General features: G+C 39.5%; 1 protein-coding gene across 1 annotated transcript; it reads left to right on the top strand.

Annotated features, from left to right (window-relative positions):
• The first annotated feature begins 39149 nt into the window (after positions 1-39149).
• Positions 39150-138763, top strand: CPO (carboxypeptidase O). Its single transcript, XM_051848249.2, has 9 exons — positions 39150-39274; positions 119678-119777; positions 121232-121333; positions 124206-124310; positions 125509-125619; positions 126663-126753; positions 128361-128563; positions 135548-135632; positions 138368-138763. Exons 1-9 carry the CDS (start codon positions 39258-39260, stop codon positions 138628-138630), a joined length of 1077 nt encoding a protein of 358 aa, XP_051704209.2. The 5' UTR covers positions 39150-39257; the 3' UTR covers positions 138631-138763.
• The last annotated feature ends 5416 nt before the right edge of the window (positions 138764-144179 follow it).

The raw sequence follows: 144179 nt of genomic DNA, 5'->3' as shown, positions 1-144179 counted from the left end.
TCCCCTTTTACTGCCCTGTATTTTTATCTTTCCAAGTGAATTTTGGAATCATTATCAAGGTTAACAAAATTGCTACTGAGACTATGATTAGAATTTTATTAAATTTGTGTGTGAAGTTGGAAAGAAGTGACACCTTCATTATACCAAGTCTTCTATCCAAAAGCATGATAACTCTTGTCTACTTATTAGGTTTAATTTTATTAAAATGCTACTTTTGTAGATAAAAAAGGCATAAAACCTGCCTGAGGTATCATATAGAGACAGAAAATTGTCAAGTTCATGTAACATGAGTTTGAAAAAAAATTAGAGAAAGAACACAAGATTTCTGTTTGCTCTACCAAGTCTAATTTAGTCAATAAACTAATCTCATGAATTTGGCCATGAGCAGTTTTATTATTTCTAAAACAAATTTAAATATGTAATAATTTGCATATAACAACAGGATTTACAAAAGTTATATGTAAAAAGGTGTGGGGAGCAACTGGGAGCAACTCGGACAAGACTAAGTTACTGGAATTAAGACTTATTCTATGCATCTGCTCTCCCACAATATGGCGCTGGGAGAGGAGGAAACAGCTTCTACGCAGCTGCCTCCAGTTCAACCAATAAACAGCAGGACCTGCTCCTGATTGGAAGAGGGCAGCGTACTCGGCGTGTGGGTAGCAGAGTTGGGATTGGCGGAAGAGGCCTATAAAGGAGGAGAGAGACAACATGCACCAGGAACATCTAAGGGGAACATCTATCTGAAGGAACACCTGTGCAGCCCCCGAGAGAGCTGGCCGGCGGTGTGCCGCTCCCCCGCGGAAGTGGGGAATGTGGCAGGGGGAACCGCCCTTCCACGGAGGTGGAAGGGACGGTAGCCAACCCGGGAAGAACCAGCAGCAAACCCGGGGAGGGCCGAGCAGACAAAAGAGCAGCGCAGGGTCCTGTGTCGTTCCTCCACGAAGACGGGGAGCGACATAATGGTGCCGTGACTCGGATATGAAGCCTAGGCAGGGTTCAGTGTCGTTCCTCCATGAAAAGGGGGAGCGACAAAAGGTACCTCAATAAGTTTGTGGAAAGAAAAGGTAAGCTTATTTGATCGCCAAAATTTTAAAAAATGAGCTCAAAGCAGCCACGCTGTATCATACTGGTTAAAGCTGTCCCTACGACACCAGCATCACATGTGGGTCCTGGCTCAAGTCCTGGATGCTCCAGTTTCAATCCAGTTCCCTGCTAATGAGCCTGGGAAAGCAGTGGAATATGGCCCAAAGTCCCAGAAGAAGCTCCTGGCTCCTGGCTTCGGACCAGCCCAGTTCTGGCCATTGCAGCCATTTGGGGTCTCTGCCTTTCAAATAAATAAATAAATCTAAGGAAAAAATTCACGCAAAGTTTTTTTCATAATAAACCTTTTCCATGTACTATTTGAGGTAGGGCAGTAGTCTCAGTAAGGGAGAATAGAGAGAATTTTGGCCCCCAGGGGACACTTGGCAATGCCTGAAGACATTTTCAGTTGTCAAAATTGGGTGAGTGAAGCTCCCATCTGCTCAGGGGTGCCAGGTGTGTACACATTCTGCAGTTACACAAGACAGCTACTGACAACAAAGAATTATGTGAAGTTGAAAAACCTGGATGGAAAGTGATAAAGAATAATAATAAAATAAGTAGTTTGTCTTTAATTGCATATGCATGCAATTAAATCCATATGCATGCACCCCTAAAATATATAAGGTTGACCTCTGCATGTTTTGAACTCTATGGAAGTAGAATCTCAATTTGCTTTTACATATTATATTTATAGGTTCATCCATGTTAGAGTATTTAGCTGTAGTTCACTTGATTAATTCATTTTCACTGTTGAATAGTATTGCATTGGCTGAATAGAACATTATTTATTTGGTGTCATGTACATCATTTTGGTTGTTCCCAGTTTTCTGCTCCAATGAACAACATTGTTATGTACATTATTGTATGTGTCTTTTGATACACATGTGAAAGATTTTCTCTGTAATATATGCTTTGAATTAAAGTACTAGACCATAAGGTATATACATTTTTTACTTTATTGGCAAATGTGGATGAGTCAATATACATTTCCATCAGCGGCATCTCAGCGTTCCTGATTCTCCAGCTTCTTGCCCATGTATGGGACTCCATGACTTTATAAGATTTTTTTTTAATATTTTTTCAATTTGGTGAATACAAATGGTACCTTGTTATTATTTCAATGCGTGTTTCATCGGGGCCAACACTGTGGTGTAGTAGATAAAGCTGCTGTCTGCAGTGCTGGCATTCCATATGGGTGCCGGTTCGAGTCCTAGCAGCTCCACTTCTGATCCAGCTCTCTGCTATGGCCTGGGAAAGCAGTGGAAGATGGCCCAAGTCCTTGGGCACCTGTACCTGCGTGGGAAGACCTGGAGGAAGCTCCTGGCTCCTGGCTTCAGATCAGTGCAGCTCTGGCCATTGAAGCCATCTGTGGAGTGAACCATCAGATGGAAGACCTCTCTCTTTCTGCCTCTCCTTCTCTCTCTGTGTGTAACTCCAACTTTCAAATAAATAAATAAATCTTTTAAAAAATCTGTGCTTCATTAATTTCTAATTAGGGGCTAATATATACTTATATTGTGCATTTTAAATATTTGCACACTAATCCTGTTTAATATATAAATTGAAACTATTATCTAACAATTAGTGCATTATTTTCACTTGTTAAATAATGATCACCGGCCAGTGCCACGGCTCAATAGGCTAATCCTCCGCCTGTGGCGCCGGCACAACAGGTTCTAGTCCCAGTCAGGGCGCCAGATTCTGTCCTGGTTGCGCCTCTTTCAGTCCAGCTCTCTGCTGTGGCCTGGGAAGCAGTGGAGGATGGCCCAAGTGCTTGGGCCCTGCACCTGCATGGGAGACCAGGAGAAGCACCTGGCTCCAGGCTTCAGATCAGCACGGTGCGCTGGCCGCAGCGGCTATTGGAGGGTGAACCAATGGTAAAAGGAAGACCTTTCTCTCTGTCTCTCTCTCACTGTCCACTCTGCCAGTCCAAAAAAAAAAAAAAAAAAAAAAAAGATCACTAATGTCAACAAGTTTTTTTATTTTAAAGTAGTTAATATACAAGTGTTTACTTTTTTTAAAGAATAAAATTCTTTCCTAATAAGTCTATAAATAAAAGCTTTATCTGAAACTTTAACCTAAATGAAATAGATTTTTGGTTGTATTTTAAGGGATCTAATTACAAATTTTCATTACCCTTGCCAATTATTCAAAGATGAGTTATTTCTAATAAACATATTTTTCTCACCAATATGTAAAATCTCCTGTATTATATATTAATTTTCCATTTACTTATGTGTTAGTGTCTAGACTTTAGTTTTTTTGTTTGTTTGTTTTATTACACACCAGCACCATGCTATCACATTTCTTTTCTTTTTGTAACCAGAGTTCATTTTTGTAATTAGAACTTTCTTTTATTTTTCCCCCACAAGCACTGTTTATTACACAGGTGATCCCTGATGCTGGCAATAAGTTTATTGCTAGGATTTCTGGGAGTGAGCACTGGCACGAGGGCCTCTATAGTTTTTGGACTTGGAGCAGCAGGGGTCAGCTACGAGCAAGATGGAGATGTCTTGATCTGCTTCTTGGAAGCCTTATCCACATATTTCTGGTAATGGGCTCCCAGGACTTTGGAGTTGCATTAGCAGACAGCATAAATCTGAGCCACACGACTACCACCCTTCACTCAGACACGGATATCCACGCCAGCAAACCCAGCACAGGCTCCAGAAGCTTGTACTGCAGCACGTGCGGCTCAGTCATGTCCAGGGGCCTCCCATTCAGTGTGCCTGGGCTGTGGCTGTCTTCCTGTGTCCAAAGACCTGAACAGACTGTAGCGGGCCTGGGGACGCATGGCTGGCACATACTGCAGAGATGGTCACCGTGAGGTCCTCCAGTGGAAAAAGCACCAGCGCTATCTTGTAATCCAAAAGTACCTGCTAAGAGGAGGAGGAGGAGGAGGAGGACTAAGAGAACTCACTCAGTGTTTTTCCTCTTTCTACACAGAAATTTTTGTGTTTGTTCTTGGAAAAGCATTGATATGAATTTTAGAATCAGCTTATCAATATGGTTAAGATTTTGATGGAAATTTCGCTGAATCCATTTGTAGATTTAGAGGGAATTGATATCTTTATAATATTTAGTGTTCTTACCCAGGAATGTAGTATATTTCTCTATATATTCAGTTTTTCTTTTTTTAAAATTTATTTTATTTATTTGAAAGACAGAGTTACAGAAAGAGGTAGAGACAGAGAGAGGGACCTTCCATCCGCTGGTTCACTCCCCATATGGCCACAACAGCTGGAGCTGCGCCGATTCAAAGCCAGGAGCCAGGAGCTTCTTCCGGGTCTCCCATGTGGGTTCAGGGGCCCAAGGACTTGGGCCATCTTCTGCTGCTTTCTCAGGCCATAGCAGAGAGCTGGATTGGAAGAGGAGCAGCCAGGACTAGAACCGGTACCCATATGGGATGCCAGCACTTCAGGCCAGGGCTTTAACCCTCTGCGCCACAGAGCTGGCCCCTCAATTTTTCTTATATACAATAATAAAGCATTAAAATTATTTCTATCTACTGATTCTGTGTGATAGAAAGGACTATTTGCTACCACTTCCACTTGTCATGTATGCTGAAATTCGGGTGTACCTTAAATCGGAATAATATTTCAAACAGAGTCATTGAGAAATTTATAATACAGTGATTGAGTTTGGTATTAATTGCTACAAATAGAAAACATTAAATAAAAGACATCTGCAAATAAATTTCAGATTACTTGAATTAAGGTGACTTGTTACAATTTATAATCCTAAATAGAGGTACCCTTATTCTTTAGTAACGTAAGCCTAATCTTATTTCTAGAAAAACCGTAAAACTTCTTTTAGTGCAATTTTCTAATATCAGCTTTTATTTTAGAATATCCATGTAAAACCTACATTTTTTTCTTCAACACCTTAAATACTCAAATAACTGAATGCTTCTATTTTCAAATACTAATTACAAAAAATTCTAAACAGTGAAAACTTGAACATGAGTCTCCTAAAATAAGAACATCCTACTATATAATACAATGCTATTAAATCACATAGGAAAGTAACAATGATGTCATAAGCCACCTAATATCATATCAGTATTAAAACTCTCTCAGTGGAAAATTTTCTACTTCTACCTTTCCATCTACTACTATTAACTGGTATTCTTTTATTTATTTTATTTAAATTTTTAATTTCATTTTTTTCTTAAAGAATTATTTATTTGGAAGGCAGAGTTACAGAGAGGCAGAAGCAGAGAGACAGACAGAGAGAGAGAGAGAGATCTTCCATGCACTGGTTCACTCCTCAAATGTTACAACAGCGCAGCTGAGCTGATCTGAAGCCAAGAGCCCAGAGTTTCTTCCGGTTCTCCCATGAGGGTTCAGGGGCCCAAGGACTTGAGCCGTCTTCTACTGCTTTCCCAGGCCATAGCAGAGAGCTGTATTGGAATTGGAGCAGCCAGGATTTGGCATCCATGTAGAAGGCTGGCACGGCAGGGGGCAGCTTAACCTGCTATACCACAAGGCCAGCCTCAACTAGCATTCTTTTTAAAGGAGGGCTTTTATCAACAACCAGTGATAAACTTTAGTTACTTTTATTTTATTTATTTATTTATTTATTTATTTTGACAGGCAGAGTGGACAGTGAGAGAGAGAGACAGAGAGAAAAGTCTTCCTTTTCCATTGGTTCACCCTCCAATGGCCGCTAGCTTTGGTGCTGATCCGAAGCTAGAAGCCAGGTGCTTCTCCTGGTCTCCCATGTGGGTGCAGGGCCCAAGGACCTGGGCCATCCTCCACTGCTTTCCAGACCACAGCAGAGAGCTGGCCTGGAAGAGGAGCAACCGGGACAGACTCCAGTGCCCTGACCGGGACTAGAACCCGGTGTGCCGGTGCCGGAGGCGGAGGATTAGCCTATTGAGCTGCGGCACCGGCCTACTTTAGTTACTTTTAAATAGTCAAGTGAAATTAAAGCACAGCGTCTTTTTATAAACTTTTATTTAATAAATATAAATTTCTAAAGTACAGCTTTTGGATTACAGTAGCTTTTCCCCCCCAATAACTTCCCTCCCACCCGCAACCCTCCCCTCTCCCGCTCCCTCTCCTATTCCATTCACATCAAGATTCATTTTCAATTATCTTTACATACAGAAGATCAATTTAGTATATATTAAGAAAAGATTTCAACAGTTTGCACTCACACAGAAACACAAAGTGTAAAGTACTGTTGAGTACTAGTTATAGCATTAATTCACATTGGACAACACATTAAGGACAGAGATCCTACATGGGAAGTAAGTGCACAGTGACTCCTGTTGTTGACTTAACAATTGACACTCTTGTTTATGGCATCAGTAATCACCCTAGGGTCTTGTCATGAGTTGCCAAGGCTATGGAAGCCTTTTGAGTTCACCGACTCCAATGTTATTTAGACAAGGTCATAGTCAAAGTGGAAGTTCTCTCCTCCCTTTCCTCCCTTCAGAGAAAGGTACCTTCTTCTTTGATGGCCCGTTCTTTCTGCTGGGATTTCACTCACAGAGATCTCTCATTTAGGTGGTGTTTTGTTTTGTTTTTTTTTTTTTTTTTTTTTTTTTTTTTTTTGCCAGAGTGTCTTGGCTTTCCATGCCTAAAATACTCTCAAGGGCTCTTCAGCCTTATCTGAATGCCTTAAGGGCTGATACTAAGGCCAGAGTGCTGTTTAGGACATCTGCCATTCTATGAGTCTGCTGTGTATCCCGCTTCCCATTGAACATCTTTTTAAATTAATTTTTTGAAGGGAGGGAGATAGAGAGAGAGAGGGAGAGAGAGAGAATATGCTTTCTCATTTACTCATTCAGCCTTCAACCTGGGCTAGGCAGGGCTGAAGCCAGGAGCCAGTTCACTTTAGGTCTCACTTGTGAGTGTCAGGAATCCCTTACTTGAGCCATCACTGCTGCTGCTGAGTATTGGTATGAGCAAAAGCTGGAGTCAGTAGCTGGAGCTGGGTGTTGAACCCCAGTACCCTGATATGGGATGCAGACATCTTAACCAATGTCCCAAGCACAAATCTTAACCTGGGACTACTAGTGGGCAGAGGATATATTTCAGGAGTGTTGCGAATTTCTTCAAAATGTGTGCATTGTACATTTTTCTTGATGGGAGGCTTACAGTATACTTAGACTCTCAGTGGTGTCTGAGACACTCCAAAAGATTAGGAAGCCTCCTTTCTAGGTATTCTTGTTTCTCTAGCATCACACACGGAGTTCTGTGAGTGACTTAGACATAGGAACTATACCACATTAGAAATACCAATAGGTTTCACTTAAGAATGTGTATTTCTGATTAGAGGTCAAATAAGAGTTACAATATTTGAGAAAGTGAAGGGAAATAAATAGAACTATTAATTAGGATGCAGTTTATGGTCCTCTTGCGAAGGATAATAAATTTTAGCTTCAATAATAGTCGATATCTTGAGCACATGTATCATTAAGGGAAAACAGTGATTAAAGTGGGTCCTTTGTTAGTCTATAAAATTAAAACATGCCCTAAAAATTAAAGTTTCATCATTTGCTGACAGCACTAATGACTCTGGGGCTGATGGGTTAGCTTGGTTCAAGCGTTCCATAGATGATGAATGTTAATGAATGAAGTATAAGCAGGACTCTACTTAATGAATATACTAATTGTTTTTCTTGTCACAAATATTAGTGCTGCTTTTAACCACAATATACAGAAGATTAGGAGCCTATTCATTATGCTTTGTTTAATTAGTTATATTTATATAATATAATGGCATTGTTAAATTCTCAGAGTTCCCTTCTTAGTATTCAAAACACTTTACTAGAGCCTACTATTTTCAGTTCAAAGCTGTCTTTTGTCAGTGAGGAAGGCAGGAATAGCATGCTTATTTTAGCATAGTGGTTATGAGGCCTGCCTCTGAGTTCACATTGCCTGGATTTGAATCTTGGCTCTGTCATCCACCATTTATGGGACCTCAGAAAAATTACTGAGCTCCTGTGCCTCAGTTGTTACACTCACAAATGGAAGGGGGAGGTATGTCACATCTCTGCCATGGAGTGTAATAGGATTAGATGAATTCATATTTGTCAGGTGCTCAAGGCATCAGGTACACCCCTACCTTCCTGAATCATTTGCTATACAATGCCCAGAAGGATCTTTTAAAAACACAATCCTTAGAGGTGAGTGTTCGGCCCGGCTGTTAAGATGGCAGTTGAGACACCTGCGTCCCATGTTGGAGTGACTGAGTTTGAGTTCTGGCTCCAGTTCTTGACTCCAGCTTCCTGCTAATGCTCACCTGAGAAGCAAAGGTGATAGCTCAAGCAGTTAAGTCCCTGATGTCAATGTGGGAGACCTGGACTCAGTTTCTCAGTCCTGTAGCTGCAGGCATTTGGGAAGTGGACCATTGGTTTTCAGATCTCTCTTTCTTTCTATCTGTTTCTTTCTGTGTATGCATCTCTCTCTTTCAGCCTCTCAAATCAATAAATCAATCAATTTTTTAAAAAAGTGAGACTCCCTTTATGTCCTCGGACTCCTTAAAATACTCCAGGTACTGCCAACCACGAGGGATGCAATACAGCCATTGGTCAAGGCCGTGTGTCATCTGGCTGTGTCTAACCCTGTACATTCACTATCCGCTCCCTGCCCCTGGCTTTTGTGTTTTAAGCACCCCGATCTCTGTGGTTATCAAACAAACCCAGCATTTCTCTACTCCAAGGTCTTTGCCTGGGCCTGCTTTTGCAGCAACTTGGGCACCTCCGATTCACATGACAGCTCAAGGTGCATCTAGGACACAGGCCACCTACACCGACCACTCTGCCTCCATTAGATTTGGCCATCACCACTACCTCGTTTAATGAATAAAAGAATTTTTGTGAACTTCAGGACTCACAGCACACTCTCATCATTAGCCCTTGGTTTAATCTCTTTTCTATATAGCACTTGTGACATTAACAATGTATAAATACCTACATAGCATCTTTATTTATCCGAATAAATCTGTGGTGTTGCATAAATCCCTTAGCACTCAGACTCTCTGGCTTACACTGTAATTCTTCCCATATGTTTTCTTAATCAGTGGGTTCTCCAAGTTTAGTGTGAGCTGGGCCTGCCCCTGGAATTTCTGATTCACTAGGTCAGGGAAGATGTCTTTGGGGATCTGACATTCAAGCTGAGACCAAAGTGATGAGAAGGAATCTGATTCTGGGGGAGTGGAAGGAACAACATTCCTGGGGCCAACCCTCTGAGCTGAGAAAAGAGCTTCAGTGCTGAGTAACAGAGACAGGAGGCTGGTGCGGCTGAAGCTTCAGGTGCGTGGGTGGGGAAGGATTCTTGTTGACACTGTAGAGGAGGCAAGGATCTGATCAGACAATGCCTGTTGGCTGTTGGGGAGGAGGGTAGATGGAATGCTGAGTACACAGGATCCATTGTAAGGGGTCATTCAGGGTGCTGTGCAGAGAGAGCCTTCTTAGGGAGCAACAATGCAGTAATAAGGTTCAATCTACCCCTTCTTCTGAAGCGATCATTTACTCTACACTGTCTTCCTGATAAGAATTTTGGATTCTATCAGTTGTCATGGCACTACTGTAAAGGGGGTGTCTGTCATTATAGCAAACATTTTCCCATGCAGAGGGAAAGTTCGATACCAAATTTCTTGCTTAGACAGCAGCCCAAGTCATTCTTTGTACAGAGGAATTTTATATTCTGTCTCATCTGTCCTATTGTCCTAGCCCAGCTGGTCAAAGCAAGAGAGATACCAGGTGGCCAGTGTTTTGTGAAGGAGCCAGTATAGGGTTCCTCTGCTCAACAAGGCTAGGGGTGCTGAATAAAATGCTCCAAACAGACGCTGTCTATTGCAGCAGCAGCAGTAGCAGAGGGTAGAGGAGTGGAAGCACAGATAAACGTCATGAGGCTGCAGGAGCCCTGAGAGCAGAATTATGAGTGAGGCGGAAATGAGCAGGGCTGTGGATAAGCATAAGGGGCAGGGGCAAAAGTACCCGGAAAAGAGGGGGCTGCTTGGTTGTGGCACAAAGGCGGAAACCAAGGCACAGAGATGCTGGATCCCCAACCAGGGATCCAGGTTGCTGCTGGAAAGTGGAAAGAAAGAAGCAAAAGAGTCTGACTTCTAGAGGGGCACTGAACCTCAAGCAAGTGCACATGAGGCTCTGGAGCAAGACTGGCCACGGGGCTCTCCCTGCTTCTCTTTCCTGAGGTTTCTCTTCCTCCTGCATTCTGAAAGTACCCGCCCTACCCAGCCACTGCACAAGGCAACCTAAGGGCAGCCTGCGGCCACAGCCCACTAGCAATGTCTTGCTTACTGCAGTAGTTTCCATCCTCATCTTTACAACTCAGCAATAGAACACTGTCCTGTCATAGTATAGGTCAGAAAAAAATAAAGCCTTAATTTTTAGTTGAAACCTCAGTATAGATTTATAGAAAGATGTAAACACCTGCTTGTACTAAAATATGAGATACCAACTATATGACTGAAAATTGCTGTAGAATAACATAATCTTTCCCTCAAATATAATTTTTGATTCACTGAGTGGTATACTTATGGTTTATGTATTTTTATGTATATAAAATTCTAAAAGCTATTCTTAAAATATAATAACATTTTCCATGGATATAAAAATACACATCACTTCTGTGTTTAAAGCCATTTATTAGGGCTAGGATTTTTTTTTTAAGATTTATTTACTGAGACTGGTGCTGTGGTATAGCGGGTAAAGCCGGCACCTGCAGTGCCAGCATCCCATATGGGTTCTGGTTAGAGTCCCATCTGCTCCACTTCCTATCCAGCTCTCTGCTATGGCCTGAGGAAACAGTGGAAGATGGACCAAGTCCTTGGGCCCCTGCACCAATGTGGGAGACCTGGAAGAAGCTCCTGGCTTCTGATCAGCACAGTTCCAGCTGCTGCGGCCATCTGAGGAGTGAACCCGCAGAGGGAAGACCTCTCTCTCTCTGCCTCTCCTTCCCTCTCCTTTATTTGAAAGTCAGAGTTACACACAAAGAGAAGGAGAGGAGAGGAGAGGAGAGAAGAGGAGAGGAGAGGAAAGGAGAGGAGAGGAGAGGAGAGGAGAAGAGATATCTTCCATCTGCTGGTTCACTCCCCAGATGGCCGCAGCAGCTGGAGCTGTGCCGATCAGAAGCCAGGAGCCAGGAGCTTCTTCCAGGTCTCCCATGTGGGTGCAGGGGCCCAAGGACTTGGTCCATCTTCCACTGTTTTCTCAGGCCATAGCAGAGAGCTGGATCAGAAGTGGAGCATCTGGAACTCAAATTGGCGCCCATGTGGGATGCTGGCACTGTAGGCAGTGGCTTTACCCGCTATGCCACAGCGCCGGTCCCAGGGGCGGGATTTGATATAGCAGTTAAGATGCTGCTTGGGATGTCTGCATCCCATATTGCAGTGCCTGGTTTTGGGTCCTGACTCTCCTCTTGATTCCAGCTTCCTACTGATGCACACCCTGGGAGGGAGCAGGTGATGGATCAAGTGCTTGGGTTCCTGCCACCCAAGCATGAGTCCTAAATTGAGTTTTTGGCTACTGGCTTCAGCCCAGCCCCCGGTGTAGGGGGGTGAACCAGCAAATAGGAGAACTGTTTGTGTCTCTTCCTCTCTGTTTTTCAAATAAATTAAATAAATAAACATTTAAAAGCTCACCTACTGGTTATCCATAACCAATTATCCTACCCCAAAAAACCTCCTCCACCAGCCAATTTTTCCTTGCCTTGGTCCCCCAAAATACAAAGATTCTGCTCTGTCGTTATGTAACCATGTACAACATCCTGACTGGGTGTGCTGCCTCATGCCTACTATTATTACATGCCTGCTTTGGGAGCCTCCCTCCAGCTGCCACCCCCTCCAGTTTACTTATTTGTCCTGGACTGGGCTCTGAGGCCCTAGCAACAGGGACTGTGTCTTTATCTTTTCCAGTGCCCGGCCAGACGCATATAGTGTGTAGTCTATAACAAATGTTAATTGGGTGCATGCATGAATGAATATATCTACAAAGTCTCTTGCTACTGTGTCAAAAAGCAGTGTGACATCGGATTACTTAAAAAAAAAAGGTTTAAAGATAGGATCATTTTCTTTTTTTTTAACTTTTATTTAGTAAATATAAACTTCCAAAATACAGTTTATGCATTATAATGGCTCCCCCCAATAACTTCCCTCCCACTCACACCCCTCCCAACTCCCACTCCCTCTCCCTTTCCATTCACATCAAGATTCATTTTCAATTATCTTTATATACAGAAGATCGATTTAGTATATATTAAGTTAAGATTTCAACAGTTTGCACCCACACAGAAACACAAAGGGTAAAATACTGTTTCAGTACTAGTTATAGCATTACTTCACATTGGACAACACATTAAGGACAGATCCCACATGAGGAGTAAGTACACAGTGACTCCTGTTGTTGACTTAACAAGTTGACACTCTTGTTCATGGCATCAGTAATCACCCTAGGCTCTAGTCATGAGTTGCCAAGGCTATGGAAGCCTTTTGAGTTCCCTGATTTCGATCATATTCAGACAGGATCATAGTCAAAGTGGAAGTTCTCTCCTCCCTTCAGAGAAAGGTACCTCCTTCTTTGATGGCCCCATTCTTTCCACTGGGATCTCACTTACAGAGATCTTTCATTTAGGTGGTTTTTTTGTTTGTTTGTTTTTTGTGTGTTTTTTTTTTTTTTTTTTTTTTTTTTTTTTTGCCAGAGTGTCTTGGCTTTCCATGCCTAAAATACTCTCATGGGCTCTTCAGCCAGATCCAAATGCCTTAAGGGCTGATTCAAGGGGCCAGAGTGCTGTTTAGGACATCTGCCATTCTATGCGTTTACTGTGTATCCCGCTTCCCATGATGGATTGTTCTCTCCCTTTTTATTCTATCAGTTAGTATTAGCAGACACTAGTCTTGTTTGTGTGATCCCTTTGACTCTTAGACCTATCAGTGTGATCAGTTGTGAACTGAAATTGATCACTTGGACTAGTGAGATGGCATTGGTACATTCCACCTTGATGGTATTGAATTGGAATCCCCTGGCACGTTTCTAACTCCACCATTTGGGGTAAGTCCGATTGAGCATGTCCCAAATTGTACATCTCCTCCCTCTCTTATTCCCACTCTTATATTTAACAGGGATTACTTTTCAGTTAAATTTAAACACCTAAGAATAATTGTGTGTTAATTATAGAGTTCAACCAATAGTACTAGAACAAAAAAATGCTAAAAGAAATAAAGTATTAAGTTGTTCCTCAACAGTCAGGACAAGGGCTGATCAAGTCATTGTTTCTCATAGTGTCCATTTCACTTCACTTCACAATTAAAACTAGAGGAAGGAAGATTTGAGGACTTTTATCTCCTGCCCCTGGTCACATGTAATTACTTAAACAAACAATGCTGGTTTTATAACCCAAAACTAAAAAAAAAAAAAAAGACAGATTAGGTACTATCAACATTTTTAATACTGAAAATATATAATCTCTTTCTTTACATGATTCTTAAACAGTATTGTACATGGATGATGTACTCCAAGAAATTCCAGAATTTTAAAAAACACTTTCCTTTTTCCCCCAAGTCCCACATGGAGAGGTCAAGTGTATTGTATAAACCCTCCTCCCATATGCAGTGATTGAAGACTTCTCTAGCTCCCCTGAGCTATGTCATTTGGTCACAGACTCTGGCTTTGTTTTTTGTTTTGTTTTGATTGTTTTGATCATTTGCTTGAAGCCTGGCCCCTTTCTGTGACTGACACTGCTTCGCCTCTGGGTGCTACTAACCCTTCTGCATCACCTCCTCTGACATGTCTCCTGTCTCTCAGGACACCGTATTCATTCCATAGTGGCACTCTGCACATTTTACTTACATATGAATTTACTTACATAAGGGCAGGGTTCACACTTCTATTCATTGCTAAGCAATGCAGCATGGGATATTTCTGGTACCTAATGAGCAATTGATGGGATATGTTTGGAAAGAATTCTCATCAAATAAGTTTCATACTACTAAATGACACGTCCAACTATGGAAAAAAATTACATAATTTAATTATCAAATTTTAATTCTCAAAAACACAATCTGGGAAGTACTAATTGGCGTTAGTGGTTTACTGGTCAAAAAATAGTCCAAGGAGAGACTGGCTTGATCAAAATCACTGTCTGTAATAGAAATCAAGGCTTGGACCAATGTTTTCCAAGAATAAGTCAGTTTCCCCTGTTTACAACTATCTTTAGAGGAAATTTCAGGAGTAGTGTATTATGGAATGCTGTTTCAAAATTCATCCAGGTGGAAATTCTGTTGCAACTCTGATCAGTACTCAATAGGAGAATGGAAATCAACAGAGTGACAATGAAATGATGATATAAATGATCCAAGTGGCTGTTAGCTTGCTACTTATATTTTCCATCAAGTTACTATAGTAACCTAATTTATTATAAAACATTATGGCATAAATCTGTAATTCACACTAAAAAATAAACTCTTTGTAGTCACCCTTGTGTGTCAGGACATCTTGAGGAAGCTTTGTAAAATAATTATTTACTTATTTGAAAAGCAGAGTGACAGAAAGGCAAAGGGAGAGACAGAGAAAGAATTTCTGTATGCTGGTTCACTCCCTAGATGGCTGCCACAGCCAGGTCTGGGCCATGCCATAGCCAGGATCCAGGAACTCCATCTAGGTCTCCCAAACAGCTACAAGGGCCCCAGGCAGGTTGGCCATGTTCTGCTCCTTTCCCAGGCACGTTAGTAGGAAGCTGGATTGAAAACAGAGCAGCTGGGACTTGAAATGCTGCTCTGTTGTGGGATACCAGCATAATAAGCAGTAGTTTAGCCTGCTGCGCCACAATGCTGGCCCAAAGGAAGAAGCTTTTCATTGGATGAGTCTGTAAGTGTCGATACTGACATCTTACCAGTCCAGCAAGAGTGAAGGGAATTCCAACGCAGTATTTAGTTTGGTTAAATCTTTATTACTAAGTAGGAGCCAATCAAAATGAAGCTCTGGGTCTCATTATTCTAGTCTTTAGAATGATTACCAGAATAAACACTAGAAAATATTTTATTTTCAAAACATCATGGTTTATGCATGTTAGTATAAAGTACAATGATTCAGAAATTATAGTTACAATATCTAAACATTATGGTAAAAATTGCTATAAGAACACATGGAAGTAGTACAAGTTTCTGTGAATTACGATAAACAAATGGCATTGATTCATGTCTGACTTAAAAGCTTAGAAAATGTTTTTGGACCATCCCTTTTGAAGTTACATTATATGACAACGTCTGTAAATATTTTGTCCATTTTCATGCTAAATTCAGTTGTTTTAATACAGTGTTGCTCAAAAAGATTTTTGATTACAATCTATGGTAAAAATGACATTGGAATCCAACATGTAAGTACAAATGTATATACGTAACTGAAACAGTGTCTTGAAACAGTAATTTTATTTTGTGACATATTGATATTTTAAACTTACTCTTTTATATTTCATTAGTTGAAAGAAATTATAGTCAATACCCACTAGATTGACTTTATGTCCCATTCATAGATTGTGCCCCTAAACTTAAAGACCCACTTTAATTTGGTGTTCTGGATATTCATTGATTCCAACAAAGAACTACAACTTTCTGGATTTAAACACTGGTTTTTAAAACTGTATCTCACAATTCAATGGATCAGGAATTTGGGCAATGTTTGCCTGGATAAGTTCTGTGTTCTACTTCGCATTAATGAGTTTACTTAGTGGTATTTGGCTGGAGTATACCTTGTCTAAAGGGCCCAACATAGCTTTACCCACAGGTGTAGTACTTTGTTGGGGATGGTTCGAAGGCTTGGCTCACATGGTACTGGTGATTGGAAAGCTCACATGTGCCTACTCTGGCTTGGAGACCTTAGGGTAACTGAATTTACAGGGTGACCCAAGGCCCCAGCAAACAAGGTAGAAACTCTATGATCTTTCATAACCTAGTCTTGGAAGCCCCATTGTGGCATTTCTATGGTATTTCATTGGTCAAAGCAATAAAAAAAAATCCACTCACATTTAAGGAAGAGTGACATAGATCTCATCAATCCAGGAAAGCAATGTCAAAGGATCTGTGGCCACATTTAAAGCTATACAAATAGTGTTTACTTATTTTTCTATGAATTAAGTGTTGGGAATTTATCTATATACAATTCCCTTTGATCCAAAATATATAAATAATTTATTCCTAATTTCTTGTAATAAATTCAGATGTTTTAATACAATTTACTCAATAATTTGACTGTAACCCATTGTGAGAAATATACTTTACACTAATCAACTACACACACACAAACACACACACATAACACACACAATACCTCCCATAGTTAACACTGAAAACTCTTATACCTTGCATTCTAATATTTTCTTCCTTGTCCTATCTTGATGCTGGCTAATTTCTACTGTATGGATTTCACATTCATTAATGAACTGTGACCATAAGTTTTAAGAAACATCTTTTTAGGGGGCAATCCACTTTTTGTAGTTTAAGCTTAAATTTGTTTGTCCTACTTACCCCAAATGATAGAGCTAGAAATGTGCCTGGGGATTCCAAATCAGTCCCATTAAGGTAGCATGTATCAATGCCATCTTGCTAGTCAAAATGATCTGTTTAAGTTCATAATTGATCATAATGATAGGATTAAGTGTCAAAGGGATCACATAAACAAGACTAGTGTCTGCTAATAATAACTGATAGAATTAAAAAGGAGAGAAGATCCAACATGAAAGCGGGATACACAGCAGACTCATAGAATCGCAGATGTCCTAAACAACACTCTGGCCTCAGAATCAGCCCTTAAGGCATTTGGATCCGGCTAAAAAGCCCATGAGAGTTTCTCATGCATGGAAAGATAAGACATTGTGGCAAAAAAATGACCTAAATGAAAGATCTCTGTGAGTGAGATCCCACCAGAAAGAATGGGCCATCCAAGAAGGAGGTGCCTTTCTCTGAAGGGAGGAGAGAACTTCCACTTTGACTATGGCCTTGTCTAAATAATATCAGAGTCGGTGAACTTAAAAGGCTCCCATAGCCTTGGCAACTCATGACTAGAGCCTAGGGTGATTACTAATGCCATAAAAAAGAGTGTGAATTTGCTAAGTCAACAATAGTAGTCACTGTGCACTTACTCCTCATGTAGGATCTCTGTCCTTAATGTGTTGTCCAATGTGAATTAATGCTAAAACTACTACTCAAACAGTACTCTATACTTTGTGTGTCTGTGTGGGTGCAAACTGTTGAAATCTTTACTTAACATATACTAAATTGATCTTCTATATATAAAGATAATTGAAAATGAATCTCGATGTGAATGGAATGGGAGAGGGAGCGGGAGATGGGAGGGTGTAGGGAGGGAAGTTATGGGGGGGGGAAGCCACTGTAATCCATAAGCTGTACTTTGGAAATTTATACTTATTAAATAGAAGTTCAAAAAAAAAAGAAATAAAGGGAAAAAGAGGAAAAAAATTTGTTTGTCCTAGACCTGAGCTCCTGGAGATCAAGAAATTGGTTTTCTTATTTTTTGTTGCTGATGCCATTATAGCTATTGAGTAAATGTTTCCTGAGTTGTTGAACTGAATGGAAAAAAATGGATGAAATCGGATCTCTCTCTCTCTGTTCACCATTATGTTTTTATCTTCCATTCCCTTTGACCTCAACATCATGGTTCAATGAACTTGTGCAGAACTAACTGATCATAACACACAATAAGGCTATTTATTTTAATATTAATCAGTTGATTTATTTCTTCCCTTCTATCTTTCATTCTTTCCAAGGTCTGGTAGGGAAGATAGAAACCTAAATAGAAAACACTAATGCAAGGGCATGACTGGGATGACTGACACTTCTGTCACAGTGCACAGAGTGACAAGTTACTAGTTCTGCCTGTAGAAGAAACTGGGGAGCTATGCAAAGAAAGAGGGTTCTGTATGGAATGGATGAAGAGATTGACTATTTTCCTGGTTGAAGGACAGTGTGGACAAACAGTCAGAGGTGGAGAAGTCTACAGGGAGTGCTAACAGTGTGTGGAGTTCCCATGAGAATGGAAGGCAAAGAAGGAAGGGAGGAGGGCAAGGATGGGGAGATAAGACTGGGGGATAAATTAAAGTCAGATCTATAACGGCAGTAAGACATGAAAGTCATGTAAACTTTTATCCTGAATGCAACTGGGAAGTACTTTATCGCATGAGATCATGCTTAACAAATTACAAAAGACTCTCAACAAATCAGGTATAGAAGGAGCATGAATCAAAATTATAAAGGCTATACAAAACAAACCTACAGCCAATATACCAAATGGTGAAAATCTGAAAGTATCTCCCCTCAGACATAGACTAAGACAAGGATGCCCACTTTCACCACCTTATTCAATATAACATTAGAAGTATTAGCAAGAACAATTATGGAGAAGAAAGAAATAAAGAAATGAAGAAAGGAAGGATGAAAGGAGAGATGAAAGGAAGGATGGAAGGAAGAATCAAAATTTGATAGAAGGAAATAAAAATATCCATGCTTGTATATGTGACATGATTTTGTACATGGAAAAAGCTAAACACTCCACCCAAAGCTGTTAAAAACAGTAAATCTATTTTTGTGACGTCATAGAACACAAAATCAATATAGAAAAAAGCAGTAGAGTTTTACTCACCAGTAATGATCTTGCTTAAAGAAGATTCAGGAAAGTAATCTCATTCATCATAACTATTAAAAAAAGTAAGTGTTAAGGATACATCTAATCAAATATATGACAGAGCTGTGCCATGAAAATTATAAAACACTGAAGAAATAATTTATCAAGAACACACAAAAAATGGATGAATTGATATTGTGAAAATGCCCATAGTAACTAAGTCAATCAACAGATTTAATGCAATTCTTACCAAAATACCAATAAAAATCAGGGAAAAAAACCTGCTAAAATTGATATGGATCCACAAAAGACCCCAAATAGCCAAGGCAATCCTGAGGGAAAAAAGTCAAGCTGGAGGCATCACAAAACATGATGTCAAAGAATACTACAAAACTATAGTAATTAAAACAGCATGATGCTGGCACAAAACTGACACACAGATAAATGGAACAGAAAAGAAAGCCCAAAAGCAAATCCTTATACATAAAGTCTAGTGATTTTTGACAAAGGTGCTAAGAATGTACACTGAAGAAAGGATACTCTTTTCAACAAATGGTGCCAGTAAACTATACCAGAATGTAGAAGAATAAAGTTAGATCCCTATCTTTCGCCATATACAAAAATCGACTCAAAATGGATAAAAGACCTACATATAATACTTCAAATTATGAAATTGCTAGAAGAAAACATAGGGGAAATAGGCAATGATTTCTTGGTTAAGATTCCAAAAGCACGGGCAACAAAAACAAAGCTAGACAAATGTGATCATATCAAATTCAGAAGCTTTTGTACAGCCAAGGGAATTATCAATAAAGTGACATCTGACAGAATGGGAGAAAATATTTTCAAGCTACTTATCTGACAAGTGATCAATACCCAGTATACAATGAGGAACTCAAACAACTCAACAACAACAAAAACCCAATATAGCCAAGATGTGGGAAAAGGGCCCTAATAGACAATTCTCAAAAGAAGAAACAAATAGCCACAAACACATGAAAAATGTTCCATATCACTAGCTATCAGGAAACAGCAAATCAAAACCTCAATGAAAAAAAAAAAAACCTCAATGAGATATCCCCTCACTGCTATTAGAATGGCTATTACCAAGGAGACAGAGAGTAACAAATGCTGATTATTGGGCATTGCCTGAAACCTCCATTACAACATGGCGCCTGGCAGATGTTCAAGGGGTGTGTTTGCGGCTGCTGTGGTTAAGCCACGTAAGATTGGACCACCTGCAGTTATAGGTCCGCTTTAGTTCCGGACACGTGGACAGTGCATGATCCCTATACTTTGCTTAAGATGCCCCTGTGTGTGGTCCACCTACACCTTCATGAACTTTTCGCTGATTTGCTCGCCTGCCGTGCAACGTGTCTTGTAAGCCTTATAAGCCTGTGCACTTCCTCAATAAAACAGTTCCTGCTTTGACAGAACTCACGGGTGTTTGCTGTGTTCTTGACCTGTCGACCTTACCTTTCCTGTTCCCCTTGTCGGGGAGTGCTTGTACTGTTCCCTGCTGATCAGGGGCAGCCTCAGGTTTAAGACCCCAACACTGATGAGAATGCAGAGAAAGCAGAACTCTTATATACTATTGGTGGGAATATAAATCAGTATAGCAACTATGGAAGACAGCATGGAGATTTCTTTAAAAGCTAGAAATAGAACTGGCACATGATCCAACAATCTCACTACTGAGTACATATCCAAAAAACATGAAATCACTGTATCAAAGAGATAGCTATACCTCAATGCTTATTGGAGCACTAATAACAATAGCCAAGATATGCAATAAAATAAGGTGTCCAAAATTAGATGATTGGATAAAGAAAATGTAGTGTATATACACAATGGAATACTATTCAGCCATCAAAAAGAATGAACTCTTGTCATTTATGGCAAAGTGAGTGAAAATGGAGAATATGATGTTACGTGAAATAAGTCAGATACAGAAAGACAGTACCCCATGTTCTCTCTTGTTTGTGGGAGCTAAAAAATCCCAGTAAACTAAAAATATCAGTCTGAACAAAGGGATTGGGAGGGGAGGGAGGGATAGAAGGAGTTTGGATTGAAAAAAAAACAGGTGAAGCTGGTGTGGTTCATTAATAATGACACACACACACACACACACACATATATATATAATGAAATGTCAATAATGGGGGAGCTGGGTGTGGCTTATTGATTATGACAAAAATACAATTTAACATGTTACTAATAGGGGAAGGTGTGCATGTGATATATGAGAACTCCTCATACTACCTCACAATTTTTGGTTTGTAAATTAAAAACTATAAAAGCAATCTCAGGCAAAGGTCAATACACAGAGCTAAGAATCAATGTGACCTTCTCAACAATCCCCACAAAGCAAGCGTACATCTCTTTTTTCATAGTATTCAGCAGGGGAAATTCGGAACAGAGTCAGACTTCCTTCTTTCATTATTAACGTGAAGTAATGAAGGCACTGGTCTGTGACTCACATCTACAAGGCAAACCACACTACGTGGTAAACCAAGAACATGCTGGGATGTGTTTAGGCATCAAGGTGGACAGTCAGGACTGCAGGATTGGTGTAGCCTCTCTTAGATTTGTAATCTCTGGTCTGACATGATGCTTTCCTGGGCCTTGGTTTTCCTAACAGTAAACGAGGAAGTGAGAGTAGATCACTGGTTTACAAGTGGTTTGCAAAGATTTTCCTATGAAGAACCAGGTCATACATATTTAGGGTTTGAGGGTCATACGGTCTCTGTCATAAATACTCAGCTCTGCCATTGTAGCTTGAAAACAGCCATAGGTGATATAAAAATGAGAGTGTGTGGCTGTGTCCAATACCACTTCTCTAATGGATGTTGACATTTGAATTGAGTGTACTTTTTATGTATCTTCTTATTTTTTTAAGCATATAAAAAATGTGAAACTTATTCTCAGTTAGCAGACCATACAAAACCAGGTGGTGGGCTGGATGTTGGCCCATGGACCATCATTATTTTAATTATTTTAAACCATCAATTTAATATTGATATAACTACTTCAAGGTATAAGATTTCTAAATGCCTGATTTCCTTATTAGTATAACATAATGCTTTTTGAAAGTTCAACAGTAGTATTTTTTTAACAGTAGTATATGTTTTTGAGTGTTTTTACACTTAACAATTTATTTTTAAACACAGCCAACACATATTAATAAAACTTAAGTTGTAAGGGTGGTAAGGGTACTTGTTTTATGGCTATAGAGATTTATTGAAGGACACTTAATAGAACAAAAATAAATTAACTTACCTGATATTCCTGTCATCCACAGAAAAGCGTAAAGAGGAATTACTTTATCAGTTCTTACATTGTCACTCAAAAGAATAAGAAGCATTTTTTTTGACAGGCAGAGTCAGACAGTGAGAGAGAGAGTCACAGAGAGAAAGGTCTTCCTTTCTGTTGGTTCAGCCCCCAAGTGGCTGCTTTGACCAGTGTGCTGCGCTGATCCGAAGCCAGGAGCCAGGTGTTTCCTCCTGGTCTCCCATGCGGGTGCAGGGCCCAAGCACTTGGGCCATCCTCCACTGCTTCCCGGGCCACAGCAGAGAGCTGGACTGGAAGAGGGGCAACCGGGTCAGGATCTGGCGCCCCATCCGGGACTAGAACCTGGGGTGCCAGTGCCGCAGGCAGAGGATTAGCCAAGTGAGCTGTGGCGCCGGCCAGAAGCAATGTTTAATACACAGTAATAATATATTTAAAATATTGTTTCAAAAAATGAGAAAGGGTCAAACAGGTATTGTACACCCATGTTTACACACCACTATTTACAACAACCCAAAAGATGGAAATAACTCAGTGTTCTTTGAAGGATGAACTGATAAGCAAAATGTGATACATATGTACACACCGTGGAATATTCTTTGGTCTCCAAAATCCATGAAATTCTGATACCACACTACAACATGGGTGAGCTTTGAAGTTACATACAGGTGAAATAAGCCAGGCAAGAAAAGGACAAATGTTGTATCAATGCATTTACATGAGGGACCTAGCATGATCAGATTCCCAGAGACAGAAATTAAAATGGTGGCTGTCAGGGGCTGGGAGAGGGACACATGGGAGATTGTTGACTGGGTAGGGTGTCAGTTGGGGAAGATAAAAATTTTCTAAAAATGAATGGTGGTGATAGCTGCATAGCAATGAACATGCTTAATGACTTCAAACTGTGTACTTAAATTGCTTAAAATTGCACATTTTGTCTTATGTGTATCTTACCGCAACAATAAAAAAGAAGGAAGCAATGAAATGTTAACCCAGCATCACACAAGACTAAAGGAAGAATTAAGACTAAGTTGCAAGACTGGCACCCAGCATAACTACAGATTTCTGAACACAAAATGCACACAACCAATTTTAATGTCTTTTGAACCCTCCTTGCTAGGCATTTTACATTATTTCAGAGAATCCTCTCAACTCACTTTTTAAAGGGGAAGAAAGAGAGAGGTTCAGAGAGGTTCATTTGTCGAGGGACCGAAAGGCAGGACTGAGAAGCAAAGTCCTGCATATGCTTCCATAGCTGTTGCGCTAAACCACTGCTTCTTTTAGAGTGTTGAAATCCTCTGCCATTGAACCTGCAGCAGTGAGTGTAACTCACACAGCCATTGCTACTTCCGAGAGCAGGAGGGCTCAGTAATTGCATTTCCCTGAGTCCGAGTCTGTGGCACAGGAACAGGTGCTGTTGATTTATGGTAAAGTGGGAGAGCTGATGCCTTGTGCTGGCTGAAGATGCTGTGAGCCAGGCTTTTTTGTATCTTTGCTCTTGGTAGTAAGACTAATACAGACTTTTAGGTCAGAGATTCCCACTCCAATGTTTACAGGACGTCACTAAATAATAAATGTGTACCCGTCTAATCGTCCCGACTTGCCTGTAAGGTGAGAGTAGGGGCAGAGCCTCTTTAATATTGATCCCCTCCATAAGATTACCCTGGGCTGGGCTTTACAAGACAGCACTCGGCAAATATTTGTTGAATGAATGCATAAATGAATGCTAAATCATGTGCCTGCAGATTTTCCTTTTGTTTCCCATTTTCCCCTCCATCTGACACATGCAAGTGCCTTCCGCGTCCCTCGCACAGATATTACAGATGCCCTCTACGATGTCTTGTGTTCTTCTGGCCTTCTTTTTCTCATTGCTGCCGAAACAGACTGGAGGCCAAAAATAGAAACCTCCTTGACAACTTTGCAGAGGACACCCGTTCCCGATTCCTAAGGTGACAACACTGGCTCTGTTAGAGCAGAATGGTGTTTTCATGACCTGCCACGCACTCCATTGTGCCTGCTTTTGAAAAGGCATTAACGTGTTCCCCACATGGTGGTTGACACAACTTGCAATCACCCTCAGAAGTCAGGGATTGGGACAAATAGAGAAATGGCATCAAACAGAACAGTGCTACAGCTTGTTTTAGGGACGCTTAAAGATGTCTGAAAAGGAGACAGAATTTCTGCCCCTCCCTTTCTTTCTCCCTTGCTCCCTCCATCTCCCTTTTCTTTCTTTTTGTCCTTTGTCTTGATAACTCTGGTTAATGACAGGGTCAATGACTCAAATGCATTTCAGGCCAGCACATATTATGAAGACAGAAGACAAGAAGGTGTATAAACACATGCTTGCCATAATGCTGATTGTTTTGGATTATACTAGGGAAAAACATGGCAATAGAAACTGACTCAGTCTAGAATTATATATAACCCATAGACATTGGTACAAGGTTTTTCTGTATGTGCTATGGGAAATCAGATAGTTGACAAGGCCTCTTTCAAGGACACTGTGAGATGGTTAGAAGATAGGACAGATTTAGAATTAATACAAGCGAACATCTAATGGTAAGTAGGTAATAATAAAATCTACGTGGACACTCTTATCAATAATACTTTTCATTTGTGTAGTGCAGGTACCATGTAAGTACTATATGTATATATTATCACTTATGCATTTTTAACTATAATCTACAACTCTAGCACACAGGGATGGGGGAGGCAGCGAGTTCAGGGGTTAATGCCAGGCTCTCGAATCAGACTGCAAAGTTCTAGTCCCAGATGTGGCCTGGCCTTTTCCCATCAGAGAGAGAAGACTCCTCCCCAGATATTTCTTCAGTGCATTCAGTCTCCACTACCAGACATGTGATCCCTTGAGCATGGGCACATTGCTCTTTCCTCCCATTTTCTCTCTATAAAATAAGGGTAATCATGGACTCTCACAGAGTTGATTTTAAATGAGATCTTGGAAGTTTAGTGCTTAAGACAAGGTCCGTCATAGAGTCAATGATCTATAAATATTAGGTTTCTTGACCATCAGGCTAAGGGAGGTTAATAACTTGCCAGAATTCACTCAATAAATACATATCAGAATCAGAGTTCAAACTCAAACAGGACTGATCCCAAGGTACTCAGATCTTAACCACTTCACCATAATGGTAGTTCAGAGAGCAGTAAATCATTAAGGATTAGTGTAAAAAGGTGAAGATTTACAGAGACTTTGAGAGAGTTTGAAAGATGGAGTGGAATTTATTGAAGAAAAAATGGAGACCAGAGGCTTCAGTGTAGAAAGAGCTCCCAGCAGCTGGCCCTGTGGCGCAGCTGGTTAAAGCCCTGGCCTATAGCACAGGCATCCCATATGGGCACTGGTTCTAGTCCTGACTGCTCTTCTTCCTATCCAGATGGCATGGGAAAGCAGTAGAAGATGGCCCAAGTCCTTGGGCCCCTGCACTCACGTGGGAGACCCGGAGGAACCTCCCAGCTCCTGGCTCCTGGCTCCTGGCTTTGGTTCAGCGCAGCTCCGGCCATTGCGGCCATCTGGGGAGTGAACTAGCAGATGGAAGGTCTCTCTCTCTGCCCTCTACCTCTCTCTGTAACTGTACCTTCCAAATAAATAAAATAAATTAAAAAAAGAAAGAGCTCCCAGAGTTAACAAAATATACCCTTTTACCCACTGCTACCTCTGATTCCTCCCCCACCCCCCCACCACTGTTCAGACTCATCCTCCCCACCAGCGAAGAAGAGACAGCTGCTAACATGACCGTCACCAAGCATGCTCTGAAAGTGCACCGAGAGTCTCCTCTAGTGGTTCTCTGGGACTTGGTTTTTTTTTGTTCTATTTTATACTGTACTTGCTACTGTGCCTGTGACCCTAAGAGAGAAAGTATAATGTTTTGGTGTCTAAAAATGTAAATACTTCATTTAAGTCAGAAACAATATTTGTAAGTGTATCAGAAAAGGTATATCAGCCCTGCTGTTTTTGAGAGAACCAGGATTCGCTCAAAGATGAAATAGTGGAACTATATAAATATATGTATAGAGGCCAGTGCCACGGCTCACTAGGCTAATCCTCCGCCTTGCGGCGCCAGCACACCGGGTTCTAGTCCCAGTCGGGGTGCCGGATTCTGTCCCGGTTGCCCCTCTTCCAGGCCAGCCCTCTGCTGTGGCCAGGGAGTGCAGTGGAGGATGGCCCAAGTGCTTGGGCCCTGCACCCGCATGGAAGACCAGGAGAAGCACCTGGCTCCTGGCTTCAGATCAGCGCAGTGTGCCAGCCACAGTGCGCAGGCTGCAGCGGCCATTGGAGGGTGAACCAATGGCAAAAGGAAGACCTTTCTCTCGGTCTCTCTCTCTCACTGTCCACTCTGCCTGTCAAAAATAAATAAATAAATATATGTATAGATATGGGTATATGGATTTCTCCATATACTTCTTTACAATCTATTTCTTCAATAGATTATGGAGGCCATGGATACTCTCTTGTCTGCATGAAGAACCTTGCTTGTGGCCGGTGCCACAGCTCAATAGGCTAATCCTCCGCCTGCAGCGCCGGCACACCGGGTTCTAGTCCCAGTCAGGGCACCGGATTCTGTCCCGGTTGCCCCTCTTCCAGGCCAGCTCTCTGCTGTGGCCTGGGAGTACAGTGGAGGATGGCCCAAGTGCTTGGGCCCTGCACCCACATGGGAGACCAGGAGAGGCACCTGGCTCCTGGCTTCGGGTCAGCGCGGTGTGCTGCCATTGGAGGGTGAACCAACGGCAAAGGAAGACCTTTCTCTCTGTCTCTCTCTCTCACTGTCCACTCTGCCTGTCAAGAAAAGAAAGAAAAAGAAAAGAACCTTGCTTGCTCCTGGGACAGAGCATTGGCCAGACACTTTCTGGATTCCAAGTCTTTGCTTGACATTTTTGCTGTCCCCTACCCCTGCCTCCCATCATTACCAGCTGTCAGCTGGATTCCACCAACAAAGAACGCAGGGACATGACAAGAGTCCTAAATGGACCATTGAACCAGCTGACAGTAAGGCCATTTGTGCTAATACCCATACGCCCCTCCTGCTGTGGTAAGAAGCACAGGGTCTATGCAAAAGGAATGAATGTTTTTATGTACTATTCACTTCTCCCCTGCCATCCAACATAATTGTAGATCTCTGGAACATACTCCTGTCTTACAAAATGCCCTGAAGTATATTAGAGAGCCTGGTAAGGGCTTTATTTAGTTTCTAATCTGTATTATGACTTTGTTCAATTTATCATCATTGCTGACCTGAACCATTATAATAAATACTGAATTGGTCTGTGTGCCCTACAATCTATTTTCTGATAACGCTGGAGTTGTCTTTTGAAATAACAAATCTGCAGTGTCATTTCTTGCTTTTCATTATCACTGGCTTTTTTTTAAGGTTCAGTTTCCTTGTTTTCTCAGATGAGATGCAACCTGGAATCCCGTAATGCAAGGCATCTCCCTGTGCATTTCTGTTATACCAATTGCTTCATGGTTTGTGATTTTTCTTCTGTACTGTGTGATCCCTCACTTGGCTATCAAGAGAGGAGAGGCCACATCTTAGTGTGTTGGTCCCCTCACATCTGTCCCTGTCTCCCAGCACGGTACTTGTCATCAGTGGATTTTAAACAACCATCATCTGTGAGATGGGAAGACTACTACACTAGGTCTAAGTAAGACTAAAGGAGTACCTTGAGGGGCTGCTGCTGTGGCACAGGTTAATTCTCCGCCTGCGGCGCTGACATCCCATATGGGCGCGGATTCTAATCCCAGCTGCTCTTCTTCTGAGCCAGCTCTCTGCTGTGGCCTGGGAAAGCAGTAGAAGATGGCCTAAGTCCTTGGGCCCCTGCACCCACATTGGAGACCGGGAAGAAGCACCTGGCTCCTGGCTTCGGATGGGTGCTGCTCTGGCTGTTGCGGCTATCTGGGGAGTGAACCAAAGAAAGGAAGACCTTTCTCTCTGTCTCTCCCTCTCACTGTCTGTGACTCTACCTCTCAAATAAATAAATAAAATCTTTGAAGAAAAAAAAAAGAGTACCTTGAGCCCATTTATAGCTTGGTAAGTTTGTAAAAATAATTGAATATTTTCATCATTAATTGTGGTCTAGACCATCATTGGGGGTTTTGTCTTTCAAATCACATCACTAAGACAAAATGAACCTTTTGACCGCATTTTCAGTCAATTGAAATCAAAAGAAAAATATCAAAGAAAATGCCCCCTCACATTCCTAGGAGATGATCCTCTGTTTCCTGCAGGGCCTGGAGCAGATGTGCCCTTTCCCTGGGGGCCTTTGTTGACTTCTCAGTGCCACGTTTGTCTCTTCTAATTCTACTGTTCTGATAGTGATTGTATCTATAGCACACCCCATGCCTTATCGTTGCTCAGTCAGAATTTTGGTTGAAATAAAGTAATCTGTGGAAGCAAAAGCTTTGTTTCTTCCATCATGGAGTAAGGACTTGAATCTCCAAGAAGTATTTTTCAAAGACTTAGCAAAACAATAAAGAAAAATAAGAAGAGGAAAATTACACAAGGGAAAGAAGTCCACTGAAACCTATGCCACTTGTTTTTTTTTTTTTCCCAGAAACCTTTTTTTAAGGGATACAAGCTTCACGCATTTCATAAATATAAATTTAAGAACATAGTGATTCTCCCCATGCTACCCACCCTTCCACCTGCACTCCCACCATTCTTCCTCCTCCCTCTACTTTTCTCATCCTTATTTTTTACTAAGATCTATTTTCAATTAACTTTATGCACATAGAATTAACTCTATACTAAGTAAAGAGTTCAACAAATAGTATACGTAAAAAAACTTTTCCTCAACAGTCTAGACAAGGGCTGTTCAAAGTCATTGTATCCATATGTTGGATCATTTGATAGTATCTGTCGCTCCCCCTCTTCATGGAAGAACGACACTAAACCCTGCCTAGGCTTCATATCCGAGTCACGGCACCAGTATGTCGCTCCCCCTCTTCGTGGAGGAACGACACAGGACCCTGCGCTGCTCTTTTGTCTGCTCGGCCCTCCCCGGGTTTGCTGCTGGTTCTTCCCGGGTTTGCTACTATCCCTTCCACCTCCGTGGAAGGGCGGTTCCCCCTGCCACTTTCCCCACTTCCGCGGGGGAGCGGCACACCGCCAGCCGGCTCTCTCGGGGGCTGCACAGGTGTTCCTTCAGATAGATGTTCCCCTTAGATGTTCCTGGTGCATGTTGTCTCTCTCCTCCTTTATAGTCCTCCTCCACCAATCCCAACTCGGCTGCCCACATGCCAAGTACGCTGCTCTCCTCCAATCAGGAGCAGGATCAGCTCCTGGAGGTCATCACTCAAGTTGGCAAGAGGCAGCTGCGTAGAAGCTGTTTTCTCCTCTCCCAGCGCCATATTGTGGGAGAGCAGATGCATAGAATAAGTCTTAATTCCAGTAACTTAGTCTAGTCCGAGTTGCTCCCCACAGATCCCCCTTTCTTTTTATTTTTGGCGTTGATACGCACCTGTCTTCGGTGCCCCGTGGCACACACTCTGCTCTGCTTGCTGGAGTTGCCCACAGGTGCTTACAAGTCCTATCAATCAGGCAAACCGAATCCAGGTCCTCTCTTCGCCATGTTGTGAGGAGGTTTTTAGGCGCTGATGCGTGCCTGAGTTCGGTGCCCTGCAGCGCATGCTCTGCTCTGCTAGAACTGCATGCAGGTACTTACAAGCCCTATCAGGCAAACCGAATCCAAGCCCTCTCATTGCCGTCTTGTGGGGAGACTTACTAGTGTTGGTTCGTGCCTGTCTTCGGTGACCTGCAGCTCATACTCTGGTCGAGCCGCCTGCTGGTGCTTACCGCCTTACTAATCAGGCAGACCGAATCCAAGCCTTCTCATTGTGGTATTGTGGGGAGACTTATTGATGTTAATTCGTGCCTGTCTTCGGTGACCTGCGGCGCATAAGCTGCTAGCCGCCCGCAGGTGCTTATCGTCCTAATCAGGCAGACCGAATCCAAGCTCTCTCATTGCTGTGTTGTGGGGAGGCCTTATTTTTTCTCTATTTCTCTATCTTCGGGCATTCCTATTTCTCCCATTTTACTTCTATCTACCAGCATTCCTATTTCTCTCATTTCACTTCTAAACTTCTGTTTCTCTTATCCCTGCGGCTTCCCGGCGCCTGCCCCGAGGCTGCTTCTCGGCGGCTTCCTGGCGCTGAGCCGCTTCAGCCCACGCTTCTCTCATCTGCGCGGCTTCCCGGCTTTGCGCGCGCACCACGGCCTCGCACTAGCCCCACGTTCCCTATCTATTCACGCCCCGTGCTCTCTCTGCACGCGGCCGCTTCCACGAGTCACACAGCACAGCTCACGTTTCCGCCACCACCGGTATTCAATCTAAGTTCCCCGGGCTAACCTGGCGAATTCAAACCTGGCAGCCCACGTCTCTGCCTCTGGTTCCAGATTTTCGCCTTTTGTTCCCCAGGCTGACTTGAAGAATTCCAACATGGCTTACGTTTCCGCCTCGGCCTGCACTCACGGCTTCAATTTCCCTAACATTTTTCTCTACCCGGTATGATTCCCTAAGTTTTCTTCCAACAATATTCCTCCCTCATTTCTCCTGGCTACTCCCCACAGTCCGTACCCGAGTCCAAGCCTCCTCCAGGTTTCACTTTCGCTTTCAATCTCCTAGCTTCCCCGCCATAGTCCGCATCCGAGTCTATGAAAGCTTTCATTTTCGCTTTCAATCCTAACTTCTTTCCCACAGTCCGTATCCAAGTCTATGCCTAGGCTTTCAGTAGCTTCTTCCGGCACCTTTTTCGTCCGGCTTTCCCCTAGGCTCTTCGCTAGTCTCTCTCTCCGGTATTTTCCACTTCTTCCCGTTTCTTCCCTCCTAAGTTTCCTATCCGAGTCACGGCACCATTATGTCGCTCCCCGTCTTCGTGGAGGAACGACACAGGACCCTGCGCTGCTCTTTTGTCTGCTCGGCCCTCCCCGGGTTTGCTGCTGGTTCTTCCCGGGTTGGCTACCGTCCCTTCCACCTCCGTGGAAGGGCGGTTCCCCCTGCCACATTCCCCACTTCCGCGGGGGAGCGGCACACCGCCGGCCGGCTCTCTCGGGGGCTACACAGGTGTTCCCCTTAGATGTTCCCCTTAGATGTTCCTGGTGCATGTTGTCTCTCTCCTCCTTTATAGTCCTCCTCCGCCAATCCCAACTCAGCTGCCCACATGCCGAGTACGCTGCTCTCCTCCAATCAGGAGCAGGATCAGCTCCTGGAGGTCATCACTCAAGTTGGCAAGAGGCAGCTGCGTAGAAGCTGTTTTCTCCTCTCCCAGCGCCATATTGTGGGAGAGCAGATGCATAGAATAAGTCTTAATTCCAGTAACTTAGTCTAGTCCGAGTTGCTCCCCACAGTATCCCATAAATCTACAACCCTGCTTTTAAAGTTTTCCAATTTCTTCTTTTTTTTTTTTTTTGGTCTGACTGTAAAATTTCCAGAGATTTGTCTTCTAACACAGATATTCTTTCTTCTGCCTCGCCAAGGATGTTGTTAAGGCTTTCTACTGCATTTTTAATTTAATCTATTTGAATTCTTTATTTCTAATATTTCATTTTGATTTCTTCTTAAAATCTCAATTTATGGGAAAAAATTTCATTCATGTCACGTACAGATTTCTTTAATTTGTGGATTTGCTTCTGATTATTTCTAAGTAATTCTACGATCAATTTTTTGAATTCTGTTTCTGGCATTTCTTCAATCTGTTCATCTTCACATTCTGATATTGAAGTGTTGTTATATTCCTGTGGGGGTGTCATGTTGTCTTTCTTATTCTTGTCTTGGATTCCTGCATTTATTTTTAGGCATTTATGGCTATGCTTGTCCCCCCCACCCCCAACTCTGATGGCTTTTATCTTTGGACTATACCTTTGTGGCTTAGTGGAATGTCCACTCTTTCAGTCAATATGCAGAGGCATGTGCTGTGCGTGGCCAGGAAGCTCTGTTAGGTGCTCCAGAGTGAGGGGAGTGTCCAAGCTGACACCTAAGTTGGGCATGGTAAATCTCTTCTTCTTCTTCTTCTTCTTCTTTTTTTTTTTTTTTATCAGAGGTGAGGTTTGATAAGCTCTGTTGGCATACTCTCCCACTCACTTCCTCTCCTCCAAGGAGACTGATACCTGGACACTAGCTTCAGTGGATACAATATTCATCTGAGCTGCCCCAAGAACCACACAGAGGATTCATGCAGTCCTCGATGTGAGCACAAATTCTGCAGCAAAGACCATCACCAGGGAATCAGGGCCTCCCAAATGTGTGGAGCCACCCACATGACTGCGTAAAGACTCAGCCACACACTGAGTCTTCCCATGCAGCCACAGCTTTTTCATAGTCCCAGAAAACAGGGCTCCCACAGTCACAAGTTCCCAACCCCATCAGTTCTCCCAGCCAAATTCAGGCGTCTACTCTTGGCTGGTTGCTGGGTACAGACACAAGCTGGTGCAGCTATTATGTTTGTCCAAAATGGGGCCTGCCCTCTTTTGGCTAGTTACAGAACACGTGTGCCAGGTGGTCAGAGAGAGAACAACATGCCCCCCTTTTTCCCTCCAGGTTGGCAGGTACACTGTCCCCCACAGGACTCTCAGGCAGACTCACAGCAATCTTTTCCCGCAGCTTTATTGCCAGTGCCTGGGCTGCTGCAGTCTGCTCTCACCTCACTCTGCAAGGTTGGTGCTGAGGCTCCCAGCTGCTGCGGTCTTGAGTTGTGCACAGAGTTGTGCACATCCACACCTTCCACGTAGATTCATAGTGTCCCTCTAATTTGCATGGTGTTTCTTCTACTGTTTTCTCTCCAAGTCTTCTCTGAGATTGCATTCTCTCCACTTTTTTTTTTAACTATTTCCCCTAGACTAGAGCAGTAAGCTCCTTCCCTATTCTGCCATCTTGGAGTTTAAACCTATGCCATTTGTTATTTCAAGGCACATGAGTTTTCTTCAGGAGTATTATTGGGAGGGAAAAATGACTATTCCAAAAATTAAAAAAATGTTGCATTAGCATATTCCACACTTTAAAGATTTGACAAAAATGTATCTAAGGGCAAAAAGTGTCTTTGCTGGGAAAATCCCATAAGGACATGACTGCTAATGCAAAAGGAAGCACCAGGGAAGTGAGCAGGTTGGTCTGAGATGGGAGTGCTCACTTTTACTCTTCTGGGAGCTGGGATAAAGGAGGGTTGGAAAACGCAGACCCTGATTGGGACAGTGGGCCCAGCAATATGGGAGCAGGCCAGGGCCCACAGCAAGAAAGCGCTAGTAAGAAATTTCCCCTGAAGGGATGGCAGAGGAATGACAAGTAATGTTCTCTCATCTCCACTTTTCAGCTGTTTGCTATTTCATGAGGTTCTTAGTCCCTCTTCATTATTTATAAATATTTAGAAAATCTGTCTTGCGTAATGGCTTTTAAAAATCTTGTCTTGTTTGAGAAAGAAAGAGAGAGATGGAAACATACAGCAGGAGAGAGGCAGAGAGAGAGAGAGAGAGAGAGAGAGAGAGATAGCGCCCATTTACTGGTTCACTTCCCCAATGACTACAATAACTAGGACTGAACAGGGCCAAAACCAGGAGTCCAGGAGATAGGAACACAGTCCAAGTCTCCTAAGTGAGTGGCAAGAACTCAATTACTTGAGCCATCACTGCTGTCACCCAGGATCTGCACTAGCAAGAACCTAGAATCAGGAGCTTCATCCCAGTGTTGAATCCAGCTACTGAGAGGAGTGACATGGGCATCTTAATTGTTAGGCTGTGTGTCTGCTGTGTAGCACGTGGCTTTTATTTAGTTGTGAATTTTAGAAGCAATGAAAAGGTAGCTTCCCACAGCATGGCAAGAGGAGATCAGCTATAGAAGGTGAGAAAGTCAGTGGAGATCAAGAATTGAGAAGCAGGGAGTCTGGGCAAGAGGAAACTGGGATAGCAAGTGGCTTTTTCAGAGTTCCTTGGAATCCTGAGAAGCCTGATTGGACACCATCCAGTTCATGGACTTGGGACTCAAATGTTCCATTTGTCTGATAAAAAGTGACCCCCCTGAAAGCTGGGGGAGTTGGGGATATTTGGGCCACAGAAGAAATGTATAGCAGAAGAATGTGTGTGCTTTCTGAGAAAGATGTTTCTCTAGACCCCAGCAGGGCAATTTCAGACCTCCATGCAGCATGCACACATTTGTCACATTTGTCACATTAAACAAAATGTAGTATTTTGACTATAAAAATGTGCAAACATCTCTGCAATTTTGATTTTGCTACTATTAAGTATTCTAAATATTGTTAATTTCCATTTTAAAGTATAGAAGTTATTTTTAGATTGAATACAATTTTCGAGATCAGATCTTAAAAATTTTATTGTAACTTTGCAAAGCTTGTGAGCCTTAGCCCCCATACTCAATAAAGCTAACGCATGCAATGTTCATACACCAAAGCAAGCTCTTTTTGCAGAGGTAAAGCTAATTATCAAAGAGGGCTTATCAGCTTTTCCCAATAAACACAGATATTCAGCTCACATCCACAAATGCTTGATTTAGAACATAATTTTTCAAATGGAATTTCAGTGGGCTAATTGAAATAGGACAGAAATAATTTTTAGTGTGCATCTTTATCTATAAGCCTTTTGATTATCAATTAGAGTCCTGTTTCTAATAAAAAAAGCAAAGCAACAATGCACCCAGTAATTAGTAAATTAAAACCTTCAAAGTAAACCTCAGGGCTGCCAAGAGCTGTAATTTTTTAAAGTGTTCTCATGTCAAGAGACTATTTAAAATACAGGTTTTATAGATACTTTCCTTTTAAGTAGAATTCTCTTAGCTAATCAGATACTCAGCAGCGTTGCCTTTAATTTTATCTGGCCAAGCTTCCCTCCATCTGTTTTCCCAGAATGCTCTCATTCTCTCCTCCAGATGTTTGGCTCAGCATCTCAACTTGATGTCTATTTCTTCTTGTTCTCCTTCACCTCACATGAACCTTCCAAGTCATAATTCCTTGGAAAATAGACACAAAGAGCTTTATTTCAAATTACCATCCTTCACTTCAGAGGTTCCATCTCTAAGGTCAAGACGAGTCAAAAGAATTTCTTTCTCATGATAGACTTTCTTGGCTGTGTATGTTGTAAAAAAGAAACAGAAATACAAAATACTTAAGCAGCATCCTCATGTTCACATAAGCCAAAGATTCAGGAATAGGAATTAAATATCAAGAATTTCACTTTCAATTCTTTTTAAAGATTTGATTTATTGAAAACTAAAGCTCCTCCTTCCAGTCACTCCAAGCTTCAACTTTGATCAATGCCTCTATTCAATGGGGGGTCAAATACCTGAAGGGAAAGAAAAGAATTCTCTAGAACATATGGCAGGAAAAGATCATTTGTGTGTGCCTGCTGAAAAGACAAATGGCTCGCCTTCCCAGCTCTCTCACTGTGTCAGTGATCTCTGCTGCTCAGCAGATCATAGACAATCTTGGGCTCTGGCTAATCTGTTGCTTTTCAAAGCAAACTAAATGGAAACAAGGGTTTAAGTACCTGGAAACTGAATCACGACTTTAAAAACATCGAGTGTCATGAAAAAATTTCCTGATGAAAGTGTAGAGTGTGTTAGGAAAATTCTTTTCTGAGGCCACCTGCTGATACTCTATTTTTCTAACTGGAGAGAATACTCCCTTATGTCCAAAACCTAGATAGAAAGCTTTTTGACCAGGAAGGAAAAAATACTATAAAACTCATTAGGAATTTAGGAGTTGTCATGGGTACAAAGGACTCTGCAAAACAGCAAAGCTCTCCTTCCTGTCATTTGAAAAATAATTTATCTTTTCTAATGTCCCCTGTCTATCCTTTATTCTTCCATCCTGACTGCCAACATCTGGATAAAGTCTTTGTTGTCATGGTGCACGATGGAAATGACCTTCAGGCTTTCACTGATCCAATCCGTCTATCCTGCTGGAAGTGCTTCCAAAAAGAACTTGGATTTGTCTAGAGGGAAAACCTCAAGGTCTTGGGGTTGAACTTGGATTTGTCTAGAGGGAAAACCTCAAGGTCTTGGGGTTGAAGATGAAGTGCCAAGGATCCACCCCTGGGAGAGGGGAACTGTTCAGCAAGGGGCAAACAAGAGCAATTTCTTGCCTGTGTCATAAGAGAAAGGAGTCGAAAAACAACAAACAGGCACGGAGGGGTTGGTCCACATGATGGCAGAAGGCATTTCACTGTTTAAGGTAATCTTTCCCCATGACTTCATTCATCTATGGAAAGGTTTCTAAACTCATAGCATATTAGAAGCTAGTATACTTTTATGGATACCTGGAATGGAGTTGTATTCATGTATGCATATATATGCACACCACAGGAGCATGGATATATTGAGAAATGAAAGGAAATAAATGTAGGAAAGCATGGAAGATGTACAGAGGGCTTGAAATACTCACAGGCTGTAACATTAGGCTCCAAAGATCTCAGAGTATAGATTCCATGGCTGAGTTTTCTGGAATGATACGTATTATCTGTGGAGTTGACTTTGGACCTTATAGCCTGGCACTCCAGCCCTGTATGGTCTTACCTTGCTTGACTACATTCTAACTTCTTTCCCCATATCTCCTTACAAATGAGCAAACTTTGCTGGTTACTTGCCTCTGATCATGCATAGTATGAAATTCCAGTGCCACCGGTTGCTGCCTAAGTGATCATGGAGAAACTAATTTTACAACTCTGAATTTCAGTATATTCATCTATAGTTTCTTAGAGTTTTGGAAATTAAATGTGATTATATATATATATATATATATATATATAAATCTGTAATATGCTTTTCTCACTGAAGGTACCCAGTAATTCTCACTTCCATCTTATCTTTTCCTTTGTTCATTATAAAATTTTGTTCCTTTTGAGCCGGCGCCGTGGCTCAATAGGCTAATCCTCCACCTTGCGGCGCCGGCACACCGGGTTCTAGTCCCGGTTGGGGCGCCGGATTCTGTCCCGGTTGCCCCTCTTCCAGGCCAGCTCTCTGCTATGGCCAGGGAGTGCAGTGGAGGATGGCCCAGGTGCTTGGGCCCTGCACCCCATGGGAGACCAGGAAAAGCACCTGGCTTCTGGCTCCTGCCATCGGATCAGCGTGGTGCGCCGGCTGCAGCGGCGGCCATTGGAGGGTGAACCAACGGCAAAGGAAGACCTTTCTCTCTCTGTCTCTCTCTCTCACTGTCCACTCTGCCTGTCAAAAAATAAAAAAAAAAATAAATAAATAAAAAAAATAAATAAATAAAAAATTTTGTTCCTTTTGGTCCTTTCAGCTTGATCCTGCCAAATTCAAATTCTACATTCTTTGAACACCTATCATATTTTGTCACATATTGCCTGTAATTCTAGTAATTAGTGGCACTGTTATCTCTTCTAATAGATTGTACACATTCCAACAATAATATTTATATCCCAAAAAGAGCTTATAAACAGTATATGCTCCATAAATATTTCCTGAATACATTTTCCACTATTCTTTACTAAAACAGCTCATATAACTTTTAACAATGAACATTTAAATTTAAATTTATTTCATTAAAATCTCAAGGATAAGGTACAATTCTTCTGCTAAATATTGTTGTTCCATTTTCAAACATTTTACATATCAAGTGACATTCCCTTGAAGATTATTACTGCCTGGATCATAAGTGGTACAAATGTTTTGGTATAAAGCAAGTCAATAACATGAAGTTGATTCAAATTTATTTCTAAGCTTCACAATAATTAAGAAAGGAAGATAAAATTATTTTGAAAAGAGCTACTGAACATTGGACAGCCCACTAATATAAAACATGGGATGCTTCTTTATGCCATCTCTAAATTATGGGAATGGCAGGTGTGTCTGTTTTATGCTGTTGTTTATGCTTTCAGTAGAAGAGCCAACTTTGTCTTAATTGAAAGGTCATTATTTGCTTTGCTTTGTTCTTCCACACTTCCACTGCATATCAGCAGTCACAGGGACACATCACTCTGCTGGTTACTCCTATGGTGCATTTGGAAGCACAGATCATGGCTGTTAGGCCTGCCAGATGTTCCTAGTCCTTTGCTGCAATTAAGCTCCAACATAAACCGATCTAAAGGAGATTGAGAATCACAGTTCTAATTAAGAATATTCATGAGTTTGCACCTTGGAAAGCTAGCAATTACATGATGTGCCAGAGTGGACAAGATCCTTTTTTTTTTTCTTGAAAGATTTATTTATTTGAAAGTCAGAGCTGTGAGAGGGAGAGGGAGAGAGAGAGAGGGGGAGAGAGAGAGGGGGAGAGAGAGAGGGGGAGAGAGAGAGAGAGGTTTTCCAACTGCTGGTTCATTTCCCAGGTGGCCCCAGTGGCAAGGCCCAAACACTTGAGCCATCTTCTGCTGCTTTCCCAGGCATATTATCAGGGAGCTGCATCAAAAGTGGAGCAGCATGGGGACAGGTGCTGTGTTGTAGTGGGTACAGCCACTGCCTGCAATACTGGCATCCAATATGGATGCTGGTTCGAGTCCCAGCTGATCCACTTCCAATCTAGCTCACTGAAAACATGCCTGGGAAAGCAGTGGAAGATAGCCCAAGTCCTTGGGCCCCTGTACCCACATGAGAGACCTGGAAGAAGCTCCTGACTTTTGGCTTTGGATCAGTCCTGCTGTTGCCATTGTGGCCATTTGGGGAGTGAATCAGCAGATAGAAGACCTCTCTCTCTCTCTTCTTCTGTCTTTGCCTGTCTGTAACTCTGCCCTTCAAATAAATTAATTAATTAATCTTAAAAACATAAAGTGGAGCAGCAAGAGATGAACTGGCACCTATATGGGATGCCAGTATTGCAGGCAGCAGCTTTACCTGATATGCCACAAGGGACAAAATGCTGGCTACAACAACAAGATGTTTTCATTAGAGAAAGAAAATTATGCGATTTTAAATAACTTATCAAGTATTTAATATGGGAAATTCTGCAGTGAAACTGCTGTTATGGAATTGAATGACGTTAAACTTTTTTCAAATCTATCTTAATAAGAATTTACAGGGCCACACCAGGACTGCTAACACTGCCTGTACATTATCTAAAAAGCTTAAAAAGAAGTCATCCAGGCCTAGGCCCCACCTTCAGGGATATTTTAGATCAACAAAAAGAAACAATATTGTTGTTGGTTTCCTCGTCTCCACAAAGGAGTCGCCACTAGACAGTTGCTATGGTAACCATGAGTGTGTTCTTAGACATCAAAAACAAGGACTCAAAGCATCTTCTACAGTCCAGAAACAGGTGCCATGTGTACAAAGAAGAGTCAAACAACCAAATTAGACAACGCAGAGGTTCCTAATGGCATCTTCAGAAGTGTAGGTTATGGTCTTCCTTGCCTGAAATGGTGGGGCTCAGTTTTTGAACCTTTTTCTTTTGATTCTGTCATGATGCCTAGAGTTTGTGCCCTTGAAAAGATGTAGAACACAGGTTTGCATAGTTTGGATTCTATCATTGACTACCTGTGAGACTTGGACAAATCACTAGGCCTTTCTTGGTGACAATTTTATGTAAAAACAGTTTTGGGGTAGGCATTTGGCACAATGGTTAAATTGCCACTTGAGATGAACACACCTCATATCTGGCATGAGTCTCCGCTGCTTCAATTTTCCATCCAGCTTCTTGCATTTGGGAATGAACCAGCAGATGAAAGATTCTCTTTCTCTTTCTCTCTTTCTTTCTCTCTCTGCCTTTCAAATAAAATGAAAATTTAACTTCTGAAAGTATAAAAAGAAAAGGTTTCGAGAGGTAATTTTAGGCCCAAAGGAGTTGGTAGATATCCTAGGGGCAAGGTGTTTCACTCTAGTACGGACATTTTCTGTTTGGGAGCTTTAAAAATCCATCTCCCCTCTATATTCTGTACCTGATTTTTGGTTTTCCTTTGGGTGTCAGTCTTCTATTTTTTTAAAAAAAGATTTATTTTCTTTATTTCAAAGTCAGAGTTACACAGAAAGAAGAGAGACAGAGAGAGAGAGAGGTCTTCCATCTGCTGGTTCAGTCCCTAACTGGTTGCAATGGCTGGAGTTGAGCTGATCCGAAGCCAGGAGCCAGGGGTTTCCTCTGGGTCTCCCGCGTGAGTGCCGGGGCCCAAGGACTTGGGCCAGTTGTCAGTCTTCTTCACAGTCTTCATTCTAACTCCATGGCTGGCTCCAGAAAAGGGCATTTTACATAAGTCTGGCCAAGTAAAACATAGCATTCATAATTTCAAAATAAGTATCTGGGGGATGTGATGGAAATCAATCACACCCAGTGAAATTCAATTATATTTTTACAAAGTTGTATAGTGAAGGACAAACCATTTTCTTCTGGAATTAGAGGTTTTAGGATGCAAGCTGTAGATAGGAGGAAAAATCTTAGCTTCACAGAGGGTGGAGACACCTGAGGATGAAGACATTATAATAAAAAGCAGAGATACTGGATGGAAAACAATCGTGTTCTGGTGACATTATCTAAAGCTCCTAGGTTCAGCTAGTCTGAAGCCACCAATTTCAGTTACTGAAGTCAATAGTTTCTTTTGAAAATTAAGCAAGTTTCAACGGATTGCTTTTACTTGCATCTAAAATATGAATACAAGCCTCTAATTTTATAGGTTTAAGAGACTGATGACTAGGGGTGACAACTTCCCACGTACAGGTAAAGTCAGAACAAGGAGGACTAGAACCCTAGAACCAGCCCCTGAGATGCTCAGTTCACAGACTTTCAGGAGTTGTCTAAACCTTGAATTTTTAAAAGTAAAGGTACTAACATCTTTGAAATCTGCATTGCAATAACATCAATCTTCTTGTAATTTTTGGTAGACTTCTTTCTTAAAATAATTTTTAAATTTATATAAGGTGTACAAATTTCATGTATACAGATTTAGGAGCACAGTGATACTTCCACCCTATACTCTCTCTTGCCCACACTTCCACCACCCTCCCTCTTCCTTCCTTTCTTATTCTTTATTTTTAATGTTTACAATGAGCTACTTGCAGTTTGTTTTGTACTCATAAGCTTAACCCGCACTAAGTAAAGAATTTAACAAACAGTAAGAAAGAAAAAAAAAAACTGTTCCTCAGCAATAGAGACAGAGCTGTGAAAATTAATCAAATCTCAAAATGCCAATGTCACCCATCTACATAGCACTTTTTTGTATTCTATAAGTTATGAATACCAGGGAAAACATATGAAACTTGTCATTTTTGGACTGGCTTATTTAAACTAAGTATAATGGTTTCCAATTACATGAAATTTTGTTGCAAAAGATAGCACTTCATTCCTTTTTATGGCTGAATAGCATTTCATAGTGTACATATAACACATTTTCTTTCTTTTTGTTTTCTTTCTCTTTCTTCCTTTATTTCTTTGTTTCCTTCTTTCTTTTATTTACTTTTTTGAATGGCAGAGTTATTGAGAGAAAGAAACTTCCATTCACTGGTTCACTCCCCAAATGGCTATAACATCTGGAGCTGGGCTGATATGAAGCCAGGAGCCAGGAGTTTCCTCTGGGTCTCCTACATGGTTGCAGTGGGCCCAAACACTCAGGCCATCTTTCTCTTCTTTCCCAGGCACATCTGCAGGAAGCTATATTGGAAGTGGAGCACTCAGGACTCAAACTGGTGCCCACATAGGATGCTGACACAGCAGGCAGAGGCTTTACCCACTACACCACAGCACTGGCCCCATCACATTTTCTTTATCCAGTCACCAGTTGATGGGCATCTGGATTTATTCTATGTCTTAGCTATTGTGAATTGAGCTGCAATAAACACAGGGGGGTACAAATATCTCTTTTGTATGCTGATTTAATTTTCCTTGGGTAAATTGTCAGGAGTAAGATTTTTGGGTCATATAGTAGATCTACTCTCAGATTTCTGAGGATTCTCCATACTGTCTTCTACAATGGTTGTACTAGTTTACATTCCCACCATCCATCAGTGGAGTAGGGTACCTTCCCCCCCAACCCCAATCCTTGCCAGCATTTATTGTTTTCTGATATCTGCATGACAGTCATTCTAACTGGGATGAGGTGAAACCTCATTGTGGTTTTGATTTGCATTTCCCTGATGGCTAGTGATTCTAAGCATTTTTTCATATGTCTTTTTCCATTTGAATTTCATCCTTTGAAAAGTCACTGTTTAAGCCCTTTGCCCACTTCCTAACTGGATTGTTTGTTTTACTGTTCTTGAGTTTCATGAGTCTTCATAGATTCTGGATATTAATCTCTTTTCAGTTGTGTAGTTTGCAAATGTTTTCTTCCATTCTATCGGCCACCTCTCCACTTTGTTGAGTGTTTTCTTTGCAGCCCAGCTTGATGTAATCCCATTTGTCTATTTTTGTTTTGATTGCTTGTGCTTCTGGAGTCTTTTCTAAGAGGCCTTTGCCTATACTAATGCTTGCAGAGTTTCCCCAGTGTTTTCTTCTGGTAATTTGATGGTATCAGGTTGTTGTTTAGATCCGATCCATTTTGAGTTGATTTTTGTATAAGGTGTAAGATAGGGTCTTGTTCCATACTTCTGCATGCAGAAATCCAATTTTCCCAGAACCATTTGCTGAAGAAACTGTCCTTTCTGAGGGATTGATTTTAGTTCATTGGTCAAAGATTAGTTGGCTGTAGATGTGAGGACTGATTCCTGGAGTTTCTATTCTGCTCCATTTATCTACATGTCTATTTTGTGCCAGTACCAGGCAGTTTTGATTATAAATGCTCTGTAGTATGTCTTCAGATCTGGTGTCATGATGCCTTTGGCTTCATTTTTGTTATTTAAGATTGCTTTATATATTTGGGATCTCTTGTGTTTCCATATGAATTTTAGCATCGTTTTCTCTAGATCTGAGTAGATCTTATTGATATTTTGATACGGATCACATAGAATCTGTAAATTGCTCTTAGTAGTATGGGTATTTTGATGCTATTAATTCTCCCAATCCACTAACATGGAAGATTCTCCCATTGTTTGGTGCCTTGTTCTGCTTTGTAATTTTCTTTTTTAAAAGATTTATTTACTTATTTGAGAGGCAGAGTTACAGACAAAGAGGTCTTCCATTTTCTGGTTTACTCCCCAAGTGGCTGCAATGGCCGTAGCTGGGCTGATCCAAAGCCAGGAGCCAGGAGTTTCTTCTGGGTCTCTTGTGTGGGTGCAGGGGGCAAAAACACTTGAGTCATCTTCCACTGCTTTATTAAGCCATCATAGGGAACCAGATTGGAAGTGGAGCAGTCAGAACTTGAACCAGTACCCATATGGGATGCTGGTTCTACAGACAGAGATTTAACCCATTATGCCACAGAACCAGCCCCTGTAATTTTCATTGTACAGATCTTTCACCTCCTTGGTCGAATTTATTCCTAGGTATTTAAATTTTTTGTATCTATTGTGAATGGGACTCATCTTACACTTTCTTTCTCAGCTAAGGCCTTGTCTGTATATACAAAGTTTATTGATTTTTGTGTGTTGATTTCATATCCTACAACTTTATCAAACTCTCTTATAAGTTCCAGTGGTCTCTTAGTATAGTCTTTTGGTTTCACTCTATATATGAACATGTTATCTGCATACAGGGATAATTTGACTTCCTCCTTTCTAATTTGTATCCCATGGACTTCTTTTTCATACCTAATGGCTCTGGCTACAACTTCCATAACTATGTTGAATAACAATGATTACCATGATGATCCTTGTCTGATTCCAGATCTTAGTGAAATGCTTCCAGCTTTCACCATTCAATATGATGCTAGCTGTGGGTTTGTCATATATTACCTTTATTGTGTTAAGGAATATGCCCAATTTGTTTAAGGTTTTTATTATGAAAGGATGTTGTAAATTATTCTTAGATGTTTAAATTTAACTGAAAATTGATCCCTGTTAAACATAAGAGTGGGAATAAGAGAGGGAGGAGATATACAGTATGGCACATGCTCAATCGGACTTAACCCTAATGGGAGAGTTAGAAACGTGCCATGGGATTTCAATTCAATCCCATCAAGGTGGCATGTACCAATGCCATCTCACTAGTCAAAGTGATCAGTTTAAGTTCATAATTGATCATAATGATAGGATTAAGTGTCACAGGGATAACATAAACAAGACTAGTGTCTGATAATACTAACTGATAGAATTAGAAAGGAGAGAACAATCCAACATGGGAAGCGGGATACACAGCAGACTCATAGAATGGCAGATGTCCTAAACAACACTCTGGCCTCAGAATCAGTCCTTAAAGCATTTGGATCTGGCTAAAAAGCCCATGAAAGTATTTCAGGCATGGAAAGCCAAGACACTCTGGCAAAAAAAGAAAAAAAAAAAAACCTAAATGAAAGATCTCTGCAAGTGAGATCCCAGTGGAAAGAATGGGCCATTAAAGAAGGAGGTACCTTTCTCTGAAGGGAGCAGAGAACTTCCACTTTGACTATTCTAAATAAGATCAGAGCTGGCGAACTCAAGAGGCTTCCATAGCCTTGGAAACTCATGACAAGAGCCTAGGGTGATTATTGATGCCATAAACAAGAGTGTCAATTGTTAAGTCAACAACAGTAGTCACTGTGCACTTACTCCCCATGTAGGATCTCTGTCCTTAATGTGTTGTACTATGTGAATTAATGGTATAACTAGTACTCAAACAGTACTTTAAATTTTGTGTGTCTGTGTGGGTACAAACTGTTGAAATCTTTACTTTGTATATACTAAATTAATCTTCTGTATATAAAGATAATTGAAATTGAATCTTAATGTGAATGGAATAGGAGAGTGAGTGGGAGATGGAACGTTTGTAGGTGGGAGGGAGGTTATGGGTGTGTGGGGGGGAAGCTGCTATAATCCAAAAGTTGTACTTTGGAAATTTATGTTTATTAAATAAAAGTTAAAAAATAAAAAGGAAAGGATGTTGTATTTTATCAGATGCTTTCTCTGCATCTATTGAAATAATCATATGGTTTTTATTCTTCAATTTGTTAATGTGATGTATCACATTTGTTGATTTGTGTATATTGAATTATCCCTGCATAACAGGGGTAAATCCCACTTGGTTCAGGTGAATGATCTTTCTGATGTATTGTTGGGTTTGATTAGCTAGTATTTTGTTGAGGATTTTTGCATCTATGTTCATCAGTGATATTGTCCTATACTTCTCCTGCTTTGTTATATCTTTTTCTGGTTTTATAATTAAGGTTATGCCTGCCTCATAGATTCCCTCCCTTTCAATGGTTTTGAATAGTTTGAAAAGAATTGGATTAGTTCTTTAAAATTATGGTAGAATTCAGCATTGAGTCATCTGGTCTTGGGCTTTTCTTTTGTGGAAAGATCTTTATTATTTATTTAATCTCCTTCTTGGTTATTGACCTATTTAGGTTTTCTGTATTTATGACTCAATTTTGATCAATTGTATGTGTCCAGTAATCTATCCATTTCTTCTGGATTTTCCAGTTGGTTGGCACATAGCTCCTTGTAGTAATTTGTGATGATTCATTTCATTTTCTTTGATATCCATTTTAGCAACTGCTTTTTCAACCCTGATTTTATTAATTTGGGTGTTCTTCCTTTTTTTGGCTAGTTGGACCAATGGTACATCAATTTTGTTCATGTTTTCAGAAAACCAGCTCTTGATTTCACCAATCTTTTGTGTCATTTTTGGTTTAAATTTTATTTCTTTCTTCTCTAATTTTAATTATGTAATTCCTCCTACTAATTTTGGTTTTGGCTTATTCTAGGTTTTCTAGGTCCTTCAGATGCATTGATAGCTCACTTACCTGATGCCTTTTCGGTTTCTTGATATAAACACTGATTGCAATAAAATCCCCTCTTAACACTACTTTTGCTGTATCCCATATGTTTTGATATGTTGTGTTGTAATCTTCATTCATTTCCAGGAATTTTTTTATTTCCCTTTTGATTTCTTCTATTTCCCACTGTTCATTCATGAGTGTATTGTTTAGACTCCATGTGTTTGCATATTTTCTAGAGTTTCTTCTTTCTTTCTTTCTTTCTTTCTTTCTTTCTTTCTTTCTTTCTTTCTTTCTTTCTTTCTTTCTTTCTTTCTTTCTTTCTTTCTTTCTTTTGACAGGCAGAGTGGTCAGTGAGAGAGAGAGACCGAGAGAAAGGTCTTCCTTTGCCATTGGTTCACGCTCCAATGGCTGCCGCAGCTGGCGTGCTGCGGCCGGCGCACCACGCTGATCCAATGGCAGGAGCCAGGTACTTATCCTGGTCTCCCACGGGGTACAGGGACCAAGGACTTGGGCCATCCTCCACTGCACTCCCTAGCCACAGCAGAGAGCTGGCCTGGAAGAGGGGCAACCGGGACAGAATCCGGCGCCCCAACTGGGACTAGAACCCGGTGTGCTGGCGCCACAAGGTGGAGGATTAGCCTAGTGAGCTGCAGTGCTGGCCGAGAGTTTCTTAAGTTGTTAACTTCCAGCTTCATTCCATTGTGGTCAGAAAGGATGCATGGTGTGATTTCAATTTTTTGGAATATGTTGGGACTTACTTTATGGCCTTGCACGTGGTCTATCCTAGAGAAAGTTTCATGTACTGATGAAAAATAATGTATGTTCTTCAACTGTGTGATGAAATGTTCTGTAGATATGAATTAGGCCCATTTGGTTCATAGTGCAGATTAGCTGTTTCTTTGTTGATTTTTTTTGTCTAGTTAATCTGTCCACTGATGAGAGTAGGGTGTTGAAGTCCCCATTACTATTGTATTCGAATATATGTCTCCCTTTAGATCCATTAACGTTTGTTTTAAAAAGACAGACACCCTGGTTTGGTGTATATACATTTACTATCATCACATCTTCCTGTTGAATCATTACATAGTGCCCTTCTTTGTCTCTTTAAACAGTTTTAGTGCTAAAGTCTATTTTTTATGATATCAGGATGGCTACTCCTGCTGTTTTTTGGTTTCTATTAGCATGGAATATCTTTTTCCAACCTTTCACTTTCAGTCTGTGTGTATTTGTGTGACATATGTTTATTTCAGGCAGCAAATAGATAGATCTTGTTTTTTAATCCATTCAACTACACTATATCTTTTAATAGGAGAATTTAGGTCATTTACCTTGACTATCATTGATAAGTAAAGTCTTGGCCCTGTCATTTTTCCATAAAAATTCCTAGAATTTGCTTTAGATTTCCTTTGTATTTTTTTTTCCTTTGTATTTTTACCTGGAAATATTCTGCCACATTTTTTCTTAATGATGACTATCTTTTTTTTTAAGATTTATTTTATTTACTTGAGAAGACAGAGTTACGGGGGTGGGGGGGTTTATATCTTTTGGTTCACCCCCTCAAATGGCCACAATGGCCAGAGCTGAGCTGATCCATAGTAGGGAGTCTTGAGCTTCCTCCAAGTATTACATATGGGTGCAGGGGTCCAAGGACTTGGGACATCCTCTGATGCCTTCGCTGGTGCATTAGCAGGGAGCTGAATTGGAAGTGGAGCAGCCAGGCCTCAAACGGGAGCCATATGGGATGCCAGCACTGCTAGCCGAGGCTTTAACCCACTGCACCCAATGCCAGCCCTGACAAATTTTTTCAATTTCTCTTTGTTATGGAAGGTCTTTTTTTTCAATTTCATTCATAAATGAGAACTTTGCAGGGTGCAGTATACTGGGCTGACAGTTTTTTTTTTTTTTTTTTTAAGAATTGTACTATATTTCTCCATTTTCTCCTAGCTTGTAGGGTTTCTGATGAGAAATCAGCTGTGAGTATAATTAGAGATCTGAAAGTAATCTGGCATTTCCCTCCTGCACATTTAGAATCTTTTCTTTATGTTTTACTGTTGAAAGTTTGACTACAATGTGTCATGGTGAAGATCTTTTCTGATCGTATCTATTAGGTGTTCTATAAGCCTCATGTGCTTGGGCTTCTATGTTTCTCCACATTAGGGAAGTTTTCCAGAGTCATTTCACTGAATAGGCCTTATAATCCATTTTCTCTTTCTGCACTTTCAGTAACTCTTAAGACCCATATATTGGGCTATTTAATAGTATCCCATAAATCTCAAACATTATTAATTTTTTTAATTTCTTCTTTTTTTTTTGATCTATTTCCAAAGATTTGTCTTCTAGCTCAGATATTCTTTCTTCTGCCTCACCAAGTCTGTTTTTAGGGCTTTCCACTGTATTTTTTATTTGATATATTTAATTCTTCATTTCAAATATTTCAGTTTGATTTCTCTTCAATTTTTCCATGTCACGGGGAAAATTTTTCATTCATGTCATGTGTGGATTTCTTTAACTTAGGAATTTGCTTCTCATTGCTTTTGAGTACTCCTATGATCATTTTTTTTTTAATTCCTTTTCAGGCATTTCACCAATTTCTTCATCTTCACCTTCTAACATTGAAGTGCTGTTTGTTCCTTTAGGGAAGTCATGTTGTTTCCCTTACTCACGTTTCTTGTGTTTCTACATTTATTTTTAGGTATTTATGGAACTACTTGTTAGTTTTTTCCTCTGATGACTTTTATCTTTGAAACATGCTCCTGGGAGCCAGCGCTGTGGTGCAGTAGGTTAATAGTCTGCCTGCGGTGCCGGCATCCCACATGGGCACCGGTTCCAGTCTCAGCTTCTCCTCTTCCAATCCAGCTCTCTGCTATGGCCTGGGAAAGCAGTAAAAGATGGCCTGAGTGCTTGGGACCCTGCACCCACATGGGAGACCAGGAAGAAGCACCTGTGTTCTGGCTTCAGATCGGCACAGCTCCAGCCATTGCGGCCATTTGGGAGAGTGAACCAACGGAAGGAAGAACTTTCTGTCTCTCCCTCTCACTGTCTGTAACTCTACCTCTCAAATAAATAAAATAAAATAAAATTTAAAAAAAATGAATGAGTCTCTATAAAAAAAAGAAACATGCTTCTGTGGCTTATTGGAGTATGTATTCCTTCAGTGGACATTCAGAGGTGTGTGTTTCTTGTTGTATGCTGTTGGCTCACACTTGGCAACTGGATACATCATGTGGCTGGCTGCAGTGCTGTCCCTGTCCTCTCTCCTTCTGTCCCATGGAGTCTGCCCCGTTATTTCAGTTCTTTGCCAAGATTTTCCATCAGTCAGGTTCCTGGAAACATGGTCTTTGTCGCTCCCCCTCTTCGCGGAGGAACGACACAGGACCCTGCGCTGTTCTTTCGTCTGCTCGGCCCTTCCCGGGTTTGCTGCTGGTTCTCCCCGGGTTGGCTGCCGATCCTTCCACCTCCGTGGAGGGGCGGTTCCCCCTGCCACTTTCCCCACTTCCGCGGGGGAGTGGCACACCGCTGGCCGGCTCTCTCGGGGGCTGCTCAGATGTTATCCGGATGTTCCCTTTAGATGTTCCTGGTGCATGTTGTCTCTCTCCTCCTTTATAGTCCTCTCCACCAATCCGTGCTCTGCTACCCACATGCTGAGTACGCTGCTCTCCTCCAATCAGGAGCAGGATCAGCTCCTGCAGGTTATTGGTCGAACTGGAGGCAGCTGTGTAAAAGTTGTTTGGTTTCTTTCTCTCAGCGCCATATTGTGGGAGAGCAGATGCATAGAATAAGTCTTAATTCCAGTAACTTAACCTAATCTCAGTTGCTCCCCACAGGTCTTCCCTTTTTTCTTTTCATATCCCAAAGCAGCTGAAGTTAGTGTTTCTATACCCTATTCAGCCATCTTTGATCCATCTTGTTAGATTTATTTTCTTACAGCCTTTTATTCTCTGAATCCATTTGTCTCATAGCTAGTGTACCTACAAGTGAATGAGAAACAAATACAGCAATCCACTACTCAAATATATAGTGTGGATCAAATAAGCAATGGGCTGTCTGAGCTTTTTTTATGTGTGTGTGTGTGTGTGTGTGTACACACACACATATATAAAATCTATTTTGCAAAAAAAGTTTTTCAATGCTTTTTGGCATAATGTCCTCAGTTTCTGATCACAGGCATAAGAGATGGGGATCTTAAAAAGGAAGAATGTGAAATTAGGGGCTGGCATTTGGCATGGCAGGTAAAGCCCTGCCTGCAGTCCGAACATCCCATATGGGCATTGGTTTGAGTTCCGGTTGCTCCACTTCTGATCCAGCTCTCTGCTATGGCCTGGGAAAGCAGTAGAAGATGGCCCAAGTCCTTGGGCCCCTGCACCCACATGGGAAACCCAGAAGAAGCTCCTTGCTCCTGGCTTCAGATTGGCACAGCTCCGGCTATTGCAGCCACTTGGGGAGTGAACCAGCAGATGGAAGATCTCTCTCTCTCTCTCTCTCTCTTTCTCTCTCTTTCTCTGCATTTTTCTCTGCCTCTCTGTAACTCTGCCTTTCAAATAAAATAAATAAATCTTTTTTTTAAAAGAATGCGAAATTAGAAATATTTCACTTTTAGATAAATATTGAGCCTCATGGACTGTCTGTCCATTTGTAACCAGTGAATTAAGAACCTGATTACTAAATGGTTGTCAAATCTGTCATCATGCTTAGTAGTTTAATTTACCATCAATGATGTATTCCCACAGCCACTGTTCATTTCTCTATTATAACACTTATATTAAATAAAATTATAGAGTACCATAACCCTTTTTCTATTTCTCTATTGTAACACTTAAAGAATATCTGCCTCACTCTTTGAACCTTGAACTCCTATGTGCCAGCAACATTGTTTTAATTATCTCTGAGTTTCATGAACACATAATCATTTTGCATTCTGGACATGTGTGGAGTGAAGGTAAGAACATATGATTATTTCCAATTTGTTATTGATAGCATTAGATGAAAATGCTTCCTTTACGATCTCCATGTTCTGGTATTCTGTCCATCTGTCTGTGTTGAATTATTAGTGTGTGTGAGAAGACTCTGGAATATAGTCAAACTAATTTCAGATTTTGTAAATTTCCACATGGATCATTTTTAATCAAGCAGAATATCATGGGATTTTAGACTCTGAAGTGTCATATTTAATTGTTCTATTTTCATGTTCATGTCTTCAATAATCATCTAGAAGTGATATTATGGACTGGCACTCAGAGGCAGTGTGAACTGTGAGAATATACATTCTCAAATCTTCTCAAATCTTTTTTGCTACCCTCCCCATTTGTCTCACATCATCTGGGGTATAGGACGTGTGAAACTTCTTAGATTTATATACCTTGAAGAATGGAAACCAACCAGAGGGAGACTAGAATAAGGAACATTATGGAGTTTCATGTTATTACATTTGTAAACTTTTACCACTTTCATTAGAGAAAAGAAGGGGTGATAGTAACTTTATCAGTACACAATTATTTGTTTTTCAAACAAAGTATAGAACTATAGCAATGCTAACCTTAAAATATGAGACACATCCAAACAATTTTTAAGTTATTTCAATTTTTTCTATGTAAAAGTAGAATAGAATTTTAAAATGTGCATTGTGCTGTGTGTCAGCTACTGTGTTATAATGGTTGCATATTTGTTTTCTCTGTTAATGCTCACAAACATGCTGTGAATGCACATTATTATCCACACTTAACAGACCAAGAAAAAGAGACCTAGGTTAGCTGCCCATAGCCTTAGTCCTCATAGGTGGCAGAGTCAAGCTATAGGACAGCACTTAATCTTTCAGTTCTTGTTGATGAAACCGTCTCTGTGCAGGGCATCCCAGGAGCTGCAGTTGGGTCAGAGTTAGAAGAAAACACCTGCTTCCCATTCTCTGTCCTTTCAGTGTTAGTGAAATATTTTTTGAATGAAGTTTTGGCTCATGCAAAGCCTATCAACAAATTGTTAAAGCATTAGTTTCTCTGAAATTAGGCTTTTGGCTCTCCAAAGGACCCCCACGTTGTTCAGACCCTTCCTAGACCATTCTTGAAGAATTACTGAACTGAGTTTTATCTGCTTGCTTTCAAATCTAAGAACAGTTCTGTTTGCACCCTAGGGTTGTTAAAATCACTGGCCTCCTTTCTCATCTTTCTCCTCGCATCCACTAAGTTTCTCTAACAGGGACGAACTTCACCTGACCTTCTGCTGCTCACACCCACCCTGTCCACTACAACCTCATTCTGCTTTTCCGCTCGCATTCCTATAGTGCTCAGTTTAGAGTTCTGTAATCTCTCATTATCTGCACCCAAGCATGAAAAGTTCACAGTCACCTGTGGTCTCTGAGTTAGGAGTTTCATTATCTTGGTTTCCTCCACCAACTTCCAATGACAGCACCAAATCCAGATAACTTAGATAGAGCTTTCTATCTTCTCCATCATGTGGCTTAGATGAAAGCTCCAATTTCCTCCCTAGTCACTCTCAGTTGCAAGAAGGCATCCATCACAAAATTTTTCTATGCCATGATTCCTAAGTATTTTAACACAGTTTTGTTTCAGGCAGACAAGGCGGTTTTATTAGGTAGATGAAGTATGACTTAAAATATCAGTAAAGTGGAGGCCCCAAAGAGAGAGAAAACTGAAGCTTCGATTAAAATATCCAGGATTTTTCTATTAGAAAATCTAGAGGGGCAGGCACTGTGGCACAGTGGGTTAAAGCCCCAGCCTGAAGTGCCGGCATCCCATATGGGTGCCAGTTCTAGTCCCGACTGCTCCACTTCTGATCCAGCTTTCTGGTATGGCCTGGAAAAGCAGTAGAAGATGGTGCAGGTCCTTGGGCCCCTGTACCCACATGGGAGACCCAGATGAAACTCCTGGCTCCTGGCTTTGAATCAGCTCAGCTCCAGCCGTTGCAGCTATTTGGGGAGTGAACCATCGGATAGAAAATCTCTCTCTCTGTCTCTACCTCTCTCTGTAACTCTGTCTTTCAAATAAATAAATAAATGAATCTTTAAAAAAAAGAAAATCTAGGAAGCAAATATTTAAATTTCAGCCTCCATAGGTAAAGCAGACTTCAGAGTGTGGTGTATGTGTGCACATTTCAAATTGTACAACAGATGAGATGGGAGTGAACCATGATCTTTTCAGTACTTAGTCCTTGCCTCCCTGGAATGCCAGTGAGCCTCAGTTTCCCCATTTGTTGATTGGCAATGATTGTGGCACCTCCTTGATAGCATTGTTAGGAGAATTAGAAGAAACAACACACGTAAAATGCTCTGCATACAGAAGACACTCAGTAAGTGCTATTATTAGAGCTGCTGCCATTATAGGTGTCTGTATCATATCAAATGTGTGATATTCCTATGGCTCCATCACCAAAACCTAAACTTGGCATTTTAAAACACCAGAAACATGTTCTTTCATAGCTGCAGGCCAGAAGTCTGAAATCGAGTGCCTTACTCTCTTTGGAGACTCTGGAGAAGAATCTTCCCATTGTCTCTTCTGAGTTCTGGGGTCTTCTGGACTTTCTTTTCATTCATTGGCTTGTAGCTGTGTCATTCCAGTCTTGGCCTGTCTTCACATTGTCTTCTCCTGTGTCTGTGTGGGTCCAGAATGTGTTGGCAGTTAATCCAGTGTAATATCCTCTTCTCTTGATACATAATTTGATCACACCTGTCCAGACCCTTTTTTTCTAAATAAGATCACATTCACCAGCCAGGGATGGAGAATTGGGTGAGGACATGTCTTTGGGAGCTGTTCCCAGCTATGTCACATTAAATTAGAAGTTCCTTGAAAGAAATGACCTGTTTCCTTCATTTTTGTACCTTGTACAACATCTAGAACTTCTTATAGAGGATGCTGGGTTCACAGGTGTTTGTTATTTGTAACTAAAAAATGATAAGTAAGATATCAAGAAGGACCATGATTAGGCCAGTGGTGACAGTGTGTGTGCCTAAGACCTGATTTTAAAATATCAAAACAGAGAAAAGTACCCAGCTAATATCCACTCAATGAAAAGCCCAATGATAAATCTTTTATAATGAGTTTAAGTTTGATACATCAATAAACTGTTAGAAAATATTTTTTCCTAAATTAAAATTTTCACTGCATACCAAGACATTACTTGTGTGATCCAGTGTTGACCACAGTGGCTTCACATTCGCAAAAACAGTCCACAAAGGAATCTCAGTGTTTACCTACTTTGCTCTCAAACATTTAAAGCTCCAAATACAAGTGTAAAACAATTCTTTTTAAGATCTCTTTCTCTTTTAGTCGTTGGTCTGTTCTGAAACTTTTTGAGGTAATTGAGCCTTTCAATTTATTGACCCCAAAGAACACTCCCATGCACAGTGTTCCACTGTGTTGCTCTCTTTATGCAGTAAATAGACCTCTATTCTCTGCGTACCTTAATGTTCTCTTTACCCAGGGAGGCTGGGAGGCATGGACCTGCTATTAGGGCATAAGTGGAGGGACACATTTTAGAGGACTTAGAATTGATAACCCATGGATGGCTGAACCAGCTAGCTCTTACTTCTTGCCTCCTTATATTGTTCAACCAGTCACAGAAATGTATCACCTCTCTTCTGGGATATATACACTATCTTGAAATCAGATGCTTAGCAAACAGCCCACCAGGGTCCAGTCAAATTAAAATGAGTAATTCTTCAACTACTGTGAGATTAAAAAGGCAGAATCTGTGTGTACAAATCTATTTCCTTTCTTTGAATCTTAGAAATCACCAAACATGCACCCAAGTAAGCCTGCACTTTTCATTGCAAAGGAGAATGTACAAATATAAAGGCCTGTTATTGAATGGATTGCTCAGGCAGAGGCCAGCCATGGCACATTAAATTCAATAAACCACTCAAGCTTCTGATCGAATATATTATGGGAACACTGTAGGCTACAGTTTAAAAGATTAGTCCAGGAAGAAACAATATACTACTGTATTGGCTTTCTTGCTGGCAGTCCCAGCTTCAGGCACAAGACGATGCTACCTGATAGTTTCCATGGCAACCATGCAAAGTGTTTGGAAGGACCATTTTCGAACAGAAAAATAGAACATCATACATGAATCGCTGCTTAAAAAGAAAGATAGGCAGCGACTTGGAAAATGATAGCGTGGAGGTCCGCAGGTACAAATTTTGCAGCGTAAGGTTGTGAGTCGTCTTCTTTTTCTGAGGTTAATTGAGGCAACTACACAACACCTATCTGTGGGCATCCAAAATTGGTGGTGTACAGAGTAGTTTTCAAAGGAAACTGCAAAGCTGTGGAGGTCGGAGGAGACCTGTCTGGTGGAGCCTTTGGCTTGCTGTCCCCCCCAAACCATAGCTCTCTAATGTCCTGCTGAATCCACAAGATGCTGGAATGCACAATGGATTACATGTCCACATGTGTAACAATCTCTTCCCTGCCTAGGGCTCCAAGCTCACACACCAATTCTTTGTTGATCATGGGTTCTTAAGGACTGAGGGCTCATTCAGTGCTTTCATGGTGCTTTTAGCTTATGTGAATATTGCTGTACAAAATGAAGTTCACACCTTGTCTCTGTCTGTAGCTGCCTCACCCCACAATCACTACTCCTCTTAGCACCCTCCCACCTGCCTTCGACCTTTGCAAGCTGGCTGATTTACTTTCTCCGAGTTGTTGGTTTTCTGGTCACAAACCACCTCAAGCACCAGATATAACCTTTTATTTGACCTACACAATGTTCAAAAAAACTGAAGCAACATCCAGCCAAGGGATTTCATGTAAAATTCTGGAATCTGGCAAGGTTAGCCCCATGTTGTGGGTAAGGCTGCAACTGATGAGATCAGGAGACTGCAGTCCCCTTTAAACCAAGGTCATGCTCACTCTCCTGGTTGCATGATGATAATTACCTGCCTGGCTCCTGCAGCATCTGAGAGGCTTGAGAACACTCCTATTCTTGAGGAAGGGTGAGTATCATGTGCTCTTCCTCCATCTATGTTTCTAATCTATTTGCTTCCCAACAGCCTAGTTTCTTTCCTGTTAGATGCATAATATAGACCTAGAGGATTTTTTTAAATTAAAACCAAATTAAATTAAAAATTTTGATTAAAATCAGGGGTCATATCACTTCTTCAATGAACACCTATTGTTTGTCCAGGATTTTCCCCTGTAACACTTCTTTGTGAATTTGAGATGTTTGTGTATTTGTTAACATAACAAGAAAATCCTCATGATGAGAAGGGGTTTCTAAGTAAGAGTTAACTAGTGGCTCCAGTCTGGGTGTCTCTCTTTGGAAAGAACAAAGGAAAGACTGGGTAAACCTAGGGGCCTATGCCTTGGCAGTTACAATAAGGCTGCTCTAAGAAATCATTCTTATGACCCTCCCACCCCTTCCCATTACCCATCCATCCCTTATCTATCCATTCACCAATTAGCTCACCAATGACTGATTGGCCCATTTCACAACAAGGTTTATATATATATATATATATATATATATAGAGAGAGAGAGAGAGAGAGAGAGAGAGAGAGACAGCCATGAGGAACACAGCCCAAGTCCCTGCCCTCCTGATGTTTATGTTTTTATTTATTTATTTATTTGACAGATAGAGTTAGACAATGAGACAGAGAGAAAGGTCTTCCTTCCAATGGTTCACCTCCCCAAATGGCCACTACGGCCGGAGCTACACCAATCTGAAGCCAGGAGCCAGGTGCCTCCTCCTGGTCTCCCATGGGGTGCAGGGCCCAAGCACTTGGGCCATCCTCCACTGCCTTCCCAGGCCACAGCAGAGAGCTGGACTGGATGAGGAACAATTAGGACTAGAACCTGGCACCCATTTGGGATGCCCGCTCCACAGGTGGAAGATTAACCAAGTGAGCCATGGCGCTGGCACCCTGGTGTTTATGTTTTAATGGACAAGGGTGATAGCAGGTGCCAAATGGAGTTTTGGACCAACTCCAGAGAGATCAAATAGTGCCACAGACAAGGAAGAATAGAGAGTGGATGTGATGGGGAGGAAGCAGAATAAAGGTAAATGGCCTAAACACAGATAAAAACTGTTTAACTTCTTCAACATAGAGAGAGATAAAATTAAAACAATAACCACATATCTCTTTAAGCACCCAGTTTAGCCAAGATTGTAAAAAAGATTCGTGGTGCCAGCGTAGAGAATGTGTGAGGTAATGAGCATTCTTGTTTCCTTTCATGAGAAAGGAACTTGGCACGGTCTTTTAAGAGGGCAACATGACAGCAAATGTGGAAAATCCATACATATTTTTTGATTTAGTGATATAATTTCTAAGGTTTCTTCTAAGGAAATAATTAAGAATGTACACAAAATTTAACTGAATATTTTTATGGAAGAGTTATTAATAATGACAATATAGAGAATAGCTAAATAATATCAATCAAAAAATCGAGCATGTGTTAACTGCCTACACAAGTTTCCTTCCCTGAGACACCAAACGACCCTACCAGAGAGCAGAAATGTAGTTCAGGAAGCAGCTTGCAGAGGTTGGTAACTCTCAGGCAGACAGAGCTCTAAGAAAGCTCAAGAGAATGGGGTTGAGCCCCTTAGTCCACACACCATGTTTCTGTAGTGAAAAAAATCAAACAATGTACAAGTCTCACACTGGGGAGCTGGCTTTTAATTATTTATAATTGTGAAGCCGTCATGCCACTGAATGCCAGTTAGCAAAAAAGAAAAAAATGTAGAAGAAGATATGTCTATTTAGAGAAATATTTGAAATACCCAGCAATAAGACATTGTTGAGAATGTGATCCTATGTGTAAGAAAATCAATTTATAATCACACATAAACACAGAAACACCCAGAGATGTGGCTATCAACGTTATATTAGTGACAATCTCTGGGTAGTAAGAGAATGACTTCATTTTTCCCCTATCCATTACTTTTCATATTCATATATATTTTACTTTTTAAAAATGAAGGAATGTTACTTATGTGTTAATCTTTATGATTGCACTTACTTTTTAAAAATATTGTGGTGCTAGTGACTTGGGATTAGCATTCTAAGTTGTTTCATGGCACTCTTGTCTCTAGCTTCCCTGAATTAATATTGCATCTCGGGGGGTTATAAAAATCACCCTGCATTGAGAGAAGGCAGACTTTCATTTCAGACCGAGTTCATCTATTAATGTGTCCAGGATGTGACCTGAGGCAAGTCACTTCGGCTCTTCTGGCCTCAGCACGATGAAGCTGACTGGATGAGCTGAACTCTGACACGCCTTCCAGCTCTAACACACTGTGCACCCTGATGCATTAATTTTCTCCTTTGGAGATAGCCTATAACCATTCCAAGTCTATAGGAGAAGGGCTGGAGAATGCAAAATCATTTTGGTCTATAAAAAAGTGTGTATAAACACCTGCCTAAGCCATTTTAAGAAATAATAACATGACAGTTAAAAACCATTTTGCACTGTGTTTATGAATTCCCCTCCCTAGAGGCTCTGAATGTTACTCTAGCTATTCTATTTATTTACATGTCTGCATTTGGGTGAAGGATTTGCAGTTGGGAGAAAGGGGTCAGGCTTTCCCCCAAGACTGCTGAGATTTCAATATCTTCTATTATGTTCCTGGTGCAAAACATGTAAAGGTCTATTTCTCTGACACAGAAAATGACCCAGATAAATAAAGTGGGACTTCATTTCAGGCATATCTTTCTCTCTAGCCATTTCTGTGGGCAATAATCCTTCCTGAAGGTAGCTGAACTGGGCTGGAATTACCTAACAGAATTGCAGATTCACTCCATAGGAGCAACTTAGAGCATTTCAGGGCATGAGGGGCCTTTTATCCCTGGATATGAAGAATTCAAGTAGTATTTGATATCTCCCATTTCCTGCAAAGTCACTGTGAGAGTGATAAGCTTCAGTTCCACATCTGGGGATTCTCATCTCTGAGCATGCAACACAATTCTTAGCTTCCTGTGTCACACTTCATGAATGAACAGATAAATGACAAGCTTTCCAATGTATACACAGTGTTGTTTACTTCCAGAATTTGTGAATTGGTAACCAGTCTTTTCCATATCATTGGAAAGACAAGAGCATGAAATAACACATTATTTTGTTTTTGAGCATTTCTGCTTACCTAAGGACTACTAATGACTAACTTAAAAAAATGAAGCAGTAGTGAATTTTTTTTTTTACTTTAAATTTGGGGCATTGAGTCTTAAAAAGATTTTTTTGTTTATTTCTTTTTTTTTATTCAAAAGGCAAGAGGAGAGAGAGAAGGAAAGAGAATCTTCCATCTGCTGGTTCATCCCCGAAATGTCCTGCAACAGCCAGAGTTGGGCCATACTGAAGACAGGAGTAGCGAAATCCATGTCTCTCATGTGGCTAGCTATTGTGAACAATGCTGCAATGAACACTGGAGTGCAGATCTCTTTACAACGTGTTGATTTCCTTTCCTCTGGGTGTATGCCCAGAAGAGGATTATTGTGTCACATAGTAGTTCTGTTTCTAATTTCTTTGGAAACCTCAATACTGTTTTCCATAACGTACTTGCCAATCTTCATTCCCATTGCCAGTGTACAAAAGTACTCTTTTCTCCAAGCCCTCACATTTGTTATTTTTTTTCACTTGTTGACAATAAACATCCTAATAGGTGCAAGGTGATATGACACAGTAGTTTTGATTTGTATTTCCCTGATTATTAATAATTTTGAGTACCTTTTCATATGCTTGTTAGCAATTTTAATGTATTCTTTGGAGAAATGTCTAACTGCATACACACATAGTCACACACAGATAGTCAAAGAAAGAGAGAGATCTCTGCTGATTAACTCCCCAAATTTCAGAAATGGCTGGGGCTGGGCTGGGGTCAACACTGGGAGCTGAGAACTCAATCCAAGTCTCCTGTGTGGGTGGCAGGAAACCAATTACTTGAGCCATCACTCTTATACCCAGGGTCTTCATTAGCAGGAAGCTGGAGACAGGATTTGGAGCTTGGTATCAAACCTGGACACTTCAGTGTGGGACACTAACATCTTAGTCAGTGTCTTAATGGCTTGAGTAAATGCCCAACAACTGTCCATTTTATAAAATCAGATTGTTTTTCAACTTTGAATTGTATGAAATGTTTATAAATTTTGGATATCAGATGTATGGTTTGCAAATATTTTTCCCAGTTGTAGATTGCTTTTCCTATGCACAGAATTCTTGTTCTACGTAGTCCCATTTATTTGCTTTGGCTTGTGTGGCCTGCATTTTTTGGTGTGAGATATATTTATTTATATATATTTAAAGCCTTGCTAAAGGCAATGTCTAGGTGCTGTCCCCCATGTTCTTTTCTATAAGTTTTATTGACCTGTCTTATATTTAGTCTTTTATCCATTTTGAACTTGATTTCTGTGTATCATAAAGCATAAAGGTCCAATTTTATTCTTTCACCTGTGGGAATCCAATTTTCCCAGCATCCTTGAAGATCCTATTGTTTCCCCATTGTGTCTTGTTAGTACCCTAGTAGTGAATTGGTTAACTGAAGGTTTGATTTATTTCTAGACTTTCTATTCTGTTCCACTGTTTTCTGTGTCTTTGTGCTAGTACAATACTGTTTGTCGTATCTATGAAGTATAATCTTAAAACCAAAAGTGTGATACTTCCAACTTTGTTTTTCTTTCTCAGAATTGTTTTAAATTTGAGGATCTTTTATGTTTACACATTTTTAAAGATTTTTTTTTTTCTATTTGAAAGGTAGAGCTACAGAGAAGACAAGACAGAGAGACAGAGAGCTCTTCCATCTACTGGTTCACCCCTAAATGGCTGCAATGGCTGGAGCCAGGCCAGACCGAAGCCAGGAGCCAGGAGCTTTTTCAGGGCCCCTGGGTATCAGGGCCCAAGGACTTGGGCCAACTTCTACTGCTTTCCCAGGTCACAGCAGAGAGCTGGATCAGAAGTGGAGCAGCCTGGACTCAAACTGGCACCCACACGGGATGCCAGCACTGCAGGTGACAGCTTTACCCACCATGCCACAGCGCTGGACCCTACACATATATGTTTGCATTTTTTTCTGTTTCAGTGAAGGATGTCAATGGGATTTTGTTAGGAATTGCATTAAATTTGAATATTGTTTTGAGTAGTATGGACATTTCAATCATATTAATTTTTTGATCTATTAACAAGGAACATCTTTTTGTGTTTTCTTCAGTTTCTTTCATTTATGTTTTGTAGTTTTCAGTATACATATCTTCACTTCCTTGATACTATTATAGATGGAATTATTTTCCTAATGTCTTTTTCAATTAGATATTTATTTTTGTATAAAATAATATTTTTATTTTTTTGGTTTATTCCATAACAATTTATTTTATGACATCTAATTGGTTATAACATGACAATGGTCATTTATGACATCACAATTGTTACAAGATCCCAATGGTTTATATGGCATAACAATTACTAATGATATCACAATAGTGGGTTGTGGCAACACAAACTGAATATGACTTCAGATTGGTAGATGTATAACATCACAATGATTTTTATGAATTGATTATGACATCACTATGGTAGATATGTGATATAACAATAATGGATTCTCACATCCTAGTTGATTTTTTTTAACTTTTATTTAGTAAATATAAATTTCAAAGTACAGTTTATGGGTTACAATGGCTTCCCCCCCATAACTTCCCTCCCACTCACACCCCTCCCATCTCCCGCTCCCTCTCCCATTCCATTCATATCAAGATTTATTTTCAATTATCTTTATATACAGAAGATCGATTTAGTATATATTAAGTAAAGATTTCATCAGTTTGCACCCACACAGAAACACAAAGTGTAAAATACTGTTTCAGTACCAGTTATAGCATTACTTCATATTGGACAACACATTAAGGACAGATCCCACATGAGGAGTAAGTACACAGTGACTCCTGTTGTTGACTTAACAATTTGATACTCTTGTTTATGGCGTCAGTAATCTCCCTAGGCTCTTGTCATGAGTTGCCAAGGCTATGGAAGCCTTTTGAGTTCGCAGACTTTGATCTTATTCCGACAGGGTCATAGTCAAAATGGAAGTTCTCTCCTCCCTTCAGAAAAGGTACCTCCTTCTGTGATGGTCCTGTTTTTTTTTTTTTTTTTTTTTTTTTTTTTCCAGAGTGTCTTGGCTTTCCATGCCTAAAATACTCTCATGGGCTCTTCAGCCAGATCCTAATGCCTTAAGGGCTTATTCTGAGGCCAGAGTGCTATTTAGGACATCTGCCATTCTATAAGTCTGCTGTGTATCCCACTTCCCATGTTGGATCGTTTGCTCCCTTTTTTATTCTATCAGTTAGTTTTAGCAGACACTAGTCTTGTTTGTGTGATCCCTTTGTATAAGATAATATTGATTTTATATGTTGATTTTTGTATCCTGAAATTTTGAGTAAATTTATTGTTCTGAAATGTGTCTTTGTGTAATCTTCAGATTTTTTACATAAAGGATCATATCATCTTCAAGTAGAGATAATTTTACTTCTTCCTTTCCAATTTGTATGCCTTTTATTTCTTTTTCTTTTATGATTGTTCTAGCTAGTACAGATCTTCCTTGACTTACAATGGGACTATGTTCTGATGAACCTATGATACACTGAAAATATCATGAATCAAAATGCATTTAACGCGCATAACATACTAAGTATCATGGCTTAGCAACAGTACACTGTGGAATATTGGTTTCTTATTTTCATGGTTGGAAGGATGTCTAGGCGCTGTAGCCCCCAGGCACTGCCCAGAACCTGGAGACAGAATTGCACCAAATGTCACCTATTGCTAACCTGGACAAAGATCACAGCTTAAAATTTGAAGTATGATTTCTATGGACTGCTTATTACTTAAACAATTATAAGTTACATCATTGTAAGTCAAGGACTACCTATACTTCCTTTACTGTGTTGAATACAAAGGATAGAGTGAGCGTCATTGCTTTGAACCAGATATTAATGGAAAAGTTTTCATTTTTCTCCATGGGTTTTATGTTAGCTGTGGATACTTATATTCTTTTGAATAAATTTCCTTTGATACCTAAACTATTGAGAATTTTAATCAATAAAGGATAATGTCAGTTGAGATTAACATGAGAAAATGTATTTAGAGTTAAATATTCTGTAGCATGAATTCTGGATTTGCCACTTAACAGTTGGGTGAATTTGACTGACTGGTATAAACTCATTAAGTATAGGTATATGTACCCTTAAAGTAAAGGTAGTGATACACACGCCATAATAAGGTAAAGTATAATGAGTCAGTAAGGTTTATGAAGTTCAGAAGAATCTCATTAAATTTTAGTTTCCATCCCTTCCTTCCAAAACGTAGTCTAGCTTATTTGGATGAGATGCCCCCTTCACCCCAGTCCATTCTGCAACCTAGCTGCCTAGCAGATCTATTCCAAGTGGCATTTAGGGATTCAGATATTTAAATCTTAACTAAAATGATCCTTTACTCAGTGATAGTTCAGAGTTAATAATATCTTTTAATGATTGCTGCTTTTATCAGCTGGGATTTGACTTGATTTTAATTTCAGATCCTACTGACAGTTTTTAAGGTTGCCTTCAGCAAAATCTACCATCTGATTATCTACAAATGGCACATCTTTTATCCAAGCGAGATAAGAAGCTAGTTTAAGAACAGAGTCATCTAAAGTCACAGAAACTTTAAAATTTATATCAACAATTAATTCTCTGCAGCAATGTTGACCTATCAGTGGATACGCCAGATAAGAACAGTGAAATGGTGACACAGCATTCTCCAAGAATGAGCTATGAGATGAAACAGGGAATGCTGAAGGTGAGAAGGGCAAAGAGGCAAAGGTGTGTTACAGAAGTGGCTGATCAACTCTTCTCAAATCATCTGAGAAAACTCTTGAGTGTAAAAGCTCCTTGGCTTCTTTCCAGGGAGTCAACTCAATAGCTCTATTGCTACACATACCTTGAAATTATTATTTGTTCTATGTTTAAAATGGGAAATTGAAGTTTGACAAAGCCATTTGGAGTAGCCCAGAATCTCATGCAAAGCAATTGGTTCAGAGCTATTAGCACAGCAGATTTCTCGGTCCATTAAGAGTTTGATATAGTAGGTGGCATCTCCTTGTGATTCTTTTCATTTCAAGCTGCAGACAAACTGCCCTTTCTGGGTCTTTAGTCCATTTCTCTGATTACTTTTTAAGTGTCTCTCAGGAATGGTTTTCCTCAATTTGGTGCTCACTGTTCCAAGCCTTTTGCTGCTATCCCTCTCTCCTTGCTCCCTGTTTTTTTTTTTTTTCCTTTTTTCTTTTTTAAATCATCTTTGAGAAACCATGTCATATGGAGACCTCCTAAATTTACTGTTCTCCACTCTTCACTCTTTTCTTGGCTGTCAGTTTAGATTCCTCCTTTATATTCTTGCAGCAATATTTCATGTATTCACTCTTTCCTCTAAATGGTTGCCAAAATACACAGCTGCTTCCTCCTCAATATTGTGAAGATCTACCCTCTTTATCTTTCAAAAGTTAAGAAAACCCACTTTATTTCCAACCTCAAAATTCCAGTTAACCATACAGGGGATGATGGAGTCTCTAGACATCTATATCTACATTTAGGTCTACTGGTCTTTTCCTTCCTTATTTTTACCACCCATAATTCCTCTGGCTTGATCAGCTCAGCTCAGGTAGGCACCCATGTCATTTCCACTGCCTTCATTCCACTGCCCATTATGGTGTCTTATCCAGACAACTGCAGTGGGCACAAGGAAGAACAGCATAGTATCAGTCAAAGCCATGTCCTTCTTGTTACCAGAGTCCCAGAGAGAACTTTCTTGGGAGTGGCTATCCAGTATTTCTCACTCTTTGTTCTTCCTGGATAACAAAATAAAAATTATAGCCTATCTGAGTTAAAAGAAAGGGGCTTCCTTCCTTTTTCTGCCTTCTTCTCACAAAAGGAGGAGTGAAATATATCTGTTTCCTATGATGGTGAGTGTCAGGTGTCCAGTGTTTCACTGTTGGGGGAGTCAGTGTGTGAAAGATGTGTGAACTCATGGCTTCATTTCCTTTATCTCTGTTAATACTATGGCTATCTTTGTTAAACTCCAAGGGGACTGAGGCAGCCCCAGGTCTCTAGGCAGCTAAAGGGTGAGCACATACTCTGTATGTCCGAGGTCCTTGGGATTGTAGGGATTAGCGCAGGAGGGGAATTATTAGGAAATGTACTTAACAAAAATGTTTTTCTATGCAGTTCTTTTAGTATTATCTATTTATTTATTTATTTATTTTTAGCCCCTCTATCTATTAATTGGTTTGAGGCTCAGAGAAAAGAGGGGATGACCATATAAAATTCAAAGGAGACCATGTTTTTATTTCTTTCTAGTTACTGATTATTAAAATTAGACATAAAAATGCTTAAAATAATAATGATCAATAATTCCATAGATGCTCTCCCTTAGATATTTTGACATTGACCTTAAGAAATGGAAAGCAGTGCAGAGCCACATTGTGCCCAGTGTGATTTTAGCAACAATTCTGTAGAGAGATGGGGCTCATAGAGTTAACCACATACCATAAATTGGGGTATAGACACATGGAAGCAAGAGAGCCTTGGCCAACTTTACTCCACAACCCTGAATAGCAGAGCCACCATCCTGATAACACAATTCATTCTTTAAAAAAAAAAAAAGATTTATTTATTTATTTGAAGGTTAGAGTTACACAGAGAGAGAAGGAGAGGCAGAGAAAGAAAGAGGTCTTCCATCCACTGGTTCACTCCCCAGTTGGCTGCAACAGCTAGAGTTGTGCCAATTCTAAGCCAGGAGCTTCTTCCAGGTCTCCCACATGGGTATAGGGGCCCAAGGACTTGGGCCATCTTCTACTGCTTTCCCAGGCCATACCAGAGAGCTGGATCAGAAGTGGAGCAGCCTGGACTCAAACCAGCACCCATATTGGATGCCAGAACTGCAGGCGGCAACTTTACCCACTACACCACAGTGCCGGCCCCCCTACTCATGCCTAATATAAGAGACTAGTCTGTCTCTCTTGCTTTTTGTTATGCTTTACCAAAGACAGTGAATACCTAGTCAATATTATTATAATTGCCCCTTGGTAACCATAGGGGATTGATTCGAGGATGCCCTGTGGGTCTGAAGAAGCTCAAGACTCTTGTATAACATGGCATCATATTTTCATATAAGCTACATACATCCTCCCATATACTTTAATCATTACTTTATTTTTAATATCTAATACAATACAAATGCCATGTAAATAATTGTTATATCATATTTTAAGGGATTAATGACAAGGAAAAAGTCTGAACATATACGATCTTCTTTTCAAGTATTTTTGATTTCTTGTTGTCTGACTACAGACATGGAACCTACTGATACAGAGGGTTGATGGTAGTTCTATACACGAGTGCCTTAAGAAGTTTTAATTTAGTTTGAGGAAGAGGTGAAATGAGTAATTCTACAACTTAAGAAGAGAATAATTAAAAAGAGACATGATATGGCTCTTGAAGAAAACAGAGCCCTTTAATCATAGCCCCAAAATAGATAGATAGATAGATAGATAGATAGATAGATAGATAGATAGATAGATAGAAATGACAGATAATCTTTTAGTTCTCCTGGATTTGTTTCTTTAAATTAAGCTACTTTACTCCTCATCACATTATTTTCTTTTCCAGAATTCCACTCATTCAGATCTATTTGGTGCTAACTTTCCTTCAGTTTGCATCTATTTGCCTTGTTTAAATTCCTCTTTGTGTTTTATTAGATAAACCTGTGCCTTGGGCAAACCATTTTCTGTTTCCTAACTTCAATTTTCTCAATTTAAAATCCAACTTCAAAGATTCCCTTTTGCTCAAACCAAGAGCAGAGGAGCATGACTCATTTTAGTTAGGGTACAGATACTCTGGTTAGTGATGGGGTTATTGTTCCTACTGATTTACATTGAGATTAAACATATTATGGGAGAATACTTAAGCCTTACCCAGGGTTTTAATTTTGTGGCTCAGTAATATCCAAACTTGTTTGATAAGTTAGGGGCTATAACTGAGTTCATATCATAGAAAAGGTCACCAGAGCCCTCCAAAGAAACTTAACGTAAGTGAAGAAAATGTGAGTAAAGAAGAAAGTTCTACACATGGAAGGATAGTCCTTAATCATTTGGTGGCTGACATGAGAGCTCATCTGACTCTAGACATCCTTAGCATAAGTTGTGGATTTGGGAAAAAAATAACCAAATGAGAATGAACAAAACCTTATCACCATGGTATGGTACTTTGGGACTCATGGTACCTAGTTCTGGAATCTCCTCTTCTTGAAGTTAAAAAGTAATGTATATATTTTTTAATTTCTTAGGATAAACAGTGTGGATCCCGACCTTAAAGAGAGTTGATACTGTATGAGCTCTGTTGGTATTTGCACTCCACTAATTTCTTATTCCAGCAGCATCAGGCTATGTTGGAATTCCAGCTCCAGGAATGACTATGGCAGCATAGCAGTAGTGACACTGGAAATAGAGTTGGATCTTGAAGTGGGACCACTGTGATACTATTAGGGCCTGAGTCCTAACTTAGCCAGTAACAATGATCAACATGATGAATTAATACATATAAGCACCTTACAGTCATTCTAGAAATTTCCTGAAGGACTATCCAAGAGTGCCTTTCCTACAGTCAAGCAATAATATGAGAATTAATGGTGATTAGAGAACCTCTAGTAGATCCATCCCTTACCCTCTGTTGTTCAGCTCTGTATTCTTCAAGAATGTGGTCTCTTACAAGTTGCTGCATTTCTGAAGCTTCTATATCAACAGGTTTATTTCTGGTTTGGTCAATGAGCTTTTATTAGAAGGAGTTAAGAGTATAGGAGGAAGGGAGAAACCAGAGTATTTCTTTTCTTCCCTCTATGCCTCAGGTGGGATCTCTAGCAATGGCTGTGCATCTTTTGTGGTTCCTGTCCCCTACTGGACAGGCCTACCGAAGTTTCAGTTTCCTCTGCGTGGTCCCCATCTTCTTGCATTTCTCTTCCAGCCTAGGGGTAGAAGCAATTTCTTAAATCTTAGATTGGTTAAATTTTTGTATTCTTAAAAATGGTTACATTGCTTAAATTTCTCTTTATTAAATAATCAGAGTGCTTTGTGCTTCCCAGTTAGACCTACTGAAACAATAATGAAGCCCGAGGAACTTAGTGTATTAGTCAGTTATTGCCACAATAATGCTATGTAAAAGCACCTGAAACTCAAAGACTTAACACATTTTCTCTTTTCTCTCATTGGTGGACTATTACTAGGCTGTGCTGGCATTATTCTGGCTGAGTTCAAAGGGGTTCCATTTAGCTCTCCTCTTCTTTGGACCAGTGTTTAACCAGCATGTGTTATGATCCATGTGCTTCCCTCTGGGACCAAGACTGACAGGGAAGCAGCTACATTCAGGTGTGCTAGTCTCATCGCAGATAATCAGGCACAAAACCTCTATTGTGCAGGTTCATTCTGACTGAGTCACATTCCTTAATGTCTCACTGACTGAAACAAGTCACATGTCAGAACACAAATCAAGAGCTGGAAAAGTATACTTGCTCCACCATAAATCTAGACAAGGATGAAGCTTTTTAAATCCTATGACAGGGAAGAATTAGTGATTAAATCTACCACACTTGGATGAAAGCAATATTTACTCATCTCTGAGAAAATTAGCCATACTATCATTGATTGCATCTTGAATAACTGATGGCTTACTTGTACAAAATCTGTTGTTTATACTTGTTATTTTTTTCTTTTCCCTGTGGTTTTGGACATTGATTTTGCTTGAAGTTCAGAAATTGCAGTCAATTTTCTTTAAGGACCTTGTTTTCTCAAGGGATAAGTGAGTGTTGGCTGTAATCTCTTGACTTTAAACCCATCTTCCCCTGTGCTTCTTTTTGTTACTGGGGCTGGGACTTTGCTTTTCCAGCTGTTTCCATTTTTGATTCTGACAGTAGGGGGCACCAGAGGGAGAACTATAAGGCTGGAGCTGGAAGAATGGGTTTTCTCCTTCCTGTTTGTTTCTTGTGGGTCTCCTTTCTGCTTCCCATTCCTAAGAGTCTCACATAGCAAAGCCTCTTCTCAGCATGAACAGGTCATCCTATGGCAGCAGTGGGATCTGGTTTGCCATGTTTCCAATGCTCACAGCACTCACTGAAGAGCCTCGCACCTCAGGAAGACGGTCTCCCAAACATCGAAGTTTGAGTACTCCTCCAACCTCCCCCCTTTCTTCCTTCTCCTTATTTTTAAGAATGAAACTGCTTTCTGCAGTTACTACTCCATGTTACTATGGTGTTATCTTTCAGTCTTTTCAATTAATAATTCTTTATATCTAATTAATAATTGTCAATATTAGACAGTCTTTTAAAATAATTGGTGAGATTATAGTCTCCTAACTGGATCCTGATTGATACTAGGGGGCTTGTTGGCTATACTTCTATTTAATACAGTTATGCTTCTTTAGGGAAGGCACTCATTGAGATAAAGGAGAGAAAATGTAGGAGGGAAACAAAATCTGGCTTGGGGCCATGCTGGAAGGTAGGTTTTTATTGTAGTTCTTTGGAAATACAAATTAGCTCCATTAGAAAAGCTAAAGCATTTTAGATGCTGAAGTAGACTGGAAATTATTGTGAATTAGAGAACAAAAAGATAACAGCCATCCCTGCAACAAAAGACAGTTGCTTTCAATTTCTCCTGCTTTTTTTTCTTTTAAAAAACTATTTGTTTATCTGAAAGTCCAAGTTCCAAAGAGAGAGGGAAAAACAGAGAAAGAGAGATCTTCCATCTGCTGGTTCACTACTCAGATGGCTACAGTGGTGCAGGCTGGGTCAGGCCAAAGCTGGGAGCTTCATCCAGGTCTCCCACATGGGTGGCAGAGGCCCAAACACTTGAGCCAACTTCTACTAACTTTCCCAGGCCATTAGCAGGGACCTGGATCAGAAGCAGAGCCACGGGGCCTGCGCTGTGGTGCAGCAGGTTAAAGCCCTAACCTGAAGCACAGGCATCCCATATGGGCGCCAGTTCTAGTCCTGGCTGCTCGTCTTCCAGTCCAGCTCTCTGCTATGGCCTGGGAAAACAGTGGAAGGTGGCCCAAGTCCTTGGGCTTCTGCACCCACATGAGAGACCTGTAGGAAGCTCCTGGCTCCTGGCTTCAGATCGACGCAGCTCCAGCCGTTGTGGCCATCTGGAGAGTGAACCAGCGGATGGAAGACCCCTCCCTGTCTCTACCTCTCTCTGTAGCTCTTTCAAATAAATAAAATAAATCTTCAAAAAAGATGTGGAGCCACCCATATGAGAACCAATGCCCATATGGGATGCTGGCATCATAAGTGGCATCTTTACCTGCTATACTACAATGCTGGCCATTGCTTTCATCTTTTCAGGTCTCAAGATTTTAAGGTAGCCAGATTATTAAAATAGAAAATACACTGGGGGCCAGCACTGTCGTGCAGTTGGTTAATGCTCTGAAAATCTTAAAAAAAGAAAAAAGGCTGATTATGGGTCATCAAGTTCTAAACACCTTTCTGTGTATACAGTAGTTGCATACTATATGTCTTGGGGCATGATGGCTAATTCACACTCTGTAACTTAATATATATGTAGTCTTCATCATTAAAATACAAATGATGTGTGAGGGTTGTGTATGTTTTATACTATGATACCTGTCAGTCAGTTGACTGGTACAAAATAGGCAAACAACAAACGCCTAATGGAGGTACCATTAAGGTGCTAGGTTTTATGAGGGTGATGTTGATGACAGCTAGTCACATATACATTTTCCACCTGTCTGTTATATTTTGCACCATGTGTGTCTAGACCAGTGCTTCCAGGTGATTGCAATAGCATTTGCTGAGGAACTGAACTTTAAGAAGGAAAGCTAGGTGTTCAGAAGTGCACAAAAAATAAAACACTAGTGCTCTGAGTAAGATAGAAGTGATATGAGGCTTAATTAAGAACCCCATGCTTCATGTTGATTGCTTTAGATCTTCAACTTTTCATCCTCCCTTAACCAGGATCTATTTCCTAGACAACATTCATATTGTTGAATGAGAAGGCAGGAAAGATTAAAGAGCCTTGCTACCTGTTTGTATTTATAATAAGGAACAAAACCTCTGTTTGTCTTGTACTGAAGGAATGAATGTATAATCTTGTAACATATAGAAGCAAGTAGGGAGGTACAAGACAAAAGTGACACACTCAACCCTTTATGGGAGCTCAGAACAGAGAACAGTGCCCAGCATTGAGTAGGTGCACTGGCATGTTTGTTAAATCAGTGAAGTCACACCAGTTTAGCATACCTCTCAGCAAAATAAAAATGTACGAACTGTATGTGCACAGAGAATCTCTGTCATTGTGGTCTCCCTTGAGTTGTCCATGAGATTCACTAGAGAAACTTGAAAGGCCACATGCTACCTATAGAGTACTTGCTTACTCCCCCATAAAAAAACAGAAAACAACATATTAAAATGAATACTTCTCTGGATAAAAATTTTCACACTTGGTAAATGATTCATTCTATTAGAGAGGCAGAAATAAGCACAGAGAACTTACTTTGGAAGAATCATCAACTGTCAGCTGCTTGGAATTAAAAATAGGGCGAAGTATGAATTTCTGTGCCCAATTCTTTGCATTCTCCCACCATTAAGAAAGATTCTGTCATTTCCAAATGAAGATATGTATAGTCTCTGACTTTTTGGGAATTTCTCTTGAAGCTGTTGGTGCTTCCAAAAATAGGAGCCCCATAACACTCTGTAGAGAAGACCTACATTGTGGAGGGCTGGAGATGTCATAATCTTTGCAGAGAACAGAAAGGCTGACATGCTGTGTTCTTGAGCATTCATTGCTTCAGTGAGCGCACTCTCATTCCTTACGGTTACCCTGATGAGCCACCAAGCAATGCTGATAGATTGGTAAGGCTCACATCCTGACTCCAGCACTCCATCAAGTTTAGATATGTTCAACTTTGCTGCCTTTCTAGAGGTTTTTTGTTGACTTCACTCTTTTCCCATCTTTTGTACATGCCTCCATGTGACACTATTGATATCACTGTGCTGAGTTCAGGCATGCTTCCAGGGAAGCTCGGATTTGCTCTTACTTTTCAGTCCAATAAATTCATCTGTTAAGCACTGAGAGAAGAAATCTGGAAACTCCATCACTAGTTGGCAACCATCACATTTCTTAAGAGAAGAAAAGTCTTCTATCTAGTTGAAACCATATTTTTGTGTTGGAAGGGATTTAAGACAAAAAATATATTGCACATTTGGTCATAAACCTTGATTTTTCAACATACATCTTTCATGTGTTAGGAACTGATGATTCACATTCCCCCCCTGGGAACCATGCTTTTCTAAAGACATTAAATTGCCTGTTCAGATGAATAAAGAATCTACCACCTTGAATGCACATGCAAGTTAGCAATGGCAAAATGTATGCACACTACCTTGGGAAACAAGGAGAGGTTAAATCGTTTTTAATTTACATACTTTATGCTTACAAGAAGAAAGAATTAAGGTAAACTGACTTCATTTGTCTGTCTGTTAATTTAGAAATGAGAGTGATGCCTGTATTGTTCAGAGTGAAATGAGAAAACTTCTTTTTTATGGTCCTCTAATAGATATTTCTTAACAACACTTCTTAGGCCCTGCCACCCATGAGGCCCTGGTAAAGCTCCAATAGTTAGACTTTGTCTTTGTCCATGCTCTTTTTTTTTTTTTTTTAAGATTTCTTTTATTTTACTTGAAAGAGAAAGAGAGGGAGAAAGAGAGGGAGAGACAGAGCAAGATCTTCCATTTGCTGGTTCACTTTCCAGCAGGCCCCAATGGCAAGAGCTGTGCCAGGCTGAAGCCAGGAGCCAGGAGGTTCATCCAGGTCTCCCACACGGGTACAGAGGCCCAAGCTCTTGGACCACCCTCCACTGCTTTCCCAGGCACCCATATGGGATGCTGGCAGGCAGTGGCTTAACTTGCTATATTAGAACACTAGCTCCTTGTCCATGCTTCTTAACATTACTCTATCCTATTATTGTCCAGTTCTTCTTGTAGGTTATTAGTACCAAACACTTCTTTAAACCTGGGAAATCCAATTAATAGTAATTAGCTATTTACTCCATCCACTAAATTAGAGGTTCTCAAAATGTGGTCCCCACAACAGCAGCATCAGCATCAGCATCATTGGGAACTTGTAAGAAATGTACTTTGTTGAGGTAAGCATTTAGCCTAGTGGGTAAGCCGCTGGTTAAGACACCTGCATTCCACATTGAAACACTTGGGTTCAATTCCTCACTCTGGCTCCTGGTTCCAGCTTCCTGTTAATGCAAACTCTAGGAGACAGTAGGGGTTAAAGTAGCTAGATCCCTGCCACCCATACGGGAGAATTGCACTGAGCTCTCAGCTTCTGGATTTGGCCTTGGCCCAGCCTTGGCCATTGTGGGAGTGAACAACTAGATGGGAATGCTGTTCTCTCTCTCTCTCTCTCTCTCTCTCTCTCTCTCTCTCTCTCTCTCTCTCTCTCTCCTGCCATGTGTGTGTGTGTGTGTGTGTGTGTGTGTATGTATCTGTTTCTCCACCTCTCAAAAAAATTAAATGTAGACTCTTGAGTGCGACTCCAGACCCACTGAATATAAATTCTGGAGTGATGCCCAGCAATCCATGTTTTGCCAGGCACTCCAGGTAATTCTGCTGTATGCCCTGACTGGAAAGATCTTACATTCTAATTGGAAAATGATCATCAAAAGACTTTCCTTGGCCTTGGTCCAAAGTAGTAAACAAGTAACCACTGAACAAATATTAAACTCAAACCAATCAATTAGTGATAGTCCCATGTTCTTGAAGGTCAGCCAGTCAACAAGAGCTTCACTCTGGGAACTGATTCTGAAAGTCAGCCAATCCCAGAACACTCCTGCCTCAGAAAGTCAGCCAATCCCTGCACTCCATGGTTCTTAAAACACTTCATAATATCAAGTCTTGCTCTATTCAGAGAGACTGAGATTTATAAGAGTAACCCTCTGCTCACTAGGAGGCAATACACTGAGTTTTTATTATACCACATATATGTGATGAAACGTTTATCCTTCAACAAAATGATCATTGTAGTTTTAGAAGGAGACATGGACTGTATTGAGAGTTGTTTTACCTGCATTGTTAAAACTTTAGCTGTGGATTTTTTTTTTCTTTTTTGTGAGGCAGAAGAAACAGGGGTAGAACATTCTGGAAATCAAACTCAGGCATTCTTATGTGGAATATGGGCATCTTAACTGCTAGGCCATTTTTGTGCCCCAGTAATGGGGACTCTTGAGACCCACGATATGCCTTGTTCAAGACTAGGACTAACTATGAATTACAGAGAGTATCTTTATAAAATATAAATTAAAAAAGGATGAAACATAGTTGTCTATTATTGTTATAAAATAATGAATTTTTATTTCCAAAAATTTATGACACATTAACATGATAAGAAAAAAAAATTGAGATCCATGGGGAAGAATTGGTGCTAAATCGAAATTTTCAATAATAGAAATCCAAGAAAAGAGAAAAGAGATACAAGAAAAGAGAAAGTAGATAAAAATAAGTGGTGTCACTATTAATGTAAATTAAATTTTAACACAACTTAAAAACTGTTTGCTGAGTACATACCTTGTATTGTTAGGTACTATAGATACATAGATCTAACTCTACTGAAGAGATAGGCAGTGAGTAATTTCAATACAATCCAAAAAATTAATAATTCTGACTGTGGTGATGATGATGAGAAAAAGTTACAAAGAGGAGGCCATTGAAGTGAAGCCTTTTAAATATGAATAGGTTTTGGTTTTTTTAAGGATTTATTTACTTATTTGAAAGTCAGTTACGTAGAGAGAGAAGAGGCAGAGAGAGAAAGATCCAGTTGCTCCATTTCCAATCCAGCTCCCTGCTAATGCACCTGGGAAAATAGTGGAACATGACTCAAGTGCATAGGCTCCTGCATGTACATGTGGGAAACCTGGAAGAAGCTCCTGGCTCCTGATTTTGGCCTGGCTCAGTCCCAGCCATTGTGTTCATTTGGGAAATAACCCAGTCAATGGAAGGAAGATCTCTCTTGCTCTCCCTCCCTCCCTCTTCTTCTCTCTCTGTATCTCTTCCTGTCAAATAAATAAATCTTTCTAAAAAATGAGGCCCTAAGCCAAAGAAACATCAGAGGTCTCACTTTCTCTCTTCTTTACCTGAGGACATGAGAAGGGTGCCATCTGCAAGCCAGAAAGAAAGCCCTCGCCTGGAAACAAACCTTGCTGTAAACTTGATCTTGAACTTTCCAGCCTCTAGCACTGTGAGAACATAAATTCTTAGCATATATGTTACTCAGTCTGCACATTTTTTTTTTGACAACCCTAATGGATTAAGGCAGGGTGCTACTAGGATTTTGATTGGAAGAATCCTTCATTAAGCAGGACTATCTCACACATTACAAGGTATGTAGTATCTCTGGTCTCCAACTATGAAATACCAGTAGGTTATTCTATCACCATAACAACCAAAAGAGATTCTCATGCATCTCCCATTGCCCTGTAAGGGAGAACAGTACATACTACTCCTAGTAGAAAGCCCATAAAAAGACTATTACCATTAACATAGGATTTATTGTGTTTTTTTTCCCATCTCTTCTTAGTAGTTATAGGAAGTGCTTCTACCTATCAAGATAAAGGCATGAGGTATAACAACAACAATAAATTCATATTCTGACAGAATCTATGGGACCTTTGATTTCGGGAAGCAAAAATGGTCCTGTCTTGCTTCCAAATGACACCATCAGTCACAGCAAATAATAAAAAACCCTCCCCTAAAATAAAAAATAAGCAGTTTGTGTCCTGGGACAAACAATAACAAAACAAAGCAAAAATAATATAGGAATATTCTTCTTAGCACTAATCTTCAAAATAAGAACCAATTCTATTGTGTTATTATTTAGAAAAATAAAATATAGATGAAAAAGGAAATTAATGCAGATACCACAGAAATAAAAAGAATAATCAGGGGGCTGGCACTGTGGCATAGCGGGTAAAGATGCCACCTTCAGTGCTGACATCCCATGTGGGCACCGGTTCAAGACCTAGCTGCTCTATTTCTTTCTGATCCAGCTCTCTGCTGTGGCCTAGGAAAGCAGTGGAAGATGGCCCAAGTCCTTGGGCCCCTGTACCCGCATGGGAGAACCAGAAGAAACTCCTGGCTCCTGGCTCCTGGCTTTGGATCGCCACAGCTCCGGCCATTGCTGCCAACTGGGGAGTGAACCAACAGATGGAAGACCTCTCTCTCTCTCTCTCTCTCTCTGCCTCTCCTTCTCTCTCTGTGTAACTCTAATTTTCAAACTAATAAAAATCTTTAAAAAAGAAAAGAATAGTAAGGAACTACTACAAAGAGCTGTATGCCAACAAATTGGAAAACCTAGAAGAAATGGAAGGATTCTTAGACACATACAATCTACCAAACTTGAGCCATGAAGACATAAAAAACCTAAACAGACCAATAAACAAGATGGAAATTGAATCAATAAATCAGTAATAAAGACCCTTCCAACAACAACAACAAAAGCCCAGGAGCCAATGGCTTCACAGCTGACTTCTACCAGAAATTTAAAGAAGTGCTAATTACAATTCTTCTCAAGCTACTCAAGACAATAGAAAGGGAGGGAATCCTCCCAAATTCCTTCTATGAAGCCAGCATCCCCTTAATTCCTAAACCGGAAAAAGATAGAACAAAGAGAGCTATAGACCAATTTCTATGATGAAGATAGATGCAAAAATCCTCAGCAAAATACTAGTTAATCAAATCCAACAATACATCAGACAGATCATTTACCTGGACTAAGTGAGATTTATCCCTAGTATGCAGGGATGGTTCAACATTAGCAAATCAATCAATGTGATACATAACATTAACAACTGAAGAACAAAAATCATATGATTATCTCAATAGATGGAGAGAAAATATTTGATAAAATACAACATCCATTCATGATAAAAACTTTAAGCAAATTGGGTACAGAAGGAACATTCCTCAACACTATTGAGGCAATACATGATAAACCCATAGCCAGCATCTTACTGAATGGGGGAAGTTGGGAGTATTCTCACTAAGATCCAGAACCTGACAAGGATGCCCACTCTCGTTATTACTATTCAATATAGTCCTGTAAGTTTTAGTCAGAGTCATTAAGCAAGAAAAAGAAATCAAAGGATACAAATTGGAAATGAAGAAGTCAAACGATCCCTATTTGCAGATGACATGATTCTAAATGTAGGGGATCAAAAAGACTCCACTGAGAGAATATTGGAATTCATAAGTTTGGTTAGGGTCTGCACTGTGGCATAGTAGGCTACCCATGGAAGTGTCAATTTGTGTGCTGGGTGCTCCTCTTTCCATCCAGCTCTCTACTGATGGCTTGGGATAGCAGTGGAGGTTGGTGTGAGTGCTGAGTGCTTGGGCCTCTGCAGCCAGGTGGGAGACCCAGAGGAATCTCCTGGCTTCAGATCGTCACAGCTCTGGATTGTGGCCATTTGGGGAGCAAACCAGTGGGCTAGAGATATTTCTCTGTTTCTCCTTCTCTCTGTCTGTAGCTCTGACTCTCAAATAAGCAAATAAAATCTTTAAAACAAAGAGTTTTCTAAAGTGGGAGGATAAAAATTAACATAAAAAATCAATAGCCCTTGTATACACAGACAATATCATGGCTGAGAAAGAACTTCTAAAATCAATCCCATTCTCAATAGCTACAAAAAATTTTTAAATACCCTGGAATGAATTTAGCCAAGTATGTCAAAGTTCTCTATGATCAAAATTACAAAACATTAAAGAAAGAAATAGAAGAAGGTTCACCAAAAAATGGAAAAATCTTCATATTCGTGCATTGGAAGAATCAATACCATCAAAATGTTCATATTATCAAAAGCAATTTACAGATTCAATGTGATACCAGTCAAAATGCCAATGATATTCTTCCCAGATCTAGAAAAAAATGCTATAATTCATATGCAAACACAAGCAACTCAGAATATCTAAAGCAATCTTATACAACCAAAACAAAGCCATCACAATCCCAGATTTCCAGACATTCTACAGGGCAGTCATAAGCAAAACAGCATGGTACTGGTATAAAATCAGATGGATATACCAATGGAACAGAGTAGATATTCCAGAAATCAATACACAACCAATTAGTCTTTGGCAAAGAAGTAAAATCAGTCCCTGAAAACTGATGTTCCATCCCACTCTTGGGAATTTACCCAAACTAAAAGAAATCAGCATATGAAAGAGTTATCAATACCCCCATGTTCATTGCAGCACAATTCACAATAGCTAAGATATGGAATCAACCCAGATGTCCATCAACTGTTGACTGGATAAAGAAATTATGGTATATATACACTATGGAGTACTACTCAGCTGTAGAAAAACATGAGAATCTTTTCCTTTGCAAAAAAAAAAAAAAAAAAAAAAAAAAAGGATAAAACTAGAAGCTATTTACTTAGTGAAATAAACCAGTCCCAAAAAAGACAGATATATGTTTTCCCTCATCTGGGGTAACTAATAGAATACTTAAAATGTAATATATTGGAGTGAAATGGACATTTTGAAATTTGATGATTGTTTACAGCCCTTGTCTTTTTTGTTGAAGAACAGTGTTTTTTTTTTTTCTCTTTTTCTTCATATTATTTGTTGAACTCTTAAGTTAGTGTAGTGTTAACCTTTTGAATATAAAGTAAACTGAAACAGATCTTTGTAAAAATTAAGAGTGGGAATAGGAGAGGGAGGAGGAAGAAGTGTTGGAGCATGGGTGGGAGGGAGGGTAGGGTAGGAAGTATCACTGTGTTCCTAAATCTGTATATAAGAAATACATGAAACTTGTACACCTTAAATAAAATTTTTAAAAAATTATTATTTAGGAAAAATATAGTCTGAATTTTATAATAAGCTGCCAGCAATGTGCTGATATTGAAAATATGATTGTGTAGGAAATTGGTGTTCATTTCACTCCGAAAAAAAACAAACTTAGCATTGATAACCTTGAAGGGTTGAATTTTCCTAAATCCTTTTTAAACTCCTGCAAGTAAAAATACTTTGGAACATTTCAGTCACTATTTTGCAGAAATTTTAACAGAAATTTCATTGCCTTTTTACTATTAATTAAAGATAATTCTTTAACGATTTGTATCACCCTAGATTTATTTTTCTCAAACACCCTGATTCTTTTGTGTCTGACTTTTCTTATTCAAAACATCTTTGAGAACCATCCACAGTGATGCATCAGTAGTTTATTTCTTTTTACTGCTACATAGTAGTACAATAAACAAATGTAAAACATTTTGTTTTGCTTTTCTCCTGTTGATGAGTATGTGAGTTGTTTTCAGTTTGGAATGAATATGAATGAGGCTTCTAAGAGCATTTTTCTAGAAGTCCTTTCTTGGATATATGCTTTCTTAAGAGCAGCATTGTTGAGTCAGAAGAGATGTTTGTTCAACTGTATAAGAAACTGAAAAATGTTTTCTGATGCTTTTTTTTTTTACAGAATTTTACACTCTACTAACAATGTATCCAAGTTGCAGACGCTCCATGCCTTTTTCTTATATTATCACTTATTATAAATTTTCCAATCCTGAGTGGTTATGAAATAGTATTCCATTGTGGCTTTACTTTTATATTGTTTATAACTAATGAGTTATATATTTTCAAATGCTTATTTGATTTTCATAAATTTCTCTTTCATCTTTTGTCCATTTTAAATTGAATCATTTGTCTTTATATTATAGTTTATTTATAAAAATTTTTATGTTTATAAATATGAGTTCTTTTTTCCATGTATATATTGCCTTATGAATATTTTTCCCAATCTGTGGCTAGCCTTTCATTTTCTTGATGGTGATTTTTGATGACCAGGCATTTTAAATTTTTAAAAAATCCTATTTTTTCCTTTATTATATATACATGTAAGTAGTATATTTTGTGTCCTAAGAAGTCTTCGCCAAATGTACAGTTATGATATGATCCCATGAGTTCTTCTAGAAATTATATTGTTTACTTTTCATACTTAAGCATATAATCCATTTCACATGATGTCTTTTTGGTTTGAAGTGAGGTAAAGGGTCAAATTTGTCATGGGTTGAGCTCTCCATGAAACCTTTGCATGCAAAGAAGTTTAGTGAAGAATGCTTAGAGGAAAAATACTCGTGAGGGGTGGAGGAAGACTAATTGGCAGAGAAAGAAGTTGAAATGTGATGCAACATGGATCTCAACTAATCCTATGAGGAGGATGGTTTTTGAGATGAGCCTTCATCATTGTCTCAAATGATGCAAGAGAGCCGGGATTTTATTCCTCTGCATTGGCCAGTTGTTGGATTCAAGTTGCCACCAGGGAGAGGTTGTAACACTGATGTCCAGAATAACTCTTGGAAAGGAAAGGACTCAGTGTGAGGCATCAGCAGCCACTAACACACCAGCAGCAGAGAAAATAAGTCCTAGAGTAGAAGCAGAGGTGGGGAAGGGGGGTCAAGTTGAAAGAAAGTGGGGGTAATATACTACAGAGCTGGTGGATTTTTTTGTTTGTTTGTTTGTTTGTTTTATTTTTCCATGCAACCACCCAGTTTTCCTCTCACCACAGTTAAAAAGACTATTTTCTCTATTGAATTGACTTGATGTCTCGGTCAAAAATCAATTATGTGAGTCAGTATCTCTACTCTCAATTCTACCTCAACAATCTATTTGTCTATCCTTATGGCAATATCAAACTGTCTTGATCATCATGGCTTTGTACAAATTGTTCATAGTGGGCAGTGTAAATCCTCCAAATTATCAAATTTGTTATATTCCAGTTTTGGGGGCTTCTCAATAATTAACATTTTCTGAAAAAAATTAGAATCAACTTGAAGTTCTTAAAAATTTAGCTGAATTTGTTTGAAATTATATTGACTCTATAGATAAATTTTTTGAGAACAGATATCTTAATGTATTTGAAATATTTTAATTAATGAACACCATATGTATCTTCCAATCTGTTTGTGTTTTCTTTAAATTCAGCAATTTTTTGTGGTTTTTTTTTTTTTTTTTACTGTGTATGAGCATGGATTTCAAAGTTTGTTTTGCAGCAAAATAAACTTACCTTTCAATGTTATTTTTTGGAAACTTTGGAAGAACCCTCATGAATATTATAGACATTTCTGTAGTTTAACTTCTATTTATTTTATTTTTTGGAAGCTGTTATAATAATATTTTCAAAGTAATTTCATTTTCAATTGTTTTTGGCTAGTATATGGAAATACAATGGTATAGTGAATTGATTATACTGCTTTCCTAAATTCATTTATTCATTCTGATAATTTTTGGCAAATATAGGTACTGTAAGTTTTTTAAATGCACGATCATGGATGTAATCAAGTGGTCTGAAAATAGTCACAATTTTACATTTCCTCTACAATCTTTATGGTTTTTATATATTTTTCTTTTCTTGTTATGCTAGACTAGATGTGGTAATAGATCCTTGCCTTGTTCCAGATCATAGAAGGATTACCCATGGTATTATCATCTATATTAGCTACAGGTTTTCCACATATGACGATCACATTGAAAAATCAACCTCTATTCCTCATTTGCTGAGAATTTTCATCATGAATAGACACTGTTTTCTGTCAAGTTTATTTTTTTTTTGTAATTTTAAAGTAATCATACTTATTAGTCTTCTGTTACTGGTGATCATTGATAGATTCTTTAAATAGCAAACTGACCTTCTATTCCTGAAATAAAACCCACTTGTTCATGCTTTTTATATATTGCTGTATTCAATTTTGCTAAAATTTTGTAAGTTTATTTAAATTGATGTTCATGTTGGATATTGGTCTGTAACTTTAATAATATTTTTGTTACTCTGTGCTTGGCTAATTTCACTTAACCAAAGCAAGATTTCAGCTTTTTATGGCTGAGTAATATTTCGCTATCTGTAAGAACCACCTTTTTATTTATTTATTTATTATTTATTTATTTATTTATTTTTTGACAGGCAGAGTGGACAGTGAGAGAGAGAAAGACAGAAAGAAAGGTCTTCCTTCTGTTGGTTCACCCCCGCAAAGGCCGTTATGGCTGGTGTGCTGCGGCCGGTGCACTGTGCCGATCAACAGCCAGGAGCCAGGTGCTTCTCCTGGTCTCCCATGTGGGTGCAGGGCCCAAGGACTTGGGCCATCCTCCACTACACTCCCAGGCCACAACAGAGAGCTGGACTGGAAGAGGAGCAACCGGGACAGAACCCAGTACCCCGACCAGGACTAGAACCCGGGGTGCCGGCGCCGCAGACGGAGGATTAGCCTAGTGAGCCACGGCTCTGGCCAAGAACCACCTTTTGCTTTATTCATTTATCAATTGATTGACACTTAGTTCATGTCTATTTCTTGGTTATTGTGAATAGTGCTGCAATAAACAAAGGAGAGCAGATGTCTCTTCAGCAGACTGATTTCATTTCACTTGGATATATACCCAGTCAATTGCTAGATCATGTGGCAGTTCCATTTTTAGTGTTCTTTCATGCTATTTTCCACAATGGCTATACTAATTTACATTCCCACCAAAAGTGTGCATGATCTAGCTCATATGTGTCATCGAAGAAGAAGAAGGAGGAGGAGGAGGAAGAGGAGGAAGAGGAGGAGGAGGAGGAGGAGAAAGAGAAGGAGAAGGAGAAGGAGAAGTAGTAGTAGTGATCTCACAGAAGCTAAAACTGAAATTCCAGTGGGGGTTACCAGAGACTGGGACAGAAGAGGTAAGGGAGAGATGGGATAGAAGCTGATTAATGGGTATTAGGCTAAAGCTAGGTAGGAGAAACAAGTTCTGAGGCTCTATTGCACCATGGGTAACTAGAAAATATGGTAATTTACTGTATATATCTCTATTCAGAATCCTAGAAGATAGGATTTTGGATGTTTGCACCATAAAGAGATGTCAAAAGCCTGAGGAGATGCAAGTATTCACACTGATTGGACATTACACAATGTATACATGGGACAAAATACCACAGAGTACCCCAAAAATATGTACAATTTATCTTTTAAAATTTTTTAAAAGAAAAAGCATTTAAATTAAAAATAAATATATTTTCCAAGTATTGTATTGAGTTCTGCTTATTTTAAAAATGGGAAGCTTTTTTTCTCTTCTAATTCCTGAAAAAGAATTCTTAAAATTTTTGAGAGTAAACTGTCAAATCCTAGAATTTCTTTGAGGGGATGTTTTGTTTGAAAATTCAGTTTATTTAGAAGATAATTTAAGGGGCTGGCACCGTGGCACAGCAGGTTAATCTTCTGCCTGCGGCTCTGACATCCCATATGAGCACCGGTTCTAGTCCCAGCTGCTCCTCTTCCCATCCAGCTCTCTGCTGCTTTTCCAGGGAAAGCAGTAGAAGATGGCCCAAGTGCTTGGGACCCTGCACCCTCGTGGGAGACCAGGAGGAAGCTCCTGGCTCCTGGCTTCAGATCAGCACAGATCTGGCTGTTGAGGCCATCTGGGGAGCGAACCAACAGAAGGAAGACCTTCCTCTCTGTCTCTCCCTCTCACTGTCTGTAACTCTACCTCTCAAATAAATAAAATCTTTAAAAAAAAAACAATAAAAAGAAGATAATTTAATTTTCTGTGTCTTTTTTGTTTGTTTTTGTAAGTTGTATTTTCCAAGAATTTGTCCACTTGTCCAATTCAACTAATTGATATTATGAGGCAATTCTCCATGTGTCAAATCCATTTCTGTAGTCTTGTGAGTAAAAACTGATAGTTTTTGGTCCAAGCTGTGTTTTCAAGGTGTTTGTATAGGAAGTGCTCCAAAAATAGGTTCCCTGGTTGCAGCAGAAGGCAGGTTTGCTTGTTATCCAGTATAATATTAATGTCTTCCTCTGGAGCAAAGATCAGGGAGGCTCACTTGCAGCTCCTTGTTTAAGATTGGAATCTCCTAGTCTAGAAATTTCTCAGCTCTGACACAAAACAATTGGATGCACAACATTCACCTGAACCACTTGGATCATCCCATGGAACTTGAACCATTTGTGTCACCACATTGAACTTGAGCATTAAATGGTAATTGACTCAAACAAAAGGCTCACATGGCTGGTCCTGTTATAAATAACAAAGTTACTAACCCAGGAGTCTCAAGTCTTCTGTAACTTGTAATCTTGAAAATAAAGTGAAATTATTATGGTTCTTTACTTAGTGTAGGGTTGATCTTATGTGTGTAAAGTTAATTGAAAATAGATCTTTGTAAAAATAGAATGGGAATAGGAGAGGGAGGAGGAAGAAGGATGGGAGTGTGGGCTGGAAGGAAGATAGAATGAGAAGAATCACTATGTTCTTAAATTTGTATATATGAAATACATGAAGTTGATATACCTTAAATAAAAAGTTTCTAGGTAAAAAAATTCAAGACTTTTCATTGTTTCTGTTCACTGATGTAAGTTGCTTATAATACTCATCTTTTAAAAAATGTATTCAATTACTTGGGAAGCAGAGACAGAGGGAAAGAGATACAGAATACACACACACACACACACACACACACACACACTTGCATTTGCTAGTTGAGTTCCTAAAAGCTCCATGGCCAGGACTGGACCAGGGCTGAAACTGGGAGTTGAGAACTTAACCCAGGTCTCCCATGTGGATGGTGGGAGCCCAATTACTTGAGCCATCCTCACTGACTCCCAGGTTCTTCATTAGCAGGAAGCTGGAGTCAGGAGTTAGAGCTGGGCATTGAACATAGGTTCTTCAGTATGGGGCATTATAACCACTAGGCCAAATGCCTCCCTCTTCCCACCTTATCTTTTGACTATTTCTACATCTGTGATGAAACAGTTCTTCTGTTCACATTATTGATTTTTTATTCAATTTTTTTATTTATTTGAAAGAAGACAGAAACAAACAGAACTCCCATCTACTGATTCATTCCCCAAATGTCCACAGCAGGTAGGGCTGGGCCAGGTGGAAGTCAGGAGCTAGGGACATAATGTTGGTCTCTCATGTGGGTTCCAGGGACCCAACTATTCGAGCCATCACCTGCTTTTTCCCTGAGTCATATTTGCAGAAACTGAAATCAGAAAAGGAGTAGCTAGAACTCAAAACATTCCAGATATGGGATGTAGGCATCCCAGTCAGTTTCTGGAATGCTGTGCTAAATGTCTGCCACATTCTTATTAATGTTATTCCCTTTCTTCTTTGATCAATCTTGCTAGTTTATAAATTTCATTGATTTTTAATGACAGCTTTCGACTGCTGATTTTCTCTACTTTTGTCTGCTTTTTATTTCACTAATTCTTCCCTGATACACATTATTACCAATCTTTTAATTCCTTTGGGTTTAATTTTCTCTTCTAGATTCTTAAGAAACAGATTATATGTTTAATTGTACCTTCTTTTTTTAATTTTATTTCTTTTATTTTTACACCGGACACCCAAGTAAGGGAAAGGGTTTATTGGGGAACACCCTACAGATGGGAGTGAAGGGGCGGCGAAGGAAAAAGAAAGAAAAAGAGAAACAGAGAGGAGAGGAGCTAGCAAGGAGTGAAGAGAGAGAAGAGAGATGAGAGGAGCCAAAGGAGAGAGCCAAGAGAGGCCAAGAGGAGGAAGCTAGAGAGAGGAACCAAGAGAGCGCAGGAGAGAAGGGCCAAGAGAGCAGAGAGCAGAGCCAAGAGGGAAGAACAAGAGATAATTACACCTTCTTATTCCCTAATATAGGTATTTAAAGGAAAATATTGTCCTGTAATATTGCTTTAGTGTATCTCACAGATTGTTAGATTACAGGAATAAGCTTCTAGTGTTACATGGCAGAGTGGGTAAGGGAGACTATTATTCACAATAACCTAGTAGACATAGTAGGAACAAACAGAAGAAAGAAGCAAGAAAAGGAAATGATTACCCTGCTTTGATTAATACTCACTGTATGTGTATCTAAATGTCACACTGTTGCTCATAAATATGTACAATTATTGTTAACAATTTAAAAAAATATGTTGTATTTTTATTTGCATTCGATTCAGAATGTTTTCTAATTTCTCTAGTGATGTCTTCTTTGACATATAGGTCATTTCAGTGTATGTAATGGACTTTACAAATATTTGAATTTTTCAAACTGGTCTCATTTTGATCAATTTCTAATTAAAACTATTATGGGAAGAGGATGCAGCCTGTACATCTACCTTGGTGAAAGATCTTGTGCATTTGAAAATAATGTTCTGTTTTGATCTTTCAGTTATTATGCATTTTTCTAAAATATCAATTAGTAGTCAGACTAATAGCAGTTTTCATACTTCTAAAGCCTTACTGATTTTGTCTGTTTTATCAGTTACTGAGAGTGAGGTGTCTAAATTTCCAACTTGCAGATTCTTCTATTTCTCCCTTCCACTCCCTTAGTTTTTTGTGTGATATTTTTGTGATATATTTAAATATCATATATTTATGTTTTTGTGTGATATATTTTGAAAATCTCTTTTCAAACCTATGCACATTCAAGGGATTGTTGTGCAGTCTGGAAGATTTAACCTTTTTAACATTAAGTTATGGCCCTCTTTAACTCTGGTGACATTTTTTTTTAACTTTTATTTAATGAATATAAATTTCCAAAATACAGCTTATGGATTACAATGGCTTCCCCCCCCCCCCCATAACTTCCCTCCCACCCGCAACCCTCCCCTTTTCTGCTCCCTCTCCCCTTCCATTCACATCAAGAATCATTTTCAATTCTCTTTATATACAGAAGATCAGTTTAGCATATATTAAGTAAAGATTTCAACAGTTTGCATCTGGTGACATTCTTGACCTTGAAATACACGTTGATAGTACTGTAGCTATGCCACCATTCTTCTGTTTAGTGCTGTGTGTTCAATCTTACAGCACGTTTTTAATCTCCATGTATAAGTTCTTATATTTAAAATAAGTTTATTGTAACTGATAGAGTTGGAGTCAGATTTTTTTAAGCCAGTCTAATGAACTTTGTCTTTTAATAGGAGTGTTTAGTTCATTTAAAATTAATGTAATTTGGGCCGGCACTATGGTGTAGTGGGTAAAGCCACTTCCTGCAGTGCTATATGGATGCCAGTTTGAGTCCCGGCTGCTCCACTTCTGACCCAGCTCTCTGCTATGGCCTGGGAAAGCAGTGGAAGATGGCCCAAGTCCTTGGGCCCCTATACCTACATGGGAGACTCAGAAGCAGCTCCTGGCTCCTGGCTTCAGATCAGCCCAGCTCCGGTGGTGGCGGCCATTTGGGGAGTGAACCAGCAGATGGAAGACAGCTTTCTCTGCTTCTGCCTCTCTGTAACTCTGCCTTTCAAATAATAAATAACTCTTTAAAAAAATTAAATTAATGCAATTATTTTGTGCTTGATGCTGAGCCTACCATATTGCTATTTATTTCTAATTTTTCCAGTATACTCTGTTGCTTCTTTGATGACTTCTATTTAGTGATTGAATATGATTTTTTACTTAAATTTATTTCTTGTATTGGTTTTTTAGCTGTACCTTTTTGAGTATTTGTGCTAGATATTATGAATACAATATATATCTTTAAATTAACATAGTCTATCTTCAAAAAAAAACTAGTTGCTTTAATTATATTACACGCAGCTTATAAAACCCTACAATCATGTAAAGAAGCTTATCTCCTCCTCTTATCCGTTGGTTATAAATTTTACTTCTGAATGTGCTATAAGCCCAAAACTCCTTACCAATATTTCCGCTCCTCATTCCTCCACTGATTCTCAGAGGTGATTTCCCTGAGGTCTCCGGCTCCGTCTCCAGCCTTCTGAGAATCAATCCCTGGGTCTTAGTGAAGGGAAAGACTTTCTGGGCTGCGGTAGACTTGCTCTGTTGCTGGGTTTCAAATCCACTATGCCAGTCTACAGGTGGCCATTGAAAGTCTGTTTTGTTGTTTCTTGTTGGTTCCTTACCAGGAATGAATTTCCATAGGTCCCTTTTCTCTTCTGGAAGAGCTTGTCACTTTCTGGAACTTCATCCAGGTTTTCTTTGTGTTCCCAGCTCTCTGACAGACATAAAAACAAAACAGAGTAAAACAAACACCCACACTATGATTTAGTAACTTTTCTGGAGTTTCATACTTAAAAAGAAGTAGAAGTCTCCAGTGTCTTTCTAAATTTATTTGTGGAACTCGGTTCCTCAGTGGGGGTTAACATAACCCTTTGACCTTTTGACACTTTCAGTTTAATAAAAAGGCCTTATCTTTGGCAGTGCAAACTGTCCGGTCCAATATAATACTAAATTCTCAAAGTTTCTTTCTCCTTTCTCTCAGTTTCCGGCATCCCTCCTACCCACCTGTACCTTCACCTGTCTCCCTGTTTTTTCTTTTTTTCTTTTCTTTTCTTTTCTTTTTTTTTTTTTTTTTTTTTTGACAGGCAGAGTGGACAGTGAAAGAGAGAGACAGAGAGAAAGGTCTTCCTTTGCCATTGGTTCACCCGCCAATGGTCGCCGCGGCCGGCGTGCTGTGGCCGGCGCACCGCGCCAATCCGATGGCAGGAGCCAGGAGCCAGGTGCTTTTCCTGGTCTCCCATGGGGTGTAGGGCCCAAGCACCTGGGCCATCCTCCACTGCACTCCCTGGCCACAGCAGAGAGCTTGCCTGGAAGAGGGGCAACCGGGACAGAATCTGGCGCCCCAACCGGGACTAGAACCCGGTGTGCCGGCGCTGCTAGGCGGAGGATTAGCCTAGTGAGCCGCGGCGCCGGCCTCCCTGTTTTTTCTAACCTACTTCCAGACTCCTCCAGGACAGGAGCAGTGGGAAAGAGATAAGATGAGGAAATTAGAAATGTTTCACTAAGCCAACACTGATTCTGGCTGTGGAAGTTTTGTTTTACATTTTTTAACCTAGCTCTTCTTGGAGATCTTTCGTGGATTCTTAGAGATCTTTATCACTCCCTTTCCCAACACCATGGTATCTCTCACTTGACTTTCCCTCCATAAAGGTGGATCTATTTCTATTGCAATTGACCTTTTACGCTTTCCTGGACCCACAGGCATCTGCAGTGTTTTCAGCTTCTGTCCTGCTGATATTTTTTTTCCTTTCATGCATTCCCCTTACACAAAACCTAAGATACTTCACACTGTCCTCTCTTCGGGTACTCATGTGGTCTCAAGGATCATTTTTACACCCTTTGATTCAGTCAAATCCGATCTAGGAGTCACACATGAAGCTCTCTGGGTAATCGTCCTACAGCCTCTTCCTTTGTCATGACATGAAAGGTAAGGATGCCCTGCGTTCCTCCTTAGAGAGATAGGATTCATAATCCCTAGACCATCCTCTCCAAAAAGCCTTCTCATCTCCAAATCTCACCCTCTTTATATCCTCTGTGAAATAGAGCTAAAGGTCACAAAGCTGATATTTTCTCTCCTTTAGATATTATAGTCTTTCATCTCACTTTGGAATATAACATTGTGGTGCATCAGTGGAAACTCACATTAAAAAATATAGCTCGGTTTGCAGTCACAGAAAGTTGAAAATAACCTGAAGTCCATTAATATGGCACTAGTTAAATGAAATATGGTCCAACTTTGTTATAGAATGTTCTGAACTGCCCTCTCCCAATGAAAAGGCTATTCAGTTGTTTATATAAAACAACCCTTAAAATATTGTATTAAAAGTAAAAGTAGAGAATGTGAACACACGGAATGATATTGCTATTTTTTAAAAAAGGTAGGTATTATAGGAAGGCATTTGGTGCATCAGTTAAGATGTGACTTGGGCTGCCCAAATCCCATATCAAAGTACTTGGTTTGAGTCCTGGCTCCTCCACTTCTGATCCAGCTTCCTGCTAATGTACACCTTGGGAAGGAGCAGATGATGACTCAAGTACCTGGGCACCTGCCACACATATGGGAGACATGGATTGAATTCTGGGCCCTTGACTTCAGCCTAGCCCAGCTCTGGCTCTTGCCAAGTATTGCGTATAGTGAACCAGTGAATGGAAGATCTTTCTCTGTCAGTTTCCTCTATATCTGCCTTTCAAATAAACTGAAAATTTTAAAAACTAAAATTAAATAATTAAAAGGTAGAAATATTCATTGATACAGCTAAATGTATGTTTAATAAAACCTCTTTAATAGATATGTAGAAAACTGATTCCTTCTAGGAAGACAAATTTAGTAGCTACAGATAGATTCTTGTACTCTTTGAAATTTAAATCAGGTGAATATACAACTATATTTAAGAAGACTACATTAAATTTAAAAAATGAATCTACCTCTAGGAAATAAAGATTATAGTTGAATTTTTAAAATGAGGTTGTCTGTGAAGGGAAGAGGAGGGAGTGACAGCTAGTGCTGGATTCAGGGTTGAAGAATAAGGCTTTACTGTTTGCAGAAGGGTCATGGCTATCCCATGATCTGTGAACAACTGATGTGCTGAGTAGTGGGATCCTTCTCTCATCCAAGTATCTATTGACACCCACTGATTTACAAGAGGCTCAGGATATTCTTGGGAAGCCTTGAGCTGTAGAGCTTCAGACATAGATTCACATGTCTACCAGGTGGGGTTTGGTTGGAGATAAGCACACAGCAACTACATTACTAGACAGGACTCACCCTACAGAGAGACTCTATAGAGTTATGTTCTCAACGGCTCATTCACATGAAAAATAATACACATGAGCCTGCCAGGGCCATGCTTTCTACTGGGCTTCTTAGTGGACACTAAGGTAGAAGGGTAGGTGCCATTATCTTCCTTCTGCAAACAGTAGGCTATGTGAGCATGGAGATCAGTTGACCATCTGAATTATCGACAAGCCTCTGCCAGCTAGCTCAGAGGGGAGGTCAGCATTTAGGCAGACTGCTGCAATTTTCAGGGTCTGCTGTTCTTCAGACAGCAGAATCAGAAGCTCTCTGGTAGTGGCTGTTGACATCTCAACACAGGGCAGGATGGCATGTGACTGAACGTACATATTGGGAGTGGGATTGGAGGTGCAGGTCTTTAACAACACAGCAACAGCAAGCAATGAATACAATTTTTCATCAGCATACATAAGATCCCAGATGTACCTGGAGGCAGGAGTCAGTGGAAACAGGGTTAGAATAATCTACAAGGTTATTCTAAATTTGTAAACTGGTGATTTTTTTCCCCAACCTGTCACAGTTTGGACTTACTCCAGAAGCTGGTGAAAATTGAGGCTATTGAGGTTGCTTTATCCATTCATCATGTACTATTTGTGTAAGTAAAGCCTTCCACAAGAGGTCTTCTAAAACCATGGGGAAGCTACAAGTTTCAAAATATTTTTGTATCCAAATAAACTTATCTTTTAATTCCATTTTCCAAAAATTTTTTGAAGTACCCTCAGATATGTTTATAGCTAAGAGGAAGAGTTTGAACACAAGAATAGATAAGGGAATAAATAAGCCAACTTCTTAAGGTTCTGGAACTCCATGAATTGAGGGTGATGATGGAGTGAGAGAATCACCCAAGGGGATGGCGCTGTGGCATAGCAGGTAAAGCCGCTGCCTGCAGTGCTGGCATCCCATGTGGGCGCTGGTTCGAGACCCTGCTGCTCCACTTCCGATCTAGCTCTCTGCTCTGGCCTGGGAAAGCAGTAGAAGGTGACCCAAGTCCTTGTGCCCCTGGAAGAAGCTCCTGGCTCCTGGCTTTGGATCAGCACAGCTCCAGCCGTTGTGGCTGACTGGGAGCAAACCAGTGGATGGAAGACCTCTCTCTTTCTGCCTCTCCTTCTCTCTGTGTGTAACTCTGATTTTCAAATAAATAAATACATCTTTTAAAAAATCACCCAAAAGAAGGACACCATCTTTTCTGATACAGGAGGGAAGGAGTTAAGATGAAAATGGACTTTTAAATCAGGGCTAGATTTCCTTGGATCAGTCAGAGTCTGTGTCATCTGGTGAGAGATGAGGTACGAATGGAGAGGGTATCTAAAGAGAGCAGTTTTAATTTGATCATCCTTGTGGGGAATTGTGTTGGAGCTGATTGGACACCTATGAAAAGATGGCTGAATGGTGCCAAGGGCCCACTGAAGTTGAAGACCATGAATTTGAGGTGACAAAGCCTTCTCTGACCTCCTAGGTCTGATTTAGGAGCCCTCTTCCATGATACTTTGTGTCTCCACTATGATAATACTACACTGCAATATTATTGTTGAACTCCACTCTCTCTGTCACAATCAGTCTTCATGCTCTGAGAAGAAAGATAGCTTGGCTCTTATTTACTATTGTATTCCTCTGAATCTAAAACAGTTTCTTGTATCAGTTCTATGGCATATTAGGTACCCAATAATGACTGAATAAGCATCAGCAATGTGCTGGTTGTGAGACTTCTCCCTTATTTCTCAGACGTCAGGCTAGAGAAGTGAGTGAGTCAGGTGGTATAACAGATCCCAGATGATTAGAAGGAATGCAGGATGGAGCAGATGGAGGTGAAGATGCTAAGGGTACTTGTCAGACCTTGTAAACACAGCACTCCATGAGGATGAGGTTGAATAGGAGTTGAGAAGTGGCACACATCCCAGGAGAAGATCCATGGTGAGACCAGGGAGTGAAGTGCAAATAGGAAGCAGTAGGTTAAATGTGACCTTGGTGGTCCAAATATCTCCTGGGATTTAACTTCTTCTAAGTGAATTCCTCAGGATCCATTGGGGACTCTTCTATCATCAACAAATAGCTTATATCTGAAAAGTAAATTTTGGAACAGAAGGAAAAAAGTGTTAGGACTTGACTGTTAAACCATAATATTGAAAAAATTTTACAGATAATTTTTATATAAACTAGTTGAAATGACACTTGAGCAATCATCAGGTTAATCTTTGAACCTTAAGTTTTGGTCACTATTATTGTTCTCATTTTGAAAGCAAGGATAGTATACTCGTCATCCGTGTCAGTCCTAAGCCTAGAACATGGAGATACAGTCCAGCAGGTTGGAATGAACCTGAAAAAGTACTAAACTCTGAAGCTCATTATTTTAGTAATAATTGGAACCTATTTCCACTGAAATCTCAGTTAAACTTGTTTTAATAATCTTTATTTTTGATACTGAAGATTTATCTTTTTTTCATTTCACAAATGTTCTGTTTAGATAATACCAGACAGAGCAACAAGAGAAAATTTGTACAGATTTGATAACCTCATAAGCAAGGAACACTCCCGGGCAAGAAGACTGCATTAAGAACAAATTTCTATTTCTATGAGGATAATTAAACTTCATACCATTTTAATAAATAGGTGCTGAGCATCTATTCTGTGGAAAGACACTGAAAAAAGTGAAAAATGTATACTGTTCCTCTTTCTAGAAAATAAGACTGACAAAAATAATTACAAAAGGAAACAGAATTGTGGAGAGCCAGAAGGAACATACAAAGGCAATGGAAATTTAGCAGCAAGAAAGAATCTGATCTCTGTGGTACATGAAGGACCTTTTGCAATTACACTATAAATAAACCACCTTAATAAATTGCATATTATTAATGTTTTGTATTATTAAATGGTAAATTTGTAATAATAGTATTATATTATAGGAAGAAAAGATAGCTAATAGAAGCCATAGCAACTCCAGAGACCACAGCCAAATGCATTACATGAAAATCATACCTGGAAATCAAGAAGCAACAAAACAGTTGAGAAAAAGGAATTATTGAATGGTAGAGGTAATCACAATTGATTACTAACATAGAGAAAAAGAACTTAAATCACATGTGTTCTCCAAAGACAGCTAAGAGACTGTATTCTTTATTACCTAGAATTGCAGATCCATTATCTTAGCACAGAGATTTAAAAAAAATGCCACACACAGATCTTCAGGTTAGATCCTCAGCTTCAACACCTTTATAGTAATTACTGTACATTCTAAATCTTTGGTACTTGAAATACATTTTTTCCTGCAATTGCAAAGTGACTGTTGATATAATTATATGTTAAATATTTTATCTTAATAAGAAATCAGAGGGGAATCTGTGAAAGATTTTGATATTTGGAAATTAAGTTCTAAAAATATCTGTGACATTGGTGACCAAAGCTGAAATATCGAATGGCCATTGGATCTTCTAAAATAAATCAAGACTTCATTGATATTTGAAGTTTCCTGTATTCTTATTTTTTATTTTTATTTTTTTGACAGGCAGAGTGGACAGTGAGAGAGATACAGAGAAAGGTCTTCCTTTTCCGTTGGTTCACCCCCCAATGGCCGCTGTGGCTGGCGCACCGTGCTGATCTGAAGCCAGGAGCCAGGTGCTTCTCCTGGTCTCCCATGCGGGTGCAGAGCCCAAGCACTTGGGCCATCCTCCACTGCACTCCCAGGCCATAGCAGAGAGCTGGACTGGAAGAGGAACAACCGGGACAGAATCCAGTGCCCCGACTGGGACTAGAACCCGGGGTGCCAATCACAGCTTCCAAAAGAAGAAATTTTGGAAGCTCCTGGAACATCCATCTGGAAATGATAGATAAATTATCTAAGCCAATTTTCAAAATTAAACTATAAAAAAGAGTATGGACTTCAACAAAGACGGGGCTGGTTCAAATCCTTGCCTTCAGTTGGGCAAATCATTTTGTCCTTCCTAACTTTAGTTTGCTCATAGAGAGAACAGGATAAAAGTTACTGCCATTCAGGACTTGTGGAAAATTTAAATAAGTGTTAAATATGCAGGAACATAAGGAACACACATTGGAACATTAAAGACATTTCTTTCTGCTTCATTGAGTTGAATGAGCTGCTTGGTGCATTTTCCTCCTCTTTTGCAGCTTGGACAACTTGTTGATAAAGTAACACCTTTATAGGCAACATTTTAGGCTTGACTGTTATACCAATGCAACTTGTACAAAAAACACTAGAGTCTGAGCTACCCTAGATAAAAGTTGGATTTTCATTTCACTTTGACTGCAGGTATTTGAAAATCCCATTAGCTGAATTAATCTCAGAGATTTCTACCTGAGACTTCTTACATGGTTTCATCTAACTCTTCTGTCTTTTCTCCCTAAAATCTATTGATGGATCATAAAAATATTAGGTGTTGTTAGAAAAAAAACTGTGAGAGCTTGTGAAATGGACCACAAATATTATGGGGCAACTACTGTGAAAAATGTAGACATTGTCCAGAGCACCATTTGTGGATGTCTCTGTCTTCCATCATCTTTGATGTATTATGCAACTTTGCACATTGTAGAAAATGAATAATCACATAAATTACTCTTTTCCATGGAAACACAGATGAATAGTGGTTAGTGGAATGCAAAGGACTAATTTTGCATTTATTTGTAAAGTGAGTTCATCCATTAATTGTTGCATATGTGTGTGTTTATTTAAAATCTTTGAACCAGGTGTAACAACTTACTGATTTTTTTATTAGTTGATGCAGTAAATAATCTCCATGAACCATGTTCATTTTATGAGAATCTTGGTTCACTTTTTTTAAAAGACCCTTAAAAGTGTTTAGTTTAGAATATCCTTAGCAATGGGCTGGAGGCATGGGTGATATGCGAATTGGACATAAATGAAACAGCCACAAACTACACATAAAGCAGGGGACCAGTAAGTAGATTTGTGGTGGAAATTTCTGGTTACTATTGGATTTAAGAGAACAGAACAGAGATGGAGTAATCAAAACAGGCTTTAGGGGAAGTTGTGATTTCCTAGCTAGGAATTCAGAAATCCTTGAGGAGATAAGATGGCTCTTGCATTGGGGTAAAAGGAGGATACAAGTTGAAAGATGCCTCTACTATGGTTTGAATATGGCTTGTCCCCACCAGATAGCATATTGATTCTTGGTTTCAGTACAATAATGATGTGAGGTGAGACCTTGTAAGAGATGTTTGGGTCATGGTGGATGAGCCTTTATTAATAGATTGATAATGCCTTGCAGAAATGAGTTTCATTCTTGGAGGACTGCGTTAGTGACTGTGAGAGGGGGTCATTATAATGCGTGGTTACCTCTTTGGCCCTTGCCTCTTCTGTCACGCCTATTTGCCTTTCCACTTCCCACCATGACTTGAAGCTGTTTAAGAGCATCTTCAGAAGCTGAGCAGGTGTTAGTGCTCTCCCAGACTTCAGAAATGGTTGCCAAAATAAATAAAAAAAAAAAATAGGGGCCAGCGCTGTGGCACAGCAGTTAATGCCCTTGCCTAAAGAGCCGGCATCCCATATGGGCGCCAGTTTGAGACTCAGCTGCTCCACTTCCAATCTAGCTCTCTGCTATGGCCTGGGAAAGCAATAGAAGATGGTCCAAGTCCTTGGGCCCTTGAATCCACATAGAAGATCCGGAAGAAGCTCCTGGCTCCTGGCTTTGGATTGGCACAGCTCCGGCTGTTACGGCTCATTGGGGAGTGAACCACTGGATGGAAGACCTTTCTCTCTGCCTCTCCTCTCTCTCTATATATAACTCTGACTTTCAAATAAATAAAATAAATCTTTTAAAAAATAAAAATAAATTATCCAGTCTTGAATATTCTTTTATAACAGCAGAATACCCCCTGACCGCATCCACAACATAGCAGGAAATGGGTTTCAGAGGTTCTGAAACCTGGATGCCCATTGGAACCACCTGTGGAAATGTACAAGTGTTGATTCCACAAACCATAGCCAGAAAATCTTATCTAAGTGGTCTGTGGAAGGAAGTGACTGGAAAGTTCCCTGGATAATTCTTAAATGAAATCAAGTTAGTGAACCACTGGGCTACACAACTGTGTGTGCACTGATTGAAATTAACCCTCTCAGTAACACTATGAGATGTATTTTCACTTCTATGTGAGAGAGAAGAAATATAGGATTGGTCTTTCTTTGTCTGGCTTATTTCATTTAGTGTAATGATTCCCAGTTCTACCCATCTTGTTGTAAATCTCAGGACTTCATTATTTTGTATGACTTTTTTCCATTGTACATATATACCATATCTTCTTTAGCCAGTCATCAGTTTATGTACATCTAGGTTAATTCCAGCTTGGCTATTGTGTATTGGGGCTGCAATCAACATGATGGTGCAGGTATCTGTTTCATATTCTGATTTCATTTCCTTTGGATATATTTCCAGCAATGGGATATTTGAGTCACACAGTAGATCTATGTGTAGTTTCTGAGGAATCCTCATACTGTTTTTCATAATGGGTATACTAATATGCATTCATACCAACAGCACATTAGGGTTCCCTTTCCTCACATCATCACCAGCATTTGTTGCTTTTTGACTTTTAGATAAATAGCCATTCTAACGGGAGTGAGATGATACTTCATTGAGGTTTTTATTTGCATTTCCCTGAAGACTAGCAATTCTGAGCATTTTATCATGTGTCTGTTGGCCATTCATATTCCTTCTTTTGCAAAATATGTATTCATATCTTGCCTATTTCTTAAGTAGGTATTTTTGTTTTGTCATTGAATTTCTTCAGTTCCTTATATATTCTGGATATTAATTTTTTTAGATCAGCCCAGCTCTGGCCATTGTGTCCATTTGGGTGAATCCTGGATATTAATTTTTTAAAAAATTATTTTAGAGGTAGATTTACAGACAGAGAGAGGAAGATACAGAAAGAAAGATCTTCAGTTTGCTGTTTCATTCCCCCAAATGGACACAATGGCCAGAGCTGGGCTGATCTAAAACCAGGAGCTTCCTCGGGGTCTCCAACAAGAGTGCAAGGGCCTAAGCACTTGGGCCATCTTCCACTGCTTTCCCAGGCTATAAGCAGAGAGCTGGATCAGAAAAGGAGCAACTGGGACATGAACCGGTGGCTATATGGGATACCAGTGCCTCAGGTGGAGGCTCAGCCTGTTTCACCACAGTACCCTAATTCTTTAGAAGATGGAAAGTTTCCTGAAAGATCTCTATGAGTGAGATCCCAGCGGAAAGAACGGGTCATCCAAGAAGGAGGCACCTTTCTCTGAAGGGAGGAGAGAACTTCCACTTTGAATATGACCTTGTCTAAATAAGATCGGAGGTAGCAAACTCAAGAGCTTCCATAGCCTTGGCAGCTCATGACAAGAGCCTCGGGTGATTACTGACGTCATAAATAAGAGTGTCAATTGTTAAATCAACAACAGGAGTCACTGTGCACTTACTCCCCATGTAGGATCTCTGTCCTTAATGTGTTGTACTATGAGAATTAGCGGTAAAATTAGTCTTCAAAGGGACTCTATACTTTGTGTGTCTGTGTGGGAGCAAACTGTTGAAATCTTAGTATATACTAAATTGATCTTCTGAATATAAATATAATTGAAAATGAATCTTAATGAAGAATGGGATGGGAGAGGGAGCAGGAGATGGGATGGTTGCGGGTGGGAGGGTGGTTGTGGGGGGAAAAGCCGCTATAATCCAAAAGTTGTATTTTGGAAATTTATATTTATTAAAAAAAGTTAAAAAAAAGAAGATGGAAAGTTTCCAAATATTTTCTCTCATTCTGTTGATTTTTCTCTTCACTCTGTTAATTACAGAAGCTTCTTTGCTTCTGTAATAATCCAATTTGTCTATTTTTGCTTTTAGGGTCTTACTTAAAAAGCCATTGCCTATGCCAGTGTCTTAGAGTGTTCCCCTATGTTTTACTCAAGTAGCTTCATAGTTTCATGTTTTACATTGAGATCTGTGATCCATTTTTAATACATTTTTGTGTAGGATGTAAAGTAGAGACCTTGCTTCAAGCTTCTGTATAAAGAAATCCATTTTCTCAACATCATATATTGAAAAGGTTGCTTTTTCTCCACATATTGGAGGGAATTATTTTAGAACATTTGTCAAAGATAAGTTGATAGTAGATGTGTGAATTTAATTCTGTGGTTTCAATTCTGCTCCTTTGGACTATGTGTCTATTTTTATGCCATTTCCATGCTGTTTTAGTTATAACATTCTTATAATATGTCTTGAAATCTTGTCTTATTATGCCCCCAGTTGCTTTTATTGTTCCACTTTGCTTTAGCTATTCAGAGTGTTTTGTGCTTCCATATAATTTTTTCTATTTCTGTGAAGAATTTCATTAGTATTTTCATAGAGATTGTTTTGAATCCATAAATGTCTTAGGTAGTACAGACACTTTGATAACATTAATTCTTCCAATCCATGAAAATGGAAGCTTTTTTCATTTTTTGTGTACCCTCTTCTATTTCTTTCATTAGTGTTTTCAATTTTCAAGGTAGAGTTCTTTAGATTCTTGGTTAAATTTATCCAAGGCATTTAAATTTGGGGGCATTGTAGACAATGTCTTAGTCTGTTTTGGCTACTGTAACAAAATACTTTAAACTAGGGAATTTATAAACAATGTTAATTTATTGCTCACAATTCTGGAGGCTATGAAATCCAGGATCAGGGCACCAGAAAACCATATGTATGGATAAAGCTCACTGCCTAATAGATAAATACATTTCTGCTCTGTCCTCACATGAGAAAGAAGTAAGTAGCTCCCCCAGCCTCATTTTGTAAGGGCATTCATCTCAATCAGGAAGACTCTGCACTTGTGACCTAACTGCATCTTTGATGCCTCTTTTCCCAATATCACTGCTCTAGGGATTAAATTTCAGTATAAGAATTTCAGGAAGACAGACACACTCAGAAAATAGCAGATAAGACTCTCCCTGTGACTAACTTTCATTTTCTATATTTGGTGTCAATAATTTGATCCTACTCCACAAAGATTGCTTTATGCAGCTTTAAGAACTGTGTTGGCAGTAGACTCATAGAATGACAAATGCCCTAAATAGCACTCTGGCCTCAGAATCAGCCCTTAAGGCCTTCTGGTCTGGATGAAAAGCCTATGAGAGTATTTCAGGAAGGGAAAGCCAAGACTGTGGAAAAAAATGATCTACATGAAGGATCTCTGTGAGTGAGATCTCAGTGGAAAGAAAGGGCCATCAAAGAAGGATATACTTTCTCTGAAGGGAGGAGAGAACTTCCACTATGCTTACAGCCCTGTCTAAGTACTGACAGAGTTTGTGGACTAAAAAGGCTTCCATAGCCTTGGCAGCTCATGACAAGAGCCTCAGGTGATCACTGAAGTCATAAATAAGAGTGTCAATTGTTAAATCAACAATGGAAGTTACTGTGTACTTGCTCCCCATGTAGGATCTCTGTCCTTAATGAGTTGTACTATGAGAATTAGCAGTAAAACTTGTCTTCAAACAGTACTTTATACTTTGTGTATCTGTGTGGGTACAAACTATTGAAATCTTTACTTAGTATGGAGTTGATCTTCTGTATATACAGATGATTAAAATGAATCTTAATGAAGAATGGGATGGGAGAGGGAATAGGAGGTGGGATGGTTTGGGGTTGGGAGGGCGGGTATGGGGGGAAGAACAGCTATATTCCAAAAGCTGTACCTATAAAATTTATATTTATTAAATAAAAGCTTTCTAAAAAAAGAACTGTGTTGGACACAATAATAATTCTATAAGCTTACTTTATAACAGTTTTAATGATTTTAAATTTGAAAGATTTCCCAGCAGAGTAATATGGTATCCTTCTAGTGAGTGAAGGAAATGCTAATAGGGCACAGGAAAACTGGAGTGAAGATGTCTTTTCTCCATTGACATTATTTTTGGGAATGGAAGTAAGAAGTAGGAATCTTGTAAAATCTGGTGGTTTCAGTGTGCAAGTGTAGAATTGAGCTTTCTGAATATACTTGGGTTTATTCAACAGCATAATAATTTTAGTAGCAATTATTTTTCTGTGTGTAAAAGTGATTCTCAATTATGAAATAAAGTGTCCCATTTCTGTTCTTAAAAATTATTTTAGAGATACAGTGTTAGTTCACAGGAATAAGAATATATGACTTGCACTAGATTATGGATACAAAAATCAGTTATGCTAGAAAATGTTGTTATGCTATAAACAAAGAATTAGGATTATGTGTATATTATATACGGTTGATTTTAGTATCTAAGATATAGCTCATTTTACACAGATGCTGCATTTCAGAAATCTGTTTTTCCAATATGTATAAGGCTGAGAAACTCCCCTTTAGGAAAAGTCTCTCATGAAATTTGCATCTAGATCTTTCATTATAAAAGAGAAAACAGTTCCACATCTTTCTGTTTGGGGAGTTTGGATTTTCTCTTACTGCATTGTGTGGTCTCATGTTAGAATAATCTAGTTTCAGATCACTGTTATTAGTGTCAATGATAATTACACTACACATTCTGATGATTTTATAGTTTTCAGTAAGCTTCCCCATACATTATTTCATTTGATATGCTCCACAACCCTGAGTGGGAGGCAAAACAGGTGTAATTCAATCATTAATTTTCTCTCTCTCTCTCTCTCTCTCTCTCTCTCCTTCCTCCCTCCCACTCCCCTCCCTCTCTCCCTTCTTTCCTTCCATCTCCCTCCTCACCCCTCAGGGAGGACAGGTGAGGTTTGCCAAAAATCACATGGCTGATAAACGGTGGAAACAGAATTAGAACACAAGGCTTCTGATTTGTAAATCATTGCTCTGCATTTGGTCCATCTAATATTGTGCTGAGATCCTGATAATGCATGTAATTATCTGTAATGACCTTGATGAATATACTCAATAGAAACTAGAAGGTAAAGGGCAATGAACCTGGGGCAAAATCCAGAAAAGGAAAAGATGCTGGTCCTAATTGGATTGCTCTGCATTTCAGCATCTGAGCAGATGATGGAAGCAGAGAACCATAATTGCAGTCATCTTTAGCAGTTTTCCAGGGTGATGATTTAGGGTCACAGAGTACAGTTCTCTTTGAAAACTAGTTGGTGGCTGATACTGAATGAAATGTTGTCCAACTGGGAAAGAGACAAAAAGGCATCCAGTGGCTGATTCCCAAGCTGATTCCCCTTACCATACATGATTCTATCCCTACATAATGTCCAGGCAGGTTGGTGGGGTTTCTCCAGGAAATCTAAACTCATCTCTGGGATCTCCCTCATCTACTGGACCTCCCAAAGCCATGCTTGACACATGAGAGAATGCCTATCTTCCCTGCTCCTCTGGTTGTCACTGATAATCCAAATGAAAGCTACTTCAGCAAAAGGAAAGGAGCAGAGTTTATCATCTTCGCAAGAAGGTTGAGGGCTCTGCCTCTGCAGCTCAGTACTGTGAACACAAGCAAGCAGTGAGATGGAAAAAATATTTTTTAAAAAAGCCAACTAGTTTGGTATGTTATTTAGTGAGCATGAGAATTTCTGGCTGGGTTTTGGAAGCCTGCTAAGACCTGACCATGTGTAATTATCCCTGTTATTTCCAAACTTCAATTTTGTTTCTGTGTCTAATTATCCACAAAAATCCAGAAAGATCCTCATGACTCAAGACCAGCTTTATTCATATTTTGTTTGTCCTCAAGTCTGGCTATTACATTGGCTGGATCATCTGAGAAGCAGATATACAGATAATGTTAGAAGTGGAAAAGATCTGGACGGGGGGATGGGGGGGCCTATCCTAACAAAAGATAATGAAGAGAGGAAGGAGGAGAACATAAGGAGAGCTTTTAGTTGATGATGCAGGTTAGACACATGTGAAAAGAGAGGGGGAAGAAAGAACTTTGGGTAGGTAGGACCACAGGCTGTGGTGCAGCTCCAAGAAGATTGCTCCTAGAGCCCTTCTACCATTTTGTGCTCAGTCATTGGTTGGTGAATTTCCAGATTTTACATAGTCTCAGCTTGAATCCTGAGTCAGATCCTGAAGGCACCCACAAGATATTGGCAGCAGTTTCTCTTATGAAGGTAGATCTGAGTTGTACACTTCCACAGTTGCCAGAGTTGGGCAAAAGGAGGCAGATGGTCACAGCAAGCTAAGCACCTACCCATATGAGAGTTCTTCCAAAAAATTTCATGGAAAATACAATTAAAAGTCAAGTTTATTTTAGTGCAAAAGTATTTTGAATCCAACCATAGATTTTTCATACTGTGTATTTCCCAAGAACTTTTTTCATGACTCCTCATCTATGTGACAGTCTAGATCCAGCCAATGGATTTATGCCATCCAGCAAGGGCATAGATACAAATTCAGCCATCCATCCATCCATCCATTTATTTTTTGCTTTCAGTGATAGTAATACTATGCTGAAGCTTCTGTCAGGACAAGAATCTATCCTTGATGCTGTCCCAAAACTCAAATATGGATTTTGCTACTGAAATATCTTCTGCTAATCTCTGTCAACCAGTTTGTATCTCCACCCACCCTGCCTCCATCTCTCCAAATGACCAATCAGTCTATCATCCATCTGACACCAAGCCCTTAATCACATGTTAAATTCCTGTAAACCTGACATACCTGTCACTTGAATCCTACTGGTACTTTGCTCCACTAGATGAATTATAATTGATGTTCCAATCCCTTTAATTCAGTATTCTATGCATAAAAGGGGCATAGTGAATGATGAGGTTTATTGCAATCTTCTGTGGTTCAGGGTCAATGAGAGCAACTAAGAAGCAACAGAGGTGGTGAGCTGACTTGGCTGTGTGCCTACCAATTCTTAAAGTCACTGAAGCTGTTTACCTTCAAAATGACCCTGACATTTGGTAATAATATTTCATAACAGCCTCTCTCCAACTGCTATGGCAACCAGCCATGAAGATTTGAGTCCAGAGAAATCATGGGCATCATTTTGAGAGCACATTATTTTGGAGGATGAAGATGAGGAAAGGTAGAGGACTTGGCAGGTAATAAAAAGAGGTTGATTTTTAAAAACAAATATTTCTGCCAATTACAATTTAATCCTCCTCTAAATCAGCTGTCCCTGAGGTCCTTTTATTTCTTTCATCCCATTACTTACTCTATCAAAGAACATAGCTTTCACCATAATAAGAACCAATTCCCTTCTTTTTTTCTAGAACAATGTTTATGCTTTGGCAGGCTTTCCCTCGTGTGACTTAAAGAACCACATGTGTTTGCAGGCATTCTATCAAGTTGTTTAAAGAGCATAAAACTTGAAGTCATATTTTTGGGAGTAAATTTTATTGTTATGGCTTTAAAACACAATCAAATAAAAACAAGAATTCCATTAGTAGTTGAATATTGTAATAATAGAGTTGAGAATAAATTTTACTGCTATAAGAACTATAAAACAGCAATAATAAAACGCTACTATTATGGATAAATTGTGCTGAGATGATAACTATAAAACTGTAAAATACAATGATAAGGAATAATCTAATCACCAGGAAAGAGGTGATAATAATTCACCCTTGTTAGTGAGGAGCCCATGGTTCCGGCTCATTGGCCCCAGTGCTCTGGGTTGCTGGTTGCATTTCATAAGGTTACAGAGAGATCATCTTTGGCCAGTGGGGTTGGCAGGAGACCACATATTACAGTGAAATTGGACCTGGTGGTTGAGGGAAATCCAACTATCAGTGACTGCTAGGAAAATCCTGTGTAGTAATGCCAAATGTCCTCACTATATATTTTAAAAATCATCTTCAGGTTTCTACTGACAATTTGTATGTGTTATTTGACCACATACTTATAATTTTTATTTATAAATTCTTTTGCTTCAGAGTAATGGCATGGAAATACATATTTGCTTGACAGGGAGTGTATTGTAACTTTGCTTTTTGTTTAGACTACTTATGCATCTATTCATCCAGAGTCCATCCTGGTCCCTGTTCAATGAGCATGAGAATGGCAAGAAGACACCCTTAACTCCTAGGTCCCACTCTTCTTCTGTGGAACAAACAGGGGCATTGCAATCCTTGGGCCAGAATCAGCAGTGTCTGTCCACTCACTTGGGGAAAGGGGAGCTGTGCGAATATTGCACCTTATCCCTCAGTCTGAGCACCATCATTCAAATTCAAGATTGCTTTTCTTAAATCACTTTTATTTATTTATTTTCATTTTAGTTGAAATGTAAAGAACATACAGAGACAGAGAGAAAGAGATATTCCATCTGCTGGTTCACTCCCCAGGTGCCTGCAACATGGAGCTGGCCAAGCTGAAGTTGTGAGCCAAGCCCTCAGTCTGTGTCTCCAAGTGGATACCAGGGACCCAAATATTTGAGCTATCACCTGCTGTCTCCCAGGGTGCGCATTAGCAAGAAAGCTGGAATCAGAAATAGAACTGGTTTTCAAAGCCAAGCACTCTGAAATGGGATGCAAGTATCCCAAGTGCATCTCACACATGTGCCAAATTCAAGATTTCTGAGTTAACTACAACTAGAAGAGGTGATGGAAGAATATCACAAAGCATTTTCCTTTAAGGTGTAATTATCTTTAATGAACTATTCTGACTGAGGTTTCTATACCTGCTGCTTCCAGTTTCTTCCTTCTTTAATCAGCTCCAGTCAGGCTTTCCTCCCTATCACCCACATACCGAAATTGCCCTTCCAGGTTTCCAGTAGCCTCTATCCTGCTAGATTTGATGGATCAGTTATCAGTCTTCATCTGACTCAACTTCTTAACATTTGGCTCAGTGGGTAATTCTCACTTTCTTGAAATACTTTCCTCATTGGGCTTCTGAGACACAACCCCCCAAGCGGTAAAGACTCTTATTACATTCACTATTCACTCTGAACTGGAGTTTGCCCTGCTCTATTAGAGCTTTAGCAGCAATCTTAGCTTGAGACTTTACCTTTACTGATCTCTGTTTGAAACTCAGGCATATCTTAGGTATGTCTGAAAACACAGTGTGTTTGCTAGAGTCCCAGCAATGAGATGGATGTTGAGGGAGGGGAAATCCCTTGGGAATGGATTCAAACTGACTTCAGCACTCTGATTTTGAGAGACATGTGTTTTTGTGTTTTTTTTTTTTTTTTTTTTTTTTTTTTTTTTTTGGTTTGTTTTAGAAGCTAGTGATTGTCAGCCATCAGAACAAGAGAAGGTATTTGACCCCAAATAAAGCTTTAGCTTGCACAGGAGACATGGAGGTTCTGCATGAATAATTACCATACCCACCATGACCAGAGCAGAAGATACCGTATATAGTGTACCCAGCAAACCTGTGTGGAGGGAAGAGAAAGTGTGGTCAACCCTGAATACAGGTGATGGGGATTCCTAGAAATACTTCCCTATACTTAATATAGGGAAGAAAGTTCTTTCTGGATCTGGTGGAGTCAAGAGCTTATACAAATTTGACTTCAGATGAGAAATGAAATATCAAATGGCAAAATGTTTTCTACTATCAACTATGAGGACGTGATGGAGTTAATGGGCAATTACTCCAGTGTGTTTATGCTGAGACATCCACTTACTGACTTATCTTAATTGTGGGCGCCAGCATCATGTTGCAATCTCAGAGATACTTGGTCCACTGACACGCAAGATAGGCATGGGATTTTCTGGCTCTCCCTTCAGAAAAATGAAGACTCTGCTTGGGACTCTTTACCTTTTGTGCATGCTGATTCCTGGGGTGCTAGGATATGACAGGTGAGTGTGAATTGGGAAAGGGATTGGTTAATATGATTGAGAATGTCCAAAGGAATGCTTTTTTCAAGACTTGTGAAGCTGGATTTTCCCTCGTTCCTACCCATACACACCACCATGAATTGAGAATAATGAATTTTTGCTGTTGAACATTACTCTAATAATCATTGAAAAAAAATCTATCAAACATCTAGCCCAATATATGACATATACCAATTGATTTGCTTTGTGGTTTCAAAAATAAAATTATAAAAAGATGTTTTCATAGTTTTCTGTATTTTATAATTTCTCAATTGGTAAATCACATTATTCTAATTGCTAAGAAAAATGCTCAAAATTACCAAGTGATTTGAACCAGAGATAATTACTGTTAATGTTTTTGGTTGCATAGATAGCTAATTGTGTATACAGTAGTATTACTGGAAGTTTCCATGTGTTGTAGAAAAACACGTTAAAATACGTTATAGAAAATTACCTGTGGCATTTCTAATTCATTTAAAACATGTTTTAACTCATATTTCATCATTTATCCAATTTCTGCTTTTCATTTTTACAAATAATACCATGATGACCAATCAGTTACATATTTTTTTTTGTGAATCTTTGCTCCTTTCCCTAATATAAATGATAAAAAACAGTTACTGGGTCAGAGACTGAGAAAAAGTTAAAGATTTGGCTGCACCCTACCAAATTGCTCTCCAGAGTGTTGCCTCTGTTTACACTTCCAACAACAGTGTATGAAAGCACCGCTTAAATATGTGCCAATTGTTTTTAAAGATTTATTTATTTTACTCGAACATCAGAGTTCCAGAGAGAGAGAGAGAGAGAGAGAGAGAGGTTTTCCATCTGATGGTTCAGTCCCCAATTGGCCGCAACCGCTGGAGCTGTGCAGATCTGAAGCCAGGAGCCAGGAGCCTCCTCTGGGTCTCCCATGCAGGTGCAGGGGCCCAAGGACTTCAGCCATCTTCTACTTCTTTCCCAGGCCACAGTAGAGAGCTGGACAGGAAGTGGAGCAGCTGGAACTAAAACCGGCACCCATATGGGATGCTGGCGCTTCAGGCCAGGGCGTTAACTAGCTGTGCCACAGTGCCGGCCTCCAGCCAATTTGATAAGTGAAAAATACCAGATATTGATTTCTTTGCATTTTGTTGATTCATAATAAAGTTAATTGTTTGGGTTTGTTATCAATTTCATTATTTTATAAATCACCTGTTTACATAATTTGCCCATTTTGATGGTCTTTCCCTATTCTTAATGCATTATAATTTCTTTGAATTTATAATATATATTATGATCATCGCTATGCAAATGCATTCAGAGAAATACATTTTCCATAACTTCACCATTGTGTGACATTGTAAATATTAAATATAACTTCATCATTGTGTAAACATTGTAAATATTAATATACTTATATAAAGTAAGCCTACTATGATGTCACTTGTTGATATAATCTTTTTAATCCATTTATTGATATCTGCATACTTTTTCTTTTTTAAAAGTTATACTCATGTATTTATTTATTTATTTGAAAGGTAGAGCAACAAAGAGAGAGAGGGGGAGAGAGAGAGAGAGCTTCCATCCACTGGTTCACTCCCCCAAATGACTGCAACAGCCAGGTCTGGATCAGACATACACAAACTCCATCTTGGTCTCCCACATGGGTGGGGGGGCCCATATACTTGGACCATCTTCTGCTGCCTTCTCAAGTGCATTAGTAGGAAGCTGAATTGGAAATGGAGCAGCCAGAACTGTTAATTAACCAGCTCTCCACTATGAAATGTTGGCATCTTCTGGAACTACTCTTGTATATGTAATCTGTCATTCACCAAAATATCGTTGTGTGGCTCTATTAAACTGTGTGTGCTCATAGTATGCATATAAAGTTTTCTCTTTTTCACATAGATCATATTTTGCTCAGTTAGCAGATCTCATGAAGTATGTGTGGTTAGAATAAGTATTTCCTCTTTTGCCTCAAGTTATAGTGATTTTACAATAAACTTGCTTTCACAGAATAAAGAACCCCACTCTGAATTTTACTCCATATTAATTGTGTGAACTCAGCTTGTTCCTTATATTAATAGACTGTCTGATTTCAGATATGTTAAGGGAGTCCAGGATTTATGTGTTGCCCAAAATCTGTTTTGACATCTTCCTCATTTTTTCTATTATTTACTAATCTTCATAGAAAAGTACTTTATCTTCCTTTCTGAAATTCTTCATCTGTAAATTAGAGACAACAGCTCTTACAAATTTCACAGGAAAACAATGAAAAAAAAAATAGGCAGCTTAAAAATATCAAGCACCTTAAAATTTACATGTTTTTTGATCTGGTCCCTGCCTCTAGAAGTCTACAATGAGGGAATGAACAGAAAAACTACAAAGATGTCTTATGTACTGAGACACAGCTTTAAATATGATATGAATATTGTAATATTTGGAAATAATCTAAATGCCCCTTGTCAGACTAAATATGATATATGGAAAAGGGTTGTGAGAAAAATAATTGTGAAAACTTTTAGTAGCAAAGGAAAATGCATGTCTTACACTAAAGGAAAGATGCAGAATACAAAATGAAGTAAAATACTTAGAAAAATAAAAGAAGCAATATATACCAAAATGGTGATTTTTATCTATGGTTGGTGATTTTTTTTCCTTCCCTCAACTATTCTTCATTTTGCAATTATTCTACAATGAACATGCATAACACTTCTATTTAATGAGAATGATTGCCAAGGCTCTCAGGCAGTGGGGCTCCAATAAAAGGCTTCCATTGGACAGTTACTCATGACTGCACCTGAGGAAAACATTTCAAATCTGCTTGTTCTATTTTCATTATAATTTGCTGATACAAAATAATGTTCACTCTGCGTGACTCTTACCAACTCAAAACACAGATTAGCTGCAGTTTTGATGTTCTTTATTCACAACAGAACATATGAGAGATGGTAATCTAGAAAATGTAAAATTAATGAAGATTACAAGTGTTGTAATCTTTGTCTTGAGAATTTAGGGAGGCTATTTCCTATATAATTATGAATAGTCTCTAAAAATGTAAGTCTATTTAACCATTTGCAATTTAGAAATGTGAATCTAATGACTTGAAAAATATTCAAACTGAGCAATGAGAATAAAGATTTATAAAAATGTTATTTGTACAGAGTTATTTACAATAGCAAAAAAACAAAAATGGAAGCAGCTTTAATATGCAACATAGAAGAAAATATTTAAATAAATGATGCTACATAATACGGATTTATTGTCAAATAATATGCAGTCATTAAAAATAATGTTTAAACAGATTTTTCACTGATTTGAAGCAATGTATCTGGTAGAATATGGAATATAAAGGAAGGAATACAAATTCTGTACAAGTACAGATATAATCTTCTATGATTAAGAACAATGTATGCATAGACAAAAGACTGATAGTAATTGTGCCGAAATGTGAAACAGATTTAATTCAGGGAAATGAAATTAGTGAGGATTATTCCTTCCTTCTCTTTTCTATTTTTCTTCCCCTTTTCCTTCTTTCTATACTTTCTAAATTTTCCACTTTAAATACATGTGAATTTTGTAAGCAGAAATAAATTGAAAATACATTACCCTTATGAAATATTCACAAGACTACTTCTTCACTAAGTATTTAAAATACAAATTTTTCTTCAATATTCATGGTGGGTTTTTTTTGTCTCTTTATTCATTGCTGTCAAAATTCCATCAGACAATCTTTGATCTGCAGCATCTATTAATAATGCACCCCAAAGGCTCATTTTTCTGTAAAACATTTTAGGAATTTCCATTTATAATAAATACACAAAGTACAATAATCTTTTTGTTTGGTCAGTGAGATGAGACTGGAGATATTTGGGTAATTAGCCAGTTTTCCCTTCCCTATCTACATGTATTAAGTATCATGCAAGAAATCGCCAAGCAACAGGGCATAGCCTTTCTAAGTATATAGTTTAAATATTTTCTTGAACTAGGAATTATGGTTTCTGAGGTTTAATTATTGTATCTAGGGTTTGTATAAAAATGATAAACAATTTCAATAATAGATGTTTTCACTCAGATACTAGCCCATTCACTTTTTTGAATCGTGCATGGACCTAGTCATTCAATGCTGTCTTTAGGGAGAAACAAACCCACACGTTTTGTAGCTGTGATATGGGGGAAAGCCAAATATTGGTTCTTGAAAGAGACCAATTGTGTTTAATTTATTTCCCTCTCTTGTGACATTGACAGGGTATTGAAGTCCAATTGAAGCAGAAATTCACCAGGTGCAAGTCCTGCTTTGTAGTATACAGCCAAGCTTCTGGATTCACAGGTTCTGCCAGACTCACGTATCCACCAGTTCCATATTCTCCAATTCAGACAATCTCAGGTCAAGGGTACCCAGAAAGAATGGTATCTGTATGGAAAATGTACAGACTTTTCTTCTCTTGTCATTTTTCCATAAACAATATAGTATAATGACCATTTACATAGCTTTCACATTGTATTAGGTATTATGAGTAAGATAGAGATTTAACATATACAGTAGGATGCCAGAAAGTAAATTATATGCAAACAGCATGCCATTCTTCATAAGGGACTTGAACTTCTGTGGATTTTGGTATCTACAATGCTCTTAGAAGCAGTCCCTCTGAGGATAACAAGGATTGACTTAACTCATTTTCCTATCCTATTGAGTAGACACTTGTGATAAAGAAAAACTTAAGCATTCGCTAAACTAAATGAAGGAACAAAAACCAGCCACCGCCCTTGATCCCATCACTGTCATGAGAGTACCTTCCATGATGTTGTTCCCTAGCAGGACCCGGCACAGAACCAGTGTGAGGAAGGAGAAAAGGGAGCAGGGTAAAAACAGCCTCTTCACTTTCTCTCCCCTCCCATGCTGACAAACAGGGTTAAAATTATTTTCTTGTGACTTCTTAATGCCGGTACTTATATTTCCTCTCTTGGCAGTTCAAAGTAAAATTTGAAGATATTTTCTAGGGTGTAATTATAGTTTAACCTATGTAACTAAGTCTTCAGAAAACAAAAAGAATAGGGATAATAATAGTTACCTTAAGGATTGTCATAAGGATCAAACGAGTATGTATCAAGTTCTTAGAAGAGTTCTGGTGCACTTAACTATTAGCCATTTATTACTGGCTGTGTTTGCATTTCAAATTTTCTGTTTCTTTCCATTTAATTGGTAGTTATCCAGGCACTACTTTATCACACCTTATATCCTGCTTTTTGTTTAAGGTTTATCTGGCCGGCACCGTGGCCCAATAGGCTAATCCTCCGCCTTGCGGTGCCGCACACAGGGTTCTAGTCCTGATCAGGGCGCCGGATTCTGTCCCAGTTGCCCCTCTTCCAGGCAGCTCTCTACTGTGGCCCGGGTGTGCAGTGGAGGATGGCCCAAGTGTTTGGGCCCTGCACCCCATGGGAGACCAGGAGAAGCACCTGGCTCCTGCCTTCGGATCAGCGCGGTGCGCCAGCCACAGCGCACCAGCCGCGGCGGCCATTGGAGGGTGAACCAATGGCAAAAGGAAGACCTTTCTCTCTGTCTCTCTCTCACTCTCTCACTGTCCACTCTGCCTGTCCAAAAAAAAAAAAAAAAATTTATCTATCTATCTATCTATCTGAGAGGCAGAGTTACAGAGTTACAGAGAAGAAGAGGAAGTAATCTTCCATTTTCTGATTCACTTCCCAAATGGCCACAACAGCAGGACACCAGGCCAGGCTGACCAGGAGCTTGGAACTCTACCCGGGTCTCCCAAGTGCGTGGCAAGGGCCCAGGTACTTTGGGCTTCTGCTGCTTTCCCAGGTACACTAGCAGGAAGCTTGGATCATCATATCCTGTTATTTAATGTCTAAGTTATTTTGCTTTTCACCATTATTAGGTTTTATTGTTCAGTAAATTTTTAACTCTCAAAGAAATCTTTTCTGTTACTCTTATTACTACTTTTGCATGAAGTCCTAAGGGTACATCCTTGTTGAGTTGTTGAATGGATTAAATAAGATAAATATAAAGTGCTTTGACCAGTGACTAGCATATAGTGCTCAGTAAAGGTTAACTAATATTATTATAAAATATATATATATGCTGGTTAGTTAATAAAGTAATAAAATGTGCTTCTGAAAATTTATGTATAGATTCAATTTTTATGAATTTTAAGCACACTAGGAAATGTGCATATTTTTATAAAATGATACTAATTTTGTAAAGCAATCAGCATCAACATATTGCTTGCACTAATGTATGTATATTTATGTAGGAATTCCTCATACTGATGCACCGTGCCTTAATAAAAAATACAATGATTGGTAAATAATAAAAATGAGTCCCTAAATCACATGAAGAAACAACTATTACAATTTGAATAACATTTTTCTTTTAATCTCCTTTTCAAATTTATTTTCATTTTGTAACTAGTCATTTAGATAATCCTCTCTCTTGAGATTTTTTTCATTTGGACAAGCTAAGTAAGGTAAAATTCATTCAACAATGTAATAACATATTTACAAGTCTGAGGACAAAGAGCTTCTGTTAAATTCAAATTAACAAAAATAAGTGTAGTAGAACTGCAAGGAGAAGTTCATTTCCATCAGAGTAGTTAATTGTGGTACATGATGCTAAATGAACCAGATAAAAAGATTAACATTTAATCGATCCAGTTATTGGATTTAGGTAGATATGAATGAATTTTGAGTTACAATGAATTCTATCAAAACATTTTGTAGTTTGACACTCTTCGGGAATAACGTCAGTAGGATGGCTAAATTATCATCTGTATGATTTTATTTTTAATGCCATTACAGCTAAATTAGGCTTTTGCTCCAGACTACAAAGTCCTAACATTTATTAGTAATTTACTAGGTACAATTAATGCAATAATAGCTACACATGTAATAGTTTATTTAACGACCTTAAGAATCCTTTGGGAAGGGACTATTACTACAAATGAAGAAATGAAGGCTTAGAGAAAGAGAGGAAACAATACCGTAACTGTTCAAAATATGTGGAAAAGCATGACAATCATTACAATATTAGCTAATTAGATATCTAACATAATTCTTTGCTATTCAGGATCACTATGCAAAAGTTTGCACTCTAGTATCTTTAAAATCTCATTCCCTGGTCCCCTTAATATGGTAATCACTCTACATATATTTTCTGGGTAAATGAATTGTCAGTTAGTATGCTGTCATAATGAAAATATAACTCCACTTCTGCTTCAATAAGGCCTTTCATCTAGAAAACTAGAACATTCATCAAATGTTTGTGTGGCTTAGTCATAGAGTACTAGCTGTACGACTTACTAGCTCTGTGACTCTTTACAAATTACTTAATTTCTCTTGACCTCAGCTTCCTCATTTGCAAACTATATAGACAGTAACAATACCCAGGGTTGAGGTAAGAATGAAATTACATACTGTGTGTAAATGTGAGCTCTTCAGTTCTAGCACAATTTGTGGCATAGATAAGATACTTAATAGTTTTATCAAACTGTTAAACCATAAAGAGACAACTGGAATAAGCTGGTATCTATTAAAGATATTGAATGAATAATTAATAATTTCTAAAACCAAAAGCTCTAGGCCTAAATGAGTTTTCTGGTGAATTCTGCCAAACATTTAAAAAAGAATTTATACCAACTCTGTAAATCTCTTACAGAAGATAGAAGCAGAGACAATATGTCCTAAAAAATGTTACAGGGCCAGCTGTATTACAAGTCAAAATCAAACAAAGATAAGGTAAATAAAGAATATTATAGACCAAAATCCCTCATAAACATAGCTAGAAAAATCCTCAACAAATGCTAGCAAATCAAAGCCAGCAATATATGTATAAAAAGAATTATAGAGCATGACCAAGTAAGATTTATCCCAGTTATGCAAGGCTGGTTCAGCATTCAAAACAACTAATGTTATCACATCCACAAGTTAAAGAAGAAAAGTCACACAATAATACCAATAAACAGTAAAAGTATTTGACAAAATCCAATATTATATATTATAAAAGAAAAGAACAACTTCTTCAACCTGATAAAGAACAGCCCCCAAAAATCTGTAGCTAACAGCATGAGTAATAGTGAGAACATAGAAAATTTCCCACTAAGCTCAATCAAGGTAAGGATGTCTATTCTCATCACTGCTTTTTAGCATTGAATTGAAGGCCTACCTGATATAGTAAGACAAGCAAGGGTAATAAAAGGTATGCAGATTGTGAAGGAAGAAATAAAAATGACCCTTTTTATCAGATGACATTATTGTGTGTGTAGAAAAACAGAATCTAAATCAACAACAGGATCACTGTGTACTTACTCCCCGTGTAGGACCTCTGTCCTTAATGTGTTGTATTATGTGAATTAATGGTAAAACTACTACTAAAATAGTATTCTATACTTTGTGTGTCTATGTGGGTGCAATCTTTACTTAGTAAATACTAAGTAGATCTTGTGTATATAAAGATAATTGAAAATGAATCTTGATGAAGAATGGGATGGGAGAGGGAGTGGGGGATGTGATGGTTGTGAGTGGGAGGGAGATTATAATCCAAAAGTTGTACTTTGGAAATTTATATTTATTCAATAAAAGTTTGAAAAAAAGAAAGAAAATGCGGCAATAAACATAGGAGTGCAGATAAAAAATATTTTAAAAAAGAAAAAGAAAAACAGATTCAACAGCAACAAAAGCTCCTGGAACTAATAATTATAGTAAAGTTATAAGATGTAAGATTAACACATTAAAGTAATCCCATTTTCTTTTTTTAAATTTTTTAAATCTTTTCATTTTTTTCAAACTTTTATTTAATGAATATAAATTTCCAAAGTACAGAATATGGATTACAATGGTTTTCCCCCATAACGTCCCTCCAACCCACAACCCTCCCCTTTCCCACTCCCTCTCCCCTTCCATTCATATCAAGATTCATTTTCGATTCTCTTTATATACAGAAGATCAGTTTAGCATACATTAAGTAAAGATTTCAACAGTTTGCTCCCACACAGAAACATAAAGTGAAAAATACTGTTTGAGTACTAGTTATAGCATTAAATCTCAATGTATAGCACACTAAGGACAAAGATCCTACATGAGGAGTAAGTGCACAGTGACTCCTGTTGTTGACTTAACAAATTGACACTCTTGTTTATGGCCTCAGTAATCACCCTAGGCTCTTGTCATGAGCTGCCAAGGCTATGGAAGCCCTCTGAGTTCACTGACTCTGATCATATTTAGACAAGGCCATGGTCAAAGTGGAAGTTCTCTCCTCCCTTCAGAAAAGGTACCTCCTTCTGTGATGACCCATTCTTTTCACTGGGATCTCACTCGCAGAGATCTTTCATTTAGGGTTTTTTTTTTTTTTTTTTCCCAGAGTGTTTTGACTTTTCATGCCTGAAATAGTCTCATGGGCTTTTCAGCCGGATCCGCATGCCTTAAGGGCTGATTCTGAGGCCAGAGTGCTGTTTAGGACATCTGCCATTCTATGGGTCTGCTGTGTATCTCACTTTCCATGTTGGATCATTCTCTCCCTTTTTGATTCTATCAGCTAGTATTTGCAGACACTATTCTTGTTTATGTGATCCCTTTAGTTCTTAGTCCTATCATTATGATCAATTGTGAACAGAAATGATCACTTGGACTAGTGAGATGGCATTGGTACATGCCACCTCGATGGGATTGAATTCGAATCCCCTGGTATGTTTCTAACTCTACTGTTTGAGGTAAGTCAGCTTGAGCATGTCCCGAATTGCACATCTCTTCCCTCTCTTATTCCCACTCTTACATTTAACAGCAATCTCTTTTCAGTTAAGTTTCAGCACTTAAGAAGAATTGTGTATTGATTACAGTATTCAACCAAAAGTATTAAGTAGAACAAACAAAAAAAATACTAAGAGGGATAACATATCAAGTTGCTCATCAACAGTCAGGGTGAGGGCTGATCAAGTCACCATTTCTCATAGTGTTCATTTCATTTTAACAGGTTTCCTGGTTGGTGCTCAATTTTTTTAACAGGCAGAGTTAGACAGTGAGAGAGAGAGACAGAGAGAAAGGTCTTCTTCCGTTGGTTCACCCCCCAAATGGCTGCTACAGCCAGTGCACTGCGCCGATCCAAAGCCAGGAGCCAGGTGCTTCTCCTGGTCTCCCACGCAGGTGCAGAACCCAAGTACTTGGGCCGTCCTCCACTGCCTTCCCAGGGCACAGCAGAGAGCTGGACTGGAAAAGGAGCAACGGGGACAGAATCCGGCACCTCAACAGGGACTAGAACGCGGGATGCTGGTGCTGCAGGTGGAGGATTAGCCTAGTGAACCGTGGCGCCAGCCTCATCCCATTTTCTTTCTTTTTTTTTAATTTATTTTTTATTTAATAAATATAAATTTCCAAAGTACAGTTAATGAATTACAATGGCTTCCCCCCCCCATAATTTCCCTCCCACTGACACCCCTCCCATCTCCCGCTCCCTCTCCCATTCCATTCACATCAAGATTCATTTTCAATTATCTTAACATACAGAAGATCGATTCAGTATATATTATGTAAAGATTTCATCAGTTTGCACCCACACAGAAACACAAAGTGTAAAATACTGTTTCAGTACTAGTTATAGCATTACTTCACATTGGACAACACATTAAGGACAGATCCCATATGAGGAGTAAGTGCACAGTGACTCCTGTTGTTGACTTAACAATTTGACACTCTTGTTTATGGCATCAGTAATATCCCTAGGCTATTTGAATTGCCAAGGCTATGGAAGCCTTTTGAGTTAAGTATAACAGTGGGAATAAGAGAGGGAGGAGATGTACAATTTGGGACATGCTCAATCGGACTTGCCCCAAATGGTGGAGTTAGAATTGTGCCAGGGATCCCAATACAATCCCATCAAGGTGGCATGTACCAATGCCATCTCACTAGTCCAAGCAATCAATTTTAGTTCACAATTGATCACACTGATAGGTCTAAGAGTCAAAGGGATCACACAAACAAGACTAGTGTCTGCTAATACTAACTGATAGAATCAAAAAGGGAGAGAACGATCCAACATGGGAAGTGGGATACACAGCAGACTCATAGAATGGCAGATGTCCTAAATAGCACTTTGGCCTCAGAATCAGCCCCTGAGGCATTCGGATCTGGCTGAAGAGCCCATGAGAGTATTTTAGGCATGGAAAGCAAAGACACCCTGGAAAAAAAAAAAAAAAAGAAGAAGACCTAAATGAAAGATCTCTGTGAGTGAGATCCCAGTGAAAAAATAGGGCCATCAAAGAAGGAGGTACCTTTCTCTGAAGGGAGGAGAGAACTTCCACTTTGACTATGACCCTGTCGGAATAAGATCGAAGTCAGCGAACTCATCCCATTTTCTAATACTAGCAATAAGTGGAATTTGAAATATACAACATGTTACTATTTATATTCTCACCCCCAATGAAATTTTTAGCTATAAATATAACAAAGTTTGTATGAGATCTATAGAGAAAAAATAGTAAAATCCTAACTAAATATGTCAAAGAAGAACTACATAAGTAGAGATCTATTCTGTGTTCATAGACTGAAAGACTCAATATTGTCATGATGCCAGTTCCTCACAAATTTTCTCTATAGGTTCAGCACAGTCCCAATCAAAATCCCAGCAAGACTTTTTGTGATTAAAGGCAAACTTTTTTGATTCTAAAGTTTGTATGGAGACTATGCTTTCTCTTCAGATTGTAAAAAGTTTGGAGAAACAAAAGAATAGCTAATAACTAATAGCCAGAATAGCTAATACAATATTGAAGGAGAAGAACAAAATCAGAGAACTGAGTATTCCTAATTGCAAGACTTAACATAAGGTAACAGACAATACGGTATTGGCAATTGAACTGACAAATAGGTCAATAGGAGAAAACGGGAAGCTCAGAAATAGAACCACATAAATATAGTCAACTGGTCTTTGACAAAAGAGCAAAGATAATAAAAGGAAGCAAAAAAGTATCTTTTGAACAGTAAATGTCTGGTCTGGCCCCAATAACTATACATTCACAAGCACCCTTCACAAATATTAACTCAAAACAAATCCTAGTCCTGAGTGTAAAGTGCAAAACCATAAAGCTCTATGAGATAGCATAGAGGAAAAAACTGGATGGCATTTAATTTATGGTGATGACTTTTAAGACACAATATAGAAGATGCAACCCATGAAACAAATAACTGATCAGCGGAGCTTCATTAGAATTAAAAACCTCTATCCTGTGACAGAAAATGTCAAGAAAATGAAAAGACCAGCCAAATAATAACAAAACATTCATGTCATAAAGGGCTATTACCCAAAATATACTTTGAAGTGAAGAGTTGTTTAAGTTCTTAAAACTCAACAGTAAGAAAAAGAGCCACCTGATTTACAACTGAGCGAAAGACTTGAACATATATCTCAGCAAAGAAGATAAAGAGACAGCAAATCAACATATGAAATGATGTTTTCTATCATCTGTTGCTAGGGAATTGTAGATTAAAACAATGAGATAGCACTGCATATCTATTAAAATGGTCCAAATCCAAAACATTGGCAACATCAAATGCTGAAGACAAAGTGGTGCAACAGAGCTCTCCTTCACTGCTGGTGTTTATTGCCGGTGGGGATGCAAAATGGTACATCCATTTTGGAAGACCATTGACCATTTCTTGCAACACTAAACATGCTTTTGCTATATGATGTGGCGATTTAACTCTGGTATTTACCTAAATATCCATATCAAAAAATTATACATGAATATTTCTAACTACTTGGAAACATTTGGAAACTACTAAGATGCTCTTCTGAAGATGAGTAGATAATAAACTGTGGCAAATGAAATATTATACAGCATTAAGAGAGAGATGAGGTATCAAGCCATGACAAAACATGCAGGAAACTTGAAGCACACTATTAAGTAAAAGAAGCCAATCTATAAGGGTTATATACTGTATGAGTCTGAAAAAGGCAAAATGATGGAGACAGTGAAAATATAAGTAGCTGTTAGCAATGAGGTGGAGAGAGGGATGAATTGGCAGAACACTGAGGATTTTTAGGCAGTAAAACTACTCCATATGATGCTATAATGGTAGACATATTTTATCAAACATTTGTCCAAACCTAAAAAAAGTACAACCCCAAGAGTGACCCTGTTGTGAACTGTGGATTTGAGTGATGATGAATACACATAGGTTCATTGGTTGAAACAAATGTCCCATTGTGGTGAGGGGATGTCCATAGTGAGGAGGGTTGTGTGTGAGAGTCAAGCAGATGGGGGATATTTGGGTATCATCCGAATTTTTCCCTTAATTTTCTTGTCAACCTAAAAATGCTTACAACATTCATTTATTTTTTTAAGACAAACCATTGTATAACTGAATATAATATAGCCATTATATTCAGTGCAGTGGTTAATATTGTAGGCTCTTTGGACATGGTATCAGGGTTTAAATTGCAATAACAATTTCTTTATTGAGTCAGCTTCTTCATTTCTGAAATGGATATGAGAGTACCCAATTCAGAGTTTTAAAGAGAAGTAAAACGAGATTTAAATTGCTTAGAACAGTGCATGTATCACAGTAAGTTGCAGTTCAATAAATGTTAGCTATTATCTGTTTTACAAATTTCAAAGTTTTTTTTTTTAATCTACAACATCATATTGAATTATCCCAGCCTAACTGAAGGGTTGGAGTGATACATTCACCCTACAATTGTGCCCTCCAAATTTTGTGCACAATGCTTTCTGCTGCCTTTTTCATCAACCTTTAACTCTCAGGATATCCCAGTTTCTTCATTGCTTTCCATCCTACTTTCTTCCCTTTGTAGATCCTTAGCACAGCATGGGGAAGAGGTTGTGGACAAGACAGTGAGTCCATGGAGGAGCCTGGAGACCTATTCCTATGACAAGTATCACTCCATGGAAGAGGTGAGTAAGGACACCCGGGGGAAGGTTGGTGACAGCCTACAGCCTACATTAGGATCAGAGAAGGATAGTTCATTGTTAACATCTATGAACTAGAGAGACTTAGAATCTGGGGTTATTTGCCTTGGCACTGAGTTCAAAGGATTCTCAAACATCAACATTACCAGAACCACCAGCATTGAAACTACAAAATCTGGTGATATGGAGTAAAAGGAAAAATTATTAAAAAAAGAAAAAGAAAGAAATGAACATTCCAGGGGTCCTCAGGTTCTTCATTTGTGAAATAGAAAAAGTAGTATCTATCTTGCGGCAGTTATGAGAGTCAATGAAATAAACTATACTTCTCGTCTACGGCCATACCATCCTGAACGCAACCGATCTCGGAAATAAACTATACTTCTATTAATTAAGCAAGAATAAGTGATAGATACTGCTGCTATTCATTGTTATTTGTAGCTAACCCAAGACTTAAGGCATTTTAGCATAATAAGGGGGAAAATTAGAATTCCAGGTCTCTGATCTAGTCACCTTATAGACATTCAAAGATACCCATGTAATAAGCTATTGTTCTTTATGTAGATAGCTACTTAAGTATCATTATTGTTATAATAGTGCATTTTATCTATAGATGCTCTATGATGAGTATCAATTAAGATATAAAAATTTTCTGGTAGTATATTTGTTATCCAGAATTAACTATTATTTGCCATAACCCTGGGTTGTTGTCATTCAGAGATGTCAACTGTATAGAAATTGAGTGTGAAAGAGGTCTTGTAACATGTTGGTAACAGTCTTAAAATGTCTTAAAACTTTCTTACTGCATTCACCCTTTTGGAAACCCATGTTATGGACTTATAAACAAAAGTGCAAGACTTCTTCCAAGCTTGGTGCAAGATTTGTAATTAAATCAGTATCTATTCAGGTCTACTCAGTGGACCTGAGATGATTATTTTGAGCTTGATTTAGAAACTCTGTTGGCATTTCTGGGAAGGAAATTACCATATTTCTCTAACCTCAGAATCATGGACGTTAGCAAAGGATCTTGTTGGAATTCATAAAGACAGAAGAACTTGCAAACTAAAGCTGAACTGAAATTTTTCTGGCATGATTGAGTGCCATGTGAAAGTTAAATCTGGTGGCCACATGAAGGATGTGTTGTTACACCATATTTATGAAGTGTGATTGGTGCATTATTAAAATTGCTAATCCTCTACATCTTATTTGTAAAGTTTAACAAGATGTCCTATGGCTTGGTGGCAAACTAGATCTTTAAAGGAAAGGAGAAGGAGGAAGTAATTCATTGATTTAGTTTTCTGTTTTGTTTCTACACAGAGGTTGCAATCTCAAGCAAAGAGTGCAGAGTTCAATGTCTTACTGAAAGAAATGGCTGATTATCTTAATCACAGGTGAGTCAGTAAGCTTCCCATTGATAACCAAGTCTTCCCTGACTATTTCAGATCTATCAGTGGATGAATCAGATAAGTGAGAAGTACACAGACGTGGTGACACAGCATTTCCTGGGAATGACCTATGAGACCCGGCCCATGTATTATCTGAAGGTGAGTGAGAAGGCTGGGAATTAACCACATGAGCAAAGGAAGCCTCCCTCTTCAAACCTATGGATATTTGTCTGCTATCAGGACTTTAATTAGAAATGTGGGAAAGGCTGAAAGAGCCAGTGTGGAAAGACTTCTCCTTTTCTACTCCAAACCGGGCTCTTCAAATTAAAAGCTTAATCATCTTGTGGAATCAAGCTCATGAGTAAAGAGAACTGGGTGACTGGGTATGATTATAATTGTAAGATGGAAAGAACAGCAGGGACCAGAAGTGGTCGATTTCCCACACATGCTCCAGTTAGAGACAGTATGCTTTCCACTTCGAGTTTACATTTTTTGTTTTGTTTTGTAAAATGTTCTTTTTTAAAGAGATTTTTTCCAGTTAAATTTTTTTTTTTTTAGTTTTATTTATTTGAAAGGCAGCTATAGGGAGAGAGGTCTTCTGCTTTATTGATTCACTCCCCAAATGGCCACAACAGCAAGGGCTGGACCAGGCCAAAACTAAGAGCTTCTTCTGGGTCTCCCACATGGGCGGCAGGGGCCTAAGTACTTAGGCCATCTTCTGTTGCTTTCCCAAGCCATTAGCAGGGAGCTGGATCAGAAGTGGGGCAGCCAGGACTCAAACCAGCACCAGCATTACAGCTGGATGTTTAAACCGCTAAGCCACAATGCTAGCCCCTCCACTAAAATATTTTAAAACCACAGAAACCTTCATTTTTGGTTCCTTCACTTTATGTTGTGGGAACAAAGATCCAGAGAAGAGAAGCGATCTGTGCAACGTTATAAAACCAGAGAATACCATAACCAGAGGGGAATCAGGTCACTAGATACTCCTTCCTGTTTTGCATGTCAGTGGATAAAATAGCCAAATAACTGCTTTCCCACAAGACCAGGACTTCTAGACTCCCAGAATAGTGATTTTTCTATCCTGGCTGCACATTAAAATCACCTGGGGAGCTGTCATATAATCCTGATGCCTGGACTCTGCCTAGAGAGATGAAGCTTAATTATTTCAGGATGGTTGAAGATGCTTTGAAAGCTCCCCAGGTGATCCTAACGCGCAGCCAGAGTTGACAATCCTGCACCAAACCGGTACTTTTCACAGGATGGTCCCCAGAGCGGCAGCGCCACCTAGGAACTTGGACATGCACATTCTCATGGCCCTCCACTATTCTACTGAATCAGAAACTCCGGGTGGTGGGGGCCAATGATCTGCTTTTACAAGCCCTCTTCTAAGTGATTTTTTTAATGAAAAATATTATTTTTATTTGAAAAAGAGTGGGCTTCCATCCATTTGTTCACTACTCAAATGCCCTCAATAACAGAGGCAAGGCCAGGCAGAAGCTGGGAGCTGGCAACTCAATCCAGGTCTCCCAAGGGGGTGGCAGGGACACAATTTTTCCCATGTGGGTAGCAGGAATCCAATCACTACTGTTTCTGCTTTGGGGGAGGTTGGTGTCAAGAGCTGGGCCTGAGAATTGAACTTAGGCACTCCGATGTGGGATGTATGCATTTTAACCACTGGGCTAAATGGCTGCCTGTCATAATACTCTTCTCACAAGTTCCCATGTGCTGCTGATACTGCCTGTCCACGACAACTCTTAAAGACTAACATGAGACTGGCATTGAGAATAATCATTAGTCCACTGCCCTGTCATTACTTGTAGATGTTCATTTAAGAGCACAGCTCTACATTTGAAAGTTATTGACAACTACAAATAATGTATTGGCTCAGAAATATAATTTATCCAGGCATTAAATGAACGATTGCCTGATATATTAAGCATGGGAATCCTGCCTACTTGATTTTAAGTAGGCTGTCAAACTCTGAGCAAAGTCAGCCAAAAATACTTCTAAAATTTATTCTCTGCCCCAGGCATATAATAAAGAGTAGAAAGAGTACATAATAAGGAGGCAATCAAAATAAATAAAATTAACATACATATATGCATAATAGGATAATTATAAAAAAATTAAGAGAGGGATTAGGAATTTTCTTTGAAGCACTGGCAAATAAGTGAGGCTGAAATGAGGAATTTCCTTGAATATGATCAATCTGGTCAGACATTTATCTCAATTCATAAGATTCTCATAGGGAGGAAGAGAGCTTTCATCAGTCCAACTCCTGATGGCTTTCACAAATAGCGCTAGTCTAGGCCATTTCCAAATCCAAAACAGATGAGACTGTTAAAACTGGATGTGTTCACAGTCCCTTCTTCACCAAAGAGAATCCACAATTGCCATATTAATTCCTGTCTACTCAATGCTTTGAAAGAGGAGGGGACCTTTCTTGCTGGAATGAGTGCACAGATATGTAAGAGTAATAAATGGGATGAGGAGAGAAGAAAGAAAATTGGACTGAGAGTAGAGCAATCTCTGAGGGAAAAAGAATGCAGTATGTGTTGCAAGATACTCTGTATTTGGATCTGCTCATGGTTTCAAGAAGTGTAAATAAAGAATATTTTATTTTAAAATACCTGTGATTCTTGTGCACTTTACCACCCTGAGAAAATTATATGCCTAAAGGTTTTATAAGGCTTTTACAAATTCTTGTGACTTACAAATGCTTGTGACTTGATGTTTATGCTTTTATTTCTAGTTAGGGACTAATGTAGCGTATAGGGAAGACCATGCTTTGGGTGGATGCCACAGGGAGTCGGTGGTCCTTAAAACCACCACCAAGGTTATGGCAAGAGAACAAAATTAGCAGAGGAAAGTGTCATATCGGTGGGTGTCTCCATCAGCATCCTTGCCTCCATTAAACTACAGAGAGAAGTAACAAAGGGACCTCTAGGGAAAATAAAAAAGCTGATAATTAAGCACAATGACTTAGGATAATAAGTGACTGGTAATGCAGCATGGATCTCCCCTCCAGATCAGCCAACCATCCAGTAACCCCAAGAAGAGCATTTGGATGGACTGTGGAATTCATGCCAGGGAATGGATTGCCCCAGCTTTTTGCCAATGGTTTGTGAAAGAAGTAAGTGTCTTTAGCTTCCTCATAATGGTAAACCAGCCCATAAAATATCTGTTGTTCTTGGCTACTTAGAATCGATGCCCCAATCACAGGTTAGTAATGCAACTCTTTTTTTTTTTTTTTTTTTTTTTTTTTTTTTGACAGGCAGAGTTAGACAGTGAGAGAGAGACAGAGAGAAAGGTCTTCCTTCCTTTGGTTCAGCCCCCAAATGGCCGCTACGGCCGGCACACTGGGCCGATCCAAAGCCAAGAGCCAGGTGCTTCCTCCTGGTCTCCCATGCGGGTGCAGGACCCAAACACTTGGGCCATCCTCCACTGCCTTCCCAGGCCACAGCAGAGAGCTGGACTGGAAGAGGAGCAACCGGGACAGAACCCAGCACCCCCAACCAGGACTAGAACCCGGGGTACCGGCGCCGCAGGCGGAGAATTAGCCAAGTGAGCCACGGCGCCGGCTAGTAATGCAACTCTTTACAGAGCTAATCAGTTGCCTCGTTTTTATTGGAGGGTAAAAAATATCTGAATGTAGAAGAAGAGGTCTCTTGGGAGTCAGAGAATAGTTTAAAGACAAGTCTGTCTCTAACAGCATTGGGAAAACTTTCTGGCCCTGAGATCCTGAGTTTTTCATTTGCGAAAGGCATAGGAAATAACTGTCCCATGTATCTGTTCTGTAGATTAAGAGATTTAGCATATGGAAAATACCTAGCACAGCAATATTTTTGTGAGTTGCTTATAGCATACTCTTGAGGGATTAAGAAACGTTTAAAAACAATATTCTTTTTGGTTAGTCTTTTTAAAAATCCAAACATTAAAAAAAATCCTGCAGAGTAGTTCTCAGAATATGGTCCCCAGACTAACAACATCAGCATCAACTGGGAACTTTCTAAAAATACAAATCCTTGGGCCCCATCTCAAACCTAATGTGTTAGAAACTCATAGGGGCAGGGGGAGGATGGGAAGAGAGGATGGAGCTGAGGCTATCTGTTTTTAACGGACCCTCCAGGTGACTGTGATGTAGGATGAAGTTTGAGAACTACAACTATAAAAACTAAGACTGCTGAGGAGTAGTTGTGGTAGTTGGGGGTGAAGGACGGGGGTGTGAGGTGCAATCACCTCTTACAATGAAGTTGAAATTGGCAGAAAATTAAGGGGAAAAGATTGCTCTTCCATGGATCATGCCAGATATTTCTCTCTTAAATTTCCAGCTCCTACAAAATTATAAAAATGACTTGAGGATAATCAGGTTTCTCAGGAACCTGGACTTCTATGTGCTTCCAGTTCTCAACATTGATGGTTACATCTATTCTTGGACCACTGTGAGTACATTGAGATGTCCTGGGATGCACTGACCTAAGCTCCACTTGGGTTCCTTCTTCTGACCTCATTCCTGCTGGTTATAAGAAAAATGTTTACCCGTGTGAAGAAAGAATCCCCCATTAGTAATAGGAAAAACTCTCCTCAAAATTTGTTATGCAAACAATCAAAACCAACTTTGGGACTGAGGGAGCAAAGGCCTTTTGGAAGTGAAGTCCAGAGCAAGTTTTTCTTTGTTGTTGATATGTTCCCAGTCTCACCATCAGATTGGTCCTTTCTCCTCCTGCTTCCTCTTAATGCTTGTGGATTGCCTGCTATGCAGTAGGGCTTCTATTGATATAAAGTTCAGACACCAACCTGTATCTGCAAGTCAGTTATGAAGATGAGGGGGATATAGATGCTAAACTAGCCTATGCTTTTCAAGGTATTCATTCACACAGGGGGCAAACCTCTTCTAAATTCTTTTCATGTAGTAAACAGCTTTCTCTTTAAGACGTTTCATCACTCTACAAGAAAGAGTCATGGTGTGACTCCTCCACTGTTCTCTCAAAGGCCCTTCACGGGGTTTTCCTCCCAGAATGGCGTGTGAATCACGTTCCTCCCTCTGAGCTTTCCTGGTGAAACTTGTCTTTATTTCCATCTCAAGCATTCACCTTCAGCTTTTAGAAGTGTGCAGAGACCAGCTCTGATACACCTCCAATTTCCCTCTCTCAAGATATTTTCTTTTCATCTGTATCACTTGGACCCCAAACTGACCCTGAAGCTTGGTCTGAGTAAGCAGATCACGTCCACAGGCACTGCTAATCTTCTCGAGAGGGAAAGACCACACTGCTTCCTCCAATTTGTTTACACTTTTGGTTGAAATGTTCCTGTTATTCGGGTTGCTAGCCCATCTGCAAGACTAAAAATTATGTACAACAAATCTCATCATGTGAAAGGCAAATTCTTCCAGAATGTTCCTCATGTTTGAGGGCCACCTTTCACCACTAACGCCGTGATTTATGAAACCTCAGGATGGTAACATCCCTGGGCTCCTCTGTTACAGGATCGTCTTTGGAGGAAATCCCGTTCACTCCATGATAATGGCACATGTTTTGGGACAGATCTCAACAGAAATTTCAATGCATCCTGGTGTAGTAAGTATATGTTTAGTAGGTGAGCTGATGAACAAAAATAGAGCAAATAAACAAATGAAGAGTTGAATTACTAAAAGTATAATTTATGAAAATAAAGGTCTTTTTCATACCACTTTCTGGACTTCCTGAACAGGTTTATTTCCTCTAAAAGGAATGATATTATCTACATAGCAAGAGCTATCAGCTCTCAGATGCAGAGCTGCCTTCAAGAGAGCTGGCTAAACAATGACAAAGTAGATTAGTGTGAAAACGAGGAGACTTCAACACATTCACAGGAATGCGTATTATGAAAAAAGTTATGCATGGCTTAAAAATATTTTTACATCAAAATAAGCTTATCATTGAATTGCATTTTCCATGAACTTTCTTAAGTACTTTCTTATACAAATATTTAAAATACATCACTTTGCTTTAAAATATATGTATTGTCATAAAGAAAGAAGAAAATTCCAAAAAAATTTTCTTGTGGAGATTATTTTATAGTAGCAAAGGGGGCAGTAAACAGAGCACACTTTTTCGTGCTTCCAAATATTAACATATTCAATGAATTGGAAGTATATAAAGAGGCAAGAATAGTTAAGAATATCACCATTAACCAGATGGCAAGGGTTAAAATTCAGATCTAATAGTGGTAATTTTGAAAAATGGCTTCATCTTCCTGCTTTACTTTTCTCTTCTGTAAACGTGGGTGAGTCACCATAAAAATAGCTGTTGTGAAAATTCAGTGTAATCTAATCTACTTCTACCTAGAAGGGACTGAGTACCTAGCATATAAGAGGTGTTCAATTGATGATCCTTATTATCATAAATGAGGAGGTCAAATTGCTTTATGTCCTTGTAAAATAGCTCTAATGAAACTTAAGCAAGTAAGACATTGAAGGAGCAATATGGGCCACTATAACTATCAGAGCCTGACCTAGGAATTTAAGAACTCAGTCTTAACCATTTGTCTCAGAGTCCCCTCAGCTTTAAACAGAATATTGAAATGTCATTTTATTTGCATCTTTCCTGCAGGGTCATACAAGCATGGAATATATTTCTAAATCATTTCTTTTTAAATAATATTTATTTATTTGAAAATCAGAGTTACAGAGAGAGAGAGTAACAGGGAGAGATCTTCCACTGGTTCACTCCCCAGATGATCCCAAGGGCTAGGGCTGGGCCAGGCTGAAGCCAGGATCCCAAGGCTTCATCTGGGTCTCCTATGTGTGTGGCAGGGGCCCAAATACTTGGCCATCTTCTGCTGCCTTTCCAAGGCCATTAGCAGGGAGCAGGAAGGGAAGTAGAACAGCTGCTACACAAGCTGGTACATATAGAATGCTGGTTTTCCAGGTGATGGCTTTACCTGCTACATCATTGACACCATAAAATCAGTCCCAATGTTTCTAAATCTTTAACATCATCTCTCCCACCTCTTTGTGTTCCTCCTTGAAAAATCGTCCTTTAGTGTCTGTCCAAGTTCACCAATTTAGCTAAGACTCAAGTAGATAACCAAAGGCAAGTCCTGATACAATCCATGGATTCCCCGAGCACTGATGAGTTCTTGCTCTCAGTCATTTCTAAACAGAGATCCTGAGGCCATCTTTGTGGTTTCCTGTATATTTCAGGTATTGGTGCATCTAAAAATTGCCAAGATTTAACATTCTGTGGGACAGGACCAGCGTCTGAACCAGAGACTAAGGCTGTCTCCAGCTTTGTAGAGAGCCAGAAGGAGAACATTGTGTGTTTCCTGACCATACACTCTTATGGGCAGTACATTCTCTTGCCATATGGCTACACCAAAAATAAATCAAGTAACCATGAAGAACTGGTAAGTCCACAGTGACATGGCCTTAAGAATAACTGCAGAAAGACCTCTGTCTTCCTTTTACTGACTTTCATTTCCAGGGGCTGGCTCCAGCCCCCCCTTTTTTCTCTCTGCTCATCTTCAGTTTCTTTTTCTTGCTTTTTGCTCTTTGCCAAGCGCCTGGTGGAGGCTTCGGGTTAAATGCAGCTTTACCTATGTTAATTAACTACCTGTTCCGTAAAGTGTCAAGTAGGGAGGCATCTTAGGTATTTGTCTATAATATAAATGAGATGATTGTGTTAATAATCTGTAGGAATATGCTTTCATTTCTGTAAATTCTCTCAAAGCTCCATTCAGCAATTACAGCTTTTAAACCATGCTTTAAAGAACTTGCCAGCTGTTAGTAGAATATGGCATATCTAAAATAACACAGCTAAATAATATCTGCTCTCTTCTCTGCTAAACACAATGCTCTATTTTATCCTAAACTCTTCCTCCAATATTTGCCTCGGAATATTTGTGAGGGGAAGTGCCCATGAAATGCAAGCTGAGGCAGGGAAGCTGTGTTTTGCATTATCTGAGGTACACGTTCTTCTCCAAAGCTGTGCTTACCCAAGCACTGGGGGCTGGGATTGCTGAAAAGGACTGGGCCCTTTTCTCCTTGGTGAAACTTTTTACAAATCAAAGAGAGAGTACAATAGAATTGTTATAATATTTGCTATCTTTTTATTTAAAAAATTTAAGTGTAAAACACACATAACATCCAACTTACCATCTTAACATTTTCAAAGGTATGGTTCAATATTTCACATTCTTGTGTAATCAATGGCAAGAATTTTCTCCTCATGGGTAATTGAAACTATATGCCCATTAACATCTCCTCGTTTAACCCTATACCTCTACCCTTGGCAACCATCATTCTACTTTGTATTTTTATGAATTTGGCTACTCTAGATAACATATATGCTCAGAATTGTTCAGTATTCACCTTTTTATGGATGATTTATTTTACTGGCATATCTTCAAGACTCATCCATGGCTAGCGTCACGGCTCACTTGGCTAATCCTCCGCCTGTGGCACCGGCACCTCGGGTTCTAGTCCTGGTTGGGGCGCCGGATTCTGTCCCGGTTGCTCCTCTTCCAGTCCACCTCTCTGCTGTGGCCCGGGAAGGCAGTGGAGGATGGCACAAGTGCTTGGGCTCTGCACCCGCATGGGAGACTGGGAGGAAGCGCCTGGCTCCTGGCTTTGGATCAGCGCAGCGCGCCAGCAGTAGCAGCATTTGGAGGGTGAACTAACGGAAAAAGGAAGACCTTTCTTTCTGTCTCTCTCTTTCTCTCTCTCTCTCTCACTGTCTAACTCTGCCTGTCAAAAAAAAAAAATCATCCATGTGGTATATGTGAGAATTTCCTTCCTTTCGAAGGCTGAACAACGGTCTATTGAATGTATAGACCATACTCTGCTCATTCATTCATCCACTGATGGGCACTGGGGTTGCTACCACATTTCAGTTACTGTGAATAATGCTGCTATGAATATAGAAGTACAATATCACTTCAGGACTCTTATTTCAATTCTTTTGTATACATAATCATCCCCTGGTATCCACAGGGAATTGGTTCCAGGGCCCCCTGTGAATACCAAAGTGTGCAGATGCTCCCTTATATAAAATGAAATAACATTTACACAGAATCTACAAACATATTCTCATATATTTTAAGTCCTCTCTAGATTACTTAAAACACCTAAAATAATGTAAATGCTATCTATTGGTTGTTACTCCATATTGTTTAAGGTATAATGGCTAGAAAATAAAGTCTGTATGTATTTTGTACAGACACAATTTTTTCCCTTAATATTTTTGATCCTTGGTTGGTTGAGTCTGTGGATGTGGAACCCTTCAAAACAGAAAGATGACTTAACTGGAATTGCTTGATCATATAGTACTCATATCTTGGAATTTTTTTAAAGATTTATTTATTTATTTGAAAGTCAGAGTTACACAGAGAGAGAAGGAGGGGCAGAGAGAGAGAGAGAGAGAGAGAGGTCTTCCATCTGCTGGTTCACTCCCCAAATGGCTGCAATGACTGGAGCTGCGCTGATCTGAAGCCAGGAGCCAGGAGCTTCTTCTGGGTTTCCCACGCAGGTGCAGGGACCCAAGGACTTGGGCCATCCCCCACTGCTTTCCCAGGCCATAGCAGAGAGCTGGTCTGGAAGTGGAGCAGCCAGGACTTGAATCAGTGCCCATACAAGATGCCGGCACGGTAAGCAGTGGCTTTACCCTCTATGCCACAGCACTGGCCCCATATCTTGGAAACTTTTTGAAGAATTACAACGCTGCTTTCTATAGTGGCATCACTGTTCTATATATCTACAAATAAGGCACAACGATTCCAATTTATTCATTCTTACGACATGTGCTACTTTGTTTATCTTAATTTTTAAAAAATAAGCTTCATATTTGGTGTATATGTTGGGGTGGTCCCTTCCACTAAGGGACTAAGGGAAGCACCAGGTCTTTTATACCTCTTTTTCTTCTTACTCTGGAGCAGGACCCATAAAACATAAGGCCTGGGTGCCAAAAGGACTACTGTAGATTTTTGCTGGAGAAAGCCCTTTCCCCACTGTCAAACATGTACACAGTTCCCAAGTACTTTTCTTACAATTCCTTTTTCTTTATTGGTCCAGGAAAACCTATTATGTGATCATTTTGCAAAATGTGGAAATAACTTATATTTACCCACATCTTTATAGTCTACAAAGGAATTTTACAGACATAGTCTACTTTGCCCATCTTAATCATATAGTCAGCTCCCTTTGGAAGTGTAGGAACTGAGACATTGACTTAACTATATCTGTAGCACCTCTGTAGACAGGAAACAGTGGTGTCTGGCCTGAAATTCATGTCTTTGGACTCCAGAGACCATATACCTCATTCCACTACCTCACACTGGCTCTCTTCAGCTCAGAAAGGGCCTACAACTTCTAGGGGCAATTATCAGATTATGTTCTCTGTCAACTATGTGCTGTCCTTTTCATTTGTGAGCTCTGGAATCTCTATTTCTTTAATAAAGAAATCTGCAGAGGCAGATATTTCAGGCGAGAAGCCCAGAACCCTCTTTATCCCCGGTGTCTGTGGCCTGTGTTGTAGATTTCTACTTTCTCCTTAAAGGGAACTGTGGAATCAACAAATGAGTCTCCAAAAGGAGGCCATTATCGATCTTTGATGGGAAAGAATTTTCTATCAGCAGGAGGATATTTGATGGGAGGAAGGGAGTCTGCCACCAGCATTTGTATACTCCGGTATTTTTCCTGGGAACTTCATTTTCTTCTAGACACAGGAAAACAGGAACTACCTGGTCATTTTGCAAGCTATGTATGTATGCAAAGATTAGAGAGCCCTGTTGCCATAGGTCAGATGGAGCAAGAATGGAGGAGCTTGGGGCAATAGCTTTGACGCTACTTGAAGGACCATTAAGACTAGAATTTTTGGCAACTCCTTAGTACCATGTGTAGAAATAGATAAATTTAACTGAGAAAGATTGCTTCAGTTCTGTGTTGCTTAGTCTCAGGTGTTGGAGAGTTAGTGTAAACATTCATCTCCAAAATTTTTCAATAAAGTGGCATTGTGAATACTTCACCAGCACATGTCAATGTTGTTGAAACTACTTAGCAGTGCTTTTATGTTTTTTGGGGGGAGGGGATGCAAGCTTTTATATGGTGCACAAAGACACAGAATCAAATCAATTTCTCTGGGAAGATTTCCATTTCTATCACTATTTACAACCATTAAAGAAGGCTAATTAACCTCTATATATTTACAAAACCAAAAATTTTTAGAAATCATAGTAAATATTACACTATTCAATCATTGTTTAGGGGAAACATAACTATATATAATTCCTTCCTAAGCTGCTCTGGAAATTAGGATACAATAAGAATGTTAATGTTTTACATGCTTAAATTCTTTCCATTTGGACTCTTTCCACATCAAGTTGTGCAAGCCATCCCAAACATGGTCCTCCTCTCACTCACCCACCCCGCCCACTGTCAAACACATTCCAGGGCCTTAATCAAACTGTTCATGTGCCTGTCTGTGAATTTATGCTTACAGGAAAATTTCTAGACTCAGTGAAGGTCTTGGTAAGCAAGCTAGAGATCTTCAGCAACATTTAGCAGCACATAACAAGTACTGTTGGAAAGAAGTTTTTATGATTTTGACTAGGGTATTCAGATTGTGCATCCTTAATCTGAAAAATATGAAATACTCCAAAATCCAGAATTTTTGAGTGACAATATGATGGTACAAGTGGAAATTTCACACCTGACTTCATGTGATGGGTCATAGTCAAAACACAGGTACATTCAAAACATTGGATAAAATTACCATCAGGTCATGTGTGTAAGATGTGTATGAACCAAATTAATTTTGTGTTTATATTTGTGCCCCATCCACAAGATACCTTATTATGTATATGCAAATAATCCAAAATCTGAAAAAATTCCAAATCTGAAATAATTCTAGCTCCAAGCACTTTGAACAAAGGATATGCAACTTGTACTTTTAAGTTGAGAGGAAGGGCAACAGAGAGACTTGTCCTAGATGGCATTGTAGTATAGTTTCATAAGGGGAGAGAACTGCATTCAGAAATTCCACCTCCAGACACAGAAGTTGAATTAGTAGTCTAGGGAATTTCCACTTTGTCACCTCAGAAGTGACTGAATCAATACAGGCAGATCACAAGTGTACATGTACACATTTCTTGTGCCTATCTTCTAACTCACACTAATTGTTAATGGAATCCTTTAAAAGAATCCAAAGTACTTTTTATCACAAAAGATGGGGAAACTGAGAGAATTGTTTCCCACTCAAAACCAGAATTTGGGGGAGAGGAAATGGAAAAGGTAAAATAAGCAAAGCCTGGCAATGGAAATGATAAATCATTGTCAAGGGGTGAACTGCAGGAAAGAAAACAATGCAGGTATCTTTAGCTGGAAAATGTAGTCTGGACCTGATCCATGCTTCCCAAATAAAAGTTAAGGCCCCCCCATGGGCCAGTTAGCATGGGGTTTCATTCCGAGAAACACAAGTGAATTAACAATAAATTCTAAGCAATTTGTATGTCTAACAGAGACTTGCAACACTTCATAAGGGAATGGAGTTGGTAAATTACAGTGGGCTTTCCCCAAGACTCTTGCTCTTGATTTCATCACACATGGCAGCTACCTGAATCCTTTCCACGCCTCACTTTCAGTTCCTTAATAGAACTTTTCTATCCAGAGTTCCCCTTTGTGACTCCCCACCTCCTGCTTATAATTTCCTCTTCTTCATACAAATAGATCTTGTGCTTCTTTCATTGTGAATGCATAAACTGACTGTAAACCTCATTCTTCAGCCTTTCCTGTCCCTAATCTCAGTTCTGGACAGTATAAACAGAGGAACTGAGACAGATGCACGTTATCTTTTTAGGGGGAAGAGAGAGAGAGAGAGAGAGAGATGACCAAAGACAATACTCAGTCATAAGTAATAACATGGCAAAATACTTACAAATAATTCAAAGTAATCTTTTTTCTTGTATCTTAACCACACACAAAAAATCCCAGGTGCCTGAAGGATATACCTTACAACTGCTGCAGGTGCTTCCCACCACAATTTGCTGCCTTTGTTAGTCTTCCTCTTACATTTCACCATACCTATCTCTACTCTGCTCAAACATTCTCACATTTTAGGATTCAATTAGACAGTGCAGAGTTAGGAAGGGAGAGACAGGGGCTAAAACTAGACCTGTCTTCAGTTAACAGTCAGGGGAGATGATGCACCTGTAAGTGCAGCCAAGCTGCCCTCAGGGGTAAAAGCAATGATGGATTCTGGTCCAGGTAAGGAACAGCAAGGGGATTTGGCTGATGTTTGTTCAGAATCCAAGAGGAAGTATTATATATTATCTGCTAGGTATTCAATAGGGTTGGGGAGTCTCGAGTCTGTTGATAGAGCTGGGCCAGAATATTCATCACAATATCAGTAAGCACAGCCAACAGAAATTGGCCTTAGTTAATGACTGATCTCAGGCAATGGTTTTCAGAGAGCAAAGCTGAGATCCTAGAAACCATCTATTTCTGAGAGATTTACAATATTGTAAGGTGACAATGTGGTAGGTATGAGGACAGGCGTGACTTCTAGCTCTAAAATTTTACAGATATGTGAGAGGTAAGTATTAAATACATGTAAGGAGAATTGGAGTGGAGTCATAAGAGCAGCATGAACAAAGGGCATAGGGGAGAATTTAGTTGAAGCAAGGTAAATTCTCATGAAAAATATGGCATTCAAGAAAGCTCTGTGAAGTTGGGAAGAATTTCAACCAGCAGAGATTAAAGGTATGGATCCCACCTGAAAAAAGCTAGAGACCATGAGGCATGTCTTTGTAACCGTGTTGAAATGAGTTTGACTATGCTCTAGGTGGGTGTACAAAATACAACGTAATAAGTGGGTTAAGCCAATATTTTAGAGGTTCTCAATGGCTGGGAAGCTTCTAGTTAGCTCAGTAAGAAATCTGGGGTTACTGAAGGCTTTTCAGCAGGATCATGATCATAGCTCTAGTCCACAAAGATCCATCTAGAAGCCAAGTGGAAACAATGAAGATAAGAATTGGTGATAAAAAGGAAACTTATTAGGAGATGAAACAGACCAAGAGGCAATGAGTCTGAAAAAGGGTGACGGCACTGGCAATGCAGCTAAGTAACTGAGAGGAGAGTCAGAGATACCTGCAGGATTGTCCATGTGTGTTTGGAAGACCAGAAATATGAAAGTCACAACAGCCTTGTTAAAGGGAGACAATGGGATTAAACAGGTTGTGTGTTGAATTGGAGGTACCACGAGGCTTCTTAATTGTAGATGTATAATGGGAAGTCAGAAATATGGTCTAAAACTCTAGAGATGGATCTGTACAAAATTCCAAGCCCACGGATTGCTGAGTTTATTTTTAACACCAGGTATCTGTATTTCCCACCTACAGATTCAAGTTGGACAGAAGGCAGCAAATGCATTGAAAGCAAAGCATGGAACCAATTATAGAGTTGGATCAAGTGCGGATATTTTATGTAAGTATCTTTATTTCCCTTTTCAATAGTATCTAAGGAACAAAATAAGTCAGTGGACTTTGGATGGTGAGAAGAGAAGAATTCCTGGGATCAACAGGGAGTACAAATCAAAATGACCAATGATACAAGGGAGTCTGTCCAAATTCATAATTATAGTCTGTAGCAATATGGCATGAGCTAAAATGGAAGAAAAATAATACATTTTCTCATACCAAAACTTCCCTTGACTTGAGTTGGAAAGAGATGGGAAGTTAGAAGACCCAGAGGTTAACACAAAGGACACTGTTCAATGATACTTGGTCAGTTAATTTGTTTCCCAGAAGCCCCATCAGCCAGAAAGCAAAGCAAGATGTGGCCTGGTGTTGCTGTTGATTCATTCTGAGAGGAGGAGTGTGGTGGGGGCAAGAGGCACGGAGTCACCACACAGACTCCGGGAGCCGAGAGAAAGCAGGCCAGAGACGAGCATCCTGCAGACTCCTTTATTTCAGTTGCTACAGCAGCTTATATAGCCAAGGCAGCCAATCTGGTTAAGGGGCGGTCTATGCCCTAATCAATCATACCCTGTTGCCAGGCAGGTTCCAAAGCCATCCAATCACAGCCTGTTGCCAGGCAGGCTCCATTGTCATGTGGTTTCTGAAGCCATCCAATCACGACCTGTTGTCAGTCAGTTTCTGTTGCCAGTGGCCATCTTGGCACAGCCTTCTCATTCCACCACATTTCTCCATTTTCGTTTATTTTTGAGCGACAGGAGAAATGATTCTTGGCCATACCATTGTTGACCCCGTTTCCATGTGGTATCCGTATGTGACTGTGCCTGTCTTAGGTTGTCCCCCAGGGGATCTTACCCGTCGTTGACTAACCAGTGATCAAAACAGGAGACCTCAGGAGTGCTTGCTCAGATAGGGGTAGGAATGAGGAACAATGGTAATCAGGAATGACATGACCACACACAGGCTGTGGGCCATTTGAGTGGCTGACCAGAGCTAATGGGGTATAAAACAGTAGCGGATGTGGACATGGGCAGTTTCTCAGGGTAGGATGATAGGGCAGGTGCATCTGTTAACAAGGTGGACTCTCAGTCTTGTTCATCTGATTCTAGTTGGCTGTCAGTTGCAGGCTTGATGTTTCTGGCTGGTACCCAAATGGGCTGTCCTGCATTCTCTGCAAAGACACAAACATATCCTCGACCCTTGGTTAGCAGAAGCCTTTTTACAGGCGTTGGAATCCAGGGCCTGAATTCTGCATCCATTCCTACATTAATGGCAAATATGTGAGTGGGATGGGTTCTAGCGGCTACCCTGAGTGCCTGGGGTGCCTGAGGACTGCCACAAATGTGAGGATCCTCACTGGGTGTGGATGGGATGACCTCGTATGGGTTATCACCTCAAGGTTGTCTAAGTTCATCCCATGGGTAGTTGAGGGGTGGCTGACTAGGCATTGCTGCATTGTCTGCTGTCACGTCATTTTCACTGTCAGAGCTCTCCCACAGTCATCGACTGTTGTCTGTGAGACAGGGACCTGGAGTGTCAGGCTCTTATCACTCACAGATTCATTATGTTTGGTAATCTGTGCGGGATTCTGAGAGAGGGGTATCTTTCCCATGTTTGAGTGTTTAAGAGTAGCACACCATGCCAACTCTAGCCAAAGGAAAGACTCCCACAGCACTGCTGCCATAACAAAATCAATTCATAGCACTTCAGCCGCTGTTGGCATTTTGCAGGGGTTTCCTGACTTTAGACAAACAGACAGTGGTGTATCCTATGCTTAGTGGGAGACTTCCTTGGTTTGTTAGGTCAAGGCCGTATGCCCACACGGTGTCTCTGGAGCATCACCTCTCTCGAGTGAGGGAAGATGACTTGGTTCCAAATTCTGGAATGATCAGTCCCTTATGTGAATTCACCAGGAGAACTGAAAGTAAAAAGAGCCAAGAAGTGGCGTGTGCTTCTGGGTGGTGTGTGCCTAACCTGGGGTCACTTAGACTGAGGACAAGGACAAATAAAGTGGCGTAGAAGGGGGTTCCGTGCTCACCCCCACAGAACTGAACAGCACACAAAACATCGAGGGGCCTACTTGCAGAAATCAAGGGGGGACCTCACCAAGTCCAACACGCTGTCTCTCTCTCAGTCACATTGGTGTGCCAGATGTTGAGGTTGATTTCTTCTGAGAGGAGGAGTATGGTGGGAGCAAGAGGCACGGGGTCACCACACAGACTCCAGGAGCCCGGTGAAAGCAGGCCAGAGGCGAGCAGCCTGCAGACTCGTTTATTTTAGTTGCTACAGCAGCCTGGTAAAAAGATCTAGAAGAAAAAAATTCAGCGAAAGGAAAATGCCCTGTGTCCCCCAACCCCCAACCATCACCTCCTCCACCTTCTAGGGACGCACAGAGAAAATTTTCCTCTGGGTCATTTTGTTTCTGTTCCTTTAAATATGTCACTTCATTATTGCCTTGCAATATTAGATTGCCTGGTCTTTGATTTTATCTGATAAACTTTAACAAACTTTTCTAGATGCCAGGCATCGTACTAGATATAAGGGTGGGGGCCCGAGAGGCTAAATAATGTACAACCCCTTCCTAAAGACACTTACTATCAAGAAAGGGGGAAGATAGCTACCTATGACACTCTAATCTGAAAAAAAGAGTCTCTACTGATTGAATATTTATTCCCTGAAACGGCCATAGAAATCTATCCATTGAAAATAACATTTTTACCTCTTCCTGCATGTTTTCCTTTGTAGATTCCTCATCAGGGTCTTCAAGAGACTGGGCTCGAGACATTGGGATCCCTTTCTCATACACGTTTGAGCTGAGGGACAATGGCACATATGGATTTGTTCTGCCAGAAGCTCAGATCCAGCCCACCTGTGAAGAAACCATGGAGGCTGTGCTGTCAATCCTAGATGATGTGTATGCAAAATACTGGCTCTCAAACAGTGCTGGGAAGGTGACCTCCATCACTGTGGTGCTGAGTCTGTTGATGTCCCTGATTGCTCTTCTCTAAGTACATCCTACCAGGCCTGCTCAACACCAGTGACATAGCTGTGGTTAGAAGGAAAGCATGTTAGTTTGTAGAGAAGTCAATTAACTTTAACTAAAAATAATTTCTATTTCAATAAAGAATAGTGTCTACATTTTAATGCTTGTTTGCTGGCAATTAATTTTAATGACTTTATAAGAGTATAGTATTAATCATCTATTACTACAGTAATGCTACAAGCCAAACACTTCTAAAACTCAACGATGTGTCAATCTATAGGTCAACAAGAAATCCTGGTGATCTTGGCTGTGATCACTTATACATCTGAGGTCAGCTTCAGGGCTCACTTGAGGCCTGGCCAGCTGTCAGTTATTCTAGGATAGCCTTAGCTGGGATAAGGAATTCTGACTCTGCTCCATGTACTTCCTCCCCCAGCAGGTTAGGCTAGTCATGTACTCATGAATATGGTAGAGAAAGAACAATGGGAGAGCAAGTCCCAGTGTACACATACATTTTAAACCTCTGCTTGCATAACATTCGCTAACATTCCATTGGTCAGAGGAAGTCAGTCACATGACTGAATTCAGAGTCAAGGGGTGGAGCAGAGCTCAATGTGTGAAATGAAGAATTGGGCCATCAGTGAAATTATCTGGTGTTTAATATCGCACCCTTGAGCTTTACTGATTTAGCATTATAGTTAGGACAGCACAGCTATAATATGAAGCAATTCAACAGGATTGCTATTATTGTATTCACTTTTAAATCTCGAAAAGTTGAGTACCAGTGGAACCCCATTGCTCTTAAAATCTAATTAAAGGTCACCTCATGAGATTCTGATGGAGCCTTTTGTAGTCTACTAGTTTTTTCTGATTTATGATCTCAATATTCAATAAGGAAAATGAAGTAGGAATAGGTTTCCTGCCCTGGGGTGTGGGGATTTTTTTTCATCTAAATTCTTTGAAAATTTTGCTTCTGCTTTTGAGCCACGTTTTTGCTGAATTTTGTGTTAATAAGTTAGGAGCCGAATTCAGGGGATAAATTATATGATATCTTCATGTAGCTGTTGCTAGTTTTGCCTATTTTATTTATGTATCAAAAAAATTTTGAGACTGTTTTCAGCACATTTTGCCAGGCTGGGGGGTTATAATAGTGAACAAGATAGACACAGCCCTGTCTGTTTTGAATTTATATTCCAGTGGGTGAGATTAGGAGCAGCAACGACACATAAGTGGAATGGGTACTGTGAATCCCAGCTCTGGGTGAATCATTTATTTATAACACTAATAAATAAACATTGTAGCTTGTGACGCATGCAATGAAGGAAATAAGGAGTATGTGGAGAGATCTGCAAGGGCCAGATTGTATGTTTAGGGATATGTGGGCATTTAATTGCACTCTAATCTATTAAGTTTCTTTTTTTAACAACTTCACAAAAGGCCAATTTATAAAAAACAACAGTATTTCCTACATTCAATCTGATCTTAAAGTAGCATCCATGACTGTCATTGCCTATGTATCTCTGTATGACACCTTGAAATTGTGCTAAGCACTTGTCAAGTTGAACAAATGTAGCTGTGACCAGCTGACAGGGTCTCCTTGGGTGTTCAGTCACCCATTTCTAAATTTCCTTGTTGGTCACAGTCACAATGCACTTCTTGGTTGTTCCCCTTTTATTGCCTGTCTTTGTTCTATTTCTTCACATTTTGCTAGTATGTGGCTGATAAGGGTCAGAAAGGAAAATGCCAGAGCCAATAGGGTTTAATGAATCAGAGAACAGCTATTTACATAAACATGTCAACTCCACAATCATGGTTTTGCCAGGAGAGAATGGTTGGGTTTCATCAATAGTCATCCTAGAATGGAAGAAAAGCAGTGTTACTCCCCAAGGCCTTATTCAAGAAGACAGTTGTGAGCTGTTCTTAGAGACACACATTGTAAGTTTTAATCTAGTCTATGTTTTTTTGTTTTCAAGGCTATTTTTAAAATAATTTGAACCTCTGAGTATTATAGGAGCTCTCATCTGCAAAATTTAATTCCTATCTAAAGATTGAGTCCATGGCCAAATTTGGAAGGAAACAGAAAAAAATTCAACCCATCAGCTTACCTCTAGTCTCCCACATGAATTTTTCTAGACTCTAAGATACAATCATAGCCCCCTTGAGGGGCCTCACACATCTCTCTAAGGTACTCGGGCACATGACATATGTTTTTCTTCTTCTGAAAGTTTTTACTTCCTCTGTAAAGCTCCTAAAAACAGTGTAGAAAGAGGAATGACCACACTGGTATTTACCTGGTCTAAAAGGATGTAATAGCTTGGGAAAATGTCACAACTGATACAACTATCACGATCTGGAGAATATCCTATACTGTGACTTATTGGGGCTTGGAATTAATTTACTGTGCCTTATATCTGAGAAGTTAGCTAATTAGCATTTCATGGATGTCATTAGAAGAGATGCAACCCCTGGGCCACAGTCAAAGGACATAATCACTCATGACAGCAGCATGAACATCAGCATATTTACATCGGTTGCTCTTGCATCCAAGTTCGAAGGAGATGACGCAAAGAGCCCAGATGCCACGTGCAACTGCAGTGAGTCGTGTTACAGGAAACAAACTCTGAGCTTGGGAATTCACTGCTTCCATAGCAAGTTGTAAGCAAATTTGGTCTTTATCCCAGAATGAGATATTTCCTCAACCCTCATTCCTTGTCCCTCGAGTAGAAAAATGACCCAGGTAAATAGTGGTCATGACCTTGCATTCTTGCCACAGCCAGAAAGATGGATATGAAATTGGAAGGCCATGAAAGACTATCTCCCAATATTCTTTGTTCTTTGGATTGAATCATATGAAATTTCTATTTTCATAGGTCAAAAATTTCAGTGATTTTATAGGGTAAACAGTTCAGTGCTAATAGAAGTATTTCCATAAAACTCTTTTATTTTTCATAAAGTTTGACTATATTGCATTTTGTTTCTGCTTTTCCTTGCACCCAATTCTGTCAGTAATTTTTTCCCATAACTTCCTACAAAGGACCTGGAACTTCTTGACTTATAGATAAATTTACAGTTTAAAGTGATGCAAAATGATAAGTTCAGGTGGCGTCTAAGCTTCTGGCTCTAATTTTATCTACATTATGGCTAAAATGAATCTGCTTCTGCTATCTAGTTCAAGCCCTTCCCTTTCTTTTGGTTATGAAGCTTACTCATTTCATGATACATTACTAAAGATACATTTTGCATATCACCTCAATATTACTTTTACCTTATATGTTTACCTTGTATCTGTTGTAAACTTATCATGTCACAAAGAGAAGTCGACTGTCAAATATATAAAATTATAATATTAAAAGCAAGAGTTTTTTAAAAAATAACTTAATTTCTGTTATGATGTATAGCGATTAAAACATTTTATGTTTATCACTTTGGATGATGCACATAAGAATCCTGAGTTAAGCACTTTTTAAAATTTGATGAAGCTGAGACATAAAGAACTTAATCAACATGATCACACTGTTCTTTTTAATGTTTATGTATTTGTTTTTATTTATCAAAAAGGCAGAAGAACAGTAAGAGAGAGGAGTAGGGGACAGAAAGATCTTCAATCTGTTGGTTCACTCCTCAAATGTTTGCAACATCCAGCATTGGGCCTGGCTGAAGCCAGGAGCCAGGAACTACATCTGGGTCTCCTATTTGGGGGACAAGATCCCAAATACTTTAGCCATCATCTATTGCTTCTCAGGGCACATATCAGCAGGAAGTTGGATTGGAAGCAGAGGAGAGATTCCATCCTAGGTGCTCTGATACAGGATGTAAGCATCCCAACCAGTGGCTTAACCTGCTGCACCACAACAGCTGCCCCAAGTCACACTGTTGGTAATAATTGTTGATTGATCTGATAACTTGTTGGGATAGGAATTTTCCTCTTCTGGGATATCAGAAGCACTCTCTAGTGGATATTGTCAGTGGTTTTCTAAAATCCACTAGGCCCCTTCTCCTGAATCCCACTCCATTATTGATGTGAATTTTGTTTTTGTTTTTTGCCTCCAACAACTCACACCAATATGACTTTGCTAGGGACTACTCAGGGCTACTGAATGTACTTTGTCTGCCACAAAGTCTACCCACAGTGAGCTAGAAGAGTGTGGGAACTCCATTCCCCATCAGAAACACCCATGCCCTGCCTGTTTGGTAGCCTGTTTGGTCCAGGAATATGAAATCCCAGTTGTCTTTCAATGGGAGCTATGACATTTTCAGAGATCCTGTGGGGTAAGGCTGAAGTCACCCCCAAAGTGCTTTCCCTTGCTTGGCTTCCTCCCTTTTCCTTTTGAATTATTTCGAAAGCATCACAAATGTATAATTTCTTAAAAAGATTTTAATGCAAATATTATTTAATGTTTAAAATATGTCTGAGAATTGTAAATGTTGTCTGGCTAGAAATGTTCCTCTTTTGATGGTGCTATCATTTTACATGAACTTTGTTCCAGATAAGACTTTGACTTCAGAAAAACATATGCATTTTCAGTTGAGCCTCTTATTGAAGGCATAGTGAAAAAGATTAGCCTTTATGAGCTCATAAATTTTGAAGTTGGTGCTATGATAAGATGAGAAAATAATAGCTATTTATTACAGTTTTTCACCCTGCTATAATCAAGAATTTATAGTCTTCTCAGATATTCCAAAAGAAGAATTTTCCTTCATGGATTCATTTACTTAAAATTAAAAATGAATTAAAAATAAAGTTCTAAAGAGCTTCAACGGTGGGTGTACTAACTCCTATCTGGCTGGCATGCTCTTTTCCCATGAAGTTCTCATGCTTTTTTTTTTTTTTTTCTGAGAACATTTTTCTTTTTTAAAAACAGATTTGTGAAAGCTCCAAATCAAAGACGAGTAATGTCCTTTCTCTTCACACAGATGGTGCAAAACAGACACAGACATACAGAGGAGGTCAAGAGGAATGTGTGTTCATGGGTTGGAGCCCCCAAAAACCCAGCTGAGTAGGTAGAGAAGCCTATAAAAGTGAAGTGAAAGGTTGGGATCAGCTGATTACAGTTCCTGAACACCAGGCAGGGGTCTAGACATTATCCGCCTAAGCTGCAGAAAGTACTAACACTTTTGCATAGTGGGAGGAAGGGCATGTATTGCATAAATATCAGTCTGCATAGATGGACAAGACTGCAGGGGTGGGGAACCTTTTTGCTGCCAAGGGCCATTTGGATATTTATAACATCATTCAGGAACCATACAAATTTATCAACTTAAAAATTAGCCTGCAATAGATTTATTGAACTTCAAGTCCCATCTTGTTGTTGCCTTTGCAGGCAGACCAAATGTCTTTGCAGGCCTTATATGGCCCTTGGACTGGGTGTTCTCCACCCTTGGAGAGACTACCAGAAGGGAGAAGTGAGACAAAGCAGTCCAGAAAATCTACTAAGCACACATACATTGAATAAGATCTAATTTCAGTTGGTGACCAAAGAAATGGAAACAAAGAAACATATCCTTGGAAATGGTGTTCTGGCACAGCAGGTAAAGCTTCCACTGGCATCTCACATGGGTGTTAGTTCATTTCCC

The sequence above is a fragment of the Oryctolagus cuniculus genome, chromosome 3, assembly GCF_964237555.1.
Source record: "Oryctolagus cuniculus chromosome 3, mOryCun1.1, whole genome shotgun sequence".
Lineage (NCBI taxonomy): Eukaryota > Metazoa > Chordata > Mammalia > Lagomorpha > Leporidae > Oryctolagus > Oryctolagus cuniculus.
The sequence above is the reverse complement of the archived record's forward strand: the minus strand, read 5'-3'. Positions and strand labels throughout refer to the sequence as shown.

What these genes read in the sequence shown, in the direction of transcription:
- CPO (XM_051848249.2), top strand. An exon ending in ACATCTATTCTTGGACCACT is followed by an intron (nt 125,620 to 126,662) that starts GTGAGTACATTG and finishes CCTCTGTTACAG; the next exon opens with GATCGTCTTTGGAGGAAATC. An exon ending in ATCAAGTGCGGATATTTTAT is followed by an intron (nt 135,633 to 138,367) that starts GTAAGTATCTTT and finishes TTTCCTTTGTAG; the next exon opens with ATTCCTCATCAGGGTCTTCA.